The sequence below is a fragment of the Diospyros lotus genome, chromosome 9, assembly GCF_014633365.1.
Source record: "Diospyros lotus cultivar Yz01 chromosome 9, ASM1463336v1, whole genome shotgun sequence".
Classification (NCBI taxonomy): domain Eukaryota; kingdom Viridiplantae; phylum Streptophyta; class Magnoliopsida; order Ericales; family Ebenaceae; genus Diospyros; species Diospyros lotus.
Window position 1 is genome coordinate 9,702,518 of NC_068346.1, and position 144,179 is coordinate 9,846,696.

At 35.0% G+C, this 144,179-nt stretch overlaps 7 protein-coding genes and 1 long non-coding RNA gene across 38 annotated transcripts in view; 4 read left to right on the top strand and 4 right to left on the bottom strand.

Moving 5' to 3' along the window:
* LOC127810494 (auxin efflux carrier component 3-like) overlaps positions 1-1,258 on the top strand; it is a 3,667-nt gene extending 2,409 nt beyond the window's left edge. Inside the window, exons 4-6 of the mRNA XM_052350010.1 lie at positions 235-392; positions 556-632; positions 736-1,258. Of these exons, the coding sequence (XP_052205970.1) occupies positions 235-392; positions 556-632; positions 736-802 (302 nt within the window). The 3' untranslated portion in view covers positions 803-1,258. The remainder of the gene's footprint in view (positions 1-234; positions 393-555; positions 633-735) is intronic.
* Positions 1,259-11,609: 10,351 nt separating this feature from the next.
* On the top strand, positions 11,610-13,631 carry LOC127809240 (probable aquaporin NIP-type). Its single transcript, XM_052348003.1, has 5 exons — positions 11,610-11,732; positions 11,909-12,130; positions 12,562-12,759; positions 12,950-13,011; positions 13,391-13,631. Exons 1-5 carry the CDS (start codon positions 11,610-11,612, stop codon positions 13,629-13,631), a joined length of 846 nt encoding a protein of 281 aa, XP_052203963.1.
* A 7,968-nt stretch (positions 13,632-21,599) lies between these two features.
* LOC127809651 (protein WVD2-like 7) lies at positions 21,600-34,381 on the top strand. Of its 5 annotated transcripts, none has more exons than XM_052348616.1 (11): positions 21,600-21,767; positions 21,885-21,968; positions 24,241-24,948; positions 25,221-25,442; positions 25,640-25,683; positions 25,767-25,853; positions 25,938-26,034; positions 26,143-26,214; positions 26,517-26,627; positions 28,992-29,057; positions 33,573-34,381. In XM_052348616.1, the coding sequence occupies exons 2-11, from the start codon at positions 21,927-21,929 to the stop codon at positions 34,053-34,055; spliced, it is 1,932 nt and encodes a 643-aa protein (XP_052204576.1). In that variant the 5' UTR covers positions 21,600-21,767; positions 21,885-21,926; the 3' UTR covers positions 34,056-34,381. The 5 variants fall into 5 exon arrangements, with proteins under 5 accessions (XP_052204576.1, XP_052204578.1, XP_052204580.1 ...); XM_052348618.1 differs by having other exon boundaries at positions 26,155-26,214; XM_052348620.1 differs by having other exon boundaries at positions 28,992-29,080; positions 33,573-33,848.
* Positions 34,382-35,932: 1,551 nt separating this feature from the next.
* Positions 35,933-37,171, bottom strand: LOC127809652 (extensin-1). 3 transcript variants are annotated; one of them, XM_052348623.1, is made up of 2 exons: positions 36,459-37,171; positions 35,933-36,298 (listed from the first exon to the last, which is right to left on the bottom strand). In XM_052348623.1, coding segments are annotated over exons 1-2 (408 nt in total). In that variant the 5' UTR covers positions 36,866-37,171; the 3' UTR covers positions 35,933-36,297. The 3 variants fall into 3 exon arrangements, with proteins under 3 accessions (XP_052204583.1, XP_052204581.1, XP_052204582.1); XM_052348621.1 differs by having other exon boundaries at positions 35,933-36,326; positions 36,459-37,167; XM_052348622.1 differs by having other exon boundaries at positions 35,933-36,279; positions 36,459-37,163.
* A 3,431-nt stretch (positions 37,172-40,602) lies between these two features.
* On the bottom strand, positions 40,603-41,513 carry LOC127809413 (probable pathogenesis-related protein ARB_02861). Its single transcript, XM_052348173.1, has one exon. It carries the CDS (start codon positions 41,304-41,306, stop codon positions 40,908-40,910), a length of 399 nt encoding a protein of 132 aa, XP_052204133.1. The 5' UTR covers positions 41,307-41,513; the 3' UTR covers positions 40,603-40,907.
* Positions 41,514-51,630: 10,117 nt separating this feature from the next.
* LOC127809757 (uncharacterized) lies at positions 51,631-86,206 on the bottom strand. 25 transcript variants are annotated; one of them, XR_008025237.1, is made up of 5 exons: positions 84,700-85,149; positions 83,514-83,631; positions 64,155-64,228; positions 57,455-57,501; positions 51,631-51,972 (listed from the first exon to the last, which is right to left on the bottom strand). XR_008025237.1 is itself a non-coding variant. In XM_052348801.1 (5 exons), exons 2-5 carry the CDS (start codon positions 83,529-83,531, stop codon positions 51,908-51,910), a joined length of 411 nt encoding a protein of 136 aa, XP_052204761.1. In that variant the 5' UTR covers positions 83,532-83,631; positions 84,700-85,398; the 3' UTR covers positions 51,631-51,907. The 25 variants fall into 25 exon arrangements, 5 of the variants coding, with proteins under 5 accessions (XP_052204761.1, XP_052204757.1, XP_052204762.1 ...); XM_052348801.1 differs by lacking the exon at positions 64,155-64,228 and adding an exon at positions 62,914-63,194 and having other exon boundaries at positions 84,700-85,398; XM_052348797.1 differs by lacking the exons at positions 51,631-51,972; positions 64,155-64,228 and adding exons at positions 54,850-57,264; positions 62,914-63,194 and having other exon boundaries at positions 84,700-85,393.
* A 6,683-nt stretch (positions 86,207-92,889) lies between these two features.
* On the top strand, positions 92,890-94,369 carry LOC127809141 (uncharacterized). Its single transcript, XM_052347844.1, has one exon. It carries the CDS (start codon positions 93,049-93,051, stop codon positions 94,141-94,143), a length of 1,095 nt encoding a protein of 364 aa, XP_052203804.1. The 5' UTR covers positions 92,890-93,048; the 3' UTR covers positions 94,144-94,369.
* A 16,907-nt stretch (positions 94,370-111,276) lies between these two features.
* LOC127809199 (uncharacterized) lies at positions 111,277-115,588 on the bottom strand. Its single transcript, XR_008025097.1, has 3 exons — positions 115,503-115,588; positions 112,857-115,376; positions 111,277-112,469 (listed from the first exon to the last, which is right to left on the bottom strand). It is a non-coding gene; the product is annotated as an uncharacterized LOC127809199 (long non-coding RNA).
* Between the last annotated feature and the right edge of the window lie 28,591 nt (positions 115,589-144,179).

Below are 144,179 nucleotides of genomic sequence, written 5' to 3' on the forward strand. Positions count from 1 at the left end.
TTGATCACACCTCGCAAGAAATAAGGGAAAACCACCCCGTCTGGTGGCGGGATTGACCAGCCGACAAGGTGGGGCCGGAGCACGGTGTCGCTAGGCGGTCCCAAATCGGTGGTCACAGGTTTAGGGTAGATGCCAGAAGGGTACAAAGTAGAAAAGGTAGTCGGGAAATTCAATTAAACTGGTTTGGTCGTTGGCTTACATTTGCATCTTCATTTCCATTTTTTTGAATGAAAGGCCTGTTTATGGCTCTCCAACCCAAGATTATCGCCTGCGGCAACTCTGTCGCCTCCTTCGCCATGGCCGTCAGGTTCCTCACCGGACCCGCCGTTATGGCTGCCGCTTCCATTGCCGTCGGCCTCCGCGGAACCCTCCTCCACGTCGCTATTGTCCAGGTACCCCTTCTCCTAATTATTTGTACTGATATTCTCCATTTTTCGAGTTTGTACCAACTAAACTCATTAAATACTTATGATACCTCATAAATCATGTAAATCAAATTCATTTCACCTATTCTGCTTCGGTGAAAAGCTAAATGGGATATTCCTATCCTGACAGGCCGCACTGCCGCAAGGGATTGTTCCCTTTGTCTTCGCCAAGGAATATAACGTTCATCCGGCAATCCTCAGCACAGCGTAAGTGAAATTAAACATGGTGGCCATGGCCGTGATTGATTATTCCAGTTCAAAGTTCAAATCAATCAAATCTGGGTGGTTTTTGTTTGTTTTTCGTTTCCAGGGTAATCTTCGGGATGCTGATTGCTCTGCCCATCACTCTAGTGTACTACATTCTCCTGGGATTGTGAACAATACTGTCAGGGCAAAAATTGATCAAGTATATGCTACTAACCATACGATGCCGTTTTGTGAAGGCTCTTGGGGCATTTGGATATTGAAGCCAGCGTATTTTGACAGAAAGAGTCCCTAAAATACGAGGATCCATGTAGAAATCTGTTCAAGGGTGGGGTGGGGGACAGAGGAGAGGAAAAGAGGGGCAGATAAAGACAAAAGTAGCTTTGTTATTTTGTAGTTTCTCTTCTGAGGAAAAAAAAAAAAAAAAATTGAATTTGGGCTTGCTTTGTAAAGAAAGTTTCACTTGATAATTCATCGACCTTCGCCCATTGGTGTGACAAAATTAAGACCAACTTGTGGAGTCATGGAGTAGAGAGCAGAGTGATCATTGAGAGGGATGGATCAATATATTCCTTCAAAATTTGTTCTTAAAAATAGAAATCAAAATGAGTCTTGTTTGTTGTTTTGCTTTTCCTGACTGACATATTTCAACTTAAAATCTGATAATCTTTTATGTAAAATTATGATGAGAATGATTGATAAAAGAGACACCCATAATTCGTGACGGAATTTGTGGATGTATTGGACGAAAAGTCCATTTTATTTTTGTATTAAGACTCAATTCAATAAATTTATTATGTAAAAAATAGAAAAAATAAACTTTTCATCCCTTTAAACCAAAAATTAGATTTGAATTTTATGATTGATTACCATTATTATTATTATTCTTAATAAAGCTGCTAAGGTAGCATCAACTTTTCGCTTTTTTAGCTTTGAAAAGGAGGAAGGGGAGGAGGGAGAGAGAGGGGCTCAGAGAGATCACATCATCTTTGAGAGTTGTGGCTGCCTTTTAATTTGACAGAAAGAAATAACTATTGGAGTGAATGATAAGACAATGGGAGGGGGGGGGAGGGGGGGGGGGGTGGAGTGGAAGTGGGAGAAAGCAGCTTTTATCAGTCAAAAAAGTGCTTAATTTCCCTTGATTTCTTAAGCCCCCAACCCCACACCCTAACTCTCTGCCCTACAGCTCTACTCTTCACTCTTCAGAATCCTCGCTCTTTAAAAGTCGTCGCCCCTGGTGGGTCACACCCAAACAATCAAAAACTACTTTGCTCCAGTCAAACATGAATTGATACACATTTCGGCTTCAAATGTTTTTGTGAAATGAGTTAACAATATTGTTGTTGAGACAAGAGTTGAAAACATCATTGATTAGCAATTTTTTTCTTTATATATTGTTTCAAAAATTATCTTTTAATGTGTTAATCTAAGTCAAATACATATTTTTATCTATCTACTTTCAAGTTTTTTTTATATGATTACTTAAACCCCAACACTATACATTTTTTAATTAATTGCACATCTCAATTAGATTATGCAATACACGTGCGCTAAAATATCCAAATTATCCCTCTCACACATGCAAATGACCACCATCCCTGTCAGAGTTTCTTCCTTAGTGGTCGGGGACGAAACAAAAAAGATGATCGGTGACAAATACGGATGATGGAAGAGAAAGTGTGGCAAAGATAGTGGCTAGCAACGAGCCTAGATGGGTAGTATGGCAAGATAAGAAACAACTAGTGACAAGGAATAGGAGATGGTCGATGGACAAGTATAAAGAGGATGGAGGAGAAGATGCAGGCTAACTACTATGAGGAAAGGTGTATTGGCCATCGTCGATTAGACAACGTGAAGAGATGAAGGCATCGATTGTGGCAGAAGACAAAAAGGCGAAGACATAGACAATGGCAAAAGTTGCAAAGGTTGTGGGTGGTGGCAAAAGGCAAACAAGTTGACAATCTGTACACTTTCTACCACCGGCAATGCCTTTGTCTCTTCATCTTCTGCCACCACCAATGCCTTCATCTTCCATTTTTCCTACCTAATGATGGTTTCTGTACCTTCCACCATAGTCGTCACCCTACACCTTTTCCTTAATATTTTGTATTTGTTGTCAACCACCTTTCTTTCTTATCTTGTCGTCGATTACTTCTTGTCTCGCCATACTACTAATCTACTTGCCAACAACCATTTCTACCACACATTTTTCTCCATTCTCTATATTTGTCGTTGACAACCTCCCTTAGTCTCGTCGTCAGCCACTAAAAGAAGAAGATGTGTTGAAAATGATTGTCGTTTGCACGTGTGAGAGGTAATTTGATCATTTCAGTATGCATGTGTTATATGATCTAATTAAGGTGTGTAATTGACTAAAAAATATATAATATAATAATGTAATTAAAATAATAAAAATTTTAAATAATTAAATATAAAAAATATAAAGATAAAAATATCCCAAAACAACGGGAACAAGGATTGATCGGATAAAATGAATTAGAAGTGTATTTAATGGCATGAATGTTTGGTTGTCGCTGCCTTAATAAAATTTTATTTGTATATAATTATCTTTCATTTTTTTATTAAAAAAGTGAGTCTGTAATCACTACTCTCACATACCCGAAAAAGAAAGGGAATGCATTGGAGGTGCCACTTCAGCACGTGGCACCTGCAACAATAGAGTGATCATGAATCATCATCATCATCTTACAAATTAAACTACTTAAAAAATTATCATTTATTCCAAAATAATATGTACTACCACAAATTTTTGATATTTTTTTCTTCTTTCTACTCATAGTACTACTAAAACAAGAGCCACATATTCTCACGGGCATGTGCAAAAGTATTTAAATTTTTATATAAAGTATTAGAATTTGAATTAGTGTAATAATTTGAAAAATAAATTTATTGTTGGAAGACAATATTTAGCTCAAAGACACTAATAATGTTAAAAGCCAAGTTCCGTATGAATTGTATCGAATGTTTCAGTATAAGTGTATATAGATTGTGTTTACATTTGAATTTATTTGAAAGTGTATAAGAGGGAAAGATCACTCATTTTTAAGGATTAGTCGGACAAAACTAAAACACCCTAAGTGAATAAGAAAAAAACAAGAGACATTCAATTGTTATTTTTATATTTTTTATATTTAAATACTATGAAATAATATCAAAACATATCTTGAAATTATTGTCTTTTCGTAGTTTTTCTGTGCTCATGTTCTTGATTTTGTAAAGGAAGATAAATCATAAGATGTGTTTTGAGAAAATTATAGTTCAAGCACACGATTCACTAAAATAATACTTATATATCATGACTCGTTTTTTGCTATTCAAATTATGTCACCGGGCAATGCCAAAACATATCTTAATAGAGCTTTAATGAGTAATATATTATATTATTTATCGGCTAGAGAATGTATGGTTAAATCAATTCGCCCGCAACGGACATCCAATTCGCCCCGAATGGGCCGATTCGGACTCCCGATTCCAGGCCATTAAATCATCGTGCATAAAAAGGAAAACAAAGAAACCAACAAAAAGAAAATGCGCGGGAGAAAGCGATTGGTGGATAGAGACCCGACCCGGGTACGCTGCTGGGGCGACTACGGATTCACATGGGTTTGTAGGGAGATGGCAACAAGGGAGTCTTTTCCCTCTGGGAAGGGATAGGGGGGACCACGCGCACGTATGTCCACGCGCCTGTCTGGGGGCCGTAGATCGAGACGCAATCGCGATCGCACGGCGTTGACTGGCTCCTTCCTCCATGCGCCTCCGCGAGACGCCGCCCTGATGAGTCCTTGTTAATCTATCATCGAAAATGAAGCATTGGGTTGCTTTGATTTTTGTTTAATTTAATTTGTTTTTGGATACCATGCAGATGCAGATGCAGATGCAGATGCAGTTGTCAATTGTCATTGGAAATAAAAAGTTAAACGTGTCATTTGAGATGTGGCAATACAAATTTATTAAGCCGAGTCTGGTTAAAATATTAATTAAATAATTAAAAGAGATTTATAATTTATTAATTAAAATATTATAAAATCATATATACCTTTATAATAGAAATGCCTATATTATTTATATTTGACAATCTAAAATTTATCCGACACAAACAAATTGAGAGACAAGAAAAGACAGAGTGAGATCCACACATCCACCTCTATATTAGCTAGCATCAAGTGCAGCAACAAATCATCTCTCCTCTTATAATAATATAAATTTTCATTATAAAAGCAAAATTCTAACTCTAAAGTAGAACAAATCCCTAGAACTACTTTAATAATTATACAAATTGTGATACAAATATAAACCAATATTGGAGTGTCAATTCTTCTTCTTGCTTTGAGAAATTAAAGATCAACAAGCTTAGAATGAATCAATAGTGAGCTCACCCAATAAAGGTATAACCAAAACCCAAATTTCTCAATTCTCAAGAAAGATTTCTCATTCTCCAAAATTTCAATATTGGATTGTCACTACTACTTTTAATAATTATATAAATAATGTCATAAATTCACTATGTGAATCATTAAATTTCAAATAATTTATTTTTCGTATACAACTTTTAATACATCTTTGTAAGAAAAATTATATTTCATACACAAAAGGCAATGATCGCCTTAAATATATTTCTGTTGGGAGTTCAAAATTAAAATATGAAGCAATTTTTATAACTTTTAAATACTTATAAAAAGTATTAAAAGTGGAATTAGATTACTGAAGCCATATTAAAAGTCTCCATTCTTAAACCTTTAAATTCTAAGTCCTAACGTTTTAGTTTTTATTTTAAAAGTAGAATATGCATATTAAAAAATATTTTACATCTCACTCGTTAATTAAATAAATATATTTTTATAAAATTATTTTAAAATAATTTAAAAATGGAATAACCCATCAGCCCCCATCCGGGTTAGCTCATTAATGCTTGCGAGTTGCAAGCCCAACCTGGCTTAATTACTCTAGGCGATCGAGCTTATGGGTTAAGCTGCACCCTAAGTGTGGCTAACAGATACAACCCAAGCTCGATTTGTTCTATGAACAAGCCATTTTGGCGTGGCTTAATTGGTTTGTTTATAACAGGGCAAAACAAGGTGTCATTTGTCAAGTTTCAAAATGTGCTTTAATGATTCTGCTAAAGTATATATAGTTTCTTTCACTTAATTAGATAGAAGGCCCCACTTTTTCTTCTTGGTAAATGCCTTAAATTTTTTCAGTGACACATGATCTGTGCGTGGTTGGAAATAATAACTTTCTATAATTAAAAGGGTCCGTTAGATGAAAATCCTTAAAGCAACTTAGACAGCTTTCACATGTATATTATAAGGATCATGCAGTGAACACAACTTTTGATCCAACTATATATTCCTCAACAACTTCACCTTATGTATTACACTTCCTTCCACAGACAAGGTAGCAACATGAATGACTTCTTCTTGACATTTATACATGCATATGTATATATACACGCGCACACAAACATTGAATTAAAAATATTTTGGGTATACATGTATATATATCAGGAGAAAAATCGTTCTTTCTTATCCTTTTCCAAGCAATATATTCATGTCTCTATCTCTTTGTTCTGCATCTGAATGTATTGAAGCCACTTCACCTCACTCCACTACTGCTATTGCTTGGACCCTCCTCCAGAAAATAACCTCCAGATTTGGCCTGCTTTACAGAGACACTGGTCCCTTTCAATCTGTCACCATTATGTCATAATTTGTTTCGCTACAATTCTCTCTCTCTCTCTCTCTCTCTATATATATATATATATAGATATATATGTATGTATGTATATGTATATGCATATATATAACCAACTGTGCTCAGAAAATGTTGGCTAGCTAGCTACTTATTCCTATCGTCTTCTTAAATGTATATATATTTCAGGAAATATGTATATATACACATGTATTTCTGTACAAGCAGCATCCAAATCATGACATTCTTAAGCAGCCATCCCCTTGCGCATATAGATGTAGCCAAAGCATAATTCTTCCAAGTTGGAAAGTTACAGCTTTAAAACCGATCGAATTAATTTTTGGCTCTCTCGTCTTCTTCACAGGTCATCATCATCGATCCATTTGACATTATCGACCCTTTGATTTATTTCTTACTTGAAATTGATCTTCACAGAGTAGTTTTCAAAATCGTTTATCACGGAATGAGTTGAAAATGATGGTTTTATTATATCATAAGTACCGTAGTCGTACAAACAAGGGATACAATAATGAGTTACATGGATCGATTGTTATGTATATACACATTTTCTACTACCAAGATAGGCAACAAGGACAACCGTGCGATCCAGAGATCTTCACTTCACATCACATGGCGTGGATCGATCGAGTCATGTAGGGATAGGTGGCAAATGTGGTGTGGACCGATTGGCCGGAAAGTAGATGATGGTACAGTGGAGACAATCACAGGCATCCAAAGCTCTGTTGGGGGGGGGGGGGGGGAGGAGGGGGTCCATGGTCATGTGGGTGCCATACCAGGGTCATGTGGTGTTAGGGTTTGGAAAACAGTGATGGAGGCCAAACATATGCATGCATGGTGTGTGTATTATTGAGGGAGAGAAAGATTTGGAGGGGATAGGATCCAACTTACAAGGTAGGGACCCTTCATTTTGAGGGTCATCAATTGTTTTGGCTGCTGGCTGCGTGGACTTTCCTGGTTATTACTTACAATACATGAATTCTCTATTTTATCATGATCGGGAGAAGGTCGTATTTGTTTGCGTATTTATATAATATATATATTTTTTATTTTCATTTTTATCATAAGAGACTGTTTTCACAATGTTAACCCTTGATCTTCCAATTATAAAAGTACAATCTTATTGTAATTATTACTAAAATTCACCCTTTTGCATATCTAGGTAGACCCATTTCTTATAAATTAAATTTTATTAGGGCCCTACAGTTTTGTGAGTTTGAAAAAGTTAGTCCCCACAGTGTTCACATAGTGGGAAAATGCATGCTTAAAATTTCTTTGTGGAAACTTTCTAGGATACAATTTTAAAGTGGAGGAGTAGGTTTTCCTCAGCGTCAATTAATTAAATTTGTTCTGTTCCAATAAAAAGTTCTTTAAGAATAAAGCTAGAAATTAAAATCATTGTACAGAGGTGCATGGCTAAAACTGATGACTACTTTTCTCTTATTATTCTTCCTAATGAGATTAATTATTTTCACGATTCTTATATGTAAAATGTGTATGAACATCATGAATAAAGAGTGGGGCTGAAAATGATGGAAGAAGGAAGAACATATGGTGGAATCCCCGTGTGCGTGGCTCCATTCCCAATCTTACATGGGACCATGTTTTCCTTCCTACTTGAGAGATGCATTATTCCACCTAATATTTAACCAAATCCAAACACATCCTTACAATGAATATTATTATTATTGCATGTTAATTAATTAAGAGAATATCGATCAAGGCTCTCTGGTTCATGCATGCATGAGCTTGATTAGACCCAGAATTTATTAGCATTACGTGACATAAATCTCATGATATGAGAGTTCAAAAAAACACAAGCATATGAGAATATCATGTATTGTAAAATCTTTAGAAGCATCTCATTCTATATATATATATATATATATATATATATGAACAACTTCACACACACACACACACACACACACACATATAGTACTGATTTCGATTATTAGTGGTATTTTTTAATGAAAGTTTATATAAAATGATGTGAAAGTGATATTTTTGTGAGAAGGAATTATATTTTTTTCAATTTTTAGAAAAATAAAACAACACTACATATATAATGATCTGGTAATGATCTTTGTTGCCAATTTATATAAGCTATATTATTATGACCTTATCCTTTTTTTTTTTTTTTTTTCAAGATTGGAAACAAATTGCATAATTTTTCATTTTGTTTTACAGTTATAAAAATTATGTTTAAATAATAATTTTTTTCCTTAACCATGCATAATGGATTCTAACAAGTTCCAAATTTCTATCCATTTGCATTATGTATAAAATTTACTGCCCTTGTTACAGATAAGGAAAATTTTCCTAATGGAAACGATTAACCTATCTAATTAAGTTCATTTTTTTTTTTTATTTCCCTTGGCAAAGAATTAAATTAAAGATTTCACATGAAATGATATATAGAAGATGCATGTCTTAAGCTTTAGCAGGTGGGTTTGGACCAAGAACATTTAAGCCGTGGTCGAGACTTGAGACCAGAATAATTACACATACAAGCAACTCCAATATTTCAACACAGAGAGAGAGAAAGAGAGACTTGATGGTCACTGTAGGGTAAACCACAGACAGAAGCTGGGACCAAAAATGGCCCGGGACCATTTTTGGAGAAGACGGTGCTCTAAAAGAAGCTTGGCTAGCTTTTTCTTTTTTTCATTTACAATCCAAACCCTAGCTTTAATTTTGACAAATACACTTTTCTTATCAAAACCATTATTATTATTATTATTATTATTATTATTATTATTAATTTCGATAATTGTCAAGGGAAAATGAATTTGGTGTCGACAATTGTCATGGGAAAATGAATTTGGTGTCGACTGTCGACTTAATTGCCAAATTATAATACCCTTAGTCTTTTTCTTTTTCTTTTTTTATTTCATCAATGAAAAACAAATAAGAAAAATCGTAATCATTGGGTCCGCACCAAAATCGCGGCCCATTATCGAGTTTCCCTTCTAGCAACCTAGCTAGCTCTTCCACTCACCTCTATGTTCTACTTTGCAACTTAATTTCTCCCCCACTTGATCTGAGAAACAACTTTTAGAAAAACGGACAGAAAAAAGTTTAAAGTAAAGAAGAGTTAGTAAATGAAAAGATGGGTATTATGAGGCAATACGTAGTATTTATGTGCGTGGCCTTTGTGGCTTGCTTATAGCTTCTTTTTTTTTTCCTTTTTCGACAAAGGGTTTCACTTTGGTCCCCTTTGCCAGTACCCACCCAGCCATCCACATGCCTTCTCCCACACTGAAACTTTTCTTCATCATTAGGTTCAATGCATTCAAATCGAAACGTACATATATTGCTCGATCATTGCAATTTCCAGTGGCGGTAGTAGTACTTGAAGAATCAATCTCTCTGCATCGAAATCGCAGCTATATCTATATCTCTGTCTGTCTATATATATATATATATATATTATATTTTGCCCCCCACGAATGGATGTAGAGCCAATGATCATGTCCAACTCTTTAATAATTACTCTCTTCAGGTAACTAACTATGCATGAAGCTGATGATAAGAACGGGTGGCAGCAGCAATTGCCGGCTTGCTAAGCTCCATGGTCCATTTGCTTGGGACCCATCAAAGCTTTGTGGCCTCTAAGAGAAGTGATATTATTATTGCATTCATCATTCATTCAACATTCAAGGTGGTCCATCTCTCTCTCTCTCTCTCTCTCTCTCTCTCTCTCACATTGTGTGTGTGTGTGTGTGAGAGAGAGAGAGAGAGAGAAAGAGAGAGGAGTAATATTAGCAGGTGATGGGTTGCTTATCCACTTTGACAGGTAGTGCAGAGAAATATTATATAGGAGCACATGTGAGTCACATATTATATGATCAGAACTGGTCTGGTGGTCACTCACTTCTCTCCCCCATTTTGGTCCCCTACCCACTCCTTTCTTTAATAATTCCACCATATATAATTACCAAATATGAATTTCTTCTATTTAATTTGTGGATTATTGCATGTATTTGATGAGCTTAACTAATGTACACCAGAATGATAGGGGTGGTAAGTTTTCATTAAAATAAAATAAAATCCTTTATAAACAATTATGGAATATTATTCTAAATGATTTTTATATACAACTGTTGTCATGATGGGACAACATGACAATTATGTAAATTGAGTAATTTTGATGATGAGGCTAAAAATATTATTATATATAGAAAACGTTGATGCAAAGAATTCAAATTTTTTGTAAGACTTCATATTTGGAACTCATTATTGAACCTTACATCCAAAAGAGGGCATGTGGGAGGCCCATCTTGAGGAACTATGGGCCCAAGTACTACCATAGAAGGTGTATTAATATTTTTAACCCAATATGTGATGGGCCTTAGCAACCCAGTATGTTGATGTTGGGCTCTCAGACTTTGGGCAATTTTTACGTTTCTGGCCCAATAAACTAAGCATGGTGCTTGTAAGTCCATGTACCCTTGAGATATACATTCATGAATTCTCCTATTGCATGCTCAAGCAGTGGCTCCAATTCTGTATGAAACAAAGCTCTAGATTTCACGAAAACAAATTAATTAGGGCAACTCATTTTTCAAGGCTTTTGCCTATGGACAGCCAACTTGGGGCAAAATGTTCCCGGTTAGTGAGATTTCTGATAAATTTTAAATAGATTAGTAAACTTTAATTCATAATAACAGAGTTAAACCAGCGTCAAACAGAGTTTTCCAATTTATAAGGGTTTCTTTTTGCTTGGTAAAGTATAATTATGGTTTTTTTTTCTTGATAATATGATGATGATATTGTAACACATATGAGAGTTCACATTTTAATTTATTATGAACTAAAAGTTAGTATTCCATTTTAAAATTTATCCTGAAGTTTACTAGGAGCCAATAATTAAATTCCTATATATATGTATATATAAATAGTTCCAATCGAAAAGAATTAAATATATTGTCCTCCATTTTTCCTATAGCACATCACTTAAGAAGAGTAAGAAAAGCACATAACTTTGAATTAACTATATAAAGAATCTAAGCTAATTAATGGCCTAAATGTGAACCAAAAAAGGCCGCACAATCCAGTTTAAGCTCCATTCACCATTCTCCAAACTAGCTAAACCATCAATCTTCCATTTACCCAACACCATACACATAGCTTTTCTTTCTGGGTTTAGATTTCCATTAATTCATAAAACTAAACTCTTTCCATGATCAGAAATTAACACCAATATTTCTCGATACGTTCGTGAGTGCTACTTTCATTAGCTAAGAGAAGATGGCAACCAAAGACGAGATCTCTGACATGGAGGCCGGCGTTCACCCCGGCTCCTCTCCCCGAGCCACTCAACAAGCTTCCGGCTGCTGGTCTTCACCGGAGGTCGTTCTAATCATTCAAAAAGTAAGAAAACTTTGCCAACATTCGTTTGCATTGTCGTTGTATTTTGGACATGTTTTTACGCATGAATGCATGCATGCAAACCCTAGCTAGCTAGTAGCGAGGAGAATTAAAGGAAAGATGAATGAATCTGGATCTGGTTCTGAATCTGCACTTACTTTGTCGACGTGATTATATAGATAATTGCGGAGGCGGTGGGGACTTTCTTCTTGGTATTTGCAGGGTGCGGGTCAGTAGCAGTGGACAAGATTTATGGGTCGGTAACGTTTCCAGGGATTTGTGTGGTTTGGGGTTTGATAATAATGGTGATGGTCTACTCAGTTGGCCATATCTCTGGCGCCCATTTGAATCCTGCTGTGACCATCACCTTTGCCATCTTCAGACATTTCCCTTACAAACAGGCAATTCATTTCTCACACTCATCTTCATTTTGCTTCAATTTTTTTATTATATATTATGATCAGCTATCAATATATATATATATATATATATATTATTCAAGGGGTTATGAACAATGGTCTGATAAATTCCTATTTCATTATTGTCAATTAGTTTGTTAAGTGGAAAGAAAATGATGATGTTGACGTAGAAACTTACTGTCGATCACAACAATGAAAAATAATTTTTTCTTATATGAGTAATATTGACGGGTAAAGAAAAATGATACTACTCAATTTTTCTAAGACATTTCACTTTGCATATGAAATTTTCTCTGTTACGAATGTGAAGAATGCAAGTACTTCTCATGACAATTGGAAGCCAAAAGCAAAGAAAATTAGTGAGTTAAATTAATTAGCTAATTGGTGGGGTGTATGGTTAATCCATTTTGCAGGTGCCAATGTACATTATTGGGCAAATGTTAGGATCCATATTTGCGAGTGGCATGCTGTGCCTTATGTTTGATGTAAATGATGAGGCCTATTTTGGCACAGTGCCTGTGGGATCCTATGGCCAGTCCTTTACCATGGAATTCATCACCTCCTTTCTCTTGATGTTTGTCATCTCTGGGGTTGCCACTGATAACAGATCTGTAAGCATTAATCATTCTTAATTCCTCGCACTCATTTATTTTCTTATTTCCTTTTATTAATTTTCAAGGGCTATTTGACCTGGGTTTGTCACCTGCATTATGGAGATACTTCAGTTTTCACTGATTTTCTTTCCATTTTCTCTTCCTATTCTTCTTCTTCTTCTTCTTCTTCTTCCTCTGTTTCTTGCAGATTGGAGAATTAGCTGGGATTGCCATCGGAATGACTATACTTCTCAACCTGTTCATAGCTGGGTAAAGATTCTGATGACTAATCAACTTTCTCATGCATATGCATATTAGATAAATCAAAATTAAAGGCTCTTAAGGGTGGTAGTCCGGTGGTGATGGTTGTGCCGATTAAACCAAAGTTTTAAGAGTGAAAAGGGTGCTTACCCAAATCTTGGTTGGCTCGGTTCATGTACATTAGATAGATTCAATCCATCCAAGAAAATCAAAACACATGTATTATTTGATCAGCGTACCCAAAACAACACAATCGAGATTTTTAATCAAAAACTTTTAGAACTAAAGTCATATACAAATTGAGGAACAATTTTATTTTCCGGATCATAGAACTTTATAAATTGAGAAACATTAGTAATAATGTTGTGATGTGAATTAATATTTGCAGGCCAGTGTCAGGGGGATCGATGAACCCAGCAAGAAGCATAGGGCCGGCCCTAATAATGAAGAAATACAAAGGGCTATGGATATACATAGTTGGGCCAATCTCCGGCACCATCGCCGGCGGATTTGCTTATAATTTGATCAGATTCACCGACAAACCCATCAAGGAGATTGCAATTGCAAAGGGTGCTTCCATTCTTGGCACCTTCTCCAAAACCAACAGTCGCACTACTATTACTGTTTAATCTTTTTTAATTAATGAGAAAGAGAACTAATAACTCGCAGTCACAAGCTTTCAAATGCTCTCGGGTGTAATAATTCACCATTCTGCAGGCCGGCTGCGTAGTGCATACGTATGTACTTGCTTGCTTCGTGCATGGTTCATTCGTGTGGCTAATGGCTGGCTGGCTGGCTGGCTAGCTAGCAACATGTGTTTTTAAGAAGAAAAAACCGAAGGACCAGAAGAAGAAGGAAGAAGAAAGAGAATGTAATGGAGTTGAAGCTCTCGGCTTTCATATTTCTTGCACTCTTAATTTTGTAATCTCTACAAGCTTTACGTAAAGATTTGCAATAAATCTGCAATTTTGAAGGCTAAATAACATAAGTGCCGACCAAATTTGCACTAACTTACAAAAAAATGTCATTAAATTTCAATTTGTAATCAAACGATCATTAAACTTTAATTTAGTATATAATTTGATAATTACTATCAATTGTCGTTAAAAGAAGTTATATGAATATTGATGTGACTAACAACGTAGATGTCTAAATAGTATAAATGATCGCTAAATTTTGCATAAAAATACAAAAAAAATTATTAAAATTTACACTAAAGTATAAAATTATTAATATTTCATTAGTCTCTTTTACCAGCAATCGATGGTAGTTAAAAAAATTATATATTAAATTGAATTTCCATGAACTTTTACTTACAAATTTAAGTTCATTAATATTTTTATCTTTGTGTAAAATTCAATTATTTAACCCAATTTTGAAATACTATATTTGCAATCACACACAAAAATAACTTAATTTTATGTTGAGATAAAATGAATAACATAATTTTAATGGCATAAATAAATAAATATATATATATATATATATGATCATGATTTACATGAAATGAAAAATAAGAAAAACAAAACATAAAAAATCTCATGCAAAAAGAAAATTCACAAATTGTCGTTTCCAAACTTGATAGAGATATGAGTTAGTTGTGTGACATATTAATCTATTCTTTTTAATTAGTGAATATTTATAAAACAAGAAAGAAGAGGAAGTTGAAGGAACTAGCGCCTGACCCATTTGACATGTCCCAAATCTCTACTTTTACACCACAAAATTGAACAGTTAAGAATGAATGGATCCAACTGAGTGCCCTATATATATATATATATATATATATGAATCAGGTTTTTCTTGCTTAATTAGTTGTTGTGTTCATGAGGTGTTCTATTACTAAACTAGACTGCGAGATACGAATAACTCTCTCGTGTTGGCTCATGCTCTTCTTATAACAATAATTCTCTAGTAATTTATTTACCCATCCAATTCAAGTGTATAATTTATAATGCCAAACTATATTTATGTTCATGTACGTATGTTCACTCTTTTTTTTTTTTTTTTTGTGATCATTTGAATTTTTATTTATTTCGTTTATATTCTTAAATTTATATTTTTTAATCAATTTAATCTTTATATTTTGACATTTTTTTCGTGTACCAACTCGAACTTTTTATTATTTCAATTATATTTTTGAATCTACGTTTTCAAGTCAATTTAATTCTTATATTTTCACGTGAGTGAACAAAGTTTAATGTATATTTTTTTATTTTACTTTATTTTTTTTTACACCTAAAAATATTAAAATCAAATTGACTAAAAAAAGACAGGTGTAGAGATGTATTTAAAATAACAAAAAGTTTGGATTATCAAATAAAAAAAAGACAAAGTACAAATGTTAAATTGATTTAAAAATCAAATTTACGAGTATTGTTAAAATAACAAAAAATTTAGATGGTCATATGAAAAAAAAAAAAAAAAATGAAAGTGTGAAAACGAAAATATAGACCTTGCCTTTGTAATTATTGAATTTGATAGAAATAGAGATGGTTAGGTTCTGAAACAATGTTAAGATTATTTTGGTAACTCAAAATCTTGACCTTTCCTTCCTAGGATTCTCTCCTCTCTCATGATCTACATGAGTTTCATTACAGACAACACATGCAGTCACATGAAGAGTACAAAATCAGGGACTATCACATGGATGCCAATGTGACATTGCCATGTCGATGGCCGCTCTCACGTCTGCATCTACAACCCACCCCCCTTGTATATTAATATATAGATATAGATATCTTTTAAAACCCATTTTATTGTAATTAGAATTCAAAGGGAAAGGGGACCCTCTCTTCTACAAAATTTTCAACCCTTTATTAGTCCACCCTGACCCATCATCTTAATTCATTGGCTCCCTCTGCTAGCCAAACTTCGTTGCTTTGCTTTCTGTCTTCACGTGACACTGCTCCCTCTTTGAATTCACATCTTGGACACTTGTACCCAATTTCAGGTGGTGGGGGACATCTCATCTCATCTAATCTCACAATCTTATTAGCAGGACGGCGGCCATGGAGGAGAGATGGGTTCACACACGTCTAGTGGGGCAGCCCAAGCGGGCACTTTTGCAAGCCTTTTGCGATTGGGAAGATCCTTTCCCACTTTAAGTTGCGCCGTGTTAGAGGGGTTTAGGATTTCCCCACGCTCATGGAGTGTAAGGTAAAGGGATCGATCTCTCTGAGATTTCAAGCTTCCTTGAGAATTTGTTATCTGTTTGATTGGGACGACAATGTTTTAAAAGTTAATTAAGTCAAAAGTACTTTTTCTTTCCCTAAAGCTTATAGGTTTCATAAAAGAAATTATTTTGACAAAGTAAAAGGTAAATATGCCCTCAAACAATTCTAAAATTTACATCAAAATGTCCTTAATCCCTAGCCTTCTTTTGTTTGTTACTGTTGGTGTGCAGTCAATGTCACTTGTTGGCATCATCATCGTCTTCTTCCTTATATATGCATTCGCCCTTTTATTATTGTAATCGTGATTGCTATAGATATAACCACGATTTGTTATCCTTGCTTCACCATGCCCAGTCTCTCTCTACTAGCATTGCCTGGGGGGTATCTTTGTACAACAACCCCATTGCTAGGGTTGTAGGTCATCTGTGACAGCAAGGTGGATGATTATAGATATATATATTTCATATATAAATTTAACATTTTTACTAATTAAATATTAGATTTATTGTAAAAGTGATGTTTCAAAATCAAATCCACAAAAAATAAAGTCCCGTCGCCCCAAGAAGAGGAAGGGGTACAGGTCTCAAAATTTAAGAGATTATACCGCTTTCGAGAAACAATTTTTAGTTTTCGAGAGATTGTGTAGTTCAAAGAAGAAGGGGTAACCTTAAAGCTTGATGAGAGACTAAATATGTTTTTGGGAGACTGACGACAATTCTAAGAAGAGGAAGAGGTAACCTCAAAGATTGAAAGACTATTCAATCTCTAGGATATTGTTTTCAATCTCTAGTAAACTATACAGCTCCAAGAAGAATGAGAGGTAACCTCAAATCTATAAAGAATAAATAGGTTTCTAAGAGATTTTTGAGAATTTCAAGAAAAAGGAAAAGGTAACCTCTAGGCTTGAGAGACTATTTAGTATTGGAAATAAGGTTAATGAGAAAGGTTTTGAACTAGAAGGTCTATTAGAGACCTCTATTTCTCACGAGGAAGTCCTGTTGTAACATATCAAAGGGTTGCTTCTAGAAAGTCTCCAAGGAAGTTTCCCCGAAGAAACCAATCTAAGCCTAGGATAGTGTTTTCTCCTGGAAGGTTTCAGAGGGCCCTATTATCTGAAGACCTAGTCAATCCACCCGAGGACCCTTCAGGGATGAGCTTCCCTGAAGATCTGGCCCACTTGCTTCTAAAAGCTTCATCAGGGGACATGTTTCCCATGCTATGTTAACCTATATTGTTCCGCACAACATGGCTTACCTTTCTTTGGGCCTCCTTCATTTGAAGAACCTTTGGGGCCATTTCTTACCAAGGTCCTCCCAAAGCCTAACTTAAAGACAGCTAGACACTCTTGCTTGAAGGGTCGTGCCACGTGCCTTCATGCATATGTGCCGCGTGTCCCAGTCTTTCAAGGGATATTAATACCCCTTGACCTCTCATCTTCTGGAATTCTTATCTGACTCTTCAAACTCTTTCACCTACTTTTCAGCAAGACCACACAACCCTTCAAAAGATTCCTCATTTTTCGAAGAACATCATTTGCATACCCATCTACATTGCACTTGCATCCTTCAATATCATGGCAACACTTGACTTAGGCATTGGAAGGCATGCACAAGAGAAATCCTAGCATGCCTTATGATTACTTGCTATCTTGTAGATCTGAAGATCTTTCGGGTCATATCAACTCTTTTAGATAGTGGAGACTTACTCGGAGTCTCCTTCTATTTCGAAGCCCTCTATGCTAGAAACCATTCTCTACACTAAAGTTCTTTTTGTGGACCATTTTCGTAGTCTCTTGGCCAACCTTTTTGGTAACTTCCTTAGGGTGACTTTTTTGGGGTATTTTCACACTCTTCCAGAAAAGCAGATTGAGCCTTCCCCAAAGCCACTATTGTAGTCTTTTTTAGACAAGTATCGCACCTCTATCTCACTTACCTCTACCAACTTTATGCCGAACTTTCTTGATATATATAACTTTTAATTGTTGTATTCTAACAACAAGAAGTATGAGCAAAATGTAAACATGATAAACTCTAACATTTGAAAATTCCTCTAAAAATTTCATAAAAGATAAAGACATTATTCATAGAAGTCTTAATCCTAATTGATCTTGAAATATCAAGGATACTTACTCCCAAGCTTCTCTATAAATAGGTAAGTCCTTATTTCAAAAAAGGTACGTCTCTGATACTGACTTCAATATTACTTGCAAATTTGAGTGCATAATTTAAGTATCAAAGTATTCATGCAGTACTATAGAAAAAATAGAGTTTAGTGACAGACTTTAGCAATAGAAACAAGGCCTTTGCTAGTTAGCGACAAAGTAATGACGAATTAGTAACATAAAGGATTGGGACGATTTTGCGACAGATTAGCGACAAAATACTAATCTATAGCTATGAAGACAAAATTTTTAACATTTGCAACGGATCTAATGATAGAATACATTCGCGAAATTTTGTGACAAATTTTGTATTCCATCGCTAAATCAGATTTAATTTAGCGATGGAAAAGTAGTTCCATCGCTAAATAGCGATGAAATGTGTTATGCCACTATTTAGTGACGAAATACATTTATTATTAAATAGTGACATAATATGTTTCGTCACAATTTATTGATGGAACATTTTTTGTAGCTATTTGGCAACGATATCACAATTCTGTCGCTAATACTTAATTTTTATTTTTTAATTTTGTTAAATATAAATTGTAATTAATTTATTAATTCCACTTATATTATAAACAAATACAATTAATAATTATCAAAATAGCACTTGCAAATGAATGTTCAGTTGCAATTATGTCACTGATTAGTGACAAATGGTCAGGGATGGAAAGTCTCTTGCACTTTCGTCCCTGATCAGCGACAAAATGTTACGTTGCAATTCTGTCGTTGAATAATGTGTCTTAATTTTGTCACTAATCAGCGATGGAATATTTAGTTCCATTGCTAAGTCCAATAGCAACAAGCATTTTAGCGATGGAACAGTTTTGTAGCAAATCTATTGCAAACTTGCCTTAGCGATAGAAAGTTTTGTCACTAAACTCTGTTTTTCCTATAGTGCATAGACTATCATACGCCCTTTGATTGTGTTCACTCTTCTAGGATTTGGCACAACTTGATTAAGGATTCCTTGATTACAAGTCTATTGTTGTGTTACATTGACAAGAATAACAATTGTTAATATATGTTTTAATTTTAAGTACAATTAATTAAATATATAAATTTATTGATTAAACATAAATTTAAATTTTTTATTAACAAGAAATTAAATTTTTATTTAACTATTATTAACATATATTATAGGTTTAATACATACAATAGCTCCTCAACAATTAAAAAATATGACGTCTAATATCTAATATGCAAAATGTCAAAATTTAGTATCTTAATTATTAAAAATTATTATTTTAACTCTTTACTGTGACTAAAAGTAAAAAATATTGTTATCTACACAATGTAAGATGCCACGTCAGTAAGACATATCAAATTAGGTTTAATATATAAATATGACATTTAATTACTCAATAATTAAAAAATTTGACATTTAATCCATAATATGAAAAAACCCAAATTTGATAAAAAAAAAAAAAAGGATCAAATTTCATAAAAATATTAAAAAGATGCCTAAATTTCACAAAAATATCTAAAATTTTATAAAAAGATCTAAAAATATTTAAAAAATATCTAAATTTCATAAAAAGGACCTAAAAATATTCAAAAAATAGCTGAATTTTATAAAAGACCTAAAAATTTCATAAAAAGATGTAAAAATATTCAAAAAAGGTGTAAATTTCATAAAAAGACATAAAAATTTCATAAAAACCTAAAAATATTAAAAAAAGACACAAATTTCATAAAAAGACCTAAAAGACCAAATTTCATAAGACCTAATAGAAATTGTGATAACAATAATTCAAACAAAAAACAACAAAAATTTCATTGAATTCATAAATATAAATTTTGTTCATAAATCATCAAATGAGGTCTTAAAAGAGAAATGACAAAATAAACCCCATCAATTTATTTGAATATTTTTAGATATTTTTATGAAACTTTTAGATCTTTTTATGAAATTTGGGTTTTTATTTATTATTTTTAGGTCTCTTTATGAAATTTATGTCCTTTTAAAATATTTTAGGTCTTTTATGAAATTTAGGTATTATTTTTATCAAATTTGTTTCTTTTTTCACATTAGGGATCAAATGTCATATTTTTTTAATTCATAACATTCTATCACAACAAGAATTTAAAAAAATAATTTTTAATAGTTGATATATTAAATCTTAATATTTTGTATATCACGGATTAAATGTCATATTTTTTAATTATTGAGAGATTAAATATCATATTTATACTTTAAACCTAATACGATATATTTTGTTAACGTGGCATTCTATGCGGCATAGATAACAATTTCATTTATTCTCAATTGCGGTAAGAGTTAGAATAATAATTTTTAATAGTTGACATACTAAATTTTGACGTTTTGCATATCAAGAACTAAATACAATATTTTTTAATTATTGAGGGATTGCTGAATGTATTAAGTCTATATTATAATTTATCCAAAAACAATTAGTTAAATTCTTTACTTAAAAACTACATTCAAACTGTTTTTAATTTATCCAAAAACAATTAGCTAAATACAATAAGTGCGCTATTCTTTTTTGTGTGTGTGGTTATTTTACAATTTTTAACAGCTTATAATTTTTTTTATTAAATATATAATTATATAAGTGATAAATGAAAACACATTTTATTTAAATATTCTAATAACATACCATCATTATAAATTCATGTAACTTAAAAAGCAAATAAAAAATCATGTTTTTGTCACATGGGCATTATTTGGTGGTCTTGGCGATCTCGTTTAAAATCTGCTCCGTTATGATTAAAATGTTGCTTTAGGATTGAAATCAAGGACTACTACATTTCTTGATTTAATTTTTTTTATTGTAATGGGCATTTTATAAAAAAAAATTGGGCATTATATAAAAAAAAAAAAATCATGTTTTTGAGGAATAAAACTTCAAAAACCTCACGGCAGAGCCAAACAGGCTTCTTGTCATTTTAACTGGGTTAACGTGTCGGTGTCACCAAAAACATGATCTTGTCCTGATGATCAGCAGGAAATGACTCCACAAATCGGACGGACCATATCACTTTTGATAGATCTCGTTAAATCATTGCGGCTTGATTATGCCATTTTCCACGAAAAGCCCCCACACTTCCTTCATCAACCTGCCAGCACGTGGCAAAAACCCAACCACTACGTGTTCTGCTCTTTGTCCCGGACCGTCAGATCCATCCACGACCAGGATCGGACGGCGGATAACGGAGGTTGGGCGGAGAGGGAGAGGGAAAACGGGCCCCGCCAGAAGAAGACAAAAAGTGGAACACAGTGGCAGACCATCATGATTGATGGACCCTTTGTAACCTTCGGATGATGATGATGATGATGATCAGATCACAATACATAATCACTTCAGTTACCATTAAGCAAACCAACAAGGCTTGTGCGTTGGTTTTTGTTCGATTTTGGAGTCTCCACTACTTCACGCTTACCTCCGATTCCTTCTCCATATCTCGTAACTCTCTCTCTCTCTCTCTCTCTATATATATATATATGTTTGTTTCTGTATCGATTTGTGTTAGTGGAAATTGAAGAAATGTTGATTTGAGTAGGAAATGGTGATTTGTGGCAGATAATTGGGGAAATGTGCGGTTGATGCTGGATTTGGCTTGTGATGGCTGGTGAAATTGAGGATCCTTTTAGCCTTCCATTCCAGGTTTCACATTTTAGTTTTATGCAAGCTTTGGATCTTTCCTGTGATTTCAAAATTGACGATTGATCTGCATTTTTCTAATTGAAGACACTGCTGAATGACTTTCTCTCTCTCTCTCTCTCTGTGAAGCTTGCTTGTTGCAACCTAATGATTGCCATTTTTCTTGCTGTGACTTTCAACTTTTTTCCCTGAATCAACTTTACTTTCCTATTCCTGCTTATTTGCCTAACTGCCAGCCATCCAAAAAATAAATCAAGAACTGAAATAATTGCCAAAGACGCCGATTTATCTGTTTTATTTGTTTTTTTGGATTTTAAATTGAAAATTCATGTATATTGAGGTGTGATCTAAATAGACATCCAAATAATGTATTCATATCTCCTCATATATTGAGATGTGATCTAGGTAGACAACTAGTAACTTAATGTATTGATGTCTACTCAATATTGAGACGTGATCTAGGTAGATATAAATTGATTTGGGAAAAGGAAATTTTGTTGATAAGAGGATATAAAGAAACATTCCAGCCCAGATCATACCCCGGGAAACAAATAGGAACACGCGCTTTATAAAACAATTCCCAAGCCAAAAATGTCTGACCCATTAGAGAAGACTTGCGCTTTTAGGCTGTGGCACTAAAGTAGCAGGATAAGTTGTCTTCCTTAGTCCTCACTGGTTCATGACAACTGCAATCATACCAATGAAAAAAAAGAACATTCTAGATCTATATTTACAGCTGGAATTAAACCAGATCAATCAGTCGGACGGTTCCAGCAAACATAAAAAAACTCCGGCAACTGTCATACTTCATGATTCCAGAAACCTCAAGTACCTATGCTATCCAATCATCTGCGGCAATGTGATTCCAACTCCATAATCATTCTCCAACAAGTTTTCTATGACTGATGGTGATGGAGATCAAACCAAATTTTAATTTTAGAAAATATGTTCTAGGAGGAGTTTTGTTCTTATTATTGATTTTAATTTGATTTCTTTTGATCCCTCATCAAATAATATCTTAAAGGTGTATTAAGTACCTATTTTTATATATTTTATTGCTTTTGATGATACTAATTTACATATTTTTGAAGATTTTTTTTTATGATGTTAATTTGTGTATATTAGAAGTTTTTTTTCTGCTCCCTTCATATCTCCTCCCAGTTGATTTTCTCCCTCGCTTCTTTCTTTTCTTTTATCCTTCTTTCTTGTTTTCTTATTTCCTTTTCTTTTTCTCCAATCTCTAATTCTTCTTCTTCTTTTTTTTTTTTTCCCCTTGTATTACCTTCATCTGTTCCTATCTTTCTTTACCTCTCTTGTTGGTTTCTCTCATCTCCTCTTCTTGCTTTCAGGGTTCAACGCTGATCACATTCCATCAATATATGGTGGATATAAGAGATAGTCAACCAACAACAAACTTGATCCAATATCCAAATAAACAGCAGTTTCATAACACAAGGCAGTAATCTTCTATTGAAATGCTGTTACTGAACAATCTTAATATTTACTCATTAGCCTAGGATTTAAAATTCAGTTTAAATATTGTAATAATATGCTTATCCTTTGCAAGTGGAATGGCAGTTTTCTTTCGTGAAATATGCCTTGGTAGTGTCCATGTGCCCATGGGACTTAAAAAAACAAAGATGTAAACTTTTTAAAATATACTATTGACGATGGGCACATCATGTACACGCTTCACATTCTCACCTTGGAGCAGCAAATTTAGGATCTGCCAAGTTGGTATTCACCCCCCCCCCCCCCCCCCCCCTCTCTCTCTCTCTCACACACCTAATGAGTGCTGGAAAAATAAATTGTACATTGAAGAAAATAAACCAAGAGTTACACTTCTGGAACTAATATAACAATTTGCAATTGTTTCAGAACACAGAAAATATTAATCTAAAGCATTAATTTTTTGTCTAAGCACTGACACATGATAAACCACTTTGAAATGAACTTGATAATGCTCTTCATTTATTACCGTTATACACTTTCTTTAATGAACGATCATAGCATATCTTTGATGCTGTTGTTGTAATGAATGATTATATTTCAGTTGACTCATTGAATGCCTCTTAAACCTGATTTAAACTGGTGAAGCAAAAGCGCCCAGCTCCTTTGCCAATTTTGGAATCTCCTTACAGAAGCACAAAGAACTACTGTTGATTTTTCTGCATATATGTAATTCCACTGCAGAGATGTCTGATTTAAGCTTGAACTTGTCTTGTTTTACCAATCTAGCATCTTGGTTGTGCTTCAACTATCTTAAAATTGGCAGGCAGATTCTATACACTCTGGATCAATTTCGTTTGGAAGGTTTGAAACTGAATCCTTGTCATGGGAAAGGAGGTCATCCTTTTCACACAACAGGTACCTTGAAGAGGTGGAGAAATACTCAAAGCCTGGTTCAGTTATTGAGAAGAAGGCTTATTTCGAGGCTCACTTCAAAAGAAAGGCGCTTCTGAGCCAAAGTTCATCTGAGTGCCATAGTGGGGTAGAATACCAAACCAGTGAAAATGATGCCTCAGATAATGTTCACCATAGAGAAGAGTTTGAGCGTCAAGGTGGTGTAGAATACCAAACCAGTGAAAATGACACCTTAGAAAACCCTGGTTATGGGGAAGAATTTGACCACAGTAATGAGGGTTGTCAATCTGTGTACTTTGACAAGAGTTCTCATGGTTCAGAATATGATGGAGACAGTGAAGTGCAATGTGATAGAGAAGACATGAGAACGTCGTATGTGGAACCTCAATTTGTAACTGCCTCAAATGATGCCAATGTTGTTCTACAAACTTCTTCTCCACACGAAGCACGTCAAACTCTAGCTGGAACTGTACCGGTTACTGATACAAGAGACCATCTCAATAGTGAAGCTTTAAATGTGGAGTTGACACGTAAAGCTATAGATCTTTCTACTGATGGTTATAATTCTATCCAAGATGATAGAGCTAGTTCAGAACACGAGCAAGAGGCTTCTTCTGAGGTTTGTTTTTTCTACATGCTTGTGACTGCTTGTGATTATGGTAACACATCTATTCTCATTTGTTGGTCAAAAGAGCTTTGCAGATGTGCAACATATAACAATAACAACGAACTGAAACACAAGTTGTCTGAAATTGTCCTTTTGTAGTATCATGTATTTTTAAATCATAGGGCTATTTTTATTCTGCATACTCAATTTTCCTGAATTGGCATGCTAGAAATTTTCCCTTATCCTTGTGTTGTGTTTTACACTGCTTGATGTTCTGACCCTAGGTGAGTGCCAAATTGGGAAGAAAACATATGAAGCCCAAATCAAAATCTCCAGTCAATGCTCCTCAGTTTAAGATTGACATCTCAAGTGAACCGTCTAAATTCCCTGCAAAGAAACCTATTAGAACAGAAAGAGAAGGTTCATGGAGTACAAGAACAGAAAAACATTTATCACAAGCTGCTGCTCCGACCACACATTCAGTACTCAGGACTTCAAAACTGGAGGCAAGTATTGGTTTGTGGCATATAAGCACCATTGAAAATACTAAAAATTAATGGTACTTGGCCCAGTAATTACTTAATTGCTGTAATCTGTCAGTTACACATTTTCGTTATATATTATTCTATTTATAGTTGAAGAAGGTTTGCTTGTTTTAGACTATTTCTCATTGCTCATGAAGACTGGGTGGTTTTTCTCACAGGATTCTAGAACTTCAAGGTCAAAAGTATTTCGTGATAAACAAAGGTATTTATTCCTTTTCAGTTTCTGCATAAGGGAAAGTTATATTTTCCATGGCATGGAACTCAAATTTGCTTATCTGTTAGCAGTGAAAAAGAATTAAAGGCGAACAAGGTTTTTGAGCATAAACATTTTTCATCAGAGAAGCTTGTTTCAAAATCAAGTCAAGCAAACAGGTGTTATGGCAACTCCATATTCAATGCCTTGCTGGGTAGATGTTTCAACTTTCAGAGCATTGATGTTCCGTTATTTTTCTGCAGGACCAATCGGGCTGAGAATTCAACTAAACTAAGCATGAAACAGAGCTCTGCAGTATTTAGTTTCAAAAGCAGTGAACGAGCTGAAAGGAGGAAAGAGGCAAGGAAGATGCTAAATTTGTGTACTTCTTGGGTACTTGAAAAGAAGAAAAATAGGAAATAGATCTATGTGGCTTATATTATTATTATTATTCCTCATTTGTTTCAGTTTTACATGAAGTTGGAGGAAAAAATGCACGCCAAGGAGGCTGAAATGAATCAAATTCAAGCAAAAAATTTGGTAAAGTATTTAGTTTTTAGTGCTGCAAAAGACTGGGTGAACTACAGAATAACTCAATTATATTTGTGAAATTGTTAACATGACCAGATTGGGGATTTTTTTTTTTTTTTTCATTATTGTCTTTCAAGTAGCCTAGAAAAAACGCCAGGTCATGCAACTAAACCATGGTTTCTTGTTGAACAAAACATAAATCATGCGAATCAAATTGTACTACTTATAGATTTTTGTTCATATGATATATATGATGACATTTGTGTTCTAAGAATAATTTGAAGATGCTGATGCTATTAACAAATCTGCAGGAAAAGACAGAAGCTGAGATTAAACAATTTCGGAAAAGCCTTAACTTCAAAGCAACCCCCATGCCTTCATTTTATCATGAAGCTGTACATTGTCCATCAGACAAAAACAAGGTAAGTAAAGCTTCCTAGTATACTGTCTTCTCATATGGAGCGACTGGAAGTGTCATAATACAATTCCATTTGTATCCAGTCTGATATATCTTTACAACTATTTTTTGTGTTTTGTTTCCATTGTATGATATTTAAAGTTTAAAACAAGATTAAACTCTATAATGCATCTTAAATAGGGTAGGAAGTGGGAGACAAATGATCCCACAAATTATGGGTTGTGTTTTTCTTCTTTTTTGATTTGAATAATGGGAGGGTTAGTGATGTTGTGTATATAAGATGTATAGGTTGATTAGGTTGTGTGTGTGTGTGAAGATATCATTTTTGTTCCATATTGTTTGGTTATATGGTATCAGAGCCACCCGTAGCTGCCATCAATCTGCCACTGCTCTAGCAGACGAGCCATCTGTTCCTGTCAAGCGCCTGGAATGGAGAAGACGAAGGTTCTCCTGCTTCCATCGTTGTTGGTAATCATCAAGAGCCCTTCCCAGTCGCGCCATCATGCTTGCCTTCTGCCATAGGCCTTTTCGGCCATCGTTTGCTCCTACAACCGTTGCCATCGCTGTCGCCGGCCTAGGATCGGCCAACCCTCAAAGCCCAGCCCCCATTGCTGCCACCACGCGCCGCCATCAAATCTGTCCACTTAGATTGTTTATTGCTCTGATCTCTCCCTCCAATGCTCTAATCGCAACACCGTTGCCACCGTTGGACTCATCTCTCTCAGTCCTTCTAGATCCCAGTGGTTTAGTCGCCATTCGCCATCACCGACCGTCCACCTCGTCAGTGCTCCAGCAAGCCTCTGCCGCTACTCACTGCCCTTTCCATCCCAATCCTCTTTCTCGTTTTTCATGGAAGCATATCAGATCGTCGGTTTCAGATCTGAACTACATAGTCTCAGATTTGGTTTACAACAACCCTCTGATTTCTGACTAGCAGACCATCTCCACCAACTTGAATACCAACGGCCACCATGACCGATAAAATGACCAAATCCATTTCATCCACAGCAGAATCAAGCAATATCCCAACTGTCTCTAACCCCCAATTATCCTTAGTACCTGGTCATTTTGAAAACCCCCTCAATATAAATCACCTCTCATAAATTAAATGGGAGCAAATTTAGAGAGTGGTATCAATAAGTGTTGCTTGTGATCAAGAGAAAAGGAAAGATGGGATATTTAACAGAAGCAACAACAGCACCTCTATCAGATTCTGCTGCCTGTAGTGTATGGGTAGAGAACTCAATTGTGATGGCATGGTTGATAAACTCGATGGAGCAAAAGATTAGGCGCTTGTACTTGTTCTACTAAACAACAAAAGAAGTGTGGGATGTAGTGAAAGAGATGTACTCAGACCTTGAGGATATATCTCAAAGTTTTGGAAGTTCGCTCTAAAATTTGAAACACTCTACAAGGTACATTATCTGTTACCGAGTACTTTAATACGCTATAAGAACTATGGCAACAAATTGATTTGTTTCACAATGTTGAGTGGAAGTGTCCGGATGATGGAGTCATGTACAATAAGATGGTAGAAAAAGATTGAATATTCGATTTCTTACAAGGCCTGAATCAAGACCTTGATGACGTTCGAGGTTGTATACTTGGCACAAAGCCTCTACCAAAACTGAAGGAGGTGTTTGCTGAAGTCTGGTGTGAAGAAACAAGGAGGAAAGTGATGACATCTCTAGTATAGAGTTCATCCACTGAGATAACAATCCAGGGATTTGCTTTAGTAGCAAATCGAAATGAAGGATATAATCCAAAAGGAACTTCTAGAAAGGATAAACGATTGTGGTGTGAGCATTGTAAGAAGCCCAACCATACCAAAGACATGTGTTGGGATATTCATGGCAAGCCCCCAGATTGGAAGCCATGAAGCCAAAGGAGAAAGAATGCCTATGTAGCTGAGATAACAACTGGTTCAGCCTCTCAACCATTCATAGCAGAGCAGATGGAACTTCGTTGAAAATTGATGACTTCCTCACCAGCTATAGATGTCTCCAAAATTGTCCCATCAATCTCTACTAGCTCTGTAACGTTTACATCAGATCAAGGTATTTTTTCCTTATTGTCATATACAAACTCATATGATACTTGGATAGTGGACACAGGTGCTTCTGACCATATGACAAGCTCCAATATATGATTCAATAACTATCAACCATGTAAGGAAAATGTTGAGATTACTATAGCAGATGGGTCCATGTGCACAACAATAGGGAGAGGAGATATGAAACTCAATGGGTTGAAATTGAATTCAGTTATTCATATTCCAAATTTGCAGTGCAGTTTACTTTCAGTGAATAAATTAACCAAGGATTTGAACTATTTAGTAACATTTTTCTCTTCTTGTTGTAAATTTCAGGATTTGACATCGGAGAGGACGATTAGGAATGCTAAGGAGCGAAATGGTCTCTATTATTTGACAAGTGTTGGTTCTTCGTCAAGTCCAAAGTTACCTACTATTTTTTCCTCAGTTTCTAATTCCAATGTTCTGTTGTGGCATCATAGATTAGGACACCCAAGTTTCTCTTATCTAAAGCATCTGTACCCTCATTTGTTCATTAATAAAGATCTTTCATCATTTCAATGTGATCATTGTACTCTTGCCAAACAAACCTGTGCATTTTATCCACCTTACTCATACAAACCTTCTACTCCATTCTATTTAATTCATAGTGATGTGTGAGGACCATCATGAGTGTTAAATTTAACCGGGGAATGATGGTTTGTTACCTTTATTGATGACCATACTTGGGTATGTTGGGTTTACTTGATGAGAGAAAAATCTGAAGTGACTGCAATATTTAAACAATTCCACAAGCTAGTTACAAATGTTTTCCAATCATCTATCCATATTCTTCGAACGGATAATGGTAGAGAGTATTTCTCCCATGAACTAAATGAATATCTCCAAGAATATGGGATACTTTATCAAAGTTTATATGCGTATACTCCTCAACAAAATAGGGTTGCTGAGAGAAAAAATCACCACTTATTGGAAGTTGCTTGATCCATCATGTTTGCTAGTCATGTTCCACACTCTTTTTGGGGTGAAGCCATTCTTACATTGACATTTCTTATCAATCGTGTTCCCCCCAAAGTTCTTCAATACTAAACATCCCTTAGTGCATTGTTATCTATCTTTCATTCCTCTCGGGTTCATAATTCTCTTAAACCTCTTGTGTTTGGGTGTGTGGTATTTGTCCATAATGTTCAACCTAGCCGGGGCAAGATTGATCCTAAAGCTCTCAAATGTGTTTTTCTTGATTACTCCTCCACACAAAAGGGCTATAAGTGTTATCATTCTTCTACAAAACGATTCCTGATCTCGTGTGATGTTTTCTTTGTTGAAGATCAAACCTTCTACCCCCAAGTTTCTCTCCAGGGGGAGAATCATACTCAAGGAGACAAACATTGGGAGCCCAATTGAGAATCATACTCAAGGAGACAAACATTGGGAGCCCAATTTCTGGGAGCCCTTCCCTTTGATCTCCTCATCTTTTCCTTCCTAATCCAATTTTGAGTCCAAAAACGGTGGTGATGTGGGTTAAGGGGGAGAATCTAACACTATAGATCCAAAATCAATTCTAGTTTACTCTAGGAGACTACAAACTCTAATGCAAACTCAAGAGTATGAACCGATGGCAGATCCCATTACTATGGATAATCCAGAAGAGGATGAGAAAAATGAGCCATGCTGTGAGGAAGAAGAACCTACCAATAACATTAATCTTCTTATTGCCATAAGGAAGGGGGTAAGGTCTTGTATGAGAAATTCTAAGTATCCTATATCAGATTATGTTGCATATACCAAGCTGATCACACCTTGTTTGTACAGAAGAATAAGTCAGGAAAACAAGCAATGTTCGTTGTATATGTTGATGATATGATAATCATAGGTGATGATGAAATGGAGATTGAAAATCTCAAAAATAGACTTTAAGATGAATTCATGGTAAAAGATTGGGGAACTTAGATACTTTCTTAGAGTGGAGGTTGCAAGAAGTCACAAAGGGATCTTCATTTCACAAAGAACTTGAGTTACTTAAGGAGACAGGAAAACTTGGGTGTAAACCTTCTAGTACACCTTTGGAATGTAACTGGAAACACAAGGTTTCAGATAGTGATCCTCCAGTGAATAAAGAAAGCTATCAGCATTTGGTAGAAAAACTCATCTTCCTTTCACTCACGAGACCAGATATTGCCTTTAGTATGAGCGTAGTAAGCAAGTTCATGCATGCTCCCACAAAAAGGCACATGGAGGCAACAAACCAGATTATGAGATATTTAAAGGAAAGTCCTGGCAAAGGGTTATTGTTTAAAAAGACTGGAGTCAGGGATGTTGTTGGTTTTTCAGATGCAGACTGGGTAGGAACTGTTGATGATAGTAAGTCAACAATCGGGTATTACACAAAAGTATGGGGTAATCTAGTGACATGGAGAAGCAAAAAACAGTATATAGTTGTCCGAAGTAGTGTAGGTATAGAGTCATAACTCAAGGAACATACAAACACATTTGGATACAGAGATTGATGGGAGATTTAAACATGCCAATAACAGGGCCTATGAAGTTGTGAGGATAAAACATGTAGGAATTTCATCAAGACCGAGATTAAGAATGAGACTATTAGTTTGTCCTACATTCCGACTAAGTCCTACATTCCTACTAAGTCCCATAAAGCTGATGTTCTAACCAAAGCTCTTCAAAAATCAAGTTTCGATATCTGTATTAGCAAGTTGGGAATGATTGACATCTATTCTCTAGCTTGAGGGAGAGTGTAGGAAGTGGGAGACAAATGATCCCATAAATTATGGGATCTAATGGGGGACAAATGATCCACAAATTATGGGTTGTGTTTTTCTTCTTTTTGATTTGAATAATGGGAGGGTTAAGTGAAGTTGTTGTGTATATAAGATGTATAGGTTGATTAGGTTGTGTGTGTGAAGATATCATTTTTGTTCCATATTGTTTGGTTATAAATAGACACGGTTATTTTCTGTGCTTAGCTTTCTATATTGCTTTCACCATTGGTGTTTGCACTTGAAAAACATAGAGCTATTCTAGTGGAGCTTCATATTTTTGGAATTAGACAACTAGGCTTATCATACACTGGATTAAAAGAGAAGTCCTTTCTTTTTTCTGCTCCTCAATTATCACTGTACACCCCCCCCCCCCCCCAAAAAAAAATAAATAAATAAATAATAATAATAATAATAAAATAAATAAATAAATAAAAAAGAAATGAGAAGAAAAGGAAACAAGCACGCTAATTTGTCAGCACCTTTCCTCGTGGTTGATTCTGATATTACATCATAAATCTTAATCCCATTAGGTGATAGTTGATTTTGACTTTCATTATTGTCATAACTACACCTTGTCTAACCAAGTTAGGGTCAATTGTATGGCATTCATAATGTCAATTGCTTCTGAAATGCATTGACAATACCAATTCATGCAAAAGAAAAATGTAGCAAAACTTTATGGTGGTTGCCCTTCTTGACACAACCCTTGAGTGAGAGAATGATATTGTGGAAAAGTTTCATGAGATGCTAGTGAATGAAGATAATTCATATAACCATATTCCATCACATGGTTGATATTATGAACGTGTATAACATAGAAACATGAAAGATAGTTGATTCTGATATTATACTACCTTAATTATTCCTGGATGTATCTAACTGGTTTCAATATTTCGTCATGTTTTGGTTTCATTCCTCCCTTCCCCTGTCTTGTAAATTCTTAAATGACTAATAAGTTGTGTATTATGAAACACGGCAATTGCTGGATGCCTAAAGTATCAATTTCCAAGGAAATTGTATTGAAGTTTTTTTGTGTTTGGCTTTAGTTTGATTACAACAGCATTATTAAGATTTGTTTTCTGCAAAGTTGCTGGAGGAAAAATTCTGTGAAGAAACAGCACGCACGTGAACGCGCACGCACACACATACACACAAAAATGGTGGTTGTTCGCTTCTGGTTGTCATGAAGCAAGTTAATAGAGTTACATTGTTGATGCTACTTGTGGTTAGCTGACTGACCAGCATTCACTTCCTGATTCCTGAACAAGCTAACTGAAGTTATTTATTTTGGGGTTAGGTAGAATATTGGTGCTTTTGTGATGTTGTGGCTCTAGCTTCAGATTCTGATTATCTACTTTAACATTGATATGATAGAAGGATATTTTTAGAACATGGTAGGCTCATGTAGGAAGTACCTGACTCTGTGCACGCATCTGCAACAGATAACATACAAAAATCAAGGATATCTAGAAATTAGAATCACAAACTTTGAATCATCTTAAGAGAGCCCTAGAGTCTGATTGTTCACAACTTTTAAGTAATTACCACTTAATCTTTCGACTGACAGGCCTTTGTTTAGATATGTAGTAGGCATCTTTTACTCTGCTCTTTATGAGATTCCATTCCCCCTAATTTGATGAACTGCAAAATCATGACTCTCTCTTGCTGGTGCAATTCTTTATATAATTTGGTTAAGCAACACTATGTTAGTCTTGATGCAGCAGCTATTACTTGTTTGAATGAGACCCATCCACTTTGTAGCTACTTGGCTTGTATGATGGTCCTAGAATGATTAAATCCTAATCCAATATAGAATGATTGCAACATACAAGTACTTCATGTCAACCAAAGTAGCTCAAAAGCAGTGTCAACCTCAAGCCATGATCTATAAATGTCAGATACTTGAGATACACCTTGATAGTTTTCAGTTTCATGTAGAAGTATTATATGTTGTAAAGTCTATAAGCCTGAGAGGTTATTATTTGCTTTGTGCAAGGTGCTAATGAAGTTGGATTTATGAGCATCTATTAGAACTTCCACAGAAATAAAATTAATATTGATCTTACTTGATGCTTGTGTCATTCTCAAATTTTCGACCTTGTTTCCTAGTTTTCATGTTTCATCCCTGTATTTATTCCAGGCTCTATCAAGCAACACCAGATCAAGTAAACCTAGAAGCAAGTCAGTTACAGGGTCTGGATCTGCTCGAAGATCTCTGTCTTATGCAAAAGCAGGAAAAGATAAAGCCTCTTCCGATGTTGACCCTATAAAGAGAAGCAATCCACCTCAAGCTTCAGCAGCAACAAACTCCAGTCCAACATCAGTGCATTCTGAAACAAAAGGCCCCCCTCCGGCTCTCTCAACTGGCAGAGTTCATTATCCGCAAGATAAAACCAATGGTGCAGACACTGGTATGAAAGAGTGCACAAAGGAAAGTGATACAGGTATGCAAAAACACCAAGCATCAGAGAGTGGCAAGGCGATCAAAGGCCAGAGACCGGAGGGAAAGCACAAAGTGGAAAGGAGAAGGAGCAACAATGAGATGGCGAGAAAGGACATGAAAGGCGTTGGTGTTTCCAGTCCTTCAGGGATGCGGCACCTTGCTGTTGGGGTTGCCTCCTAATTGCGCATTTTTATTCTGCGGTTATCCATTCTCTTCAAACAACAGATCCACATATCTCTGAAATCACGACCATGCCATGAATAGGCGTGCAAATCAAAAGTGGTATGTTGCCTTGTACTATTATATGATATGAATTTTCATGGCTGTGAAGTTGTTTAAGATGACAGATGTTTACTATCAAAAGAACCATTTCGTCTCTACCATTTTGCCATGGTTGTACCCACCCATTGTAGAGCAAGCAGTAGTATGTTCCTGCAAGTGAAATGTCTGTAGATAATAATATGGTGGCTTTGTGCTTTTAAAAGGAGTTTCTGCCATTGCAGTTCTGTGTTGGTGCCCCTTGTATGGTACATTATAAAAATTCTATTTGATGCCAAACAATGCCTCTTTGTTGTTTCATGATATTCAAGTTTGTATGTTACGGTTTTCTTTCTAGTATTCACTCGTACGTTGCCAACACTTGTACCTTTACCGTTGCCCTGCTTAGGTAATATACGATTCTCTTTGCTGGGAAAGAGGGTTGGGGAATAGGCTCGAGGGACACCAATGAGCGTCGTGTGGACTTGAATACTCAGCCGCTTCTTTGGTTTTATCTGTAATATTAGCACTCACAGATCCCTTAATAGGGACAAACAGCTAGGCTATTCACGAGGGTTAGGTAAAAACCATTGCCATGAACCTGAGAGCATTGTTTTGCCTCTCATCTCATTAAACTCGTGGTCAGGTCACAAAGGGCAGGATAGGACTCTTCCTCAAATACTCAAATGTAAGATTTCTCTTAATTAAGTACATCAACATCTTTATTACTTCAAATGTCACAAGTAGGTAAAAAATATATGTTGCCTAAGAATTTTGGCATAGTTCACCTACAAGTCTACTTTGTATTTAAGATGTTGATCTTTTAACTATTATGCTGTCAATAAAAAAAAAAACAAAAAAAGAAAAAAGCTCTTCTTCAAAGTCAATCAGTCAGCATTGCCAATCAATCGTATCAAAAATTATTTATTTGATTAGCCAGCATTCTCAGTTAACAAAATAAACAAATAAAATATGATTTTGAGACTTTTTCTTTTTGCTTTGGTTTTGTCAAATTTCATAACGTTGGATATTGTTATGAAGTTTTTGTTATGTTTTCAAGTCTTAGAATCTCTTTTGTAAAGGTGTTTTTATGAGAATTATTATTTTATTTTTCTTTAATAGCCAAAATTCTGAATTTCTAAATATCCTCCACAGTACAAATGCATAGTTTTGGTTATCATACAAAATTGTTATTTTTTCTATTGACTGAACAATTAGAAAAAAAGTGTAAAAAATTCCTTCATCTAATTAAAGGAATTTTTTTTTATCTCACTTAGTAAGATTAATATTTGTAATTAATTATAGTTAATATTGTCAAAATGAGCTCTCTTTTTTTTTTTTTGTGTGTCTAACACATAGTGCGACCAGAGGTATTAGAGCGTATTTAGACTGAAAATAGATATTCAGTTTATTTGATATATTGTTATTAAAAAATAAAAATATATAACGTAAATATAGACATAACACTTACACTTAAACCCTAAATTCTAAATATAACCATATGTACTTTTTATTTTTCAATAAAAATGTACCAACTAAATTAAAAATTCATCTCTAATTTAGATGAATAATATTAATGTGGAGTAATTTTTATTTTTAAGAAAGCTATTGAAGATGACAATTTATAAATTTTCCTCACCATCATCGATATTTAAATTTTAAAAAACAAAAAAGGGGGAAAAGTGTGGCATCCTCTCAGAACGAATCTTTATCATCTCTGTCGATTTTTCCTACTCTTGTCTTTTGGGGTATTTCTTTTTCTTTTTTTTTTTTAATTTGGATTATCTTTAATTCAAGCATTCTCATAATGATGAATCTTCCAGCACAATTTCCCTGGAAAACTCTTACATAAACAAATGTTGTCAATCTAAACCTTAAAACAAAATAAATAGGGGAATCTAAACCATTCTCTCTCTCTCTCTCTCTCTCTCTCTCTCTCCATCTAAACTAATTGAACACTTCAATTTAAACTACTACCGGCGCTAAAACTTGTGGCTTCTGTCGTGATGAGATGATGATCAAATTAAACTTCAACAGAAACCACTTCAAATCCAACCACAATTCATCCCGCAACCCAAATCTCTCAAAATTCCATTCAACGAAACCCAACTCTGATGGCGCCATCCTCGTCTTCTTCATCACTCTTCTGCAAATCACTAGCAAATCTAATCAAAATTCATGCCGTTTTATTTTCTGCAAGTAAACATTAAAATGCTCGAAATTTAGTGGATGACCAGACCAGGGGAGCAGCAGCTGAGCTTTATAAGACAAACTCAGACTCGCAAAATTATCACACATCACTAACAAGTTGCAACTCCAACTTACTAGAGAAGAGAAAGAAGAAGAAGAGCCAGGAAATGGGCTGAGGCGATCCCGGCCGTCGATCTTCGTAGAGCGGTGGATGATGATTGATCAGACTGATGAGGAGGCTTCCTGTAGTAGTAGGGAAACCATGATACGACAGGATCGGTGGCCGGAGGCGTATTGCTGACATCAGGTGGTGAGTAAGGCAGATTCCCCTCTGGTGGAGACTGATAAAAGGCTGGAGGTGGGTAAGACCCTGTTGGTTGGGAGGGCGTTGTTGTGGCGGGGCCCGGCGGCGTCTGGGGGATGCTTCCGGTGCCGGTTGGCGGCGGGTAGCACGGATACGGGCACTCCTGCTGCGTCGCCGGCGCCGGGAAAATGAGAATTATGGAGAGGAAGGGGGCCAGTAGACGGAGCTTTGGAGGCATGGTGGAGTGATGGAGCGGAAGAGGCGGAAAAGGGGAGGTGAGAAATAAAATGGAGACTTTTGGGACGATGTTAGGATATAAAAGAAAGGACTTTGTTAGGAGGGGGGCTCAGGGTTTGTTTGGATGTAAAGAAAAAGGAAGCTTTAGCTTATGTCTTTAGGCACAGATGTCCAGCATGCACCACACACCGTGTTGACGAAGCCACCGAGTGAGTGACTCAGAATTCGGGCCGAACTGTTTTCACTGCTTCCTAATTCCGCCAGTGGATGCCAATGTCATTATGCAAACCCTACTTCCACACGCAACATGATTACTGGGCCTGGGCCTGATAATTAAAGATGGACTCAGCAGCCGAGTCCATGAAACAAAGGTTCATCATATTTTAGTTTAAATCAAATTCTTGATAAAGAAAGATATAAAAATTTAAATTTTAAAGTTGACAGTAATAAAATGCATGTCTCATTTGACACATGTCTCGTGTTGTGTTATCTATCTTCTATTCATCTGCCATGCCATGCCATCCTTGGTTCGTGTATTTTAGTATAAGTAGCCTTCATGTGATAGACACAATAATAGTGCCAAATAATAAAATTTGACTAGGTTAGGTTATTGAAGAAAATCTTTTAAATAGAAACACGTAAAAGGTTAGTATTTTCTTATTAATTTATTTGACAGATGTATAATATATATATATATATATATATACATATGAAAGATATAGAATAATATTGCCTTGCCTTGGATCTTGTACCTTCTCAAATTGTTTTTGAGGAGCTAATTAAGAGAATATGAATCCTTGGGGGGAGCTCTAAGAATCTCGCAGCTTCCCATCAGAAAATTTGCATTGGGGTAATGTCGGGAAGGTTGATATGAATGGAAAGTAGAGAGAAGACATCGGGATACAAAATACTATATATATATATACATTGAAGATCAGAAACATACATAAATGTATATGTATATATACATGTGGAGAGAAATTGCTTCTGAATTAAGCATCTATAATTCTTTCATGGAAGTTGCAGCTCTGATTGGTCATCAAGTTAATTAATTGAGTTGATTTCACAAGCAAAGTAGAAAGAAAGCAGGAAAGAGAGAGAGAGGAAGGAAGAAAGAAAACACAAATTAAAGGAACACAGTCAACACACACATTGGAAGTTTTTGATGAATGATTGAAGCTTGTGGCCCACAAAGCACTGATGCTCTTATTTTACTTTAGAAAGCTAAGAGGGTACCCAAATTCAATTTTAATTATAGAACATGAATTGTCACATTATCAACTCAATTTGTTCTGTTTTAAGAATGGATTGTCATTTGTCTTTGTGTCAGACAATAACCTAACGAACTTAAATGTTTGGATTTTGCAAAAATATTTCTTAAACCTGATTATTACTTATTAGAATAACACTATAAAGTGTGATCTAAACTTCAACAGACAATTAAAATTTAATGTTCTTTTTGATAATTAATAAAATTACAATCATCTGCAAAATATCAAATAAAATTACATAATATAAAAATATCTAATCTTCTTCACCATACAAAAAGAAAAAAACAAAAAAAAAATCTTGTACTCGAGGAGAGAATACAGAACTGTAATCAGTGAAGGGCCGTTTTCCAAATTTAATATAAATATTGTGTGTAGGCTTTATCAAGCACTTAGACTCAGTTGGACACACAGTAGTTGTACGTAGTAGTAGGTACAACTACCAATAGTTAAAGCCATTCAACTAAACCCACCCCTTTTATTTTTATATTCTTCCGGCTTTATATTTTTACAACCTTTGGATTGTCAATTTGCAGGCCCAAAGAATACAGAAATAAAATAAAACAGGTAGAGCTATATATATATAAATAAATAAATAAAATTTTTAATGAAGTATTCATTAAATGAGAATTCTGAAATTAAAATCAACAAGAATATGTACACCTTCTCAAACCCTTTTATCTCGATCCCGTTCAACTAAGATACCCTTCACCATTACAAGGACACCAAATTCTCCCGGATGGAGCATCTGTAATTCTTTCCCTTGCAAGGACAGTCCCACGCAGTCTTTCAACCCATTTTTGCAGGCTTCCAACAAGCAATTAAACCATTTGTATCCAATGATTCACCGGATCAACTTTATAAATTATTGATGGATTTCCTGCACCATCATACAGAGCTTTCTATTATTTTGGCTGTCTGGATGTTGACACAGAGAACAAGCCACTGAATAGCTGGGCCAAAGAGAGTTTGATCTCATGGGTTTAAGAGAGTAAAGTCGAATACATTTGCTCTGATCATTTTGGAAGCAAAAAATGGTATTTGATTGGTTGTTAAGGTATTATATTAATTGAAAGCAAGACCCGCAACTCTATCAAACGGATTCTACGACTGATAACATTAATCTAATCTAATCTAATCTATCACTTTATCCTGTCAGTGTCAGTAATATGTAACTCTGGAAATAATTCTTTTACCAAAAAATTGCTACAAGAAGTTTTAATTCTTGGTGAGCTAACAAACCCATGGTGGGTGGGTGGGTGGGTGGAAGAAGCAGACAATGAAGTGGGCCCAGAGCTTGGTAGAACCGAAGTTGATTCTCATCCCCACCAGTTACTGGCAAAGGGCTACTGTCAGATGATCTAATCGCTTCTTCCAGAGAATAGAACCTTCTGTTTTTAGTATATTTATATTATTGTATGATTTGTTAGATAATAGTATTAATAACACCAATAACATTCATCTTTCATTTTTTTTTTTGGCAATTAACGCATTCACTTTTACTTTAAAAAAAACAAACAAGATAGTTATTTTGATAGAGACTAAGTATATGAGTGGGTGGTTGAACTAAAATCTAGCTTGAATTAATTAGACTCAATTTATTGTGTAAAAGGGGAAAATAGAAAGGAGTGTTTGGTTAGTTGACTCAAGTCAAGTGATTTCGTTATTAAACTCAATTAAGTAAACCTATATATATAATAATAATAACAAAATCAAACTAAATCAAAATTGTACAAAAATTGATTTAATCGTGTTAGTGTTAAAATTGAACTAAAATACTGTTTTTTTTTTTTTTTTTTTTGTATGGTAAAACTGAACGGGACTAAATTTAATAAAATTCAAACCAATTAATTAGATTTAAAAATTTGATTTCAACTGAATAATATTAACTTTGTGGGTAAGACTCATGAACAAATAATAAATGGTGGGCCGGGGCCGAAAAGGCCTAAAGGCTTGTTAATTTGATTATTATTAATTGTTATATATATATTGCGGTGGAGAATTAATATGCTAGTTGGTGGATAACATGTTGCTTTCATCCCACGTTAAGATCTTATCTTTTAATCTTGTTAATTCAAAATGGATCATCAATTAATATATACTCCTATCATACAAAACTAATTAATAATTAATTGCTTATGGGTATTATTCATTCAATCCTTATATAATCATTTTTAATTATGGGGTATATATGTATATATGTATTGTCTTGGGATCAAATCATCCATTTATATATGTTTGACCTTATCATAAAATTAATTGAGAACCATCATGTAGATAGATATATTTTAATTGTCTCATTGCTTGAATAATGTTAGCGAACCATTAAAACCGACAATCTTGAGCAAAAGTAAAATTAATTAGGTTTGAATGAATAGTATTATTATTATTATTATTATTGTAAACAGAATATTGTATGAGATTAATTTGTTGTTTTATAAGAATAAAAACAAAAAAACAAACAAAAAGATGGTAAATTTTAATTGCATTAAGATCGATGTTGTCAAATACAAATTATTCTAAGCCAAGAGATTATTACATAGAGAAAAGGAAAAAAGATAAAATGTACGTACGTACGTAGTTGTCGAAATTATAGAAGTAATAATAATGGAGAATTAAGATCAAACTTAGTACCATCGGCCAATCCAATATCCCTTGGGATTGAATTTTCCTCCAGGCAAGAAATTTTCTCGCCTTGGAATGTGAAAGCTCAGTATTTTCTCACCAAAAAAGCTCCTTTATTTCCAATTCCTGGAAATTAAACTTTGATGATCTCTACCAGAAAGCCAGCAGGCCAACCAGTCCCCATCCAATCAAAACCACCACCCCACCAGCGGAGCTCCGTCCGATGCCTGAATAATACTGGTCGATTGGGTACAGATTCCCCGGCGGACCTGTTATGTAAAGATATGCCGACGGCGGCGACGGTGGCGGAGGACAGTTCTGGCTAGGCGGCTTCTTGGGCGGCGGCGGCGGAAGCACCGGCGGCGGCGGGGGAGGATATTGGGTACATGGCTTGTTGCAAGGAGAGCAGCCGGAGCACTTGACGCCGGAGTCCGGTGGCGTGACGTCATCGAGCTTCCGGGGAACGAAACCGCTGGTAGGAGCGACGATGACTGCGATCACGTACACAAACAGAAGCATCTTCAAAGGGGCTATAAATTCAGCTGCCATTTTTGTGAAGATCTGATGATCTCTGGATCTGGTTTTGGATGGAGAGATAAACTGGTGAAGAAGAAGAAGAAGAAGAGGAGGAGGAGGAGGAGGATGAAAATGATGGAGAGCGTTGGAGTTACGTTATTGGCTTAGGTCAAGGGTGCATGGAAGGTGGGGAAGACATTAAAGTGAAGGTTATATGTTAAGCTAATAGGGGTTTTTTAAGACGCTAATTGGAGTGATTGTGGTATGATTTAAGAAGTGTCTTTCATTATGTTGCCTTCGTCCATACGATACATCAACATTGCACGTGGATGATCCATGGCATGGCCGGGTCCCACTTCATTAAGCATTAAATCATACTTAAAAAAAAATAAAAATTGTTCTTCTTTCACGAACTCTGATGCAAAATTCTTCACCCAAATGATATGATTAAGACATTCTTAACAGTCTTGGTTGTTAGGAATCTTACCCATTAAATCATTTTCAATGAATTTGTCCACTTAAATTTCTTTTTTTTTTTAAATAATAATAATTCATAGCCCTCATAGTAATATTTATGGGATTATAAAGTCGAATCTTAATTTCTATGTCCTTTAGTGCATACAACATTTTTTACGTATCAAAAAAATAATTAATTAATTGGGTGAGGTATTGCAATTGCATTGAAAGGGGGCATTATGTTGCACATTGTGGAAGTTGATATTTTTGAAAGTGCAGTGCATGTGCATATATATATATATATATATAGTCGTCGTCATATGGCGATGTAGAAGATGTGCATTATTGTACGATGATGAGAGTCTCAGTCGCCCACGTAAGTAGCTAGAATGGAATCACAGCCATGCGAAGATGATAAAGCCTTCATTTTATTATATCATATCCAAACCCTATTCCGAACAACTCATCAACCCACCCTCATGCATTGGCCAAATTTATGTAAATGAAAATAAAAATCATTACAATGATCGATAGTGATATATTTATGAGTATAACAATTAAGTTGTTATAATGGATCTTTTATTTTTAATATATCAAAATAAAAAAAAATTATGATTAGCATCATTGTGTTGGGAAATTTTTCTTTTTTTATTTTTATTTTTAAGACACATCGTCGTCGTCGTCCATTAATAAAAGAATATTTTAAATATAAAAATAAAATAAATATATTATATTTTATGTAAGAGTTGTATTTGTGCATATATATATATATATATATAGTTGAATGATTTGGTCAAATTTCAATATTAATATCTATGGCATGATCACGTGCATGTGGGCTTCCTAATCAAGCTAGACTAGGGGCGAATTCATTCAATTTTGGCGTAAGAATTGCACAATTTTTTTCAAAAGACTGGACCTTCCAATCGACGACCTACCCATGCGTCTTCTCCATTTACTAGCTATTTTAATTGGAAGAGGGGAAACATTAATTATTGAGGACTAATTAACTAATTAATGGTTTGCCTTAGCAATAGCATATATATAATTAATCTGTGAACCTGGCCAATATAAACTTGATCTAACCTAAATTTAATTGGGTTGACTTGATTTGATTCTGCGTGAATTCTGGATTAAAATTCTTAATTTAATTATGATTGATTTAAGTTTAAATTTTTCTTACTCACGCTTTATCCATCCTAGCTAATAATTAATTAATATCAAAAAGATGGTTGACCGAAGACCTAAATATCTTTAAATAAGAGATGTTTTGAAATATTGAGAATTTCTATATCCCTTCTGGTGATTGAAGGAGATATGTGAAAAAGATAGAAATTATGCCAGCAAAAATATATAAGTACAGTGTAATACTTTAATGGACCTTTGTTCTCTCTCTTTCTCTTTGCTTGTAACACCCTAATAAACAATATTAGACCCACAAGGGACACATATATTCAGGTAACAACAAATAATTTTGTTCATGGTTTTTGAAACAATAATTTATTAATTATCAAAGTTACAGCTTTTAAAACCAAAATACTGTAATTTAACCCAATGAAATGACCTTAGCTTTTAATTCAAGTGAGAGATGAGCACCATCTTGGAGTTTTCCTTCCCTTGCACATCAGAAAGTCCGTGGTCCCATTCCAACCATTTCCAATTAATAATCTCCCAATTAATTAATAAATCTTGTCCTCTTTCCAAACTCTACTTTCTACTTCTTTTTCACTTTCTGGTACCGTTTGAGATTTTTATCCTCCCTCATTGTTAAGAAAGAGAGAAAGGAGATGCTGTTTATGGAATATGATGATATACAGATACATAAATATTTTACAAGACCTTTTATTCATGGTGATATAGTTCGTTAATTATCATATGTTAATATTTTATAATCACAAAATTAATATTGCTAGCTACCACATCATTCTATTGATGTGTTGTTTTCAACATTTTAAATAAGAACATTACTAAAAAAAAGAGATAATCTATCCCCTTGGACCATACCGCTCAAACCTTTTTGGGTCAAATTCACACTTTGATCTTTGTATACTTAGTATACATAATTTACAATAACCCAATGGCATAAAGAAGGGAGCAAACTAGTTAGGGGGGGGGTGCTTGGAGGTGAAGAAAATGACAGAGAAAAAGGGGGACAGAAAGTTGGGAATATATGGAATCTATAAACACCTGTCATTCATTGAGTGAAGGCAAAGACATTACATGAAGGAAAAAACAACTTAAAAGGCCAATGTCCCACCGCCCCTTCCTCATAAAGCGTATTCTAATTTGCTTCCTACTCAACCACCCAATATATATAAATAAAACCCTCACTATGCATATGTCTACTTCAGCCTCCTACCTAGGAAGTTTCCTGTCTTTACAATGCAATTATTCCTTAAAACTCTTATACTAATCCTTATATAATTGCACAACAATGAGACGATGGTGGGCCAAACTATATAATAAAAGCTAGTATGAATAGAGAGAAACTTATAATTTTATACCTAATCCCAACTGAAGAATATATAAGCAGATTCACCCGACTGCAGTATCATTTTTGCTTATAATTATATAATTTTTTCATGGTAAAATATATAGCTTTTATTTTGCTAAACAAACTGATCACAAGATTCTAAAAACCATGCCCCCCGTAGCCAAAGACCCACTAACTTCGAATAAAAAAAAGGGAGGGAAAAGAAAACTATCAACTTACCTACATCATAAGTTATTTATATTACTTTTGGTCAAAGATATCAATTTTAACTGGATGTCACCAAAGCTCCCCAATAGGCAACCTCCACTCAAGAGGAGTGAATGACCAATAATTAGGGTCCAGGTAGGGGTTAAATAATCCACAAATGATTTTATCGGGAAAGGAGAATGGGGTTTGTCTACCTTGTCTGCCTCATCTCACCTCGTCTTGCTCCTCTTCAATAAATAGTATTTAAATATTTTTTTGTATAATTAACTGTAATCTATATTTTATGTAATGCCTATATCATAATATCATCACATGGCACATTTAACAGAACAAAAAGAATATTGGCTCAAATCTACTTTATTTTGTCAAAATTTAATGTAATTTTACATATTTAATCTACTTATTAGGAGGTAATACTTAATTAGGTTTCAAAGAGTTTTGTCTAGTAGCAACCTTAAAAAATTGTTAAAATTTATTTTTTATTAGGCTTCAAGAGTTGGCAAGTGACAAATTTAAAAAATTGTTAAGAATTATTCTCTAATTTTATATGTACCCAACTAGCCTTTAAAATTAATGCAGATACATTTCTATTTATTCAATTCAAATGTATTAAATTTTATGATCATTTCAAATGAATCACTAACAAATATTTGTATCTATCCCATGAATTATGAGTTTGCTTTTGCACTCTAAATTATTATTTTGGTGAGTAACTTAAAATTAGTAGCACAATTGTTAATATTAGAATCCAAAATCAAACTAATACTTAGGGAGGTTTTTATAAATTAACGGTGTCTATTTATTTTCTACTCCTCTGTTTTGAGTCACTTAGTAACTTGATGTATTAATATCATAAAATCCAAACTTTCATATAAAACGATGGCTTAAATTATGACACTATAAAAAAAAATCATTTTTATAGATAGAATTTAGAGACAAAAATAAATTTCCTCTCTAATAGAGATGGATCTGAAATTTGTTTTAGAGATGACTTTTTTCATCTCTAAATCAAAGACGGAATTAGTGACAAAAATTTCGTTTCTAAATATTTTTCAAATTAGAAATGAAATTTTTTATCTCTAATTGTTTAGAGATGAAAAAAATTTCCGTCTTTGAAGTTTTTTAGAATTAGAGACGAAAAAATTTTTGTCTCTAAATTTTGTCTAATATCATAAACAAAATTAAAGACGAAAATTTTTATCTATTGAAAAAAAAAAAATTCTATCTCTAATTTTTGTCAAAGATGGAAAAATTCCATGTGTGATTTCAAAGACAAATTTTTTTTTGTCTCAGGTTATTATTTCAAAAATCTAATTTCTCTAATTTAAACAAAGACAAAAATTAGAGACGAAATTTTTCTCCTATCTCTCTCTCCCTGTATATGTATATATATATATATATGCCCATCATTATTCTCTCATCTTTATTCTTCTCTTATTTGACTTTGTCTATTCCTCTTCTTCTCCCTTGTGTTTCCTTCTCTTTTTCTTCCTTGGCCAGCAACCATTGTCCATCAGCTCACCTTCTCTTCATTTCTTCTTCAACCACTGACTGTCGTTGCAGACGTTGACAACTGAAATTTCTCCAATTTAAGGTAAGAAACTAATGTTCATTGATTTTAATTTTCAGATCTAGTGAGATCAAATTGTTGGATCGTTTTTATTTTTGGGTATGTTGGTCATCAGACCAAGACAATTCTGATGATTGGTTCTGATCGTCGAAATCTACCATGGACAGTGACTAGCAATGTCCTTCCAAAAACATGTAATTTTTTTTCAAAAAAATCATTTTTAAATCTATTAAAATCCAAGATCAATTTAATTTTTGGGTATGTTAGTCACCAAACCAATGCCATTTTGATGATCTGTGCCGATCGTCAAATTCGACCATGGACAGTGACCGATAATGCTTGTCTAGAAACATGCATCATTTTTCTAAAACATTAATTTTCAAATCTATTAAGATTCGATTGTTGGATCGTTTTGGTTTTTGGATATATTGGTCTCTAGATCAAGGCAATTTTGATGATTGGTTCCTATCATCGAAATTCGGCATCAATGATGGCCTACGATCGATATTTTTTAAAATCCATCTCTAACGTTAGAGATGGTCTCTTGTAATACCCAGGAATGATTTGAGGATATAAACAGTATTTAGTGAAGGGCATAAATGGACTTTGTGGAAAAATAAGACTATAGGATACACTAACGCAACTTTGGACGATCGAATTAGTCAGAGGGAGTACCATGGACCCTAGATAGCCAAGGAAAATGGTATAGTATCGACAAGTAATACGAGTTATGATTTTAGGCATCAAAAGAAGTTGGATTAGGAACGGCTCCCGGTACAGCTAAAAAGGCAATTGTGATTTAGGCTAAAATACCGAACTATCGTACGAGGCATCCGAGAAGTCAATGGAACCCCGAGGAAATTCATATTTGACATATAGAGTAACCCTTCAGTAGTTTTTGGAAGAAACAAAAGGGTTTGTAGCCAAAACGAAGATTCGGGCCTAAGTGCAGTTTTTCGAAATTGACAGAGGGAGATCGAAACGATATTTTTTCGGAATTTTAAAGAGAATGTTTTAGGATATTTCAAAGGATTATAAAGGTCTTTAAAGAGAAGTTCAGTTTTTGAGGCAGGGGCAAAATCATAATTTTTGAGGTTGGGGTAAAAGTGTAATTTATCTAAAAATTAAGGGCATTAGTGTAATTAGTCTATTTTTTAGGGACTAAAATGTAATTAAAAATTAGTCCGGGGACCATGTTGAAAAGGGTTAAAGTGCAATTACCCAAAAGTTCGGGTCAAAGTGTAATTATTGAAACCTTTTTACTAGGGGCATTTGGAAAATTCAGGAAAAGCCTCGTAAATGACTTTAGTAGTAAAGATGAAGTTTCATGATGATATTAGAGATAAGATGAAGCCTTATAATAACGTTAGAGATAAGATGAAGGCTCATGATGACTTTAAGGATAAGATTTGATTGGATAAGATAAGATTTGGATAAGATTTAATTGGATAAAATTTTGTTGGATATGATTTGAATAAGATTTGATTTGGATAACAATGATTATATAAAATCTTAGAAGATTTAGAATGATTGTAAAATATCTTAGAAGATATTGTAATGATTATATAAAATCTTAAAAGATTTGGAATGATTGCAGAATATCTTAGAAGATTTGGTAATGATTATATAATATCTTTGAAGATTTACAATAATTGCAAAAGATATTAGAAGATTTTGGAATGATTGTAAAAGATATTAGAAGATTTGAAATGATTATAGAAAATCTTAGAAGATTTACAATGATTGCAGAAGATCTTTAGAAGATTTGGAATGATTGTAAAAGATTTTGAAATATTTGAAATGATTGCAGAATATATGTTTCTTGGTGGCTAAGTTTCCAAAACCTATAAATAGGGGTTCATAACCAAAGGTTTCTCATTCGAAATTGTGAGAAGTTCGTGCCAGATAAGAGAGTTTCGGGTTTAGTAGATAGAGGGCTTTTTAAGCATATGCGAAGCATCACACGCGCAGAGCACTTGGATAGCGCGTGAGGGCGTGTAAGAAGGTGGTTTGGTCAAAAAACTTGAGGAGTTGCACAAAAGTTGAGGTTCAGCACAAGATTTGAGGCATTTGAGTTTCATTTAAGGTGAGTGGTATGATCCTATCTTTACCTTATCTTGAAAATATGTTGGAAGATGTGTAGTGGGTTCAGGTGGGCGGTGTTACCCTCCCAAACTTAGGTTACACGCAATTGAGACCAGTTCTAGTGAGCGATTTTACCCTCCGGAACTTGGGTTGTTCTGCAAAGGCGTTTTACTTATGTATTTGTGGCATCATTTGCATATTGAACATGTGATATATTGCATCAACTGTTTTTACTTATAAAAGAATCAGTGCATGGCGTGTGATTTTCATATCATTGGGGTATTGATCTTCGTGTTGGTGTTGTGTCCGTATGGGACGGGATGGGGTCTACTTGAGATTGGGACAATGTTAATCCAGGTGAACGGGTGTCACACTGGGCCACTTGAGGGAATAATGTTAAACTAGGTGAACGGGTGTCACGACGGTGCACTCGAGGGATTAATGTTAAACCAGGTGAACGGGTGTCACAGTGGGGCATTCGAGGGATTAAGTATGTCGTGGCAAACTCAACCCCAACGGTGTGTGGAATGGTGTTTTCCACGGGAGGTTGAGTATGCCAGGGTGATTTCTCAAGCTAGACGTGTCTTGCATATTGTTGTCTTCGTATGCCATGCCCGTGTGTCTTTCATGCATTGTATAAATTGTTTCATGCCGTCACTTAGATGTTTTATCATCTAACCTGGGCTATGCCCCTGGAACGTTTAATGTTCCAGCCAGGGACTGTTGCGAGGGCAAGGACGTGGCTAGTTAAGGGCCAATGGTGCTTAGTTTGATAGTCGTTGTAACATTTGGAGGCTTTAATATGTACTTCAGGTTGTAAATGAACAATTGTATATTAGCAATGTTATCATTTGATCTGTATTGCGTATTTTGCTAAGGAAATGCAATGTAAGAACTACGGTGTTTTGATATTAATGTATCCACTGCGTTATATTATGTCTCGTTTAGTTTAATATTATTGATCTTGGTAGTTAAACGGGCAAGGCTGGGGTTCTCGGGGTTTGTATCTACATGAGAAGATTGTTCTGACACATCGGCATGTTGAGCTTGGAGGAAAAAAAAAAAAGAAATCTCGGGAATACCCTTATAATGACACGCCTGGCGAGACGGGGTGTTACAATTCTCTAAATGTAAAATTTGATCGATTTTGAGATTGGTTATACAACCAAATTAGAGATAAAATATTTTTTTTAGATGAGAAAAATTAGAGATGGAATTTTCTCCATCTCTAATAGCGACGGAACAAAATATTTAGCGACAAGCCGATTCGAGACGGACTGAAATCCATCTTTAATTCTATCTCTAGTGAATTTTATGGATTTAGAGACGGATTTTGTATGTCTCTAAACCTGATTTTTTTTTTTTTTTTTTTTTTTGTAGTATGAGTATATTTTTTGCAGTCTACATTATTAGTTTGGTGAGTAACTAGGAGTTGACAGCACAACTATTAATACTAGAGTCTAAAGCCAAATTAATGCTTAGGAAAGTGAATGATTTTATGGTTTCAAAAAGAGGGAAACTAATTGAAGATTTCTTTTAATATTTATACATATATTCTCTATGTTATGAGGAATGTAAATATAAAACCATAATATAGATCCATTTTTATATTTTTTTCAATTTTAGTTGTGATGTTCGGGTATGTAAATAATTTTGGTTGTACATATATTCTCTATGTTAGAGACAAAACGAGGAGAGTGAGTGAAAAATAATTTATAAAAAAAGAGGTATTTTGGTCGATGCGTGCAAATCAATTATGCCATTCTCAAGGGTTGTATAAGATAATTATATTTGAAATTAATTAATCTAAAGATTTTGTAATAGAAACATGTTCAAACTACAATGCAACTCCATTTTATAGGCACATGAGAAAGAAAAGAAATAATAAAGTGGTCGAACTTAATGAAGCAAAGACTAGAGGAAAAACTCAAATATGACAATGAAAAAGAATAAAAACTCTCTTCTATCGGATTTCTTCATGGTTTTGATGTCTTCATATTTTTGGTTGAAGCCATTATTTAAACTTCAAAAGGCAATTATGTTCTTATTAAATATGTATAACTTGCACTGGAAGGCCATTCCTAAGACTAATACTACACAAAAAGGAGTGAAAAAAAAAAGGCCAAAACTATGAAGAAGCAAATCAGCGTACATTATTAGCCGCCTAGATCTTGTTGGCTCACAAGAAAGAAACATATTGCTGTTTTGATGGGCATAGCCTAATGATTGAGACTGTACACGCGTTGATTTCAAAAAATCCTAGATTTAATTGCTATATAGCTGGTGCAAGATCGGTATTCGAATCCTGTCGCTGGGATCCGTAATTTAACCCCTCCCTCTGTAAAAATTTTAGGACTAAGCTGCTAGAGGGAGGGAGTTTAGCTAGAGTGATGGATTTCACCATTTGATCCAAAGAAAGATACTGCAAAATTGTAGCTTTTAAGTACTCTTTATCAACCACTTCAAAAGCTGATACTTTTTCCTCTTTTGGTTTCTTTTCTGGCCTCACCTATAACATCTACAATTTCATTTTCAGACACAGTAAGTCCTACCGCGACTTCTGACACATCTCTCTATTCAATCCCCATTAAAGCCAGAGTCAAATCGAAACAGAGCAACGTTTGAGTTCTCATCCGAAACAACCACCCAAGTTGTTCTCAAATTCTCCAATTTTAGAAGAGCTACTTGAGTTTTGGATGCCCAGGTTTGGGATGCGTCGAGTCGAAGGCCACCTAGACTCTCCAGGGACCTGTCATACCTTGGGCAAGCAATGTCCAGAGTGGGCTGCTTCGTGCCCTGATGCCCGATCCGGAGAAGTGCGGGTTTGTTCCTACTGTGCTGGATTTGCTTCACCTCTGGGTTGGCTTCTTTGGGCTTCCACAACAAGGCAAAGAGCTCTGCTAATGCCTAATTGGACGAGTCCTCACTTAACACTATGTACTTTATTGTACAGACATTAAAATGATGCCGGGTCATATAAAATACAAGTAAAGAAGTTGTACCAAAGTTGATCCAAGTTCATAAAAAATAATATTCATATTGAATTTAATTTGTGCATAAAAAATATGACAGTAGTTACATTGCTATTTTTGACTTTATGAGCCACTTAATCTCAAGTGGGCCGGCCACCCATCTTCATCGATGGCTATTTCAAATAGTATTAATTATAATATTGCATTCTTAAAGAAACTTTTACTTTTTAAAGTGAAATTATATCTACGGGTCAGACCTAGTAAAAATAATTTATTGTAATGAGATTTTTATTTTTCTATGATCACTAGGCAAAAGATAATGCTATATAAACAAAATTAACCTATGCATGACAGATTAAATAGGAGACTAGCCAACGGCATGCCAAGAGTAGATAAATTAAGAAATATATCAAAGCCAAAGAAATACATATAAAGATATACTCATGGCCATTTTAAATGAATTTCAATGATATGCATGTGGAAATCGACTTAATTCCATGTCATGATGAAATTAAGTACTAAGTTAAAGCAAAATACCATGCCAAGATCGAAATTAACCAACTTATAATAGAAGGCCAAGAAGGAGAAGAATCCACACTCGTTATCAAATTGAAACCATTAGTAATCACTCTAAGTGGTTGCGGCTTCTCCTGTCGTCAAGAAAAGAAACCACTACTTCAACATGTCATTCTTTGACTTCTGCAAGTTAAAAGGCAAGGCTAAGGCTTCATCGAGCACCAACAACACTGTGTCGACTGATGTGGATCTTGACAACTTCTATCAAGTCGAATCATTTGAGCCAATAGGGAAAATCGTCGAGAGTCAAAGTCCTACTGCATGGATATACACTCTAACTGCTCCAAATGTGAAGAGAGATGAAGTGAGCGTGACAATAAGCAATAACGGCAAGTTCCTCTACATATCAGTGAGCCAATCGACATCCAAGAGAGTTTGCATGTTACCAGATGGTGATTTGAGGATAAACGAGAAGCAAGTAAAGGTAGTTGGCGGTGTGATCATTGTCACCATCCCCAAAAATTAACAACGTTGACAGGCACATGCAGAGCGATGAGAAAGTGTTAATTTGCAATAAAACGAGCTCATTATATATTTGTAATGCAAACATGGGAGGCGAGGATTCAACATCATTATGTACACATACATATTTCACATGCATGCATTCATTACCCTAGCCCAAATCATAAATAATGGTACCCTGACCCCTTTGTTTTTCAAAGTAATAAAGATCTCCCTTGCTAGTATTTAGTTTTCCTTTGTATTTCTTATGTACAAAAAGAAAAAAAAAGAAGAGAAAATTGAATCAAATGACTATTTTACTAAACTCTCTCTCTCTCTCTCTCTCTCTCTCTCAACCTTAAGGTCATCGAGGTTTAGAGAACCATAAGTTATAACAAGCTTTATTCCATATGATGGTATCAGTGTTGATAATCCCTTGAAAGATACCAAGGTTTGGACCTCGTTGGCATGACATCTTGCCATCTATTCACTAGGACCATCTATGCCTTATTCTAAAGCTTTTTTCCTCTTGTCTACTAAGGCAACCAACGTCACTACTCCATCAAGTTCTTTCCTAGTCTCAACTATTGAGGGGTTGTCTTGTAGGTCCATTACACCTTACTATTTCATCATCAAGTTCTTTCCTAGTCTCAACTATTGAGGGGGGTTGTCTTGTAGGTCCATTGCACAATAAAAGTGTTTTCTACCTATTGGGCAAAGCTAAGGGGCATTTCTTATGTGAGCTTTGATGGTTCCTTTTCAACGCATTGCCTCCTAGCCTTTCAAGAAGTTGTAGTAGCTCATTCCCTTGCTAAAAGGCATTGTTTTGATTGCCTTAGGGGCCACCTTCATTAGTATTGGTATGAAGGGGCAACTAGGGCTTGTATGGCACAATATATTTCTTCTATTTAACCGTCACCATCCTTGTGAGATATCGCCAACTGGAGGCTCATTTCTGGTGTTGGGCTTAGGATAAACAATTTTGCATTAGGGTTTAGGGAAAGGGCTAGTGACATGCTTCCCTAAAGATAGTGTTGTTTGCTTTTGTCTCAAACCATCAATCCAAGTTTTATTTCTTTTTCATAGCCAACATCACTTGATCGATGATGCACAATCATGCACGCTCAAGAAATTTGTAATTTGGACCAATGAGGGAATGTTTGGCTGCTAATTAGGATGAAAAATTGAATGTTCTTCTGTTGTATCCCTACAAAAGAAAGAAAAACTACCTCAAATCATCCTAGGAAGGGCTATCTAATGCCTATTAGCATAAGGCTAGAGCCTCAAATTATGCTAGGTAGGGAAAGTATTCAAATGTTAAAGATCTCATGCCATTTTATTATGATTTTACTCTTTCATATTTGAGGAGTGCAACTCCTCTAATTTGCCAATCTCATCATATCACGTGAAAATATCACTTTTTTATTTCATAGAAACCCTTATCTTGTTGGAGGATCATCCATCCTTAGCAATTATATAGGGTTGTGGCGCTCAATCCTAGTTGTATCTTTAGGGAAAACATTTGATGATCATTACCTAGCTCAATCGATACCATTTGAGGTGATATCTTTTATGGAGACTGTTGATGAATGCTTGATTTTAATACTTAATTCAAAACATATGCTCTTAAGTGAAAGTAAGTTGTTAATCGAGTAATAGTATTTATTAATTGATTAACATGCTTTTATCTCGAGCAAATCTCATTGTCAATCGTGAGTACGCATGCTTGAGAAATTTAGTTGTAACTAATTTTTAAATATTACTCAAGTAATTGCATATTTGTAATCAAGGAAGATATGCTAGGATTTGAAAATTAATCAACTAATATTCTTCTAATCAAGTAAGAAAATATTTTAGTTGAATAACTAATGTTATACTCGATTAATTATCCTTTTAATTGAGTAAGAGTAGAAAACTTCAAAGTTTAATCAATTACTACTCAAATAAGTGATGGTATAATCTTAATCAAGTAACTAAAAAGTTAATCAACTAATTGATTTTTTAGTCAACTAACTATTTTTTAATCGAGTAATAAATTTGAGATAAAACAAGTCTCTGTACTTGTATTCTTAATCAACTAAGAAAATGTTTTAATCGAATTATATATACTTTAGTCAAGTAACTAAATATTTTAATCTAGTAATAATTCATGAACAAAATGTCAAATCTATATGCTTGAACTATGAAGATTAATTAACTTTGCATTTAATTGATTAACTAAATATTTTAGCGAGTAAGAGAAATTTGTAATTGAGTAATGCTATACCTTAATCAAGTATCAATGTGGTTAATAGAGTAATAATTTCAAATTTATAAGTGGTTAGAATGTTAATAGATTAAAATATTTTTTTAATCAAGTAATATCATTTTTTAGTCGAGTAATAAATATTTGTAGTTGAGTGAGAATTATTGAACAAAATGCTAATATTTGTATTCAAATTATTAATCAATTAAGAAAAATTTATAATCAAATAATGTTATACCTTAATTGAGTATCAAAAGTGGTAATCAAGTAACAATTTCAATCTACAAGTAGTTGAAATGTTAATTGATTAAGATATGCTTTTAATCACATAATATCATATTTTAATCAAGTAACAAATATTTGTAATCGAGTAAGATTATTCAATAGTCGAGTAACGTCTAAACTTAATCAACTAACTCTTAAGATTACTTGAACTGTGTCACACTCAAATAACACCATTTTTACTCAACTAATGCTGTATTAAAATTCAAAATTATAGCCATTGCAAACAGTATTAAATGCGCATAGTCTTCAATTTTTAGACAATCTAAATTTCATTTATTACAATCTGATTATTCTTTCATGCTAGTTGTATGAAATTTGAGTTCAAATTTAATAATTAACCATTACATTGCAAGAAAAAAAAAAATGTTTACTGCAGAAATAGTTTAGGCTTTTACTCATTGGACAACAACTCAACAACATTGAAGAGAGAAACAATATAAAGCAAAAGAGACTCAAGACAAAGTAGAATGCTAATCTACAAATCTTGAACAAAAAGTCTCGAGCCAAAGCATTCAAAGCCACATCTTTATTATTATAAGAGAGAGAGGGAGTGATTTTGTATTTGATATATCATTTAAATATCCGATTTCTTATGAGAAATCTTTTTTTAGTTAAGTGTTAAACCGTACTAGTTTCTTCTAGTGTTCACCTGTATTATCTTCTAACTTGTTTAAGTTGCAAAATTTAGGTAGTTAAACCATAAAAAGTACATTGTAAAGGTTCAAACTACATCTGTAAAAAGTTATAGTTAAACTTAATAACAGCTAAATAGTAAGTGATTGAAAAATTCTCATTAATGAGAAGTTAAGGTAGTAAATGTAGGTAATTGTAAAACCAAATCACTATACATTTTGAGTGTTGCATTTTTTATTTTAATTTTATTTCAACAAGTTTTTTTTATTTTAAGAGGAGCTTAATTTATCCCTTCTCTTAAACTAATTGTTCTTCAGAGACAAATCTTAGTGATATAGTGTTTACATCTCGAGTATCATGTGGCGTGTGAACATTTGGCAAATTAATAATCACATAAATATCTAACCTTCTTTATCTATCATCAATATAATTCAATAATATTACTTTATAAACAAAATAACTTATCATAATGAGGTTTTTATTTTACTATTACTGGTTAAAAAAAGTTAATGCTATAAAAACAAAACTAACATACGTAAACAAAAGTAATGTGATACAAACAAAACTAAGCTATGTATATAAACAGGAAAGTAGCTAACATATATGGAAAACTATAAAATTAAGAAAAATATCCAAACCAAGACATCCAAATTAAGTTACATCCATCTTAAATGTGTTTCTAATGATTCGCATGCCACAATAGACTTAATTCCATGCATGCCTGTGTGACAAGAATCATTATCATGAATAAAAGACCGTGCCAAGATCAAAATTAACCAACTTATAAAAGGCCAAGAACAATTGATGCTCACTGTTGAATTGAAACCACTCAAAGATGTCATTGTTCGGTTTTTGGAAAGTGGAAAGGCAAGGCTTCATCGACCGTCGGCAATGCCGTGCCAGTCGGTAAGTAGATGATCTAAACAACTTCTGTGTGGTCGAAATTGAGCCAACAGGGAAGACAAAAATCATTGAGAGTCAGACTCTCACTGCATGGATATACACTCTCATTGTTTCGAACGCGAAGAGAGAAGAAATAAGAGTGACAATGAGCAATGGCAAGTTCCTCTACATATCAATGAACTCGAGGGGGGCGCAAGATCAGTATGCATTATTTAAGAAAGTTTGCATGTTGTCGGACAACTTTGTCAATGGCGGGATCGTCTTCCCCGTCCCCAAAGTTAACAAAAATGTTCTCCATCAAGTCTTCAATGTAGAGGGATGAGAAAGTGTTTGAAGCAATAAACCTAACTCCTTATATATTTGTAATGCTAACCCAAATCATAAACAATATTTATCTTAATCGAGATGTATATGAAGCAGATCATAATTACATCCCTACCAGAGAGAGAGAGAGAGGTTCTAACTACAGGAAAACCTACTGTTAAAGAGCATGCATAATCCCTTCATTAGACGCAAACTAACCGCGTATATTCTTCTTGTTGTCCAAAAAAGGTTCAACGATGTTATTACATGCTTGATAAAGACTTGTTGTACCTTAAGGTCCTAAATGTATCTTTCAGTTGCCTTAAGTCATGTCAAGGTATAGTAGCTCAGCCTCAGATTTGCAAATGCGCCACAACCACATAGACAGGAAGAAAAAGGATACAACATTGACAAAGAGATAAGATATAGTTCATATGACTTGCAATAATATCATTATCAATTGTTTTGGGGACTCCAGCTGCTGCTGCTACTTGAAGGCAATGTTTCTCAACTTCTTTAACAACAATATGCAAATTGACATCTTATTATAACACAATTGGACTTAAAATCATTAAGAGAGGAATATATTTGTTTTTACATAATTGGGCACCTTAAATTGTCACTACCCATTTTCAAATACTATCACCTCCAACAAGCAATAGAATCTCACCCGAATACTCTATTCAATAATATTTTGTTGAACATCTTAAGTGTATTCTACATGGATTGAGACAATAGAGTAGAAAGAAAAACAACAACAATGAACAAGCTGTAGAACCTAACATACATCCTCTGATTAGTCATTTTGTCAAACATCTTAACTGCATTTCAGGAAACTAAATAGAGTGAGAAAACAGAGTGGCAACAAGAACATTAACAAATGCAATAAGAAGGATGCATAAAGACCGAACAAATAAGGGTTTTTTCCTTGAGGGGATTGATCTACTCGAGAAAGGGGTGTTTTTACGAAGAGTGATCGATATGAAGAGGGATACCAGATCTGGAGCATACCTTGCTGGAGAGAAATGTATGAAATCTTCAATATGTTATAGAACCCTCTAAATCAATAGCAACATTGTGAGAAAATGGAAATTGAACAAGTAGAAAAGGAAATAAGAAGTAACAGAGAGAAAGGAAGATGAAGAAGAAACCAGAGAAATTTTCTCAAGAATGTAATAATATAATGAATTTCAAAAATTATTGGTAGAATGCTTTTATATCAGTAACCCTAACTAGATTACCAAACTAACCAACTTTGTTGAGTTGCACTGTAAGCAAACTAAGAAACTTTGTTGAGTTTGGAATACAAAAATGTAAATTGAGACAAAGTAAGAGCCTTGGTTAGGAAATCTGCAAGTTAAAACTCTATAGGAACAAATCTCACTTCAATTTGTTTGTTGGCAATCTTCTCATGAAGAAAGTGAACATCAACCTCAAGATGTTTGGAGCAAGCATGATAAACAGGATTTTCAGATAAAAGCTTAGCAAAAGGTTATCACACCAGATTATAGGACAACTTGGCAAAGGAAAACCCAACTCAATGAATAAAGACTAAAACCATAGAATTTTTTATGTTCCATTAACAAGCGCTTAGTACCCTGCTTCAACACTTGATCTTGATGCCACTGATTGTTTCTTGGAGCTTGAAGTTATTAGATTACCTCTAAGAAAGAGACAAAAAACCATTGGTTGATCTCCTATAATCCAAGCAACTTGCATAATCTGCATCTGTGTACATTTTTAAATTGAGATAAGTAACTGGTCTAAACACCAATCCAGATAAGCAGGGTTTACAATCTTGCATCCTTGTCTTAACCAAAAGATCTTTAATAGGCCTCAAAACCCAACAAGTAATAATTTGAGCCAAGGGCTTTTAATGCAAAACAAGAACTAAGATCTGAGATCAATGACTGAATTGAGGCTAAATTTGAACTTGATGAGAATATCATCCATATAAACCAAAAGATAGAGAACTTGATGACTTGTATGTTTGATGAAAAGTGAAGAATCTAAGACACAAGGTTTGAAACCCCAATGAAGAAGAGCTGATTTAAGCTTATGAAACCAAACTCGAGGAGTTTTTTTTTTTTTCAAACCATAGAGTGCCTTGTTTAGTTTACACACATGGAAGGGAAACTGGTTGTCAGGAAAACACATGGGTTGCTTTATATAAACAACTTAATGTAAATCTTCATTAAGAAAGACATTATTAACGTCAATTTGTTGAATTTGACAACTACAAGTAACAACTAGAGTGAAAATAACTTGAATTGTAGTAGCCTTAACTACAAGTTTGATGGAAACCCTTTGCTATTGGTCTGGCTTTGTACTCGAGATCTGATCCATCTAGTTTTATACTTAATCCTAAACACCCATTTGCAACCCACAATATTCATTCCTGAAAAAAAAGAGCTAGAGTCCAAGTATTGTTCTTTTTTAAAGCTTCGAACTTCTCAATCATAGTAAAAGCCATTCAGGATCAATGAGAGCTTCAAGAAATGAGGTGGGCTAGTAAGCAAAATGGTCAGGAGTAATGGGAAAAGATGGTAAACTATGTTGAGTACTATATACTTTTGTTTTAAAAAATGTCAGACTTGTGTCACGCCCCCAAATATCTTGGGCCTCGATGTGCGGCACTTAGCAACCAACGTTGACCCTCGTGGTGCTAGGTCAATCTTTCCCAAGCCTTAGTCCCCACAAGCTAACTACCTTTTAGAAAGAGAAGCATTTCTAGAGAGCGAAACTTTGATTTTACTAGGAAAGGTGCTTGTTACAAGATGAGAAAGGTTGAGGTATATATAGGCTCCACTTACATTCTAGGACCTTTCATCATTAATGCATTTTTCTACTATATTCTTATAGAATAATCTACAACATAGAAGACAAAAGGACTATCTAGAATATGAGAGAACCACCTTGAATGGCTTGGAACATTCTAGAACATGCTGGAGAAGTCTTGCCATGTAGACGCCACATCATCACCTAGTCATCCAGTCCAAAGTCTTCTAGGAACCCCTAGAATCCTCTAGAACCTTCTAGGCTCTTCTTAGTAACCTCTAGGGTCCCACATTAAGCTTTGTGTCTGTCACCTAGCCATCTTACCCAATTGAGTCTAGCAGCCTGCCTTTGTGCACCCTTTGCGGCTTGGTGTGGTCCCATCATGGCCATAACATGGCCTAACTAGTTGTCATCCACCCCAACTGCAATTCATGTGTGCCATTATTATGCCATTTGGATAAGTGTGTGAGCATTGTCCCTCTTGGCTTTATCCTTGTGCATCTTTCTTCATGGCTTACCCCAGATGACAAAAGTCACTTGTCCTCTGTCCCCACCATCCCTCGTTCGTGATTTGTAAGAAAATCAGCCATCCAAAGTTCAGCAGTTAACACTTGGCTCTAGTTTTCATTAGATGGTTAAGTTGAAGGAACATAAAAGGAGAAAGTGATGGAAGAATATCAAAGGGTGAAGGAGATGTAGGTGAAGAAGAGAAAGAAACAGGTAGAGTAGATTTAGGTGAATGAGTCATGGAAGGAAAAGAAGCAAGAGGAGACAAGGCAGGCAAAGAGGAACTAACATTGTCAATTAAAGATTACAGAGGAATAGTACACGCAATCGAAGGTGCAAAACAAGAACAAGATAAGAAGAAGAGATAGAAGAAGGAGACAAGTCTTGATAAGGAAACTTAAGTTCATCAAACTGAACATGTTTAGAAATATATCTTGCCAGTGGAATGTGGAAATTTATAGCCTTTGTGCATGTGATTATATCCAAGAAAGACACATTTAGAAATATGAGCTTGAAGAGAAGGAAGACAAGAACATCCAAAAATTTTTAGAAAAGAATAATCAGGAGATTTACAGAATAACTTCTCATTAAGGACTTAAAAATTGAAAACTCTAAAGAAGGAAGATGATTCGCAAGAAAAGTTGTTGTGTTAAAAGCCTCAAACAAAAAATGTCAAGGTGATTTGGCATGAGCTAATAGAGTAAGTCCTGTTTCCATGATATGGCGATGTTTCCTTTAGGAATTCCATTTTGTTGATGTGCTTGTGGAAAAGAAAATCAAATTTGAACACCAAGAGAATGTAGATAAGGAATAAAGGATTGAAATTTACCTCTCATATTAGATTGAAATGACTTACTCTTCCTATCAAATTGAAGTTCAACAGTTTTTAAAGGATTGAAACATGTTTTATTCCCTGCACTGCGTGTCTAAAAGGTAATAGTTTTAAGTTAGTTAAACTGAATTCACAATCAAGAGAGTTAAAATCAAAAGCTATCTAGTGATTGAATCATGCAAGCTTACCTTTGTTTTGTTGGTGCCCCAGTACTTGATAAGATACTCCCACTTATTTATGAATAGTTAAGGATGTTTAAATTGTTTTTGTTGCTCAATGGTAACATTCTCTCTGAATAGCAAACCTTCCTTACACTTGTTTTCCAATCCTTCTATTTTTTAACTAGAAGCTTTCATAACCCGACACAAATTAGGTAAAAACTGAAAAACTGGTGTGTCACTTTATTGGAGAGGAATGGGAAATCTGTTTCCCTAAAAATAGGAAGCTGACTTCTCCACTAACTTCCCCTAAAATAGGAACTGGCCACCAGTCTTTGACTTCCTAAAACAAGGGGATAAAGAGATAAGAAGGTAAGAAGATAAGAGATGAAGAAAATATCTAAACCACTATATTAGGAATATAAATATTCAAAAATCTAGAAATCTTCAAAACCATTCTCTCTTGACACTCCCCCTCAAGCTGGAGAATGGATGTCTTCCATTCCAAGCTTGCTAGTTATTCTCTGAAACACAATACTAGGCAGTCCCTTTGAAAGTATATCTGTAAGTTGTTGTCCAGTAGATACAAACAGAGTACAAATCAAATCACTGTCCAGCTTTTCTTTTATAAAATGTCTGTCAACTTCCACATGCTTAGTTTGGTCATATTGCACTAGATTGTGTGCAATATTAATGGCTGACTTGCTATCATAGTAGAGACTCATTGGATCTTTCCTTTTAATTTTTAGATCGTCCAAAATTATTTTTAACCATAACTCACAAATTCCAAGAGTCATCGATCTAAATTTAGCCTCTAGATTGGACCTTGCCACAACATTCTGCTTCTTATTCCTCCAAGTTACAAGATTTCCTCCTAGGAATATATAGTACCTAGATGTAGTTCACCTAGATGTAGTTCTTCTATCAATTATTGACCCAGCATAGTTTGCATCAGCATAGGCTTCAAGTGTCATTCTTGCCTCCTTTTGAATAGGATTCCTCTGCCCAGTGCGCCCTTTAAATATTGTACAATTCTGTGTACTGTTCTAAGATATACTTCTTTAGGATTGCGTATAAGTTGGCTTACAACACTAACAACATATGCTATGTCTGGCCTGATATATGACAAATAAATAAGCCTCCAACTAACCTTTTGTAGGAACTTTTATCTACTACCTTGTCTTCTAGAGGATCACCAAGTTGATGATTAAGTTCAATAGGTGTGTCGGCAGCCCAACACCCTAGTTTGCCTATATCTATCAATAGATCTAAAATGTATTTTTGTTGAGATATAAAAATATTTTGCTAAGAATGTGCAACCTCAATATCCGAAAGTACTTCAATTTACCTAGTTCTTTAGCTTCAAATTCCTTTACCAAACACTTCTTCAAATTTTCCATTCCCCCCAAGTCATTCCTTGTTATTATGATGTCATCCACATAGACTAACAACACAGCTATTTTTCCTGAAATCGAGTGCATAAATAGAGTATGATCTCCTTGGTTTTGTTTGTATCCGATACACAACATTGCTTTGGAAAACCTTCCAAACCATGCTCTAGGAGATTGCTTTAGGCTATATAATGCTTTCTCTAATCTACACACTATGTCTCCATTTGAACTTGGACTAAATTCGGGTGGCACCTTCATATAATTCTCTTTTTTAAGATCACCATGTAAGAAGGCATTTTTGGCATCAACAGCTATAATTTCCAATCAAGGTTAGCCATTAATGATAGTAACACCCTTATAGTATTCATTTTTGTAACTAGAGCAAATGTCTCAAAGGTAATCTATACCATATGTTTGAGTATAACCCTTGGCCACTAATCTTGCTTTATATCTTTCTAATGAGCCATTTGATTTATGCTTCACTATGAATACCCATTCACACCCCCACTGGTTTCTTTCCTCTAGGTAGCCTCACCAAATCCCAGGTTTTGTTTTTCTCAAGAGCCTCCATTTCTACTTTCATAGCATCTATTCAATTCTCATCACCTAATGCCTTGCAAACAATTTTAGGTATGGGAATTGCATTTATGTTGGTAAGCAGGGCTTGGTGGTTCTTGGGCAAGTTTTTGTAGGACAAGAATAAGTGTAGAGGATGCTTAGTACATGCTCCAGTTCCTTTTCAAACAACGAGGGGAAAATCAGAGTCACTTGTGTTTCATTCTGAGGGAAGGAAGAAGTAGTTACCTCAATACTTTTAGGATCAAGACCAGGGACATAATTCGATGGTTGAACTGACATAGATTGAGTGACTGCCTTTCTCCTTGAGTAGACCTGCAGGGTCCGGTAAAGAGTTGAGCTGGTTTTCCCTTCATTTCTTCATTCTTTAGACTGGTTGATTTAGGTTGGGAAGCTGAGATTGGACTGTTTGTCCTAGGTTGAGGATTTTGATTTAAGAAGATCGGAAAATCAAGGAAGAAAACATCCTTATCACCCTGGTCCTTATCCTCTAAGAATGATGTCTCCCCCTGAAGATAAGGATGATTAAAGTATGGCTCTTTTTCAACAAATGTAACATCAGCCAACACAAAAAAAAAAAAAATTATGGGAGGATAATAACATTTATATCCCTTTTGAGTTTATGAATACCCAACAAAGACACATTTCACAGCCTGTGGATCAAGTTCCCTCCTAAGGTGAGAATGTACATGACAAAGGCTAAACAGCCAAACACCCTTGGAATAAAACCATTAGAAATGTTGAAATAGAGAAAACACTTCAAGAGAAGTTGCATGGGACTTTGGGAATTAAGATTTTTAGAGTGTAACCTATTTAGGAGATGACTAGCAGTCAACATTGCTTCTCCCCAATACTATTTTGGGACTTTGGCTTGAAATAAGAGTGATTTGCTGATGGCAAGAAGGTGACCACTCTTGCGTTCTACCACTCCATTTTTTTGAGGTGTGGAGACACAAGAGGATTCATGAATTATATCACTCTCTTGAAAATAGGGAGAAAGATTAGAGTAGTCCCTTGCATTGTCAGAATGAAATCTCTTAATGTTAACTCCAAATTGAGTCTTAACCATATTATAAAAAATTGGAAAAATGACACTCACTTTAGCTTTACTTTTCATGAGGAAAATCCAAGTTACACGAGTGCAATCATTGATAAAAAAAAACAAACCATCTAGCCTTAGTAATATTGGGAATAGGTGAGGGACCCTATATGTCACTATGAATGAGAGTAAATGGGAAAGAAGTTCTTTTATTGGTGACTAGGAAAGAAGCTCGCTTATGTTTTGCCAGTTAACAAACATCACAATGAAAAGTATCAACATCTAATCCTTTGAACAATAAAAGAAACATTATTTTAATAACATGAAAGGATGGATGGCCAAAATGGAAGTGGTAAAAAGCCAAATTTTTTTGGTCTTGGAAGAGTCTGACAAAAATGATAATGGTGAGGGTTTAGCTGTCTTGACCTACCCCTGAGATGTTTCGAGATAGTAAAGACCAGGTCTCTCTCTAGCATGCCCAATCATCTTCTTCTTGCCTTGTTCCTGAAACTCACAGTGAGAAGGGTAAAAAATCATACTATAGTTAGAGTTTGTAGTGAGTTTCTAGATTTATATAAGGTTAGCAAACAATCTAGGCACATGAAGCACATTTTTAAGAGTGAGCGAATCATTGATAAGCACATCTCCTTGGTTAACTATGGTTGTTACTATGCCATCAGCAATGGTTATCTTTCTATTACTCAGACAAGGTGTATAGGAGAGAATTTTTTTGGAGTAACGGGTCATATGATTAGTAACCCCTGAATCAATGATCCTGTGACAACTGAATAAAATCTTCATTACTTCGTATGTACACATACATGTCCTCTTATAGAGATAAGGATTATACAACATAGGAAAGATTGCAACACATGAAATAAGGGAAGATTACCTATACACAATTCTAGGAAAGTTTCCTAAGTTGGAATTAAGAAAATATCCTAATCTAGATTTAGAAATTCCCAAAAAACACAAGATCAAAACAACATCCAATTTCCCTACCGAATGATAAGCCAACCTTTCCTTCTTCTTCATTTTGGTAATCTCACGAGAATCAACACTCCCCCTCAAGCTGGTGAATAAATATCTATCATTTCTAACTTGCATATCAAGTCTTCAAACCGTCTAGCAGCCAGCCCTTTTGTTAGAACATCAACCACTTGCTCTTCAGATGGAACATAAGGAATATGGATCAAACGTGCATCCAACTTTTCCTTTATAAAATGTCGGTCTATTTCTATATGTTTTATTCTGTCATGCTAAATAGGATTATGAGCAATACTAATGGCTGATTGATTATCACAAAATAACTTGATTGGACCTTTAATAGAGATCTTCAAATCCCCTAGAACAATCCTTAGCCATAATAACTCACATAGACCAAGGCTCATAGCCCTGAATTCCACTTCAGCATTAGACCTGGCCACAATGCTTTGCTTCTTACTTTTCCAAGACACAAGATTCCCACCTAGAAACACATAATACCCAATTGTGGACCTTCTATCAATGAGGAGTCTTGCATAATTTGCATTTATGTAGCCCTTAATTTCCAACTCAATACCTATTCTAAACAAAATACCTTTACCTGGTGTTGCTTTTAGATAGCATAGTATCTTCCTCACTGCCTGCATATGCTTCATGCCTTGGATTTGAGGCTTGGCCAATTATGGAATTATAGAACAGAAAGGAAAGTGGAGGGAGAATTTGAAAGAAGAGGGAGAATTAGAGAGAGAGAGAAGGAGGGAAAGAAATTAGAGGGAAATAATCGATCTGTTCATTGATGATTCTCGTCCTCCATCATGGCCTTTTTATAGGCTATTACCCTCGGTTGTTATAGCATAACTGAATAGGTACAAGTGGCTAAAGTGATATCCGCTTAGTACAACTGCTTATTCATCTATAGTCTCTATTACAAAAATACCCTCAAAGTCGTGACAATCCCTTTCTCTTGAAGCCTTTCTTATCCCCAAGGAAGGTCAGTAGTTGAGTAGCTTGCGGAAATTGCTTCATCAGTTGCAGTAGGTATTCCCATGTCGGGTTATCCAGGTGCAAGTGAGTCTACTGCACCAAGACTTGAGTGAGGGGTAGGGGGCCTTGATGAATTACCCGCTTACCCACAATGGCTTGTCGTTCTACTTCAACTTCTACGTCTTCATCCACCGATGGTAGGTCAGGACTGATGACAGCATTAGGCTCCACAGACTTCTTTAGTAAAGACACATGGAATACAGGGTGGCTTATGACTCATGTGGGTAGTTGTAACTTGTAAGCCATTGTTGTCCCAATCTTTTGCCTCACTTAATCAAACACTCAGCCCTCAAGATAATCGTAAACACTCCACACACGAAAGAAAGAAAAACAGAATATGGAAACAACAAAATAGAATAACACACACACATAAGAAGGCACAAAATTTATCCTGGTTCAATTCCCTTGCAGAAACCTACATCCAGACTGCCTTACAGCCACTGTAAAACACTCTCTCATAGCCCTATTCCCAGGCAATACAAAATTAAACCCAAGATTACAAAGCACTCACCAGCTTTTCTCTCACACAGCACATACTCACAGTTTTCCCAAGATAGTATCAAAACCGAATGAGAATTAATGACCCCCAACCCCTTATTTATAAAACATAAGGGCGGACCAAACAAGGCATAACCGACCAAACAACCTTGGTTGTTATAACTAACCAACTAACAGAAAGATGAACTACCGAATACATCTCTGACATAACTACCCTCCCGAGACTCTCTAGCTAATCTAATACAAATGACTTAATAGCCATTTTGCCCACCTTTGCCACTATAGGAAAAGGTCCAAAGTATTTTGGACTTAGTTTGGACAGGAGTGTTGTAGGAACCTCTTCACCTTCAAAAACACCAAATCCCCCGCGTTGAAATTTATGTCACTTCTCCTTCGATCTACAATCTGCTTCATTCGATTTTAAGTTGTGGTCAACTCCTTCTTGAGTAGTGTTAGCATCTCCTATCTGTTTTTCAAGTAATCCTCTATCGTTGTATGGGCTTCTGGACAGTCTTTCACCGCTCGTAGTAAGGGGATTTTGTATCCAAACAATGCTTCAAATGGAGCCCTTTTAATAGAACTGTCGTAGATTGTGTTATACCACCACTAGGCTAGGGAAAGCCACCTATTCCAACTCTTTGTCTTGGCAAAATACATGCACCTCAAATAGGACTCTAGGCATTAGTTGACCCTCTCGATTTGTCCATCTATCTCCAGGTGATAAGCGGTGGACATATGCAATCCCACCCCCACATTCTTAAATAGCTCTTGCCAAAAATGACTGGTAAAGACCTTATCTTGATCTAATACAATGGACTTGGGAATTCCATGTATCTTGGCCACCGAATCCAAAAATACCCAAAATACCTCCTAGGTTGTAAAGGGATGAGTTAGGCTGATAAAGTGAGAAAACTTAGTTAGCCTGTCAACCACCACTAAAATCACATCCTTGCCCTCTAACTTAGGAAGGCCCCTTAATGAAATCCATGGAGATTTCCTCCCAAGCCTGTTCAAGTATAGCAAATGGTTGTAGCAAGCCAAGGTGTGCCACTTGCTCATGCTTGCAACGTTGGCATGTTGTGCAAGCTAACACAAAGTGCACCGCCTCCTTCTTTAGCCCTAGCCAAAAAAACAACCGCTGGGCTCTGTAGTAAGTTTCCTTGATGCCTGAGTGGCCCCCCAATGGTGAGCTGTGAAGTGCCAGTAGAATCTTAGTCCCCAATTCCTTGTCATCCCCCACAACCAGCCTTCCTTTAAACCTAATTAGGCCATTGGAAATAGAATACCCTCAAGCACTAGTTGATCTGATAGCCAGTTGAGCCTGCAGGGTCTTTATCCACTCAAATTTCTCATAACTGTTAGTCAAGTCCTTTACCTAATCCGGTACAATTGCTATGATAGCTTGGCAGGCTCCCATTTCTTCCCTTCTAGAAAGAGCATCAGCCACCACATTTTCTTTTCCCTTTCTATACTGTCTTATGTAATCCAGGCCTAATAATTTGGATACCCCCTTCCTATGCAATTGGGTGTGTAACCTTTGTTGAAGTAGGTACCTAAGACTTTCGTGATCAATCTTAATAATGAATTGAGTGCTTCCAAGTAATGCTTCCATTTATCTATAGCTACTATCATGGCCAGGAGCTCCTTATCATATACACTCATCCCCAAATTCTTAGTAGCAAGTGCCTGACTGATATAGGCTATTAGCCTCCCTTCTTGCACCAATACCACTCCCACCCCATTGTCACAAGCATCTGTTTCAACTACAAAAAGTTTAGAGAAATCGGGTAAGGCCAAAACTGGGGCTTGTGTCATAGCCCTTTTAAGTGCAAGGAATGTTATCTCTGCTTAGGCATTCCACTTAAAGTTATCCTTCTTGAGTAGTTTGGTTAAGGGCTTACTTATCATTCCATAATGCTATATGAATCTTCAGTAATACCCGGTTAGCTATAGGAATCCCCGTAATTCCCTGATAGAAGAGGGCCTCGGCCATTCCAGCATAGCTAATATTTTTTTTAGGGTTTGTGCTAACTCCTTTTCCCAAAATTACATGTCCTAAGTATTCCACCTCTCCCTTTGCAAAAGTACACTTAGAGTGCTTTACATACAACTGATTGGATTTAAGGATTCAAAGGCAATTTTAAGGTGGGATAGGTGTTGTTCCAGATCAAGGCTATAGACTAAGACATCATCAAAGAAAATGAGTAGGAATTTCCTTAGGTAAGGGGCAAATAAGTGGTTCATTAGGGCTTGGAACGTGACTGGGGCATTGGTAAGCCCAAAGGGCATTACCTTAAATTCATAGAGGCTCGGGTGGGTCCTGAAAGTTGTTTTTGGGATATTGGTAGGGTTCATTCTAATCTGGTGATACTCTACACGTAGGTCTAATTTGGAGAAAATGGCAACCCCCTTAAGTTCATCTAGTAGTAGTAGGTCCTTGATTATAGGTATAGGAAATTTGTTTTCCACAGTAAGGGCATTAAGCAGGCGATAATCTATAGGGGAAGCAAATGGGCTCTAGCTAGGCTGAATTATTGAAGTATTAAGCATGTTTTTTGACTTGCTTTTCAATTTTAGCCTTTTAGGTAGGTGGGTATTAGTAGGAACAAATATTTACTGGTTCAAAATTGGGTTTGAGTGGGATTAAGTGATCAAAGGGTCTATTTGGTGGTAAAGACAAGGGTTCAGCAAATAATTCCTTAAATTCCAATAGTAGTAATTGTAAAGCTTTAGGGTATGTTACCTCTGCAAAAGAGTCATTGGCAATAGTGCTCCCCTGTTCATCTGCACCCAACTCCACAACCAGAATTGAGAACATCCGGGATATCTACCCTTTCCCAGTAGATATTAGCTTTTGTAACCTTTTGCCAGTGATCACCTTACATTCCCCTGCTTCCAAGCTGCCATTCAATGTCAATTTCTTCCCTTCAATGTCCACCGTGACTTCTAATTTGTTGAAGTCAAAAGTCAGAGGACTCACTGTCCTCATCTAATCCACTTTGAGGACTACATCACAACCCCCTAGTTCTAGGATTCTTAGATCAACAGTGAACTCCTGTTCTTGCATCATCTATTTGAAGTTGGCACACTTGTAATGGCTATACATCTTATTCCCATTAGCCACTATAACTGATAAAGGAGTAGTGGCCGTGAGTTTGCACCCCAGTTCAGTGGCAATTGCTTCATTCAAAAAGCTATAAGTGTTGCCACTATCTATTCATACCATGATCCTTCTCTTCACTACCTGTCCCTTACCTGATAATTTTCTTGTAGGACCCCCTTTTAGTGCATGAAATGAGATTTCTCCCCCTTCATCTCCTCGGTCCTCCTTAGGGGTATCCTCCACAACAACTCCATTGTCTCCTCCTCCTCCTCCTCCTCCTCCTCCTCCTCCTCCTTCTTCTTCTTCTTCTTCTTCATCCCTTCCATGTTTAATTGCCTTCTGCACTGATGGCCTGGGCTATATCAATCCCCACACTTATAGTATAATCCTAGTTGTCTCATCTGTTCCATAGTGGGGTTCTTGATTGATAGGGCATGTTGATTCCCTTTAGGTAGGCTAGAAGCCACCCCTGTCACCATAGCCTTAGAATTCCCACCTATAGGAAAGCTAATCAAGGGAACAGTACCGAGATTGGACCTTGTTCCTTTTGTAGATAGCTTAAGGTTAATTCTTGTAATCGGGCCTTCTTTGCTGCTTGTCTAATGGTAGAGGGCATCATCATTTTCACCATGAATCTCAATTCATCCTTAAGGCCACTAATAAAACTTGACACAAAGTATTGCTCAATGAGAGATGGTTTAGCATTCCACATTAGGGCCCCTAACTCCTCAAACTTCTCCAAATACTCTGTAACTGTTCCCTCCTGTTTTAGTTTATTGAACTCTTCAATTACATCTGCCATATTCTTCTCTCCCAATCTTTTACACAATTCTTCAGCAAAGTCAATCCAACGTGTCTCAACCCCTCTAGATCAAAACCACCCCTGGAACCATGAATCAACTGTATCATTAAGATAGGTTGTTGCCAAGGTAATTCTTTGAGGTTCAGCCATATTATAGAATTGGAAGAAATGTTCACACCGACGAATCCACCACCTCGGCCTGGATCCATCAAACAAAGGTATTTCTAACCTTGGCAATGGTGTGTGATTACTAGTATGCAAGTTTAATTCCCTTACCTGAACACTGGGCCCTGTATCCCATAACTCCTCTGCCTCTGTCACTCCTTGAGGTCTTGGAAGTATGCCCCGTCTGGCCAGATCCAGATTGGCTATGGTTCTAGGAGGAAATTCCAAAGGCAACCGGAATTGAGGTAGGGACAACAACATGTTGAACATGTTGTTAATCCTCAGGTTGTATTGCTCCATAGCCTCTCGATGCCTTTCTAGTTCACGTTGCATGCTCTCTCGAGATGTCATCAACTCCTCCCACATCCCATCTCTAATTGCAACCACATCTTCCCTGCTTTGGGTGACTGCCTCGTGCGTTTGAGTTATCCCAAACTCCGGCGCTTCCATTCTAAACTCCAATTGCTTAAGTCTTGTTCCTTTTGCCATCGTCTAATTCGATCACCACACACTGAACCAATCGACTGTAATTCACATCGCTCCAATCGCCGTTACTTCGCTGGGGATCGCCAACTCTAATACCAAAATGTCACGCCTCGAATCTAAGGATAGGCCAATTTTGGAATTATAGAATAGAGAGAAAAGTGGAGGGAGAATTTGAAAAAGGAGGGAGAAGTAGAGAGAGAGAAAAGGAGGGAAATAAATTAAAAGGAAAGAATAGATCTCTTCATTGATGATTCCCATCCTCCGTACATGGCCTTTGTATAGGCTATTAACCTCAGTTGTTATAGCATAACTGAATAGGTACAAGTGGCTAAAGTGGTATCCGCTTAGTACAACTGTTTATTCATCTATAGTCTCTATTACAAAAATACCCTCATGGTCATGAAAATATGCTTCTCAGTTAAGATATGCATGAATTTGGCTTACTAGACTAACAGCAAATGCAATGTCAAGTCTAGTATGTGAGAGATAAGTCAAGTGGCCCACCAATCTCTGGTATCTTCCCTTATCCACTAGTTGACTGTTAGGGTTTTCTCTCAATTTAATATTAGGCTCCACTAGGGTGCTAGCTCCTTTTCCTCCTAGCAAACCTGTTTCTGTTAACAAATCCTAGATATACTTGCGTTGGGATAGAAAGATTTCTACTTTGGAATAAGCCACTTCTATTCCCATAAATATTTTAGTGTAGCAAGATCTTTAATCCCAAATTCCCGGGCCAAATTGTCATTGAGGACTTTATGTTCTTCACCATTATTCCTTATAAAAATTATATCATCTACATAAACTAGCAAAGCTGTCACCTTCTCTTTCATTGAGTGTTTAATAAATAAGGTATAATCACCTCTGCTTTGGTGATATCCCATGGACCTTATTGCCTTAAAAATCTACCAAACAAGGCTCGTGGTGACTGCTTGAGGCCATAGAGAGCCTTTTTAAGCTTGCAAACTATTAGATAAATACAAAGGAACTGTTTGTATATACCTCAAGAGAACAACATAAGCATATATATACATACATTTACTTAAAGATAAATACACTAATACCCCCTTACTTATCTTATTTAATACTCCCCCTCAAGCTGGAGCATATATATTGAGCATGCCCAGCTTGGTACAAATATAATTCACACGAGACCCTCTAAGCGACTTGGTGAGTAAATCAGCCAGTTGATCATTGGAACCCACATATGTTGTAACTACATCCCCAGAGAGCACGTTTTCTCTAACAAAATGACAATCAATTTCAATATGTTTGGTTCTCTCATGAAACACAGGGTTAGAGGCAATATGCATTGCAGCCTGGTTGTCACAAACCAATTGCATAGGCTTAACCTGCGTAACTCCTAACTCCTCAATTAATTGTTTCAACCACACTAGCTCACATGTTGTTACAGCCATTGCCCTGTATTCAGCCTCTGCACTGGATCTGGCAACAACAGTTTGCTTCTTACTTTTCCAAGAGACTAGGTTTCCACCCACAAAAACACAGTATCCAGATGTGGATCTCCTGTCACTAGGTGATCCTGCCCAATCAGCATCTGTATATCCCACAATCTAACTGTGCCCATGATTTTGATACAATATACCCCGACTAGGGGTAGCCTTAATATATCGAAGAATACGGATCACTGCATCCCAGTGACTGTCACAAGGTGAATCCAAGAACTAACTTACCATACTCACAACAAATGAAATATCAGGACGAGTGACAGTGAGGTAATTAAGTTTCCCAACTAATCGACGGTAGCACCCATGATCAGAAAGAGGCTCCCCCTGTCTCGGTAACAGCTTGATATTTGGATCCATAGGGGTATCTGTAGGTTTACATCCAAGCAATCCTGTCTCTTCTAGCATATCCAAGGCATACTTCCTTTGAGAAATATAGATGCCTTGCTTTGACCGAGCTACCTCAATACCCAAAAAATATCTCAAAGGACCCAGATCCTTTGTCTGAAACTGTTGGTGAAGATGTGCCTTCAATTCAGTGATACCAACATCATCTCCTGTAAGTACTATATCATCAACATACACCACTAGAAGAATGTGGCGGCCAGACTGAGAACGATGAAAAACAGAATGATCAGCTTCACTCTGAGTTAACCCAAACTCAAGAACAGCTGAACTAAATCGACCAAACCAAGCTCGAGGAGACTGTTTTAAACCGTATAAAGATTTTCGAAGGCGACACACCAGTCCAGACTCCCCCTGAGCAACAAAGCCAGGAGGTTGCTCCATATACACCTCCTCCTGTAAATCGCCATGGAGAAAGGCATTTTTTATGTCCAATTGATGAAGAGGCCAATGAAACATAGCAGCAAGGGATAAGAAAAGGCGAACAGAGGAGATCTTAGCAACAGGAGAGAATGTATCGCCATAATCAAGACCATAAACCTGAGTGTATCCTCTAGCAACAAGGCAAGCCTTAAGACGATCAATCCGGCCATCAGGGCCAACTTTAATAGTGTAAACCCAGCGACAACCAACAGTAGACTTACCCTTGGGAAGAGGTACTAAGTCCCAAGTCCCAGTGGAATGTAAAGCAGACATTTCTTCGACCATAGCAACCCGCCAGCCTGGATGGGAAAGAGCTTCGGGAACTGATTTAGGAGGTGAAACAGAAGATAAAGAAGAAACAAAAGCAGAATATCCAGGGGACAAAAAATCATAGCTAACAAAATGGGAGATAGGATGGCGAGTACCTTTACGAAGAGCAATAGGCAAGTCAAGATCAAAAGTCGAAGGCGACAGACCATAGGAGGAAGAACGAGTTGGCACCGGGGATGAGGCAGGAGACGGCTCCCGCGGACTAGCGACAACAGTCGGTGCTGGTTGGGCTACGAGATGTGGACGCCGTTGATAGACCTGAAGATCAGAGCGATCAAGGCGAGAGGCAAATGATGGTGGAGATGGTGAAGGTGTTGGAGATGAAGGTGATGTGAGGTCAAGAGAAGGAACAGGTAAAGGTAACCCAATAGACACAGAATCAGAGATCGCAAATGAAGAAGGGAAATAAGGAGATGACTCAAAGAAGGTAACTCCGCTGAAACAAAATATCGAGTTAATTGAGGAGAATAGCAACGATACCATAGTTGTTAAAATCCCGATTTTACGCGTACGATTTTACGATTTTACGATTTGAAGACCCCTAAACGATTCAAATCTCATGTAAAATCCAATTTAGGATAAAATCCTATAAAATCTCGATTTTACATATACGATTTTACGATTTTACGTTTTAGAGATTCCCAAACGATTTTACGATTCAAAGACCTTCATTGATTTAAGTTGCAATTTAGAAGATGTTTCCAACGTCTCAATGTCACATAGCATCTGACATTGGAACTTATGCAATGAATTGTTATAGTTTGCTTCTAAATTGGAACTTGATTTAACATTGATTGTATAAGTTCCAATGTCACATAGTATCTAACATTAATTGCATATGTTTCAATTTACTTGATTTAAATTATAATTTTTACTTGATTTAACATTGATTGCATAAGTAAATCAAGACAAACAAGTAATTAATTAATGGACCACCAAACCCCAATTTGGGATTTTACTTGATTTAATCAATGTTAAATCAAGAAAAAAATGCAACATAAATCTAATGGAAGACGTTGAAAGAATCCTCTAAAGAATTTTAAGCTATATTTACTTCTAAATTACCTATATTTTGCCTCTAAATTGCCTATACCAACCTGCTAGTTTTTGAACTATATTTTGGAAGTATCATCTTTTGAACTATAATAAGGAATAATCAGGTTATTAAAAGATATTAATTTATTTTCTGCAAAATTATGTTATTATAAACACATATTTACAAAAATTGAAGGGTATTTTTAATTATCTCTAAAATCTTACGATTTTACGATTCGATTTTACGATCCGATTTTATGGACACTTTTTCGATCCCACTTAAAATCCCGATTTTAACAACCTTGAACGATACCCCTTTTGAAGGCGAGAATAACCCAGAAAAACACATTTGACGGAACGAGCAGATAACTTATCACAACCTGGGGCAAGATGGCGAACAAAGCACGTGCTCCCAAAGATACGAGGGGGAAGAGAATATAAGTCAACCCGAGGAAAAAGAATGAAATGAGGAATCTGGTCATTAAGAACAGAAGATGGCATGCGGTTAATTAAGTAACATGCAGTTAAGACAGCATCACTCCAGTATTGAAGTGGAACATGCATATGAAGAAGAAGCGTGCGGGCTATCTCAATTAAATGGCGATTCTTGCGTTTAGCTACCCCATTTTGTTGTGGGGTTCTAGGACACGAAGTCTGGTGAAGAATCCCATTGGATGCCATATAAGATCTAAATGGGAGAGACAAATATTCAAGAGCATTATCACTACGAAGAATACGGATAGGCAAATTGAACTGTGTTCTAATTTCAGCACAAAATGTAGTGAAGACTGAAAATAACTCTGAACGCGTTTTCATTAAATATAACCATGTAGTCCGAGAGAAATCATCAATAAATGTTACAAAATAACGAAAACCATCTTGTGAACTGACACGACTGGGACCCCATACATCTGAATAGACTACTGAAAAAGGAGAACTAGCACGTTTAGTAACTCTACTTGGGAAAGAACTACGAATGTGTTTCCCAAATTGACAAGACTAGCACTCTAAGAAAGAAATACTAGAGAGACTGGGAACCAGCTTCTTGAGATTGGGAAGAGATGGGTGCCCCAACGGACAATGAACTTGTAGTGGGGAAGTTGTTGTCATGCACGCCGCTGAAGAAGCAGGGAGAGACAGATAGTAGAGACCATGAGACTCAAGCCCCGTGCCAATCGTCCGTCCAGTCCCTCAATCCTGCACAAGAACAGAATCAGACGAGAAAGTTATAGAGCAATTAAGACTGCGAGTGAGTTGACTGGCAAAGAGCAAATTAAAGGTACATTGTGGTAAATGTAAAACAGATGACAATGGTAAAGTAGGAAGAGGTAATGCGGTACCAATACCCGTGATTGAGGCTTGAGAGCCATCAGCCAATGCAACAGGAGGTAGAGACTGCGAAGTTTGAACAAGAGATAGGAGAGAACGATTACCAGACATGTGATTGGTGGCACCAGAGTCGAAGATCCATGGGCCAAGAGAAGATGAAGACTTAGTAAAGCAGGCAGTAGGGTTACCAGTGTCAGCAAAGGATGTGGCAGGTGAAGTAGCCTGTTGTGCTGCCCGAAACTGAAGAAACTGAGCATACTCCCCCCCGGAGATAGTCACTGGTGAGGAATCACTGGGTGTGATAGATGCCTGACCCTCTGAAACGCCCACAACTATGTTAGCAGTACTGGCTGCATGAGGTGGACGTCCATGTAGGCAATAACAAGTCTCTCTAGTGTGACCAAGGCGGTTACAATAGGAGCACTGGGGTCGTGGACGACCACCACCCCGACGACCACCACGACCAGTCGGGGTCGTAACTAGGGCGGAGTGATCTCCAGCAACGGACATGCCACAATCAACAGTAATAGAGGAGGCTATAAGTAGTCTGGCAAATACTTCTGTCAGAGGAGGAAGAGAGGCACTGCCGAGAATCTCTGTCTTAAATGAGTCAAGCTCTGGTCAAACTCCATAAAGATAGAGGATAGTAAACATTTGATCGCGTTGGTGTTGTTGTTTCTTGATATCAGTATCAAAGGGCATCAACTCGTTAAAGTCAGTAATAGAAGCTTGAAGCTTACCCAAATATGTGGTCATATCCAAATCAGTCTGTCGTAAATTGAACAAGGCACCAATCACATCATAAATACGAGTGATGTCACTAGTATACAGCTCACGAGCCCAAGTCCATAAGGCACTACACTCCCGAAGAGGTCGAAATATCGGCATTAAGGTCGGCTCAATGGTCTGCCACAACAAACTCAATAACTGGGCATCCACTCTCCGCCAAAGAGGTTGATCCCCCTCAGAAACAGTTGAAATAGTCTTTGATAAATGATCCTTAAGGCCATAACCAAGAAACCAAATTTCAACTGCACATGACCAAGCGGGATAATTATGTCCGCTCAATTTCTCCGTTGTAATAACTGGTGTGCCCGAAAAATGGGGAATGGTCACCGGTGTGGACATGGTGGAGCGGCTTGTGGATGAAGAGTGAGCTGGAGATGAATCCATGATGCAGAAAGAACAGCAGATCTGGAGCATATTTGATTACACAACCAAAGAAAGGGAAGACAGATCTGGAGCAATGGAAGATCTGGAGCAGATTGGGTTACACGACCAAGGAGAAGAAAGAACAGATCTGGAGTAATACCAGATCTGGGCAGATCTGGAGCACAAAAGCTGAAGCTGTCACTGGAGTTCGCCTGAGGATGGCCGGATCTGGACAGGCGCAGCGAAGGCGACGGAGAGATGACCGGGACAGAGGCGGCGACAGTGAGGGCGAGCTCGGGTGCGGCCGGATCTGGAGGGCGAGCTCGGGCGTGGCGACGGCGGGGGTGCAGGCGCGGCGACGGCGAGGGCGCAGGCCTGGCGACGAAAAAGGCGAGATCTGGGCGCGGTTGGACCGGATCTAGAGAAGAGGAGCCGCGATCTAGAGAAGAAGAGCTGCGACAGTGAGGGAACAACGGCCGACGAAGAGACCCGCGGTGATGACGACGGCGGGTGAAGCGACCAGCGGTGATGCTGTCGGCTGACGGCGGCGGCGGCTAGGGTTAGGTTAGGGTTTGGGCTCTGATACCATGTTAGATAAATACAACGGAACTGTTTGTATATACCTCAAGAGAACAACATAAGCATATATATACATACATTTACTTAAAGATAAATACACTAATACCCCCTTACTTATCTTATTTAACACAAACCTTGCCCGAATCTTCTTTCTAGAATCCTAGAGGTAGTTCCATGAACACTTCTTTCTCTAATTCCCCATATAGAAAGGCATTCTTCACATCTAGCTATTGTAACTACCACCCATAGTATGCTACTAGTGATAGGAGTATTCTCACCGTTGTCATTTTTGCCATAGGAGAAAAGGTCTCAAGGTAGTCTCCTCCATAGGATTGAGAATAGCCTTCAGTCACTAGCCGAGCTTTATACCTCTCCAATGTACCATTTGCATTGTATTTCAGGTTAAAAATCCACCTGCAACCTACTGGAATAACCCCCTTTGGTCTAGGTACCAGCTCCCATATTTGAGTTTTATCCAATGCTCTCATCTCCTCCAGCATAGCTTGCTTCCAAATCTGATCTTTTAGAGCCTCATCAACTGTCTTAGGAATGACAATGGTCACTAGGAGGTCAGGAAGCTTTTGTGCTTTTGGGAAAGACGGTGAAAAGAAATATAGTTAGCCAATGGATGTTGAGTACAACTTCTAACCCCTTTTCTAACAACAATAGAGATATCCAAATCATTAGAAATAGGGTTAGAAGGAACCGAGGGTTGAATGATTTCATTACCTGGGCTAGGAGCTGATGTTAATTCAAATTGAGGATGCAAAATAGGCTGAGGTCTTCTCTTGAATACATACGGAGAGCCTTTAAAATTGACCGGGGATGGCAACTGCTGAGTTGCTTGATTAGGTATGTCTTGCTTAATGTCCTGCTCACTGAAGCTTAGTGAGTGAGTGGATGTGATAGGCTGATCATTTCCTTCCGTCTCACTAGAGCTTGTTGGAATTAAATCTAAGCTAGGAAGAACAACACTTTGGTCACCATACTCCATATTCTCCCCTTGGGGACCAAGACTAGAGGAGCCAAAGAAGAGTTGAGATTCCAAAAAAGTAACATCCTTTGACACATAGAATTTTCTAGAAGGATGATAACATTTGTAACCTTTCTAAGGGAGTAACCAAGGAAGATATACCTAAGAGCCCTAAGATCAAGTTTATCTCGATGATGCTTGGGAACATGAACAAATGACACATAGCCAAACACCTTAAGAGAAAGAGGAATATGCAAACCGATGTCTGGAAAGTAGGAGGATAAACATTGAAAAGGACTCTGATAGTTTAGAAGTTTAGAGGGAACTTGGTTGATCAAGTAGGCTGCTATTAGGATTGCCTTTCCCAATAAATGTTTAGGAACATGATGATAGTGGAGAAGGGCTCTAGCAACATTGAGGAGATGCCTCATTTTCCATTCAGCTACTCTATTTTGTTGAGGAATATCTATGCCGAAAGACTCATGGATAATTCCTTCTTATTGAAAAAACTGATGCAAGTAATGATTGAAATAATCTCTTGCATTATCAGTATGAAATTTCTGGATAGGAAAGCCAAATTGAATGGAAATCATTTTATGGAAGTATGATAGAGCAGTACTAATAGCAACTTTGTCTTTTAAAAGAAAAATCCAAGTCACCCAAGTACAATCATCTATGAAAGAAACGAACCATCTAGCCCCAGAACAATTAGGTATCCTAGATAGTCTCCAAACATCAGAATGAATTAATGAAAAAGGAATAGAAGATAATTTATTGCTAATGGGATAGGACACTCAATGATGCTTTGAAATTTCACACACATCACAATGAAATGTACTCTGATCTAAAGTCTTAAATAAAGCAGGGAACATGGTCTTTAGCAAGGGGAAAGGAGGATGTCCAAGGCAGTAGTGATGAATCTAAATGTTGGTGAGATTAGAAGTAGGCTGGGATGAACAAGCAAGCCTTGGTTAACCCCCTTCAGGAAAAACACTCTCATTCTTCAAGTAATATAGCCCATTCTGCTCATCAGCAACACCAATCATCTTCCCCGTGTCTACTGCTTGAAATTCACACATATGAGGAGAAAAAATAACACGGCAATTCAAATCTTTAGTGAGATGAAGGACATAAACTATGTTAGCAGATAAATTAGGTACATGAAACACCTGTTTGATAGGAAGAATGGGGCTAAGATTGACCCTACCCTGACCTACGATAGGGATTGAAGTTCCATTGGCTATGGTTATTTGTTTGGAAGTTCCCAGAGGCTTATAGGTTTCAAAAACATACAAATAATAAGTCATATGATCAGTGGCCCCTGAATCTAGAATCTATATGTCATTCCTATTAGTTTTTGAGGTAGTAAGAGAAACATAATGGAGACAAGTACCATGTTGGTTCCATCCTGAATTGTCCTTAAAAAATCCTTGAGCTTGCTGATCTCATCTTTATTCAACTGATTAAGATCAAATCCAATGGAGGATTCTGCCTTATCAGTGGAGCCTTCCTCCTACTCCTTATTCGAGAGATAGGCCTGATTTTTTTAGGCTAAACTTCTTAAACCTCTTATCTTATTTAGAACAACCTCCTTCCCATGCAGTTTAAAGCATGTTTCCCGAGTGTGCATTGGCTTCTTACAATAGGTGCACCATAGCCTTTCACGATTTTGATTTTTGAATGCACATCAAATTTCCCTGACTGGGATTTAAATCTTATTCCCTCTTCTTTATTGGACATCATAGCTGACCCCTCTAAACTAGGTTCACTGAGCATAGCTATTCTCTGATTCTCTTCACTTCAAACTATGGAAAATACCTCATTAAGAGATGGTAGTTTTTCTCTTCCAAGTATTTGGACCCTAACCTAATCATACTCAGTATTGAGACCTGCTAAAAATTCCACAATTCTATCTCGTACAAGAATATGATTGAGAGTGGCAGCATCCTCACTGCGCATTATCTTAATATCTTGATAATGATCAAGTTCAAGCCACAATCCATTCATCTTGTTGTAGCAATCAGTTATTGTTAAAGACCCTTGTTTAGTGATACTTATCTTGGTCTTAATTTCAAAAATCACCGAGGCATCTTGTAATTTAAAATAAATACGCTTGACTGTATCCCAAATATCTTTTGCAGAAGACAATAACATGTAATTTATGCTTACCTCAAGTTGTATGAAACTCTACAACCATGACATGATCATGGAATCCTCAATATCCCACGTTGTGAATGTGGGATTAGAGGTCTTTGGAGTTGGTGCAGTTAAGTGAGCAATCTTCCTTAGCCTTTGAGAAAGATCCACACTAGTTGTGCCCATTGGAGGTAGTTCCTGCCGTCTAAACGGTAGGAATGATGCATGCTTGGCAACTCTCCGGTAAGGGAGTTTTCGGTTGACTAATCAAACAGAGTTGTTTCTCTTGTTGTCATGGATGGAGCAACCTCATAAATTTCTAACATATTCAGCGGAACAATTGGCTGAATGAGTAGAACAATGATAACCAAGAAGGTGCAATGAAGGCACACTAGGGTTTAAAATTAACAAGGTACAGTAAGCTCTGATACCATGTGAAAACTGAATAAAATCGTCATTACTTCGTATATACACATACACATCCTCTTATAGAGATGAGGATTATACAAAATAGGAAAGATTACAACACATGAAAATAAGGAAAGATTACCTATACACAATTCTAGGAAAGTTTCCTAAGTTGGAATTTAGAAAGTATCCTAATCTAGATTTAAAAATTTCCAAAAAACACAAGATCTAAACAACATCCAATTTCCCTACCGGATGATAAGCCATTCCTTCTTCTTCATTTTGGTAATCCCATGGGAATCAACATATCCAAACACTAGGAGAGGATATATCTAAGGCATTAAGAGTATGAGAAGAGAAGAAATACCTGAAAGAGCCAAGGTACATGTAACTATTCCAGTTTGTTTTTCTGATGACCCTAGTAGGTTTTTCAACTTTGTTATTTCCTCCTTGTTAAACTCAACTAGTGGTTATGATTCTTGGTAACTCTCTCCCTCAATTTGGTTTGCATCTGCAATGTATGCTTAAGCCCTGTCCCCTTATTTGTCCACTTTTGCCTGCTAGTCCTTTGCTTATTGTCTGAGGCTTTCCATGAAGCTTCCAGTATTTTATCTACGGTGTGCCAGGGTTTCTTACAATAAGTACACCACAAAGAGTCTTTATTGTTTGATCTAGATCCATCTAATGACTTCCTTTCTTCATGCACCTAGTGTTCCAAACTAAGATTCTTCCTGTTTCTAGTCACTAAGGCCGATCCATTAATTGCAACAGTTTCAAGCATTACTCCTCTCCCTCCCTCCTCAACACGAACAATGGCAATTGTTTTATTTAGAGATGGGACATCTTCTTTTCCTAGTATTTGAACTCTAACTACACCAAATTCAATATTTAGTCCAGCAAAAAAGTCATAGATTTTGTCCTTTTCAACAAACCTTTTAAGTAGGGTTGCATCTCTCTGCACTTCATCTGAATACAATGATAATGATCCATCTCTTGCCATAATTTTTGCAAAAGATTGGCATATTCAGTGATGGAACAATTCCCCTATTTTGTGGCTGATACTTTAGTCTTAATCTCATAGATCTAGGCAGCATCCCGAACCTTAGAATATGTTTGCTTGACCACATCACAAATTTCTTTGGCTATATTTAAAAACATTACTATATCACCTCTCTCTGGCAGCATAGCATTCCAATTCCAAGACATCACCATCAAGTCTTCTACATCCCAAGCATAAAATGTAGGATCCTCTTTCTTAGGCCTAGTACCGAGTAAATGACTCAATTTGCCTCTTCTCTTCAAGAGTGTGCAAATCAACTGAAACCATTTCAGATAATTCTTGTCGTTCAACCAATAGGCTACTTGTATATTTTGTAGCTCCCCGATGGGTGTAATAACTTTATCACTACTAAAAGGCGCCTCTAAAACATTGCTAAAAGGGGCAAAAGTTGCTAAAAGGTGCCTCTAGAACGTTGTTAGTTTTTGTTGTTTCTAACATGGGTCCTTGGTTGATGATTCAATATCTAATGGGTATTTACAGGGGAGAGAAAAACATCCTTACAAACTTACAAGGCTCGGAACTAAAGGGCAAAGTTGAGAAAAAGGATGTTCGGTTCTCAAGAAAAGCATGGCTTTGATACCATGACACAAATTAGGTAAAAACTGAAAAACTTGTGTCACTGTATTCAAGAAGTCAAATATATATATATATGCATAATTTGGAGAGGAATGGGAAATCTATTTCCCTAAAAATAAGAAACTGACTTCTCCACTAACTTCCCCTAAAATAGGAACTAACCACCAATCTTTGACTTCATAAAACAAGGGGATAAAAAGATAAGAAGATAAGAGATGAAGAAAATATCTAAACCACTATATTAAGAGCATAAATATTCAAAAATCCAGAAATTTTCAGAAAGCCTCTCTTGACAAACCCAAGATGCTACATGGGGTGACATTTTAAACTTTAACTAAAATCATGACAAAAGAAAATACCAATATGTATACCAAATGATATTAAACAAGATGTCACGTATTGATAGTAATAAAATAACATTATCTAGAAAAACAAAATGAACAACATTACTCCATCGAAATGGAATAGTCCTGATAGAACTAGAAACTTTGTTCATTTACCTTTACTAGTGCCCATATGTAAAATTTGTAATGTTTGGATACTTTATGAGAACTATTATAGGTGGATGATACATTTTTTTCATCTCAGACAATAGTTCCAATAAAAGCAGACAATTTTGTAGCAGATTTATCATCAGATTGACTAAAATCATTAAAAGAAACCAATACAAGCTCATAATCAGGTGCACCCCAAATTTGTTGCATTTGAGTAGGAACTAAAGTCTTCTTCTCATTGGCAACACCATCTAGATGCTTAAAAAAAGGACTCACATGTGCAATACAAGATATACTACTATGCTAACATTATATGAGTTAAAGCTAATTACAAAATAGATTACCTTCATTAGTAAGAACATCAATAATGTCAGTTGATCCTGAGGCTGAGAGTAATTACTTAGTCCAACTTAATTCTCTGAACAAAATTGAATGTATAGACCCATTGAATGCTTTTCCTAGCTGCAGCATGAAAGACCAAGTTGAACATCTTTCATATTAGGTGTTGGTGGTAGATAAAATATCAGACTTTTTTCCAAAAATTATAAATGTAAATGAAGTTTAAAGAAAATGTATGTAATTTATATTCAAAATGAAAAAATGAAATAAAATAAAAATAATTAAGTTTAAATAATTAAACAAACACAATCAAAGTGAAGGAATGCCTCATTATCTTTATTATCATTTACAAAGCATGATAATTACTCCAATGTGTCAAGTGAGAAGATCCATCACATGAACATAACAAATTATTGTCTTCGTTCACCAACTTAGATAATCACTAAAAGAAAAAGTTCAATTGCATGGGAACTATATAATTTATAAAGCTAAACAAAGTCCAATAAATCAATTTTAACAAAATCAACCTCTTGTTGTATGTGGATCGAACACTCACATGCATAAATAAAACACTCGCATTAATCATAAAACTCAAAACCTTACCTTACTCGACAAAAAATAAATAAATAAAAGAGTAAAAACTCAAAATTACTCACCACGATAACACAACATAGCAATATGTTGTTGTGTCACAACAACATGCTGATAGGGATGGAATTTAGGGGGAAGGAAACCTACTGCAAATTGCAGTAAAAAGAAAAGCAGAGAAGCCATACGAGAAAAATTCAAGAGAGATATATAATTTTCTTCATTTCTCATAATAACTAATACAATTCAAGCGCCTATTAAATAGATTTAAACAAATTCACTAAGCTAAAAAATAGAAAAACACTAACAACAAACCAACCCACTAATATTATCTAAATAGAATAAATAAACTTAAATCAAATAAAATGACCAAGTCTTGACCCATGTAGCCATATCCATATTGCCATCTCCATTTCCTATGCTAACTGTTTTTATTTTATTTTTTTGCACATATCATTCCTCTCCCCTTAAAAATTGTCCTTGTCCTCAAGGACAAAGGAAAACTGTTGGTGATATCTTTTGGCCGGAAAATACTTTCCTTTTTGGTCCATACACCAGAACCATACGGTGAGTTAATCTTTCTAATGGAGTGGAAGAAAGCACCTAAGAAAGCACACCGGTAGACGTTGTTGCAGAGGCTGTTGTGGTTGCCACTGCTAGGCTGTCGGAAAGGCCCTTGCTGGATTGCCGGTGCTAGGACTAGCACTATCATGGTCGCCTTCGCAGGAGCTGCTGCCATCTTACAGCGAGCGCTGGCCACGTTACAGCTATTGGTCTTGGTAGAGGAAGATGATAGATTCAAGAGCTTGGGGATGGATCAAAGTTCATTACGCATCCTTTCGAGAGTTGACTAAACTTGGAATAACCTAGACTCGATTTGAGTTAGGACCACATCCATGGTCGGAACCAGATCTGATACCATTGATAGGGATGGAATTTAGGGGGAAGGAAACCTACTGCAAATTGCAGTAAAAAGAAAAGCAGAGAAGCCGTGGGAGAAAGATTCAAGAGAGAGATATAATTTTCTTCGTTCCTCATAATAACTAATACAATTCAAGCGCCTATTAAATAGACTTAAGCAAATTCACTAAGCTAAAAAATAGGAAAACACTAACAACAAACTAACCCACTAATATTATCTAAACAAAATAAATAAACTTAAATCAAATAAAATGACCAAGTCTTGACCCACGTAACCATATCCATATTGCCATCTCCATTTCCTATATTAACTGTTTTTATTTTATTTTTTTGCACGTATCACACGCCAACGCATGATGCGCACAGCCATGTGCACAACACAAAGTTAAGCACCAACACACGCTGGGTATAACAACAACGCTGCTGCTTGCTTTGCACAATAACAAGTTGATGTGTCGTCCCTTACCGTAGCAATGCACAACTTGGTGTTGTAACTGTTGTTGTTGCAACCATAATTATATTATTTAACAAAATAGTCTATTACGAAATAATTCATATGCATAATAGATATCACAATCAGTCATGATTCTCATTGAAAATTTAATAGACAAAGGTAAAATAAAAAAGATAGGTCTTAAATTAAAGAGAAGTTTTCTTGGAGGAATTTCAACAAACAACTACCATGCACAACACACACACACAACAACAATGTCAACACTCTCATTGAAGAGCTAAGAAGTAGCTGTGACATAGAAGAAAATAATAACAATTTATATAGAGAGGGCAATGGTTGTCAAAGCCTCTAAGCCTACAAGAACGTACAAGAAACACAAGATCAAGCCAACTCGTTTACTACCAAGTAAAAAAAAGTTCAATGAATAGGAAAAGCATGAAAAGAATAAGGAAAAACAACCTGTACCTGTGAGGTCTCCATCGTCATGAAAACTTATTGCATATGGCCTCTCTCTCCCTCTCCATCGTTGTATAGTTCTCCTGTTACAATCGAGTTCAGTTTTGGCTAATTTTTTGGCAAAGTTGGGAATTTTAAGTTGGCGGTAGGTTCTTCTGCTTTCTTGTCCTTTGTTTTTCTTTTATTTTCACAAGTTTGGGGTAATTTACTTTGAAAGGTGACACGGGTTTGTGGACTAAGAAGTTATGTTTTGGTTCTGGTTGGTTGGTTGGTTTTCTATGATGGGCGTGGCTTTCGAATGTTGCCATCAACATTCTTTATGTTATGCAATTAAATAGTTTTATTTGAAGAGAAAAGTATTTTGATTTAGTTAAAAATCAAAATTATTAATAAAAATTAAAGAATTTTTTATTTTTATAATTACATAAAAAAAATTTATAAACATATAGAGATCATTTCTATTAAAACAAATAATAATGGTAATTAAGACATAAAAAAGATTTCTATCTTTAGAAATAAATGTTTTCAGAAAATTTCCTATAAAAAATTAAAGATTTCCAAAATAAGTAATGGAGCATATTTATAGATTGGCAAAATAAAATTAGTGGCATTTTCTTGGCCATGTCATTAGAACCTTCGTTGTTAGTTTCTTGAAAAGTGTTATCATTTCTATATTTTTAATGACATTTTCATCTTAAAAATGACACTAAAGTGACGATAGTACTTATCTTTTAATGTATTTTTTTAGAAGTGTCATATTTCTAAAATTTTTAGTGTCATTCATGATAAAAATGCCACTAAATAAGTTGTATGCCAATGTTTTTTTTTTTATTCAAATTACGCTAAATTAGTGCCACTATAACCTTTTTATCTTATATTGAATTAATCAAGTCACACAATCCTATGACCAACAATACTAAAGATTTCTTTATTTAGTTTGTTAGACAAACTATGGGTCATCGAAATTGTATAAATGACAATAATAATGAATCTAAGCATATTGAGAGTGTAAAAGATGAAATTAATATAAATTATTTAAAGCTAAAAATGACTCATGCAACAAAGAAAGCATGGTGACAAAAGGTTTGTGCAACAAAGTACAAGAGGCTTAAACAATAGTTATTTTGAGTGAAAAAATGTATCGGAAGAGTGGAAAGGGTGTCTTTTGTTTGTGATACGAAAAATATTTTTTTTTTTGAATTGGATAAATAACATTGAAAGTTATTTAGCATAAAAAGATATGCCAAAACAAATGAGAGTAAAGCTTTTGAGAACAAAACCACATAGTTTAGCTTTACTTGGAAAGATGTATTAAAAAAATAAGAGCATAAACACAAAGATACAAGGACCAACTTCTACCGGGAGGAAACAGTATCAAATAATCATAAAAGTAGAGAACGAAAAATTAAGAGATGGAATAAGATGAAAGAGAACTTGACTGCACAATTTTTGTCTCAAGATTCTTTCATGTGAAAAATATTTTCTTTCAAAAAATAGTAAGTTACACGAAATGTAAAAAACTATCACATCTAATAAGGACATAGTTTCTTAGTCATTTCTTGATAACATTGTGAAAAATATTGACAATTGCAACGCGAAATTGCTTATCATCCTCAACTAGGTAGACAAATCAAGGTAGTGAAAAAGAGCCTAAGGGATTTGTTGTGTTGCCTTGCAAAAGACAACATGTAATAATGAGATCTAGTCTTATCATAAGCTAGATTATAACATCACATTCAATAAGTGTATTGGAGAGAATATTTTTCATGTGGTATACAGGACAAATAGAATTTAGAGGGTAGATCCTATAAATATCTCCAATCAACCTAGGGTTAGTGATGATGCAATTGCTTTTGTTGGGAATTTGAATGTAGTTCAACAAGAGGGTTGCTAGAAAAAGGCTTGAAGATGAGAACCAATATTATTTGATAATAGTGGATGAGCAAAAAGGGTATAAAGAATGCACGGTGGGTGATTGGTTTAGGGTTTTCTTTCGAAAAATAAATGTTTCCGATAGATACCTATAACAAATTAAAGAGTAATTTTAAATTGAGTCATCAAAAATTCAATACAAAATTAGTAAAAATGCATACGAAATATTGAATTTCCCCAAAATCTCAATATATCACCAAATTTTAATGTGGTAAACTTGTATTTTTTCCATGACAATATATAAATTTAGATATACAATAAAGTGTAGGAGTCCATCTCAAATAGGTCCTAGCAAAGAAGGAAGGATCCAAGGTGTGTACATATGCAAGAGATGATGATTACAGTTTGAAATTAATTTAGATTTTTGATAAAATAAGACCGACAAACCTAATTATGAAAATTCACAGATTAATTAGAGAAGAGGATTTCATTAAGATTTACCCTAACATGTGTTAGGTAACCAATTTGATAGATCACTTGGAGATGAGTTCTTTCTAAGAAAGGGGAATGATGCAAACTTGTAAATAATTTTCATTTTTTCTGTGTTTTCTCTTATTGTATATAGGAGGCAATTTAGTAATTTTTAGCTTTAGGACATATTTTAATGTAAATTAGCCTTGGGGCCATTTTTTAAAATTTTTGGGATGTCTTACAGAGAACAATTATTTTATTGAGCTTGTCATAGGATTAGTGGTTTCTAGGAGGGGTTATTTGCAAATTATGAGTTGACTTCTTTTGGAAGCTCCAAGACTAAGTATAAATAAAGGTCTCCAACCACTTGACAATAGTTTTCGACTTTATTCAATAGAAGAATTCTATCGAGAGAGTTTAACCTCCAGACCATATAGGGTTTCGTAGATTTGGAGGCTTGGATTTTGAGAAATCAACTCGAAAATACTTGTTGGTCCTCCAACACTACCATAGGAATGAGATGCTAGCACGAATCTGTCATTGTTATTTTTTGAAATCTAAAATGTAGTGATTGACAGATTCAAGTATTTGGCTCATTTTTTCTCTATTTTGAAGTATCTCTCATTTTTATCTTAAAATAAAAGTTTTGTAGAGTTGATATGACTGTTCTTGTTGATTTACAAGTGCAAGTGACATTATTTTCTTTTCCCCTCAAGTTGTTATTAGATTGTGGAAGCGCATTATCTATATATTATTTTATTGTTTTAATATTACATCTTTGTTGTTTTGCTATGTTTTAGTTTTTTATTTGCATCAACCATGTAAGGCCTACTTGACCTTGTGAGGCTTACTTCATGAGAAATTAATAATACACTAAGGATTGGGGTACTGCAAGAGCTAAGGCTCAATTTGATTATGTTTTTTTTTTTTAGTTTTTTGTTATAATTCTTAAATATTCAGAAACAAAAATAATAAATATTGATTATTTTTTATAAAAACCTACCCATTTATAATATTCTAGAAAATTTGAAAAGCATTTTACGTTTAGTTTAAGACTAGTTTCACTCCAACCTAACACAAAATGAAAACACCTAAAATATAATGAAATGCCTTTTAATGTTTTTCATGTGAAGTTGAATTCATTTCAGCGAACATTTAAATTTTGACTAAATATGTATCTTTAGTCTCCTAACAATTCACGATTCACCACTATTAATAGTTATCTGTACAATAATTATCGATCATCCTTTGACAACCATCAACCATCTTGCCTTTCATATGGCCCTTGGATTCATATTTTGTATTCTCGTTTCCATAGATCTCCATCAATAGCCTAATCACATTGAACCATATATAAAGGCCACATTGAACAATATATAAAGGCGTGGTCAAATCCAAAGAGTGATCTTCTACTAGACCCCTTTCTTGTTCTACCTTTGATAGTGAAAAAGTTTTGAGATTTACATTTGTAGACCCTAACACTGTTGACTCTCATGTTCTTTTCCAACACATCTCCTTATCTTAATATAAATTATTATTTTATTTGTTATTTTATTTACTTTATTTCCTAATTATAAATAATTACATGCACTAAAATTATATATATATATGAAAAATAAAATTATATTGCACGAAGCATTTGCTTATTTTATTTGTTGTTTTAGTTGCTCTTTGTGCTCCTAATAATATTTTGATACTCCTAATTGTGAAAATTCTTGGAACACTTTATCAGGTATGGAGAGTCTCAGAAAAGAAGATAATATTTCTCAAAAAGAAAAAAAAGAAAAGAAAGTACAAGAGAAGTTCTCAACGAAAGATTCAAAAGAGGAGACTCCTCTAAGTACTTCGGGAGAAATTATTCGGTCACTTAAAGGTAAATGTTTTATCATATAATGTATATTTACAAATTTATCACATAACACATGCTAGAATGACTTCTCTATTTATGTTGTAGAGGTTATTGGAAGTATTGAGAATAAAGACAAAGGTGTGGAAGTGGAAACAAAACCATCACCAACACCAAACAATGATCTAACTATTGAAGAACGATCGATTTTTTCTCATGGCCTAGTTATTCCAAGTGATGCAGTCTTTACAGATGAGGAGATTGCTTGGCTTCGAACATTGCTTTCTAAAGATTAGGTAAGAACATATATAAATATATATATATAGCCTAAATGATTTATAATTTTCATGTTGCTTAACTGTAATACTAAAAGCTTGATATAGTTTAATATTTTGTATACTTCATTACAATGTAGTCTTATTTTTTATATAATTATATCAAAGATTGAATAGAATAAAAATTGTGAGAAACTCATCTGATATAATTATATTTTTGTGAGAACTTGTAACGGCCCGCTCCCTCCTACAGGGCACTACTTGTGAATAAATAATCGGATTACTTATGCACAATAATCGACAATGAAGAAAGGGAGTATGTTTCATCATAAAACGCTTTAGATGGGCAATAGGTTTCGTTATTCCCTTCGCTTCACTCGAGGAAATGGTCTTCCAAATAATCAAGGAAACACAGTGGACTGGGACCTGAAACTCGAGTAAGCTTCATATTTCTTCAGCTCGCCTCACAACAAGCTAAAGGTGACATAAGTACAAAACTAACACATCAAATATATGCTAAGTACCGGAGATTTATGGGAACATACCTTTCAATCCATACACAATCTGAAAGTTAGCCTCCACTAAACTAAAGTCACATATAACGTGCCATCTCACAATCACCTATTACACTAAGATGATTACAAAAAAATGTATAACATCCAGTGGCCAACAACATATACATACATACACAAGAATATATATACATGATAAATGCATAACATACAACTCAAGCAACACTGCTAGTCACCACATCAGCCTCTTAACACTATCCATGCTTGCATCTGGACTTGCAACATCTACTATACGAGGTAAAACCTTATGAGTCATAAAGACTCAATACTCATTAGATATTTGATGTGCTAGTTTTGTGCTCGGATCACCTTTGGCTTGTTGTAAGGTGAGCAGAAAAAAGGTGAAACTCACTCGGGGTTTGGGTTCCAATCCGCTGTGTTTCTTTGATTATTTGGGGGACCAATTCCTCGAGTAGAATGAAGGGAATGACGAAACTTAGTGCCTACTTAGGGTGTTTCATAATGAAACATAGTCTCTCTCTTCATTGCCGGTTGTTGTGCGTGAGTAATCCGGTTGATTATTCACAAATAGCGCCTCGTAAGTGGGAGTGAGCTGTTACAATGAGAAGGAGATTGGTTTCTATGAATGGGGAAAGCTAGGGTGTTGGTGATGTTATTTATGATCAATTATTGACCAGTAGCGCCCGTGAATAGAAGCGGGTGTAACAGAACTCAACCTTAACAATGCCATTATTTTGCATGCTTGCAACTATAGCAACATTAAGAAGTGAATGACAAAAATGAGGAACCATAATTCTTGGAATTTCCTAAAAGTAAGGATTAGTTTCTCTACCTTATAGAAAGAATTTGGCATTGCCTTTCAATTCTCAATGAAAAAACACATCCATGGGGTGACACCTATATAAGTACTTAGAACTCATCTATACTTTGTACAGATGATGATAAGGAAGTGTCTCCATGATCCTTAAACAAAATATGTCGTTTGTACCCACCAAAAAAGGTAAATTATCCAAAAAGGAAAAATCATGCTTTTACCTTATTTTCAATTTTAGGTTCAATATTTAATTTTATGAATTGGGATACTCTTATGTCAAATAGCTTTTTAATACATTATTTACCATTGAATTACGAGAACTGAATAATGTTTAAACTGATTGTGTGTGTAAGTGCTTTAAGGAATGATGTGCAAAGAGGTGCAGTCAAATGCTTATTACGCAGAAGATCAGGGAAATCAGAGACATGGTTGTGAGGCAAATCAGGGAGCTCCATTGGGCCCAATTATGACTTCCATTTTCTTACCATATCTGGAAAATTTTTTCTTGTTTAATTTGGGTTTTGTTTTTCCTTAATTGAACTAGAATTAGAATTTTTTTGTTTGCTATTAAAATAAAATAAAATAAAAGAACTCTTTGAATTTAAGTTTCTATATTTATCAAGAAAGATCATTTTACCTCTCCATGGATCTTATATTGCTAACAAGCTAGCAGTAAGTTGATGGCACAAATTGATGAATGCTTTGTACATAATTTTATTTTTCTATCAATTTTGTATTTTGCGATATACATGTCATGTTTGTTTGCCACACTAACTATATATTTAGTGGTAATATATTGTTATTATTATTATTATTAAATTAAAATTCAGTCCGACCCTCAATAAAAATAAATGTTCTTTTCAGTGTCGGGTTTGGTATATTAAAAAATAAGTAATCAATAAATATAAATGTTATTTTCTTATAAAGAAAGATAAAAAAAAATAATATATCACTCACGTCGATTAGTTCAGAGTGAGTTTTACCTCTCAATGGGCTTATCTCTCGCTCTTTTTATTTTAATTTATTTGTGTTGAATAATATAACAAATTTCACACTATCATTATAATAAAAGAAAAAAAAAAGTATGAAGTCATTTTAACTAAAAAAAAGGAAAAAAAGAAATCTTTTCCTCCAAGAATTCTTATTCTTGGAGGAAAAGATAACAAATAAAGCATAATAAGGGGCGAATCCCAATCCCAATCCCCAACGAATCAGAGTCCATCCCCAAACACGGATCTAGTAGTCTAGTAGTCTCTGCAACTTTGGAACCACCCAACCAATCGATTAATCGGCAACCATAACAGTTCATCATGTTCCTCAAAACCCCTTTCTTCTTCCTGCTTCTCATCATCTTCGCCACTCCAAATCCAACGCTCGCCAGAAAACCTCACATCATCAACTTCAAATCGCCCAGTCTCTACCCAGAGTCCTTGTCTTGGGACCCATCCGCCCAACACTTCGTCGTCGGCTCCCACCGCCACCGCTCTCTCCTCTCCGTCTCCGACGCTGCCGTCGTCGACACCATCGTCTCCGACCCCTCCCTCCCCCATAACGCCACCATCCTAGGCGTTTCAGTCGATCGCCCCCACGGCCGCCTTCTTGCCGTCGTCCACTCCGCCCCCCCGCTCCCCGTCTTCAACGCCCTCGCCGCCTACGACCTCCGGTCCCCCGACCGCCACCGCCTCTTCCTCGCCCAGCTCCACGACCCCACCAATTCCTCCCGGCCAGCCGCCAACGACGTCGCCTTCGACTTCTCTGGCAACGCCTTCGTCACCAACTCCGCCGGGAACTTCATCTGGAAGGTGACTCCCGCCGGTGAGGCCTCCGTCTTCTCCCGATCGCCGGCCTTCACGGCCTACCCAGTCGACCATTCGAAGCCCTACAGCTTCTGCGGCCTGAACGGCGTCGTTTACATCTCCAAGGGCTACCTCCTCGTCGTCCAATCGAATACCGGCAAGCTGTTCAAAGTCAACGCCGAAGACGGAACCGCACGAACCGTACTGTTGAACAGGGACCTAACGTTGGCGGACGGGATCGCCGTTAGAAGAGACGGCGTGGTTTTGGTGGTGTCTCAGTATAAGGTCTACTTTATCAAGAGTGACGACAGTTGGGCAGAGGGCGTGGTGTTTGACGAAACTGCCCTGGAGGTGGAGGGGTTCGCGACTTCGGTGGCGATAGGGGGAGACGAGAGGGCATACGTGTTATACGGGCATATGGCGGAGGGGCTTTGGGGAAATGGGGAGAGGGATTGGTTTAGCATAGTGGAGATACGGTCGGAGAAGGAAAGCCAGGAAGACGACTCAGTATGGATGTTTGTGTTGATTGGGTTGGGCTTGGCTTATTTCTTGTTCTGGAGATTCCAGATGCGCCAGCTTGTGTCAAACATGAACAAGAAGACCTCTTAATATTAGTCCGTGTAGACGACTGTGGACGAACACGGCAAGACAAGACACGCTTCATTCAATGAGAGTCGACTGATGTATGTAATCTTCTCTGGTATATTTGATTTGATTGCTCTGTTTTTACCTTCATAATAATTTTAGGATTTCCTTTTTCTTTTGTTTGATAATGCAAGATTCGTGTAATTTCTCTTCTTTCTTATACGAAATAAATATTATTGTTTTTTTGTCTCTTTCTTATAAGAATGAATCTTTTTGTTTGATAATAATTGCTGAACTTGCTTGTCTACAAGAGATCAAATAGAAAGCAAGATCTAGAACTGGACAACAAACAGATCAAGGGATGGACCATCCATAAGAGCTAGTTTACAGCTAAAATGGAGGTATTTGGTATTTATTTACATGGTTTAAAATACGAGCATTCAGTAAACTAAATTTTTGGTGTAAGCAATAGAACGGAATTGGCCATTGGCTAAGGTTAGGAACTTAGGACTTAGGTGGGCCAAAAATGAAATTTAGTGAGGGAAACTACTAAATCTTCGACCTCAAAATTCTCAAGTTTTTTACACCCTTAAACGGCCCAAATTTGGGCTAATTAGTAGTGTTTAAAGTCCCCCTTATTTGGGTTAAAAAGATTTATAAATTTTTGGTCTTAAAAGTAAAAATTTTTATTCCCCAATGGTTAACCCATAAATAATAACCAAGTAGAGTTGGCCTAAAACAAATCCTAAAAATTAATTCCATTATATATTCCCCAATGGTTAACCTATAGTTGGGTGAAGGTAACCCATGTTAAGGGTCAAGCTGTTTCGCTTAACCAATGTGATGTTAACAATCTATATTTGTATGGCATTGCCCACCCAAAATTTGGATTTGAAGAGTATTTTTTAAAAATAGTGAGTAATATGAATGCTGAAATTTTTTTATTTATAGTGCAATGTAATAAAAAATATTTCAAAAAGTGTAAAAGCACGCACCCGAAGTGGTAATATTTTAGAGTGGTTCAGTTATTATCAATCTAGATCTACTACTCTAGCCATTTGCTAAAGATTTTCAAATTCATTAAATTAAAATGCAAATCACAATCAAATACAATCATTAGTCGTCGAGCACTTTATAAAATACACAGTTGAATATAGGAATCTCAACCCAAAATCTTGTTACAACAAGATTGAAATAAGTTTATAGAACAAGATCAAGGCTCGAAAAAGAAAAGATTGAAACAATTAACCTCAAAAGTGACTTGAAAATATGATCTCTTAAATGAATGAGTCTACTCTTTTAGTACCTCATATGATCTTCAAAATGATTGATATTTATAGCCTTGAATGTCTCATACATAATTCTAATCATTGGAGATTGAAATGGCAAATGATCGGTCTGCAAAAAATTAGTCGTTAATAATTTTTCAAATAAAAACTATCAACAATTTTATTAGTCAATCAACAATTTATTTTAAAATTTAAAAAACTAATCGACAATTTTTTCATCTTTAAAAATCAGTCGACTGTTTAATCCTGAAACATTAATCTAGAAGGTATGTACTAAATTGGTTGGCTTACTTTAAGGAACAATTGACTGTTTTGAAAAATCGATCGACAAACTTAAAGAAGAAGTTGACAATTATAAAAATTAGTCGATAGACACATAAAATGGGTTGATAGATTTTCATTGGATTCGATGATTACTAGATATTTCTTCTATTTTCAAGGTAATTTTTTTGTTTTTTAAAACTTAAAGTTTAAAATCTTGAAGTCTTTTAAAACCTTTAACTTGGAAACACTTATTTTAAAAATATTTATTTAAACAATATTTATTAAAATTTTATGTGAAGATACTTATCATCAAAATCAAAACAATAATCTTTGTTTTTTGGTAATGACAAAATTTTAATAGTTGTTTGAAATTTGAAGCATCATTATGTTACTCTTCACTTTCTTGTCCTTAATAAAAAAAAGGTAAGTAATAACTCCCCTTAAGGGAAAAATTGATTTGAGTGAAAGTTTAGAAAATGATTTTTCAAATTTAAATCACATTCATTTAACTTGCCCTAAATGTAAGAAATACAAGTCAAATATTTATCATATTTATGGGAGTATCATCAAAATCATCAAATATCACGTGCATGTCATAAACGTTTAGTACCATGTTTGAACGCTTTGACCCAAAAAATTGAAATAAAAACACAATGGCTCAAGGTGTAGTAGGCTGAGTGGGGTCAGGGACTAGGCTAGTCTGAGAAGGCTACACAAGAGACTGGAAGGTAAGAAAGACAGTCTTCAGCTCATTCTTTTTTTTTTTTTAGGATAAATCAGTTATCAGTGTTTACGCTCCTCTAATTTTGAACCTATGACCCCTTCAAGAAACACAGACAGATAAATTCGAATTTGATCTCAGTCAACAAAGTCAGTATTTGCTCCAACGACGCACAGTTCAACAGGAATTACATCACTTGTATCCAAACTGTTCCTCCCACCACTCGAACCTGCGACGTCCTTATCATCCATTCTCTCTTCCATCGTTGAGCTACCCCGTGGGGGTGTCTTCAGCTCATTCTTCTAGCTCTGAAAGATGGTTATCTCGCTCTTAACGAATGCTATCTCACTCTTAAGGTCTATCATCCCATGAACCATTCGTTATAGGTCTTCTTCCATATTGGATAGTTGATCATCAACTGTAGAACTAGAAGAAGGGTGACCGTGGGTAGATGGATTGGCGATGTCGAAGGGTATTGTGGAAGTTCTCTCTCTTCTGCCTCCAACTCAGATGAAGATGAAGAGGCAACTTTTGTTTTCTTAGATTTAGCCCAATTTCTCTCGTCATCTTCTTCGTACCTTATATGCAACGAGGTGGCTCGAGTGAGATGTTGGTCTATGTTGGTGTAGAATTTCTTCACTTGCCCTAGATCCTCCATCTTGGAATCCAAGATAAAACTTACTGTCATTCCATAAGGAAGTGCCCCATTTTTTCCACCGAAGACCCGAATCATTTGATTGACCATGCAAAACATAAGTCGACCCCCTCCCTAGTAATGATCATATGCATCATGCATAGGTCTTCCTCGCTCACTTGTGCAAAATTGTTTTTCCTAGGTAACAAGACTTGTGTACAAATCAAATGAAAGCAACCAGTTATAGAGAGACAGCCTATGATGTGTCATCTAAATACTTCAATAAAGAATTATCCTCGACCACTATTTTGGTTGCTTCATAATGTCAAATGACCATGATTGGTAAGTGGCTGCCTTTCAGGTATTCCAAAACAGTTATGAATCAGAGAGGAATTTACCTCAAACCTATTGTATGATATGTTGGTTATGAATCTATCTATGGTCTAACCTTCGTCCATTAAACATGTTTCCAATATTGGAGTAAAATACTCTAACAGCATCTATGTATGCAAACTGGTGTACAGTTACTAAATTCCATCACCCAAATTCTCTAAAACTACTTAGATACGGAAAATTGATGGATTCTAAGAATGAGACATCAATGAACCTATCTACCTAAAAGCACATCTTGTCGATTAAACTGGAGGGAGTATTTTTCCTGTTGCTTTTTGTTGGAGAAGAAGCGTTGAATGCGCGCAGGTTCTTCGGATTGGCAGCTAGAATCGACATTGGGGTTATTTGATCACATCATTTCATGAAGATTGGATGAAGTTTTCAAAGGTTTTTAGCTTAAAGAGTGATCAGAATCAACTTATTCAGGGCTTATGTTCATAGATTTGGGTTTAGGTTGTGCAGAAAATGAAGAGCAAAAGGGTTTCTTAAACCCATTTTTGACAAAATTAGTCAATAGTTTTCTATTTTTCTGAGAAACTATCAACAGTTTTATGTGCTCATATAGTACTTAGACTTCACAAAAAACATTCGACTATTCATGGTGCATTATTTTGAACGTTCATTTTAAATCTTAAAAAAAAAAAAATACATTCCCAGATTTATGCACACAAAGCATACAAAAAAAAAATAAATAAATCAAATTTTAAATATTAATCACATCAACTTAAGCACAAAACTAATAGTCATAATTAATATAAATGCATGGAGAGTTGAGAAATAGAGATATAGGTACCATCTAAGATCGAAACTAAAAACCTTTTTACTTATGGTTGGCAATCAAAGCACTTCCTTTGAGGGATGATTATGATTTCCTTCTTCACTTCGCTTTTTCATGAATTTCATGTCGGATTCATCTCTTAACATTTTAACTTTGCAACTCTCCTTAGATGTCAAACATACTTGTAAAATTCATCTATCCACAAGCTTTTGGTATCCAAATCATTTTGAGTCCAACACTGTTAGCATAGAAAGTTTTCTTTCACTACCAAAAAAAAAACAAAAAAAATTTAGAGATGGAATTTATTTCTACATCTAAAGAAAATGGACTTAGAAATGAAAATAAATTTCGTCTCTAACAAAAATGAATTTTGAGACGAATATTTTAGAGATAAAATTACTGACGGAAAAATTCCATCTCTAAATGTTTTTCAAATCATAGATGAAATATTAATGGAAAAAAATTTCGTCTCTAAAAGTTTTTTATGTTAGAGACAATTTTTCAAAAATTTCTATCTCTGAAGATATTTTTTGAAATCGAAGACAATTTTTGGTCTCTGAGCTTTGTCTGTCTCTTAGAGATGGAATTTTTTTTTGTCTTTGAATTCTTTTCATTCATTAGAGATAGAATCACAAATGAAAAATTTTCCTTTTTGAAAGTTATTTCAAAAATTTTGTCTCTAAATTTTGCTTGCTCTAAGAGATAGAAAAATCTACATCTCTAATTTTTTTTTTTTTGGTCAAAAATAGAATCAAAAACGAAAAATTTATGTCTTTAGTAGAAATTAGAGACGAAATTTTCTATCTCTATGTTAAGAGTAGAAATTTCGAATCTAATTTTCCAAGTGAGCGAGTATCTTAGTAAATCAAAAAGCAACTAACTATATATAGAAGATGCAAGCTCAAAAAGTGTCTCTCCTTTCATATGGGTTGGAGACACCTTTTTAGGTGAAGGAGTTCCAGAGGAACTAGCAAAGCAACACTTGGTCACCAGAGGGCATTTATACCTCGACGATGGGGGCCTTATGGGGAAAGGCCTAGCTTATTACTCCCCATCTTCGAATTTCTTGACATCTTATAGGTTTGTCATGCTCTTCTGAGCAGTTGAATTTCTTATATAATGGTTAGCCTTGACCCTCTGGTTGCTTAGTACATAAATGTAGAATGCATGAATGCTTACATGAATTCTATAATAAAGAGAAATACATAATTGTTGAATTAAAGGAACAATTAAAGGAAAGTCAGATTAAGGGAGTGTTGTTGGTCTTCTAGTCGTTGATATTCACAAGTTGGGCTGGTGGGCCTGTTAGTGTTGGGCCTGTAATGGGCTTGACTTAGTGGGTTCATTGTGTGGGTTGGCAAATGTTTGACATTCGAACTAGGGTCTCAGATGGCCCATGTGTGCGCAACTGATCTACTATCATGTGGGCTGGGTCTTCTGGTGGCCCAGCAGACTGATTGTCACTTCTAGGTTGCTGCTAGTTACTGCTAACTGTGCCAAGTTTGGGGTTGTTGTCTGAGCCTAGCGTCTCCTTAGCCTCAAGGGTTGAGACTCGAGATCTCAACATTCCCCACCCCTTCGGAAGCATCTTGTCCTCAAGGTGAAAGTGAGGAAACTGGTAGGCTAAGTACTCTGTTGACTCCTATGTAGCTTCCTCAGGTGCTATGTTCTCCCACTGCACCAAGGCCTCGGGTGCCTTCTTCCTATTCTTCTTGACCACAAGGTAGTCAAGGACCCTTAAAGGTTGGACTAGCAGCGTGGTATTCTCGTTGAGCTCGGGCAGATTATGCACATCAGTTAGATGGCCCAGTTTGGGCTTAAGCTGCGACACATGAAACACTGGGTGGACACGGGTGTTTGCAGGCAAGTCCAGTTTGTAGGCAACTGGCCCTATCTTCTACACAATCTTATAAGGCCCGTAGTATCAATAACTAAGCTTCATCTTGGCCGCAAAGGTCACATTCTTCCGTCTATGCGGCCATAGTCTGACATGCATAGACCAAGTCCTCTTCTTGAAATTGACGGTCTTATCTCCCTTGGTCATTGTAATTCTTCATACGTGACTGCGCCCTAGACAAGTAGCTTTTCAACTCCTATAGCAGCTCATCTTGGTTTAATAGCTCTCGATCAACACTGTCCATGTTGGTAGTATGTGTGACGCCCTACTCTCACTTACGGGTGCCACTCATGAACAATCATCTAAACTACTCGCATGCCCGGCCATATGTGAAGGGCAGACTATGTTTTGACACGAAACGCCCTAGGTGGGAACTAGGCTTCGACCTTCCCTTCCCTCAATCCTAGGATCAACTAGCAAACTTGGGCTTTAACCATACCATACTTGGCGTAACTTACTTTCCATTAAATTTGCTCAATCATCATTTTATTATTTTAATTTTTCTTCTTTCCAAGAATTCAATCGAGCTCTATATAATTTAAAATTTCAATCCTCCCATTAATTTTTCCAAAATTCAAGGAAAAATACTTTTTCTTTTTGTTTTTCCAAAGGTATGAATTTTGCCACAATTTCCCCTAAAATAGCCTTTTTTCGAAGAATAATTCCGGTCCTCAAACCTGATATTCTTCTTATCCTTCCCCTCTATTTTTTTTAAAAAAAATTCTCAAAATTTTCAGATTTAATTTCTAGGAAATTGGGACCCCAAATCCAAAAATTTAAGCCTCCCAAACCCCCAATTTTTTTCCCAAACTAGATACCTTTAAACTAAACAAAAGTGCACATTTTCTTCCAAATCCCACACTTTGAGATTTAATTTCTTGGCAATTTAACCCAAAATTTCTAGCATTTAAATTTCAAAAAAAAATACATCAAGAATCCCTAGGTTTGGCCACCAAACCCTTATACAAAGCTTCACACATCTCATATGAATCATAAACTTAAGTTTTTAAAACAAATACAAGATTCATCACATAATCTCCTTGCTCAAGCCTTCAACTTCTAAGTTTCATCCCTTGGATTTGCCATCTACATGAGAGGATAAAAACCTCATGAGCTATTAAGCATAATAAGGGTGCAATGCAAAGTAAATATGGACATAACAAGAATATATGATGTCAAATGCATACAAGTGTGACTAGATCTCTTTGCCTTATAACCCACCAAGGTTAGAAGCATCAATCCACCATTCCCACCATGTCCCAATCTACCCTATGGCCATAAGTCTCATGTACAAAATATAACATGCAAAATGCAACATATATATTTATGAACCATACTTACAACCCATTGCAAGGCCACCTCCCCATGAGGTCATCCTTTACCTTTTTCTTTCTTTGAAGCTTTTAAACTCTTCCAAGCTTCCTTCCAACTCTTCTCCTTAAGAGATTCCTTGAAATAAATTTTTTAAAGAAACTAAGCTACCATTAAATGGAATAAAAAGAAACTTACATACTCCCAAAGGAAGAACACTTACCTTATTCTCCATCTTCCTCCTTGGAAGACATTCTTCCTTTCTCCATTCTTCTTCTTCCTCTCCACAAAATAGGAGACTTCTTCCATTTCTCTCATTAACTTTGCCAAAAGGATTAGGGTTTCCATATACTAGTTTATTTATACTAGCACCCAATCCTTCAAGAATAAATCCTAGCCATTGGATTTATTTGGTGAGAATAAATCTCAACCACACAAATAGCTTAATCCATGCCACTTAATCTTGTGAAATATCCACCTTTGGATTATATTTCACTTTACATGGTTAGATCTCAACCATCTAAAGAAAGCATAATCTGTAACGCCCCGTTTTCCCAGAACGCGCATTATCTCGAGATTTTTGGAATATTTTTTTTTTCAACATCATACACACGACATAAGTTTCCTCAATATACATACCCTCATCATAATCATTTCCCGACAATCCCGATTATACCTTCTCAGCATATCAAAATTTAAAAATTAACAGACTAAGACAGGTATTAACAATCACATTAGCGGAAGCAAGGATCGAAAACCTCAATGATATATAACCGATAAATTCATTTCACAGTTAAATAACCAAATCGATGTTTCATATGAAAATATCAAAATATTACATAACCTCTGAACATCGTAATCATAGACAAAGACCTACGAAAACTAAACATAATAACTACATCTCGACGACATCCTTTCCTTTGGCACCACTTCTTTCACCTGGAACGTTTGAATATTCCAGGGACATAGTCCAAACTAGATGCTGAATCATCTAAGTGAGAATTCAAAAACATTTTCGTGAAGATATGCAAAATCATATATAAAACCGACAAATCCTGACATGCCCCAGCCTAAGAGAATCCCACATAGCACTTAGCTCTAACTGGAAAAAATACAATCTCTCTAAAGGCGACACAACCACATCAACCCATTGGCAAACACAATCATGTTTAAGAGGGACAACCTTGACATATGAACCCGGGAATCACCTCATTATCATTGTTAGGCATTGCGCTCCTACTCAAAAGCATTCCAAAACCCAACACAATCCTAGCCCTAAGAGTATCACATCAGCACTATCCCCGAAATCAACGACACATTGGTATTAATGCTATTGCTCAAAGGAACCTGGGGTGGTGTCCACTCTCAGCCCTGCCACTCAACCGGGGTGGTGTCCACTCTCAACCCCGCCACTTGAGTACCATAGGGTGAAGTCCATCTCAGCCTCGTCCCAAGTGGGTCACATAGCATTAATCCTTGGCAAGCATCTCGAGTGTTGTTACTCAAGGGGCACATCACAGGTTAACAACCCACGTCTCACATGGGCAACACATAACATGCCTGTGCCGAAAATCATAACATACATAACATAAAATCAACATTTCAATGGATGCAATTTACCGTACGAAATTCAATGCATGTGTAAATAATTGTTTGGGCAAACCATCGCACGATATCAACCACTCACGATAAATCAAAAGTAACCAGAATATGCATAGGAATTGGATTGAACAACTCACAGGAAACTATTCACATGCCGCAAACAAGTTTTTTCAGTAGAGCTACTCACCTCTAGACACAACTCAAATTTTCTCGAAAAGCATGGAATGCCTCGATTTGCGTGCCCACCTCAAACTTTGCACGAGTCATTTCACCTTAAGCCGCAAGGCACCCTAATTATCATATTTATCTAATAATCATCAAAATATAATTTTTTCCTTAATTTCCTCACATTTTCCTATTTTTTTCTCCCAATTTTCTCATTAATAATCCAAAATAAATATTTACACAACTATTTCCTCAAATATTTTTACATAATAAATCATAAAATAATTTTTCAAGAATTTTGAAAAAAAATCAAAAAATACCTCTTTGGCACGCGTCCCCACGCGCCAGGCGAGTGGGCTGAGCGTGGCAGCTGCGCGTGAAGGCCACGTGCGCCTTTTTCTCCAGTGAGCTCCTTGCCGACCGACGAACAAAATTCCTCTCTGACTACACCAGTCGGTAGCCCTCTCCAAGTTGATCACGAGGGTACCCTTGGGTGCCCGAACCAACCACCGGAGGGCCTCCAAATCGAGCAAAACTAGACCCGATCCGGCCACTGCACGCGACTTTCCAGCCACCCTCGAAACACCCTCGAACCACCTCGAAAACTCACGAAAATCTCCAGAAACTCTCCTTTTGCCTCAAGGATCAAAAGCCCCTTATTGGCTTCCTTTGATTCGCCCTCAAACTTGAGCAATTTGTTGCTCTAAAATCGGCCAAGAACCCTCGCTATTTATAAGCCAAAATCGACCCCCATGTGGGTAATCTCCAGCCATAGCTTCTCTCACACGCCTCTTGGACCATCCTTGGCCATGCCCTGACGAAATTTAGCTGCCATTTCTTCGAATTTTCCAGCCAAAATCGCGGCCAAATCTGCCATGCTTGCATAGTTTTTCGAAAATTATATTTTGGCCCCTTTGAAACCTTCTTTTTCATTTTGGCCCTTATCCTCACACCCCTGAATTATCCAACTATTCCACTAAGCCCCATAAGTTCCAAAATCTTTATTTCACCCTTGAAAATCTAGAAAAACCATCGTTTCAACCTCCCTCAGCCAAAATTAATAAGTTACACTTAGACCCGATTATACGTAGGATCATATACTGATAGAAAATCCTTATGTTTCTTCTCGAAACCTCTTAAGGGTTGTTTCTCATATTTAATATAGCCCTACTCAGGGTCTCGTTGACTTCCCGGGAATCCCTTACCATCATTCAGTTCCTCAACCTAAATCCTAACTGTATCGAAAACCGTTTCAAATCCGATTTCTTTCCATACCATAAATTTTATCTTGTATTACTCGATACTAATGTACCATTTTCTTTAGACATTTAAGTCCCGGAGTACTCTTTGCAGCTGATTCGACGATTTATTTTACTATCAAGCCCACTTTTCGGTATTTTAATCTCATCCAAATTACGTGGTAACCTCACACAAATATGGGGTATTACACAATCCATGTGCTTTTAAAAGTTTTAATCTTAACCATTCAAAGAAAGCACAATCCATATGCTTTTAAAAACTTTAATCTGGTCACCATTTCTTTAATATTTGGCAATCCATGCCATTTCTTCTCTTTAAATCCCCACCTTTGGATCTTTGTGTATTTAAGAGAATAAATCCTACCCTTTAACCAAAAGCACAATCCATGCACTTTAATAAGAATAAATCTTGGCCATACACTTTTCTTTTAAAGAATAAATCTTAGCCATTAAAAAAAAACACACTCCATGGCCTTTAATCTTCTTAAATATCCACTATTGGATTTCGTTCACTTTCCGAGACAAGATCTTAGCCACACAAGAAAGCACAATCCATGTGCTCTTCTCATTTTAAATGCAAGCCTTTGAATTTTTCAAGAACCATTCACTACCCTTGGATCAAGCCTTCCAATCCCATAAATAGAATTTCTTTTCTATTTATTTAATTTGGACTATTTTCAAACCCATCATCTTGAAAGACATAATCATTTTCTTTTTCTTTTAAATAAATTCCACATTTTCCAACCATTAATGGTGACCATTTACCATTTTCAATAGGATTTTCTTTTTAATCCAACACCATCACTACATGAATAACTAATTCCATTAACATTTGAATTTATTTAATCCCACAATTTTACTTGAACAAGACTTTACCAAGTGTCATCTCTAGACACTAACATTGGCTTCCAAATTTACATCCAAGCCATCCATGTGGCATCACCACATTAATTCACCCATTTAGGGAAAAATCAATTATTTCACATATAATTGAATATTCACTATTTTCTCTTTTTTATAATTTAATTCCTTTATGGAATTTCACTCCAAATTACTAAAATGCCCTTTATGAATTACTGATCTCATTTATCTCCACATAAATTCAAAAATGGAAAATTAACTCACTTCCACACTTAATTCCACCCTAAGAATTATTTTCAATTTACCAAATTACCCTTTAATGGACTTCACTATCCAAATTACCAAAATGCCCCTCTTATAAGGCACCATTATTCACAAAGATCCATCACATTTTCATTGGCATTTTCGAAATTTTCTCACTTTCTTACTCATTCTCTTAACACTAGTAACATAGGGTGTTACAGTATGCAACGTGTAGGACATTAGTGTGGGAGGTGTCCGCCCATACATTGATTCAAAAGGGCTACCTCCTAAGGACTGATGGTAGGATGTGTTGTACTAGTACTCTACCCATGCAACCCGATCAACCATATGTGTGGATTACTCTGTGAAAAACACAGTAGGTACTACTCTAAGATCCGGTTGGTGACTTCAGTTTGTCCGTCTGTCTGTGGGTGATAAGAGGAGTTGGCTGATAACTTTGTCCCCATCGTCTTAAAGAGCTCATTCCAAAAGTTGTTGGAGAAAATTCTATCCCGATCTGTCACAATGGTCCTGGGTAGGCTGTGCAATCGGACCATTGTTTACATGAACACTCGTGCAACAGACTGAGCTGTGAAAAGGTGCATAAGTGGTATAAAGTGGGCATACTTGCTGAGTCGATCCACCACAACAAGAATTGATAAGTACCCCTGTGACTTCGGTAAGCCCTCAACAAAATCTATGCTCAAATCCTCCCATATTTGCTCTAGTACTGGTAGTGGCTACAGTAAGCCACTAGGCTGAGTAGAGTCATTCTTAGCACACCGGTAGACGTCACACTCTACCACATGCCTTGCTACTTGCTGCTTCAAGCCTTCCCAGTGAAAAATGCGGCTAAGGCATTGCCAAGTGTGATAGACGCCTGAGTGTCCTCCCTCTCTTGAGTTGTGAAAATGCTACACAAGGGTAGTGCACATATCATTGGCATTTGGCACATACACATTTCCTCTGTACAACAGTAGACCGTTGTGGAACTCATAGTCACTAACTACATTGCTATTTGAGCTAGCTTGTATCAACTCCTGACTATGTTGGTCCATCTCTAGAGCATCCCAAATTTGTTGCCAAATAGCCCATGTTGGCCTAGTGATAGGCAACAACTGGGCACTATTGTCCCATTGAGACAAGGCATCAGCAACCTTGTTCTGTGCCCCAAGTTGGTACTCAATCTCGTAATCGTACCCCAGCAGTTTGGCTACCCACTTCTAGGGTCATAATCCATTGCTCCAAGAGGTGCCTCAAAGGCTGCTGGTCAGTCACAATCTTGAACCACTGTCCCAACAAATAAGGCCTTCACACCTTGACTGTTTCGATGACTGCTAACATCTCCTTAGCATAGGCAGACTATGTGGCTTTAGTTGGGCCGAGCACTTTGTTGAGATAGGCCACTGGCTGGCCTTACTGAACAAGCACAACACTAATGCCTGTGTTGTTGGCATTAGTTGTGGACTTTGAATGGTTGTGTAAAGTTAGGCATAGCCAAGATGGGGGTGCACGTCATGGCTGCTTTTAGAGTTGCAAAGGCTTGGTCAACCTCTATTGTCCACTGAAACTTGTCCCTCTTCAGTAGCTACATCAGTGGCCTGGTAATAGCCCCATAGTGTTGCACAGACTTGCGGTAGTATCATATCAGTCCCAGGAACCCGCGTAGTTGAGAGATATTAGAGGGCTTGGGCCACAATTGTATAGCATTTATCTTCTGTGGCTCCACTTTAACGCCTTCAAGGAAAATTAGATGTCCCAAATACTCCAGCTCCGTTTGCCCAAAATCATATTTGGACAGCTTGATGCAAAAATCCATTATGATTGTCCTGAGTCCTGACTAGAGGATACTCAAGATCTTTCAAGATGCTATGGGGAGCTAGAGAGATCATCTTAGTAGGTCGAAGTGATCGACCAGCGTCAGGGAGTTGACATGTCCTGATTGCTACATGGCTATGAACTTAGAAAGTCAAATGCATATTAAGTAACACATCAGATTAGTGAACCTTTATTGTTATTGTGTTCTTTACCATTAAGCGTTAATGATGTCAATTGTTGTTAAGAGTTAACAAAATGGATCAACATGTTTGGGAGACCATTAAGAGTTAACGGAGTATGCCATTAAGAGTTAACCGGGGTCTTGATTCTAGTAAGAATTAGTGGAAGTGCTATTAAGAGTTAACAGCAGGGCTTATATACAATAAAATTGTAGTAATGAATGCAAGCACAAACGGTCGACAGATGCTTGAGATGATCGAAAATTTTCATTGCGTGACAAAAGAAACGACCGACAATTCTCAGCAAACGGTTGATAGTTTTTAGAGCAGGATTAATCCCGTATGCTTCTACTTTCTGTCTTTTTCTCCATCAAAGCATTTAATGCTTTGACAGCTTTCTCATTATGGTTTTTCAAGCATTTATAACCCTTAATAAATAAGAAAAAAGAGGAGAAGAAGAGTGTAGAAGAAAAGAACAGAAGGAGCAAAAAGCAACAATTGATCGAAATTGTTTCAGCCTTCTTCTTAAGTGCTCTTGTGCTTTCTTCTTTTTTATATTTCATTCTTCCATTTTTTGGTTCGGTCTTTTTCTTCTTCTTACTCTAAAGAGGTCGATCGATCCTCTCATTCTCTTGCTCCTTTTGTTTGTTAATCCCTTGGTTGTGTGACAACCTTATGCAAATTGAAGAAACCACTACAACTTCTGTTCACCTTCATCAGGAAGGTCTTAGCACAGGTCCAGTGAAAGGTTTCAAGACAACTCAAGCGTGGACGAACTAGGTCCTCCACATTTGAGGATGCGGGATGGTCACCTAGGTTTTGCAGGTTTGGGAGAAGACTTGACCACCCGACGACAATCTTCATCCATTAAGATATAACTTTCAAACACCCTATGGATGGTTGGTTTGTATTTAAATGCATATGGGTGTTTAATATCAAGTCTTACAAAGGTTTCTTTTGCTTTCACTGTGTATTTGTTTTGGTTTTGAAAAAGTTTTAAAACTGATATACCCTTGCATAGATCCACCAAACGTTGGCATTTTTCAAGTTATGTGGTTAACATTCAGGTTGATTTTCATTACTCCACATTGCAAATGTTTTCTTCTCATTCTTCTTGATCAATAGGCACTCAACTTTGACATAACCAGGCCTTTTGAACTTAAAACACTTCTCTTCTAACTTGTTCCTCTTCAATCATATCCTTCTTCTTCCTTGAGTTTCTTTTTTCCATCAACTTATTCTCTCTAATAAATCTTTTGAACTTCCTTATGAGTATTTGTAAATCATCATCCTTTCACTTTCCTCATCCTCACTTGACGCTTGTGATGCTTTGAAAGTAAGAGATTTATCAATTTTTTTTCAAGTCTTCATTATCTTCTCTCTTCATTATAATCTTATGAGTTATGAGAGACTCAATCAATTCATCAAAAGATAGGATATTCAAATATTTAGCCTCTTGAATGGCCATTACCTTGGGATCCTACTACTTGGGTAGATTTCTTAGTATTTTTCTTTCTCCCCATTTGAGTAAGTCTTTTGAAGGGTTTCTAAACCCATGATAATATCGTTAAATCTTGTAAACTTATCTTTAATAAATTTTCAAGATTTCATTATAAAAAGCTCGTACTCATAAATAAGTAAATTGACTTTTGTTTCCTTAACTTAATTTGTACCTGCATGAGTGACTTCCAATTTGTCTCAAATTTCCTCAATTGTCTTGTATGTAGAGACTCAGTTGAATTCTCTTAGGCTTAATGAACAAAATAGGTTGTTCATTGCCTTTGAGTTGACCTCACAATCCCTTTGATACTTGTTGTTCCATTCATTAATATTCTCTATCGTGGTTACTTTCGCTCCATTTAGTATAACCTTCAAGATCTTGGCATCTTGTGTCAAGTAGCAAAAGGTCATCTTTTTCCAATAGCCATAATTGGTTCCATCGAAATAAGGTGGCCTAGTGGTGCTTTGGGCTTTGACTTGTTGAGCTCCAATTATATGTGACATTTGATAGGATCTTCTTTAAACCTGAAAAATAAGAAGATGAGTTTTGATACCAATTGTTAGATGACCTTTACTTGTTTGGCATTGCACATCTAAAAAGGGGTTGAATTAGATGTTTTAAAAATTTTCTTTTGAATAATCTTTTTCTAAGATAGTAAGTAATATAAATGTTGAAAATTTCGTGTTTAGGGCAATATAATGAAAAACTTGAGAAAATGTAAAAGTGCTAGAGGCAAGATCATATTTTAGAATGGTTCAACTATTCCCAGGCTACATCCTTTATTCTAACTCACTGCTATATATAGATTTTCAAATCCATTAAATCAAAATCGAACTATAAACTACAATCCAGTACAATTGCTAACTATCTCGCTACCCTTTCAGCACTTCTCTTTAGGAAATTTCTTACAAAGAAGAATAAGAAATACACATGTGAACACAAGAATCGTAACATGAGATCTTGTTATTATAATAAAGCTGAAATAAATTTACAGAATAAGACAAAGTCTTAAAGAAAAAAAGATTAAAACAATTAAGCTCGAGAGTGATTTGAACGTCTGTATCTCTTAAATAAACAAGTCCACTCTTTCAACAACTCATATAACCCTTAAAATGATTGGTATTTATAAGCTTGAATGTTCCTTGTAGAATTCTAGCCATTGAAGATTGAAAGGCAAAGGATCAGTCTGTAAAAAACTAGTCATTAGTAATTTTTTGAACAGAAACTGTTGTTAGTTTTATCAGACAATCGATAGTTTATTTTAAAATTTGAAAAATTAGTCGACAGTTTTTTTCGGATTTGAAATCAATTGACTATTTAATATTAAATATTGATCCAAAATGTATGCACTAAAGTAATCGACTTATTTTAGGTACCAGTTGATAATTTTGAAAAATCAATTGACAGACTCAAAGAAGAATTTGACAGTTATAAAAGCCAATCGAAAGGTACATAAAATAAGTTGATAGTTTTTCTTTGGATTCAATGATTACTAAATATTTCTTCTATTTTCAAACTAATTTTTTTATCTTTTTAAAATTTGAAGTTCAAAATCTTGAAGTTCTTCAACACCTTGAGGTCCAAAATCTTTAACTTCAAAACATTTATTTCAAAAACATTCATTATGCAATATATACTTATTAAAATTTTGTGTTAAAATACTAATCATCAAAACTAGAACCACATTAAAATCAAACCAACCATTTTTATTTGATTTATGGGTTCATTTATTTATTATTTAAATTTATAAAACTATATAAATATAAGTTGACATGCATTTAGTAAAATTAACTAATAATCTATGCACTAATTAAATCAAAAATTTTGAAATTTTGACATATTTAGATATTTAATTTACTAAAAAAAAAGGTCGAACTCGAATTTGAAAATTGGAAAATCTTGAAAATATTTAATTTAAAAAGTTATTTTCTTTTACTATTATTTGCAATGTAAAAGCCAATCATTTTTTCTCACATTCCTTAAAATAAACAAATATACTAATATATATGACAACTAATTGTAGTACATATGAAAATATATTTATAATAATGATAAAAAATATATAATTTATCAACAAATTCAAAACATCACAAAAGTGACAAAATTTTGATAATATTAGCAAAAGAATTTATGTTCTTTTATTCCTTTGGCAAAGAAAAATTCAATTAAGTTTTTGTTAAATAATTAAAACAAACATAACATATATATCAAGAAACTAAGGATAAACCAAATAAACTAAGAAATTTACTATATTTCTAGCCCTATTTGTAGTTAGAAGAAACAAGATAGGTTCTAGAATTCTTCAACAATTGATAAAATTGTGGGTGCAATAAAAAAAATACAAAATCTGAAGATGAAGGAGAGAGGGATAATTCTAGATAAATAAATAAATTTGTTGTGTTTCATCAACAGAAACAAAAATTATAATCTTAACAAAAGATTATAAAATTTTGAAATTTTGCTGAAATTATTCTCTTTTACTATTTTTCAATGAAAAATCCAATATTTTTTTCTCAAATAATTAAAATAAACATCACACATCAAGATGCTAATTACTTGTAAATATAAATGAAAATATTATTTCTCATATTAATAAAAAATCATGATAATATAAATTAACTCCCAAAGCTAAATATTACACCTCACCATAATAATATAATCAAAATAACATATTTGATAAAATCGTTCCATAAACTATTTCTAGAGAATTAATTTCAAATTAACCTGTCTTTAAGCAATAAAAGAATATTTTCATTCATTAAAAAATGATTATATTAAAATGACAGGTAAAATATACTGACCGGTGACCACTTTAGAATTAAGGCAAGAGGGACCACTCGCAGAGATTTTTCAGATTTAAATTACGGTCAATGCTCTTAAAGGTTGAAACTATTCGCGTTCAGAAATTGCAGTTGATACCCTTGAAGTTAAAAGCTCGAAACAATTTTGTCCCATCATTAATAAATTGAAGGTGAAAGATTTTATTTATTAAGAAAGATGGACTGCTCACAAATATATGTCCTTATCCAGCCAAAAGAAAAACCATAAGTACTAGCTAACTAAAAACAAAATCATGAAATTTTCATAGAAAGGAAGAAAACGTATAATTAATTTGGATTAAAATTTGTTATCAACATAAAGGTTTTTTGAAACATTTGATATTTGAATGACTACCATAGATACAAAAGAATATATGCTAGACCTACTTAGAATGATTGAGAATCTTGAATTAGAAGGGACTTCTAACAGTAAAAAAAGAAAAGAAAAGAAAAGGATTTTCCAAACTAAGCAAGATACACATGCTACTGAAATTAATTGAACTGACCCTCGATCCTACTTTCACCTAATCTGGGTATGCATAGAGTGACAGATTGACTGGTTTCCATAAATTAAGGCAGATGACCCATCAGCTGCAACCGAAATGTTGTAGTTAATCTGAAAAATTACCAATCCAAAAGATCAACCAGAGAATTACTTCAATTAAATAAAATCAGCAGCAACACGGATAGACCATATAAATGGGGGAAACCATCCCACCCGAACCTGAGAATGGGCCATGGTTATACCTAATTGGACAAAAAGATGAGCTAATTAATTTGTTGCCTTCTTGCCAAACATTGAGGTATAAAGTCCTTGGAATGACAATCATTAAGCACAGTCTAGTAATAGATAATATCACTAGTGAGTTTGAGATCTTATATTTAAATTTGTCTCAATTATTCTTTTGTTATGTCTCAAGTGCTATAATTTATTTTCCAAACATTTCAAAAAATGTGTAGAGGAGAGAGGGGGAGAGAGAACAATTTGAGATGCAAAATTAACCTGCAATACAGTTTGGCTAGCTGTTTCCTTGTTTTGGCGTCCCCGTCTCGTCTCTTTCCGAGTCTTGAGTCGAATCCAACAAGCAGAAGGTGTTGATTTCCATGCAAAGCCTCGTCAAATGAGCAGTCCTTGCTTGTTCCACCTCACTTTCGCTGTCGCTTCGACCTTAAAAGGATTCTTATATTTGTGTTCTTACATATTAAAATATAACAAAAATGATGAAAACATTTGTGTTTGTGTAAATATAAGCATTTACGTCCAGTAAATAAATATTAGAAATAGGAACATAAAGTTACATTACTTTTATTATGTTTCTATATTATTACCCAAAATTTATGCAGCCAACAGGGTGGTCCAAAAATTTCCTGTATTGCATGTCGTTTTCTTAGGAAACCTAGCTAGTACTTGAATTGTAATCCATACAAATTAATTCTCTTTTACACTGATCCCTTTCTTGTACGTTGCCAATAAAAGTAAACACCATGATTATTTTCTGGACGTGGTGTATGACTGCATATGATCGATGTTTTCAAACATTAACTTAATACAAACTACAAAAATATATAATTGAACATTCTCCAGAATATGGAAACCACAGGCTGTAGTTGGAGCCACAAGAACTTCAAAATGTTACCCAAACTGGAATGCTTTCCACTACCATAATTAGATTCCCTACTAATTGCATTCATGTTTGCTTTATTAACTTTATTTATTCTCAAAGCAATTAAAAAATGTTACAAATATGTTGGGCTCCCTCACCTGTTTGTGTCAGGCTGCTGGTAGATCCAGAATTCTACAATATTAACTCGTGCTAAGAGATTTCAGATATTTTAATAGGAAAATATATATATGTAGTAATATTTATTTCGGTCCCACAAATTATAAACAATTATAATGAAGTTTATGGTTCTCAATAAGTATAAAAGTAGAGGCCAACTCGTTCTAATTATAGTCTTTTAAAATTTATTTTTATTTAGTATTTTTATTTTTATTATTATTACATTTGCTAAATATAAATATTAAGACCGACGCCTAAAAACAAAGACGAAACAAAGCGAGAGCAGGCAAGGCAAAAGAAAAGGCCTAGAGCAGCAAAAGAAAGACTTACAGCGACGGGAAACAAACAAAAACAATCCCAAGGGGTCTATATAGCAACAAATCAATATGAATTGGATGAATCTGGCAAGGACTGGTACGAGAACGAAGCCATCATATATATGTCAAGAGGGACTAATGCAATTAGCTTGTGCCATGTAAATTAGTACTTGTTTTTTTCGCTCTTAAAATGTAGTATTTATATTTATTACTATTTAGGATTTCGAGAGGAAAACAATGCCCTTATGTAAGCCCTAAGATTGCACCTGTGTGGGTTCGCCTCAGCCACACAATTAATAAATGGTCTTTTCATCTGCATGTATCTTCTATCTCAAAGCTCAACGTTCTCCAAGGACAATTGTATCTTCTGGTAGCTAGATTAAGAGAAATACACAGGACACGGGAAGAGTAGATCTACGAGTCAACTTTCTACCTATTCACCAAAGCTTCTTCAGAACTACCAACACTTCTTTTCTCTCTTCAAACAGGCTATTTATGGATGGATAATAATCCTGAACCCCTAATTAATCATGGCAAGGTTTTTTAATCTCTTTCCATATCATCTTTTTGGGTTTTTACAGAAAATATAGAAAGATGTTTGCTATCCATTTGAAGAATGGTTTCATTACAAGATGGCCTCCTTATTATCCTAAAGGGACTTGGGAGTTTTATTGATAATCTCCTCCATGTTTATACCCCAAACCTAAAGCTTCAACATATTACTATAGACCAGTTTATAGTGTTATACACACACACACACACACATGTTTCTTACGTGCAATGCAAATTTCATCCAGCCATCTTGTTTAATAGCGATTTTGGAAAAGGAAATGATTTTGAACCTCCATAACAGGTTTGTTTGTCCCTATAAGCAATATTTACAATCAGATCTTTTGGACTTAAGAGTATTTGTACTTTTTGTTGCACCTAGTTAATCACCTTCGATGCTAATCGTATAGTCAACTTATATACACACATATATATATATTTATATAGCCGAAGTTGATCGATCGTGCTTGAAACCGATCATGGTCTACTTGTGCCCAAAGTTGATCGTATGTAGTCGATATCAATCATACTCTACTTGTGTTTTGATTGTGTTCAAATTTGGGGCGGCCTTTTGCCGTTTCTGGTTTGTCAGTTGAACTGACAAGCCAAAAAAACAAAAAGAAGAAGAAGAAGAAGAAGGAGAAGAAGTTGTATTACTAATTATGGTATCCGTATTAATATCATATGAGATCGAACACTGAGAAAATCAGTTCATATTAACTAGGGTTTTCGATATCAACCACGAGTTCAAGGTCGAACAGACAACGAAACAAAGGCTAACAGCAGAAGGCTGCTCACTTGACAAGCCTAGCAAGGAAACCACTCACCCGTTTATATCAAAAATAGATTTGACGAATCGGTACTTTACAAACCCATCTGCAAAACAACCGAAAACTATTTTACATGAGAAAGAGAAGGATGAATATATATGGAATTCCCAAAACCCTTGACGAGGAAGTGGAAAAGAAAACAAAAGGGGAGAAAGGAAGGAGCAAAACGTACCTGGGATTCGTGCAGAAACTGGGTTTGTGGATGGAGTCTGCTCTTTGCCAATGTTGGAGGGGATTTTATAGGAAAAAAAGTTAAATTATGATAAAATGATCTCCTTCGAAATTTTCATTTAGGAACGTACTGTTCGTGCGCATCTACTTCCTCGCACGTGAGAGGAGCTTTGACTCGCAGGTGACAGTTAAAAACTTCTGCTCTAGTGCATCTCCCCATTTTCTTTTTTGGGTTTGATTCTGATATATATTTTAAGTATAAAATTGTTCTGCGTCTTCTTCCTCTTATAGTACGAGCCATGCTTTCTGCATACTTTCTGATTTTTTTTTTCTTTTGTTTTTTGATGGGAAACTTTCTGCATAGCTGGTATATAAATTTGGAACCAGTAATGGCGCCATTACCCATGCATTTTCATCTAACAATTTCAATAAACTTCTAATACTATGTCATCTTAAATTCAATACAAAATGATATTCATAAGCATCCATTTTTTTACCAAAGGAATAAGCCCTTGAATGACTAAAAATTATGTACGACTATCATTTTCTAAAAAAAGACTAATATTTTTGTCAAAAATTTGGGTAAAATGGCACAATACCATCTCCCCCCATTGTGCTTGTTAAACCTAAAGTAAGGCTTAGCAAAACAAAACAAAAAAAATCTTAAGTAAAGATAGAATGAGCGTTGTTTCTCCTATTTAATACCAGCATTCAGCCTAGCTATTATATCATTATTCTTTCTATATCAAACCCTTTTCTGTTTTTTTTCTTTATAATCATTCTACGTGCTTGCTGCATTTGTCAAAGACAAAAAGAATAATAAAATAAATATTTTATTCCACTGTCCCAATATTTTTAACAGATGAAAATATCATTATTATTTTTCAAATTAACCCTTATTATTTGAAGAGGGAGAGAGAGATGAAATGCGGTGAAGTTAAAAGAGTAGCTAGGTGGGGAAAATAGAAGGCAAGGGGTGAAGTGAGGTTAGCTATGCTCGTGGGGTTTGATGTGAACAGCTGGCGTATAGGAAGTACACAATGGGGGTGGCGTGGGGTGTGGTGGATAGTTTTAGTTCTCTCTACCTCCTCACCCCGTTTTCCCCATCTAACTCCTTTCCCTTCTCTCTCCCTCTCTCCCTGACACTTCTCTTTCCAACAACCCTCATTTACGATCAACGGTGTACCATTTCCCACTATTCTAACAGCTAGGTGAGTCAATTGTCTTCACAGCCAACACCCAACGTACCACTATTCTAATAGTTAGTTGTCAACACTCATGACTTCGACTTGGCTACCATACCTTGACAGCCTGTAACTCTTAACATTCTATTCTAAACGGGCGCCTTCCTACCATGAAGCGACATCTCGCATCTCCCAAATGTTGTGGGAAATAAAATAAATGTAAGTGATAATATTGTTTGTGCAAACAATAATAAACACGAAAAATTTATATAAATCATGTAATGTGATATATAAATGCATATCTAGATCAATCAAATAATTAATCCGTAAGAAATTTTTTTGTTTTTAATATTATTCTATCTTTAAAAAAAAAAAGAAAATTATTAGTTGATGAAAAAAATACCAGAATTTAATTTCTTCCCTTTTAGACCGACCGTAATGATAGATATAAAATATAATTATAATTATTTTTCTATATTAAATAGAGAGAGGATCAAATCTATATTTATAATAATAAAAATAGTTCCTCTCACAACTTTTAAGAGTTATTCATATATTCTAAATCAAACATAATTTTAAATTAATCAATTATCTTATTAAAGCCTTTTATTATCTCATCAGATTAATAAACACTATTATACATGATATTCAATTTAATCATTTCATCAGATAAATGTCATCATATCTAATAAAATAATTATTTCAACTATCTTGTAAGATATCATATAATTATTGTTGATTATCTGATGAGATATTCTTTTAATTATCATGTAAGTTACAAGATAATTTTTACATTTTCCCATTTAGCTCATATGATATTATCTTTATGATTTAATAAGACAAGTGTAATGCACACAAAGAATCATACTTAAAATTCTCTTTACTTTGGCTATCGTTATGTTATTATTAAGTTAAAATGTTAATGTGGGTTATGGCAATTGTGTCAATTTTTTTGACGCAATCCTTTTCATATATACCACAACACTAACTTCTAACTTAACGTGACTTTTAATGAAGAAAATCATAATAGTCCAACTTTAATGTTTTTTTTATAAGACTATTAATCATGTCAATATTACTCTAAGACAATTATGTATAAATAGAAAATAAGAAATATCATAAACAAGTAAATGACTTCAAAGTGTCAAATACTTTAATAGAATCAAATTACATTATCTTTAATGACGCCCAAAATACTCATCCTTTCAACATGTTCATTGCATATTTTGGGCGACACTCCTTTTGTCATAAGATCTATGACCAAAAGATTGGTGCTAATATATTTTATTGACACTTTTTGTTTTTGAGTTTCTCCTTAAACGATCAAGTATTTAATTTTCATATGTTTAGCACCCTTGAAATAATTTTCATTTTTTAGAAAGAATACTGTTCCGAAGTTATTATCACAATACATTTTCAACCACTTGGCAATATTGTCGATAATTTAAAGTCCTAAAATAAAATTCTGCAACTATAAACCATTAATAGTGGCCTCAAAGGATGTCACGAATTCAACTTTCATAGTGGATGCAGCAATGACAGACTGTTTCGCATTTTTTTATGAATCTACGTACTCCTCTAACTAATAGAAACAAGTAGTTGAAAATCTGAATCTGAATATTCAATCTACTCAAAATGATCAGATTGATATTCTGTAAGTGAGCATATATATGTTCTTTTGTTCTTTACAAGTATTTGAGAACTTTCCTTGCATATTTCCAGTGATCAAGTCCTAGATTACTTTAATATTTGCCCAAAATTTCAACAGCAAAGCTAATGTCGAATTTGGTGCAAGTTTAAGCATACATTAAGCTGTCAACTATAGATGCATAAGGAATATTTCTCATTTGCTCTCATTCCAATTCATTTTTCGAGCATTGCATAAGATTAAATTTATCCCCCTTCTAAATTGAAACTATCCCTGTTGAGCACTTATCCATTTTGAATCTCTCTAGAATTTTATTAATATAAGCTTTTTTAGACAACTCTTACAATCCTTGTGATCTATCATTGGATATTTCTATTCATATCACATAAGTTACATTTCCCATATCTTAAATTTCAAAATTCTCAGAGATATATTGATTGGTTTCATGTAACAAACCAACATTATTAGTAGCAAGCAAAATATTATTAACATACAGAATAAAAAAAAAATGAATTTGCTCCCACTGACCTTCATATATATACACTGATCAACGGTGTTTTTCAGAAAGCCAAAAGAAGTGATAGTATTGATAAACTTCAAATACCATTTATGGGAGGCTTGTTTAAATCCATATATTGATTTTTTTAACTTACACACAATGTGTTCCTTTTCTTTAACTAAAAACCCCTCAAATTGATCCATATAAACCTCTTCCTTCAAATCCCTATTAAGAAATGTGATTTTAACATCCATCTAATGTAATTTTAAGTCATAATAAGCCATTAAAGCCATGATGATTCTAAGAGAATCTTTCTTAGAGACAGTTGAGAAAGTTTCTTTATAATCAATGCTATCTTGTTGAGTGAAACCTTTAGCAACAAGTTTGGTTTTATATCGTTCAATATTGCCTTTAAAGTTACGGTTGGTTTTAAAGACCCATTTATATCTAACATTTTTACACCCTTTAGGCAATTCAAAGAGATCTCATACTTGATTTTTATATATAGTTTTTAACTATTTTTTCATAACATCTAACCATTTAGTAGAATCATCACATTCCACGGCTCGCTTAAATGAAACTAGATCATTATCAATTCATAAATCAAATTCTGACTCTTGTAGATAAACAACATAATCATTAGAAATAGTAGATCTCCTATCTCTTTAGGATTTCCTTAATATTGTTATTGCTTGTGGTCCAACTACTCCTAGCTCATCGTTGAGTATTTGTTGTTCTTGACTATTATTTGGTTGGATTACAACTTGAACAACAACAACTGTATCAGTCTTGGGCATAGGAACTTCCACTATGACTTCTTGAATGCTAACATCATGCATTCTTTCACTTTCATTAATGTCACCATTTTCATTGAACTTGGCATTTTCAGTTTTAACAATTCTAGTACTGTGACTAGGACAAAATCTATACCCCTTGAAATTTTCTCAATATCCAATGAAATAACCATCGGTTGTTTAAAGTCCAATTTCCTTTCATGTAGATTGTAAATCCTTATTTCTGCTGGACAACCTCAAACATGTAAATGCCTTGAACTGGGTTTCTTTCCTGTCCGCAGTTCAAAGGGAATCCTTTGGAACTACTTTATTAAGAACCCTATTTAACAAAAACATGGCAGTCTTTAGTGCATACATCCATGAAGATAAAGGTAAAGATGAGTGACTCATCATACTCATAACCATTTCTATTAGGGTACCATTGCGCCTTTTAACAACACCATTTTGTTGTAGTGTATATGGTATTGTGTATTGAGCACAAATATCATGTTTTTCAAGGAATTTGATAAATGGACCTGCACATTGACCTGATTCATCAAACTCTTCATAATATTTATCACCTCTATCTAACTTTACAGTTTTCACATTTTTATCTAGTTGCCTCTCAACCTCTTTAATATACACTTCAAGTGTATCAACCAATTGAGATTTATCATGCAATAGATAAATATAACAATAACATGAAAAATTATCAATAAATGTGATAAAATATTTTTCTTTACTAAAAGATGGAGTATCAAAATGTTTACAAATATTAGCATGTATAATTTTAAAGAATTGTGTGCTTCTTATGGCTTCTTTCTTAGTGTGTTTTGTTTGTTTGACTTTAATACCATCAATACACACTTCAAGATTAGTAAAATCTAAATGTGAAAAGGTTTCATGCTTTACTAATTTTTTTATCATTTATTTAGATATATGACTTAAACGTTTATGCCACAAGTAAGCCGAATTTTCATCAACTAAAGTACATTTAGTACCACAATTATGATGCAAGGCCATTAAAGTCTCAACAAACACACTATCGAGGTTAAATTTGTAAAGACCATCACATAATATACTAAAATCAATAAAATTGTTATTTTTAAATAAGCTAAAAGATTCGAAACCAAATTTAAAAGAAAACCCTATTACGTCATGTTTTTGCAAAGAAACTAAATTGCAAGAAAATGTATAGACATAAAGGGTTTCTAATAAATCTAAATAATGTCCAATATCTAAAATTATTTGATAAGTGCCAACACTTTTAATAAAAGCTTTACTTTTATTCCCCATAAACACAAAACTTTCATTTAGCTTTATAGTTCAAATCGTAAGGAATCCTTGCATTATATTGAAAATATGAGTAACGGTACCAGAATCAATTTATCAAATATTATGTGAAACTTCAGTAAAATTTAATTCAAAACATATTAAAGCACAAGTCTTACCTTTTTTTTTTAACCAAAATTTACGTTTCGGACAATTTTTCTTGAGGTGTCTACTTTTACTTTAAAATTCTTTTCAACTTCTTGATGATTCAAAAAATGAACGGAATGAGCTTTTTGATTATTTAGTATTATCTCCTCTTGAACGAGCTTATTGGTCAATTGATTTACATTTCACTTATCTTTTATAGTATTGTAATTCATTTGAAATTACTCATATATATTGTTCTGGAGGCAAAGAATTGAGTATAAATTATACCAAAAAGCACTCATCCACATTCATTCCAAGAGTCTTTAATTTTGCTTAAAATCATCATTTCTAGAGCGTGTTCATGCATGGTATAAGAACTATCATATTTCATGATGGTCAATGTATTCATTAATGTGCCAACAAGAGATTTATCAATAGTCTGGGAATACTCTTTCACAAATTTCATAAGTTCCTTAGCATGTTTCATTTTTTGGAAGAGTTTACTTTACATTGTTTGCAATTATCATTCGCATAAACATCAGACACAATCTGTTCAATGTCTCCCATACTTTATAGGAATCACTCTAATCATTGGTACTTTTACCAGTGAAATCAATGGGTTTCTTAGCTTGGAGTGCCAAATCAAGATTCAAAACACTTAAGTGAAACTAAACTTGTTTACTCCAATAAAAAAAAATTTAATTCGTTAAAAAAATAAATAAATGATGTGTGCGAATACATTGAAATAAGTACATATTTTGAAAATGAAATTGAAATAATCATACATTAATGGTTCGAAAATTTCACATAATTTCATATTCAAATATTCATCATAAGGTACATTAAAATTCTCCTTTGGTTGATACTAAGATATACAAAATAAAATAATAATTTATAATTAAATATGCACTAATTAGATCTATTTGTTATCGTTGAATATGCAAAATAAAACTAATACAGCATACTAATTATCACATTCATGTTTGATAATTATAAAAATAGATAATTAATCTTTGGGCTAATCCCAAATAGTCTTATAATGCAAACTTCAATTTACCCACAAACAAATATTATGCATAAACTTAATGTCATCATCAAACATAAAGTTTTTGGGTAATTGAGAATAATTTATAACTCAAAATTTATTTATTTTAAAAATTTAGCCATTTTGGTGACTAACAAATTTTTCTTAATATAAATTTTAAGTTATAAATATTTTTATTTTAGTTTTCATAATTCTCATTTTTTTAATGGAAAATCTATTATTTGGGACAAGGATTTGGGTTGGTTATGAATCAGATTTGAGTCAATCACGAATCAAGTTGACTCGATCCTAAACTCGACTTGTTTAGAACCCATTTTTTCCATCATTCACCTAGGGTTTCTCTTGCTTTGAGCCGTCATCACCACGCCTTTCATTTTCTCTTTTCATTACCTCATTTAATGGCGACCTTCATCCTCCAAACGCTAGCAATCCATTCCCCTTCGTAAACGATGACGGATGGTTTGACACCCATGAAAACCACACGGCCATCGCAAGTTCAAGGCCAAGGTAGAGGCAAGATCAATGGTGACTAATCAACTCCCCTTGCCGCGACCAAAATCAACAATGAAAAGATGCGATGGAAATGATATTAACAACTAGTGATGGCGAAAGCTTACAACGACAGTCATAGAGCCCCACAGCTATTGGGGACGCGACCTAGACCATGGCATAAAAATTAAGCCATGGCTGCCAGGCGCATGCGCAATGAGCTGATGACTGTAAGTTAGCTACGACCACGAAGCCCACGACGTAAGGCGACTGTAAGAGAATTGTCGATTAATGACAAAAATACTAAAATTTGATTTCTCTTATTTCACAGCAATCGTAACTATGGATATAAAATATAACTATAATTAATTTTCTATGTTAGGTATGGAGAGGACCAAACCCTTATCTATAATGGTAGAAGTAGTCTCTCATCAAAACTCTTTAAGAGTTATTCACGTCTTCTAAATTAAATAGAATTTTAAAATAATTAATTATCGTATTAAATCTTTTAATTATCTCATCATATTAACACCATTATATCTAATATTTAATTTAATTATTTTATTAAATAAATGTCATCATATCTAATAAAATAATTATTTTAATTATCTTATAAAATATTAAATAATTATTATTAATTATCTTATAAAATATTTCCTTATCATGTGAATCAAAAAATAATTCTTATAAGAAATAGCAAGGGGGAGAGAGGTTAGTTGCTTTGAATATTGTCCTCACGATGTTAATTGATCAGTGACCAAAACCTCCTTGTGATGGTAATTTTAAGCCATTCTTTTCTTTTCCTATAATGCAAAATTAAACTTCACAATCTTTTATCTTTCAAGGATGCTAGAGTAAATTCATATGACACGTGGGATAATTTATAAATTATGTATATTAATTTGATAACTACAGAAATTTGTGTATAAACTCATTTATAAAAAAATATTATATTTTGATGATTGAAAAAAAAAAATCATCATATTTACATTGGCTACAATGCTTTTGAATGGCTGATTGGAATTTCAAAGACACCTTTATAATTAGTTGATGATAAGGTATTTATTATATTTTAACTATTATTCAAAAATAATAATTAGCATTACCCTTCACTTAACAAGAGAGGAATAAAAAATATATAAATTTGAGCATATTAATAAATCAATCTAAGGATAAATTAAACTTATCCAATTTGTCGACCTTATATTTTATTACGAAAAAAAGGAAGAGCGGATGTATATATGGCAATTGGGTATGTCCCAAGAGAGGTCCGGACTCGTCACTAGTATTTATTCTCTTGAAATCTTTGGAGGACTTCGCAAAATTAACTCTCATTTAAGTATCTTAAAATAACTTATAACCTATCTAAATTACAACAAAACAAAATTATGAATAATTTTACCACTAAATTAAATTACAACTGTATCACCACTATCCACAATAATTTTTATTTAATTTTTTTTATTTTTATATTTACACATGCATATATATATATATATATGTATAGACACATATACGCACACACAAGGTGATTACATAACGTGAGCCACATGGACGTGGACATGGACATGGACATGGTTGCTTTAATTTGCATATTAGAGAAATAGAAAGGTTGCAGGTGCATAGGTCAGTCAATCAGAGAAGTTGAAAAGTTTGTGGTTTAGAAGATTACTTTGAAAATTCTCGCTATTAATTTCTGTGTTTACAAGCAGACGACTGAAATATTATAAAGCATCCATCTCTATCTTGCAATACGGATAACGGGTTACTTGGATGGCTTTGCTAGCATGGAAATAATTTATGGATTCTGTTGTACCTTATCATATATATCATCTGTCCATCTCTTAGAATAAGATTGCACGGACACGGACATCATGAATATCTATGGAACACCAAAAACATTAAAATAACACTGTATTCGACAATACAAACACTGTATATTCGACTGTAAATCGGGATGGTGGATCACATATAGATAATACTCCACTGCTTCATCATTTGATTGACGGGCACAGGCATTGTGTCCACACCACAGGTTGCCATATTGCAACGCCAACATCTAGCGACATTGCGTGGTGGTTGTCAATGCCATGTTGATCAACACTTTCCAACTGTGCTCATCTCCATCTAATCTCAAAAGTTTTATTTTTCCTCCTCCTTCTTTCTTTTCCCGAAGGGATACGCAAGAGAATCATTAATTCGGGCCCAACACAGCAACGCTCCCAATGCAATGTGCATAAGGTAAGCTGAGCGTGTGATGGGTCTATCTAGCTCAGCCACTTGACCAAAAACGAGTTGATCCAGACTCATTTTATTTAATAATGGATTTAAATTTAATGAGTTTGATTTGAGTGTTTAATGGGTTCACTAATCTGGAACGGGTCAGATTTGGATTAGACCCAACCCATTATTAGTAACTCTAAAATCAAGACCCTAAATAAATAAGGAATCCAAAAACACATCCAAACCTAATCCAATATCTGAAATGACAAAATAAATCAAGGAGCAAACCATGAGATGCAATAAGAACTGAATCATCAAGGGGTATTCAGCATCTACAAACCCAAATTTATGAAGAACATTTCAAAAGGGGTTTTCTAGTAATTAAGCTTATTTATTAAAATAAGTTTTAAATGAGTATTAAAGCTTCAAGTAAGTTTCATACAAGTCTTTTTCATAAATTTTTAATTTAAATGTTATTATATATTTGATTTTAAATTCATTTCTATAGAAAATAAGTACATTTAAATCTTAAATAATATGGCCCCAAAAAATTAATTATAAAAGAACTTATATTATTTTGAAACATGCATGCGCCAAACAAACCTATAACGGACCCGTTTGTTGCAACTTAATTAAAGAAATTATAGTTTCTAATTTCTTAAATTATATCTTCTAAAATTTAGAATAAGTTGTGAACTTGTTTATTATAACTTCTCAGAAGTTATAGTTAAAGAGTTGTGGTGTTTGATACCATAAACTGTAAAATAACTTATTTTTGTATAATTGTCCATAATATCTTTAACAGTTATAGAATGATAATTTAAAAATTAATTAGTGTATATGTATAAGTTTCAAGTGTTATAAAAAAATTAATTAGTGTATAGAGAGAAAGAGAGATGGCGAGAGAGAAGAAGAGATTTGAAAATAGAGATGACGGTGGAGAAGAAAGATCCTTGATTGCGTGGACATAAGAGTAATTCTTTGTTAAAAATAGGGGCAAAATTATCAAAAAAAAATGTAACTGTTTAATCAGAAATTATAGAAGATGGGGTACCCCAACTTTGAAAAAGTCAACTTCTACCCCTTCTAAAAGCTAGTAGAAGCTATAAGTTAGAATTCTAAAAGTTAAAACAAACACTACATACCCACTTTTTTGAAATTAAAAGTTAAAAGTTACAACTTTTAAGATGCAACAAACAGACCCAACAAGTCACGAAAAACTTATCCAGAAGTTCAAAAGACTCAAGTCAAACATCTTAAAACTCAAACTTAAATGGGGAGTTAATGGTCAAAACTAAAACTTTTGAATATAATTGCAAAAAAGCGATAAAGGTTTAGATTTTTACTGTTATTAGCACTTTATTAAATGAACTTAAAAATTAAGCTTAAACTAAATATGTTTGAATAAGTGATAATGAGATTAAAACTTCGAATAATTCAACGCCTTAGTAATTAGATGTCTCCCAGCTGGTAGGAGAGAGCATGTGAAGTGTACCCCGCCGCGCCCGTACGTCGAACGTTAGCTTAAACCCATAAAGATGGATAGCTACTCAAAGTTGTATCAAAAGTCAGAGCGAAGAAGAAGCGTAACAGATATCTGTATTCATCGATCATTCTTAATTAAGGATCACTCACCATGCATGCGTACTGGTTTCCAAGGCAGTATTAATTTGTAATTCTCTGGATTTTAATTATATTCTATACTTTATTCTTTAACTTTATTTTCTAATGTTTTTAACAAGTAAAAATGAAAAACTTTGACGATGACTAACATTACTCCCTTTTTGGGTGGGTTAAGCTCGGATCTGAAATTATCTTGTTTTATATTAAAATCTGGAAACGTACTTTTTGGGTAAATTTTATCCAAATCTCATCTGATTTATATCGAAATGTTATTTGAATACTCAATTTTGATATTTGAAATTACACTCATTGATTAATATATATATTATGCTGTGTATTGTATACAACTATATAATATATCGACACAGAATATCATTCCAAATATCAAAATTGAGTATCTAAATAATATGACTATAAGCAATTAAATGTTTACTTGGGGCCTCTTGAAAATGTTCGAACAGATACGAAGAACTGAAGAAAATGTAGAAGCTTAATTAGGAGTTGTTTATTTGTAGAAAATTGGAGTAGTTAAAGTTTTCAACAGAGATAGAAAATTAGAACTTGTGTTTAAAACAATTTTTTTTACAGAATACAAATTTTCTATTTTACAAATTTGCACTAGAGTTCAAAAAATATTTTAGAGATATTTTTTTTATTATTTTCCATGTAAATTTTTTAATAGTGTTTTCTGATTTATTTTTAAAGAAAAACACTATTTCTTTATGGAAGAGCCTTGCTTTTGAATACTCCAAACCGCATATCCTTCGTCGACACACATCTTTCATTGGCCTTTCATTTTCATTGCACATTCTTCAGTTTTAGCCCCTGCTTCGCAGGATCACAGATCTTTCAACTTTTCTCTTTTTGCAGATCCTTTATGAATTATTGGCCTCCCCTCTTGCAACAGATCTTTAGTGAATCGTCTAACTCTCCTTTTCTTGTAGATCATTCACAGATCATCGATTTCTTCTCTTCTCACAGATTCTAAAGTTAAATTAGTTTTAGATTTGAAAGAAATAAGCTTATTTGGCCGAATTTGTATGTGAGCTACCTTGCGCAACTCACAATGAAATTTAAATTTTGAGGTAATTTTTTAGCCTAATTTCAATCCAACCCACCCCAACTTTAATCCAGCTCACCCCAATTTTTTCCTAGTCTACCCTAACCTAAATTTTTAGATTTGCCCTTAGATAAGAACTACAGATGAAAAATAGAAAACATTCTCCACCAAGTAATTGAAAAAAATACTCAATTTTTAGGTTTTAGATATAAAACCAAAAAAGAAATAATAGAGAAGAAAAAAAAAAGAGAATAAGGAAGAAGAGAAGAAAATGAAGAAAGACTTCTCTATAAAATCCATTACCAACTTCTCAAATTAATGAATAGAAAAATATAAGTTGCATTATATATAGTGTGACTGAAGACAACCATGACAACTATATTGACTAACTAACTTGTAACACCCCAAAATTTGGAGACAAGTAATAATTATTAATTTCGATAATTGAGGATGTTTTAGAATATTTGGAGATTTTAGAGAAAATATTAATTTATATTGTTTTAAAGAAATAGAAAATTAAGATAATTAATTACTTTATTTGGGAATATTTATGGAAATAAGAAAATATTAAAATAAATTAAATGGGGAGATTTCTAAAAATTTTGGGGTGAAAGTGTAATAAAGGGAAAAGGAAGTTCGGGTGTGTGTGTAATTAGTGGAAGTTGAGGGTGCTAAAATGTAAAAATCCAGAAGTGATTGAGAGTCACTTTAAAATTAATTTAGAGCATATATAGGATGAAAAAGCGACTGGATCGGGTGGTTCGCGCGTGAGGGGGGCTTGCGGCAAGTCGTGGGTTCAAGGCTGAGGTCATGCGCGCGCTGGGGGGATTTTGCTGATTTTAATCAGCCAATGGGGGACCAGAACGACGTTGTTTCAACCCCAAAGGCGGTGGCCACGCTTCTGCCTTTCGTTTTTGCCGATTTTAAGGCCAATTTTGGCCATTTCAGTGGCCAATTTGGCCATTTTTTGCTGCCAAATAGAAAGGAGAATTGACGGGAAGAAAATGAGAAGAAAAGGGGCTCAACCAATAGAAATAAATGGAAGAAATGGGTGGAAAGTGAGGAAAATTGGGGTTATTTGGGATTTAAAATATCCAGACAAGTGGGTAAAATTGTTAGAAGTGTTATATATTTAAATTATGAATTTTTCATGGTTAGATTCTATGGATTGTGCGATTAAACTTAATTTGAGTCGTGAACTTATTATTTTTTGTAGAACGTTTTATTTCGCAATTTGAGCACAAAAGATGTAGAAATCAGTCAATTCCAGGCAAACTCCTAACCCTCTCCTCATGTTCTTCATTTCCTGGAGAGTTTTCGTTATTTTTCATATTTTAAACCCTCCATCACCATGACTCAGTTCCACACATTAATAATGCAAATCCACATTGCCACTATCTTATGTCTTATATGCTGATAATAGATCTATTGGTGATTAAATAAGCTAAGTAAATAATTCATTAATGTCATTTCTTATGTCCGTCATGGGGTCTTGTATTACCCCGCTTCATTTGGGAATGATGTCGAACTCGTTGGGGGTAGGTTCTTAGAAAATGATATGGTTTAGATTCTGGAAATATGTTAAGAACCTATTTTGTATGTTGAGATGGTTTTATGAAAATTAGAAGGAATGAGAACAGGAATGGTATATTAATGGTTATGTTACAGGTGTATGAGATGTCATGGAAGTGGTTTAATAAATGTTAAGTTGGAAGTGTATAAGTTTGATGTTGTCTGTAAGTGTGTCTAAGGGTATGGGGTATAAAGCCACTGACTGTCGACCGTAAGTCGTGGCAATTGATGGTTGAATGTATGGGCGTCAGTCACCGACTGTTACGATAAGCTCTAGATGGGCCAGAAAAGCTAGTACTGCCAGATTCCTGCCATAGTTTGTGCATATCATCATGTGTGTGCTGCATAGGGGTTGGGTTGCACTCTCTGATGGGACATGCTTTTTGTGTGATGGGATGTGTGAGTATTTGCACGACCTAGTTGGTCTAAGAGCCAATTTGGGTACTCTATGTGAACATATGTATTTAGAGCATGCCGCATATGTGTATTCTTATGTGGGCATAGTATGGCCTGATACTTGGTTTATGGGAGCCTTGCCATTACATTTATGTTACAGAAGCCATTGCATTTCTTATGTGTTGCATTACATGGTACTATTGTTACTATTATTCTGGGCGGGAATACTGTTCCAGTCCGGGTGTGGGGAGTACCGACTCAGGGGAGCTTCAGCTCAGCTTAGAGATTAGCTTGAGGCCACAATCGCGGAAGGATATGACAATGTGATGGATGACAATAAGAACATATGAATGTATGATAGGTATTAGGAGAAAAGCATATAACAAGTATTCAGGAAAAGTCGACTAATGTCAGGAAAAGACAAGTCTTTATGGATAGTGTTATGGTAGCCTATGTTAGACTGCAACAGGTTTGTATGCGGGACTTGGGTGCCAATGTGTAGCTTATGTGGGCCCTTAGTTCCTTTATGTGCAGTTAGCTTTATGTTATGCATTTAGAAGTAAGGCACTTATGGATCATGACATGGTATGGTTGCATTGGCATAAATTGTTTGGGGTGTCATGGGAAGAATCTTATCTTAAACCTATAAACTTTCTTTCTAGAGCTTGCTGAGTCTTGTGACTCACGTTTACTTTTCATCATTCCGGGTAAAAGTATCTCGAGATCGCAGGTGTGTACGACAGAGTTGAGTCCAGATCGTCAAGTCAGAATAGTAAGTGTAGAGTCCTCTCGAGACTAGGTCTTGGGTGTCATTGTGCTTATGTTAAGATTAATATTTATCTTTTTGAAATTGACGTATGTTATGTAAGCCCAAGTGGGCCCAAGTGATAAATGGTTATGTAAAAATGATTATGAGATGTTAAATGATAAAAAGATTATGATTTTAGTAAGAGTTGCAGTTGTATTATTGTTTGATATCATTTAAGTAATGACCCTCTCACGAATTTTCTATGCACACAGAGACTCCGGAAGGAGAGCGTTGCATAACTAATTGAATACAAGCTGAGTACAATTTCTCAAATATATTTCCTTTACATCCTTTGCAAATTGGACTTGGATACAGAATCAAGTAACCATATTTCCCTTTATATCCTCTTTTAAACAGAACTTTGGCTCATGAATAAGATTAAGTTTGGAGCACAAAAATTGAAACCGAGCCAAAAGAATACCTTTAATTAGTGAAAAGATGAACAGATATATATATATATATATATATGCAACTTGAAATTTTGCAGGAACAAACCGAAGCCCAACCTATTTAGTAGCAATCTTTTCATCACGAGTAAAATGAATATCAACCTCAATGTGCTTACTATAAGAATGAAAAACAAGATTTTTGACAAGTTGCTGAACAGTCGACAGATTATTGTCTCATCATAGCACATGCAAGACAATAACTAGATTTAATTCGGAGGATGAAATATACAGTTCCCTTGTAGCTAGCTTGTAAGCTCCCTCCCTGCAGGAGCACGCATGCATTAATAATATTTCACCCTTATGAGGGAGGGAAGGAGGGAGGGCCACCAATTATATATCAACTTGGCCTAATTAAAGAGACCTCACCCTTGTTAGCTTCCTACCATCCCCAATCGGCTTTCCTCGATCTCTTCCATTTATGCCTCTTATCTTCTTGCCCCTTTTCAGGCTTTTCCACTTTTACGTCCCTCGCAAAGTTGTTGCCCCCGGCTGTGAATGCAATGCTAACTATAGCTATATATATATATATATGTAAAATTTTAACTTTATAAAAATATATTACTTCTGCATATATATACATATATTACGTGACATCCAGAATATTATAATTAACAAAGAAAATAGGGCTCATCCTTTTCGTAAAAACAAATTTTAAGGTACCCAAGAAGACCTTATTTTACTCAAATATATTTTAAATTAGTCATGTACGTATAAAAGACGAAGTGTGAAAAAAAAAAAAGAAATCTTAGTAATCACCACATCTATACGTGTCACTATTTTAATATTTAAAATAATTAACTAAAATTATAATATTAACAAATTTGTCACATATAAAAAGTGTGGTTAAATTATTAACCATGCACAGTTAAACCAAACTTTTTTACTGGAAACACATAAAAGTATTGTTAAAAAATAGTCACGCTTAAATAAAAAGGCAGCACGCGTTAGACAAAAGTATAATCACAAATATTAATTTAATTTTGGTCGGTTTAGCCTCAAATTTTTTAGGCTCAAATTAACCTATGAACTTTTCATAATAGTTCATTTTGTCCCCCTAAAATGATAGTTTTTGTTCACTTCCCCCTTACACTCTAGTTTAATTTCTTTTTACTCAATTCTACTCTCAAATTAATTAAGCTATTTGAAAAGTTAAAAGGGTGAATTTGAGCTTAAAAAAAAAAAAATATGAGCTAAACTGATCAAATAAAAATTTTCATGAGCTAAATTGACTCTTTTTTTTTCCAATTTCTTGCTTATGCTCTCTTCAAAATTAGTATATTATCTTTATAATGTGGGTAAGTTACCGAAAATAGTAATTTGTCTGTGCGGTTTAGGTGCTCAATTAAGCGTAACATGTTTGCATGTATGAGAGAGAAATAGAGTAATAAATGTAGTATTTTTTTTAATAATTTATCCATATTTTTAAATATAATTGTACGACAACTATCATATTTTTTTTCGAACTTTATTTGGCTACACTTTATTAAATGGTATTAATAATATTTATTGTATGCATATTTGTGGATAAATATTATTTTAAATAGGGCTAATAGTGTGAAAAAATTAAATATTTTTGTATTTTTATGATTTTATCCAAACTTTTTAATTTTGGTAATAGACGCCAGATTTAGTTGATTGATTACAATTTTAGCCACGATTCGAATTTGATTCGAGATGCGTGTACGTCCATTGATGTGACATGTCATTTGGCATTTTAAAACATTTTGACTGATCTCACATTGGCACACATGAAAAAAAATAAAAAAGAAAATAATATATATATGTTATATATATATACACACACATAGAGAGAAAGAAGGCAGGCGAAGAACGGGGACAGAGACAACGACGACCCTGGTTGGAGGTGGTGGCCAATCTAGAAGCTGGAGGCTGATCTTGAATTTGGAAGCTCGATGGCTGATAGTTGACATCGATGGGGCTGGCTAAGAACATCATTAGTCGACAAGAGCAAAGGGTCGTCAGTCGCTTTTTGTGAGGTAATCACGAGCAAGAGGAAGCCTAGATCAGTCGTCGTCGTCGTGAGCAAGAGAAAGTCCAGATCGATTGTGGCCTTTAGCTTCCAGATCGATCATCTACCGTTGTAGCCATCGCCGTCGCCATTCTCTTTTGTTCTTATCATTTGTCTACTTTTTCTCTCTCTCTATATATATATATTTAATATTTTTTTTCACATGTTAATATGGTGCTTACTCAAAATATTTTAAAACACTAGATGACATGTCACGTTAACGGGTACATATATCTCTCGAATCAAATTTGGGTTATAGTTAAAATTGTAATCAATCAATTAAATCGGGTGTTAATTGTCAAAATTAAAATGTTTAAATAAAATTATAAAAACGTGAAAATATAAAATTTTATAACTTTTTGAAATTTGATTGAGGGGAGTGATCCTTTAGACATTCTGGGAAGGAAGTAACAAAACAAAATTCTTGGCAAGTGGCATATATGGTGGGATGTCGGTAACCAAAAGCATACAAGTTGGCCCAATTCAACCGTCGGTGTCGGTCGATATTTGTCACATAGGCATGCACTTGTGCGCTGCTAATAGGCGCAATCCAGCACTGACATTGAATTCAAATCAAGGAGTGATGATGCCGCCGCTGACGCCTTCAAAGCTGCAATCATGCATTTCGATGGCCAGCCTTGGGCGAAGAAGGCCCCATCCATGTCCAATAATTTGACAAATTATGCATATTGAATCGTCCGCTGTTGCTCTCGAAATTCTATCTTGCTTTCCGCCCCCCCCCCCCCCCCAAAATAACAGATAATTTAATGATACTGTACGAAATCCTGTCCAGAAAAGTCAAGCATCAATCTCCTTCAGCCCTCAAGTGGTGGGAGGATAACTAACAGACGTCACTTGTGCTTTATATCAACATCTATTCATTTCGGTGTTGGGTTAAATTGCACTTCGTTATTGGGATATTCCGCTGTAACTGTATATTTGATTATATATATAAAAAAAATTATAAGTTAGATTTTTTTATCACCATCTATCAAATTATATCGATGTATCGCTCGTTTTTTTGTCATCCGATCTATGCCCCAAGAGCAATTACACTTTCTGTTTTTAGACTATAGAAATAGTGAAGGTATGTAATTTTTTAGAAGGTGATAAAAATAATTCATATATTATACTATGTTTAGTAATAGTAGGATTCCGATCGTAATTTACCCTCCTTACTTTAGATATATAAAAATAATATATTTATATAATTCAATTTTTTTTATATATAATCAATGTTATCAAAATGCTTGTATTTATATTATTAAAGATATTCCTTTGATTTAAGATGGTTTCAAATTTGGATAAAATAAGAGAATTATGTTAATTAATAGTGGCCAACACCCAATCAATGAAAGCACGTGAAATGCATGAGATGCTATTGAAATGTTTGGTGCAAAAAAGAAAAATACCAATAGAAATTACAATAAAGAGAATAGATAAAATGAAAGAAATTTATGGTAAAAGATGTAGAAAAAGGTCAAAGCAAATTTAGTGGAAAAACTTTGAAATATAGCATAAAGTATAATGAAATTACAAAAGTATGGCTTAAATTAAAAAAAAATAATGAAATAAAATTTATATAATCAATTTCACATTATATAATTAAGATTACCATTTGATATATATATTATCGCTAATAAAAATAACACATTACACTCATATATGTGATGTCTCCAATGTGCAAGTCCATGCATATTGCTATAACAACTATATATTTCAAAGTATTGATAAAATATACAATTAACCTTTTCTAAAATAGACTATAAGAGTAAGAACATAATCTAATTATATTATAAGAACAGTTTAAAGCCACATTTAGATTATAAGAGTAATACAGTCTAATTATATATATTACCTAAAACGTCATTTGTCTTTCAAATTTGAAAAGAAAGAGGTATACCTTCTTCTTTTTTTTTTTAAGACAATTTAGAAAATAGTTAAATTTACAAAGTAAGTGTTCCAATATATTAGTTTAGGTCGAAAGCCATATAAACTCTCGAGACAACAAACTAAAACCTTAAACAAACTACGGGCTGGTTTCAAAGCAAGACCTTAAAACAAATTAAGGGCTAGTTTGGGATTGAGGTGAAGTAAGATGAGATCACTTGAATTATAAAAGAAATATCTAACAAGTTTATCAAATTGAGTTGATTACGAAGTTTGGGTTGGAAAGTGTTGAGATGGTGGGGTTTATGTTGGGTCCTCTCACGGATATATCCATCACGGATCTCATTGATCAAGGTGAAATAGTTTTGATTCTCCTTTCATCTCTCACAGTGTTGTGGACATCTTGGTTGGAAAGGATCAGGATGATTTATATGACTGGACATCTGATTTATCTAGGCTCTCTATTACCCGCCTTTCCTACTGGATTCATGCTTCAGATTCTTCTTTTCCATATTCCGACTATATATATATATATATATATATCAACTTTTTTCCAAATGAGAATGAGGAGTCACTAAAACACTTGTAATAGCTATAGCTATATATATATATATATATATATATATGAAATGGGATTGGTCTGTTGCTGGGATTATCCAGGGGAATATGCTCTGTTGGTCATCACGAGGGAGGTAAATCGAGGGATATGCCCAAATGACCAGGGTTTGAGGCTGCGTGCACTAACACTTACCAAGACCACCCCCAGAAGAAACGGTCGTACCTTATTTATTTGCTTTGGAGATGTTTCCAGGTTGTGTGCTGTTTTGGGGTGATTTGAGGAGATGTAGATCTGCTTGAGGAAGAGTTCAGTCACTTAATTCGTTGCTTCATGCTTGAGCTTCAATCTCATCCACTGCTGCAGCTTCAATTGGTTGGGATTCCCTGTTAAGTGGTTACATTACATGTTGCTTTCATGGTGATTTCTGTAATACCTAGGGAATTCTTGAGATTATAAATGAGATTTTACGAAGGGTATAAATGAAATTTTTAGAAAAGTGGGACCACAAGGTACATTATCACTGTCTTGAATGACCAAATCAACCGTAGGGAGTACTTCGGGCCTTAGATGTTTAAGGAAAATGGTATAGTATTGACGAGTATCTTGAGACAGGATTTATGACACTAAAAGCGATCGGAACAGAGACAATTTCTTGGTACGACTAATTTTAGTTTGGAAAATCGAATGATCATGAAGGATGTAATACTCGAAATTTTTATATTCAAATACTTGAAAAAATAGGATATTTCAAGAGATTGTGGAAGTCCAGAAACAAAAGTTCAATTTAAGAGTCAGGGGCAAAATCGTAATTTTTTATGTTCAAGTAAAAGTGTAATTTACCTAAAAATCAGGGATATTAGTGTAATTAATCCTTTCTTCATGGACTAAAATACAATTAAAAATTAGCCCAGAGATCATGTTGAAAAGGGTCTAAGTGCAATTATCCAAAAGTTTGGGTCAAAATGTAATTCTTGAAACCTTTTTCCTATGGATATTTGGAAGATTTAGGAAAAACCTCATAATAACTTTAGACATAAGATGAAGCCTCATGATGACGTTAGAGATAAGATGAAGGCTCATGATGACTTAGAGATAAAATAAAAACTCATGATGACGTTAGAGATAAAATGAAAACTTATGATGACTTTAGAGATAAGATAAAAACTCAAGATAAATTTAGAGATAAAGATAAAGGCTCATGATGACTTTAAAAATAAAATTCGGATAAGATTTGATTGGATATAATTTGATTTGGATAAAGATTTGATTTGAATAAGATTTGATTCGGATAAAAATGATTACAAAAAATCCTAGAAGATTTGGAATGATTACAGAAAATCTTAGAAGATTTAGAATGATTGTAGAAAATCTTAGAAAATTTGGGATAATTATATAAAATCTTAAAAGATTTAAAATGATTGTAAAATATCTTAGAATATTTGAAATGATTGTAGAAAATTTTGTAAGATTTGAAATGATTAAGGAATATTGTATTATAATGTGACTTACTTGGTTGCCAAGTTTTCAAATCCTATAAATATAGTGTTCATGGCCAAATGTTTTCTCATTCAGAGTTATAATAAATTCTTGCTAGACGAGAGTGTTTCAGATTTAGTGGATAAAGGGCTTTTAAAGCATATGTGAGGCATAACACGCGCAGAGCACTTGAGCAGCGTGTGAGAGTGTGTAAGGATGTGGTTTGGTTAAAAGATTTGAAAAATTGCACGAAAATCAAGATTGTGCACAAGATTCGAGGTGTTCTGAATTTTATTCAAGGTGAGTGTTCGCCCCCAAAACTTGATTTATTTGTAGGTGTTTCCATCCTAAAAACTTGGTATTTGTGCTACCTAAATGTGTTGTGATTTCATGCAAAATGATTTTGTTGCATGTAAACAGTAATCGGTAACGGTTGGTTTCATGAGGAAGGTTCATCCCTAAATATTTTGTACTTATGCATTGTATTTTATAAAATATTATTTATATGATGCATTGAGTTGTGATATGTGGCATTGTCATGCATTTTGTGTTATTCATATGGAATGTCAAACCTTTAATGTTGTCTAGATAGTGCAGCCGTAATTCCCCAAGGGTGTTGCCGGAATAATATATAAGGGTATCTTATGCTGGTGTGCATGTTAGGATAGCTGCATAGGTTTCTGTGCCGGATCATATGGTCAGGAAAGTTGCACTGGGATAACTAGAGGGTCAATATGAGATTTGAGTTGGGATTGGGTAGTGGTTCATAAATGCTTTTGAGTGAGAACGTAATCCCTGACGTAATTATACGGTAAGCCGGGTTCTTACGTTGATGTGACCCTCCTAAGTAGGAGTGATAACGATTGTTCTCGAGATGTTAGAAAGATGCGTTGACCTTCCCCCTTTTAAGCTAGAACCGCGTCGTGTCGATGTGTCAGTGTGGTGATGTTGCCTTTAGAGAGATTTTTCTTTCCCCGTGGTAGGGTTAAACACTGTGAGGGATTCTCTTGAGCAAGGGCTTGTCGGGTTGTGTCGATTTATTCATGTCTTGCATATATTCATGAAAACGTATCTTGAACTTTCACTTAGATAATTTATCATCTAATATGGATTTTGTCTCTAGAATATTCAAACGTTCTAAGTGAAGACAGTAGTGCGAAAGGAAAAGTGATTGCCGAAGAATGGCGGCAATTAGTGAATAGTTTATAGTATGTCGTTTTCAATTATATTGTTTATTTTAATGACATTATGTAAAACGTTATTTCAGCTTTATGTTATGAATAAAGTGATTTTGGTTATGTTCTATTGAGATTTCGATCTAATTTTTGCATTTGAGGTGATTTTCTTGTTTTAGTTTATTAATGATTGATTATAAGTTGATAAACTGAGAAAGTGTAACAGGATATTCGAGAAACGATTTTTGTATTGAGTTTTTAAAAAAATATATATCCCCAAAATCTTACATCACCTGATGTCTAGAAGAGCGGGGTCTCTTCATAATATCATTGCTAGCTGCCCCAAATCTGATCTATTATGTGATTGCATTTCTGCTTCCCGGTATTTTGCTTCATATGGCTGGATATTTCAAGTATGGAGATAGCTGTTGGTTGCTACCTCTTTCCTGGGCTGCGTTTTCTCTCTACTGTTCTGCTATAATCATTTTAATAAAATTTTACTTTTTAAAAAAATTAAATGACTAAAAAAGATATATAAGAGCTTGTATTGAAATTAACTTTTTATTTGATTTCTGTTGCTAGAAGTTCGTTAAAAAACCAAGTGTAGGTCATAACCAGCTTTCTGAGTAAAAAATTCAGCCTACTTTTTAAATTTCTGATAACACTTTAAAAGAAATTCTTGACTTATAAAAGTCAAGAGCTCATTAATAAGCAATTTTTTATATTTTTGTACCAAACACTCTACAAACTTTTCATAAGCAAGCTTCTCAACAAATTTATAATTTAAGCTTAAACTTTACCTTAAATCATATAAACATACCTTAAATATATTATTAACAATAAACAAACACATGATTTACAAAAATTTAAAATATAGTATTTCACTTTACCAAATTCACTTCAAACCCATCAAATTTATGGAGGTTAAAATTATATTTCCCCCTAGATACTTGGTTTCTTATGTATAAAAAAGAAAAATCATAGCAAGGTTTAAACTACCAAAATTGTGGGTATTCCTCCAATTAATTAATGGGGAAGACTTATGTAAATAGTATTTTAAAGATTTCTTCATGGAAAAGAAAAAAAAACAAATCTGAGATGGCTAGCTTAACAATTTGTCATTTCTTAGGTATGATTTCGTCAATTATTTGGTTGGCTTACTTAAGATGCCTGATTTGTAAATTGTTTCATCTACTCAAGATTTACTCAATGTCCACTTTGAAAAATAGAGATTTCAGGTTTCTCATCATAAAAAATAAAATAAAAATTGTAATGGTTTTTCACCTGTAGTATATAAACCCATCAATATATATATATCCGGACTACCCAAGTTTTTTCCTTGTTCTGGAATGACTGCTAAATCTCAAGTTTCATGAAGTATTGGAGTCGACTCAAAAATCATAAACTACGTAAACAGGAGCTGGGGGCGGCTTGAAACACGTCTACTTTTATAGTAACTTAGACCTTTAATATAAATGTGCAGAATCAGTAACAACAACTTTTAGACGGAACAAGTAGCTCCAGATGCCTTCTTTCATTGCCAGAACTCTCTGTTTATCGTTTTGGAATCACCTTAAAAACTTCATTATCCATCCATGGCTGCGTTACATTAATTAAACCACAGCCAAACCACTTAGAGAAGGAAGAAGAACAGCCCTCATTGGGCATAGCCCAGCGGTCGAGGACGGACACGAGTTGAAGATCCTTAGACTGTAGCCGTTATATAGCCGGTAAGAGGTTTCATATTCGATCCTTGGCTGCTGAATTCCGTGATTAATCTCCTCTCCCCATATGTGAGCTGCTGAATTCCGTGATTAATCTCCTCTCCCCATATGTGAGGCCGGCAGGAAGGGACTCTTAAGGTGATCAGAGATTCAACTTTTGAATAACAAATCAATGGACAAATATACATGTGAAAAACAAAAAAGAAATAAATTGACCTAAAAGGCTAAAAAAAGAGATCCATGTTCACCAATTAAATAATATATATACTATAACTCTGATGGTTCATGGACAACTTGTATCTTGAGGGCCGAGCTTGTTGTGGCAAGGCGAAGGCTGTGAAGGCGGCACGGGGCCTCTAGGAAGCCGGTTTTCGAACATGCTTCTGAAAGTAGCCGTCTTTTCTCTGGCGGCTCTTGAGCAGCATCCTCTCGTAGCCAATGCTGCAAGCAGAATGAAGAGAAGATATGCAATCCATAGACCCAAAAGAGATCTCTTGGATGACAGCATGCTTCAATAAACTTGGGTCCTCTTCTTTACTTTCTTCTTCCCTCGGATGATCGCATCTAAATAAATATATAAGGGGAGGGTGGTTCAATTTCAATGCCGTTTGTTTTGGACCGGAGGAAAAATAGTGTTGTTTGGTTGATTTTCTTTTTCTTAAATCAAAATGTGGATGGTGAGACCCGTAACCAATACTATATGTATTCCATAAATTCGTTAAGCACCTATAAAATAAAAGGATTTCTTATTTTGTCACGTGAAAAATACTACTCTACCAGAGAATTTAAATAACTAAAAATAAATTAATTTTACTCAATTTTTTTAATTTTTCAACAGGACCATCCTACTACTTTTATTAATTAGTTCAGCATATTTGTCGAGTACTGTTCTCTAATCCTGTTAAAAATTAAACGTAAAATTCAAAATTGTAGTTCCAGTACATTGTAGTCTTTTGTAAGTAACCCAAATTTAAATGGTATGGTACCATCCCTCTTGAAGAAGAAGCTTTTTTATTTATTTATTTTTGCTGATCACCGGAAACTAATTTTGATAGATTGGTTATTTATATATATAGCATTATAGTAACAGAAATCAAGACTTTCCCATTATTCTGGTAAAACAGTACGATTAAGTTTTTATTTAATTTATTTATATAGCATTAACGGGTAGCGACGCTTGCTTTTGGAGACTTTTTGGTGAGTCTTGAACTCTGAAGTCTAAGAAAGAATGGCTAGCTAGCAGCCATATTGGAAATGATTAATTGAAGGACCACGTCTGTCTTCTTCTTTAATTAATTACTTGGTTAACACCAACTTCACTTGTTTTTGTATGAATCCTTCGCTTTCGATCATTTTAAGAACACAGACTTCTTCACACTGCCACAGAAACGTGACATTTGTAGCTTCAAAACTGTGAACCAGCAAGAAGCAAGCAGGAAGCAGGCTCATGACGGCTATTTATGCCTTCAATTCTCCTTCTCTCTCTGGTCTCTTTCTCTTCCCTTTTTTTTTTTTTGTTTCCTTTCCTAAAAGGCGTGTTCAGTCTTTTTTGACTTTCTCAAACTTGGAAAAAGTCAAACTAAATTGAGGCACACAGCCCAAGCTGCGCAAAGAAAACTAAATTAGGACCCGATCTCAGTGATCATACTTTGGAATTTGAAATAAAACTATATAAATGCATGGCTCAGAATTAATATTACGGTTATACCCAACAAGAAAAGAAACAGAAAATTTTATGCTTGGGCTAATTGGATTTTGGGTACAAAAATTTAGAACAGGCCCAATAGATTTGGTTTTGAGCCCAATACACATAAAGGCCCAATTAATCCATGCACAAGTCCACTTGCAAAATTCCCACATAGAATTCATACAGTAGGTGCCTTCGGGCTTCTGCTGACTTTTACCTAAATTTTATGGGATCCAATTTTCATCTTTTTAGGACCAAATTTCAATTTACGGTAGTTTCTTTTAACTTTCTTGATTGTTGTACATTATGTTTCATTGAATTTTGCTGTTAATCTTAAAGAAAGAAGAGAACTGAGAGAGCGGGATAGGTACAGTGAAGAAGTCAAGCTTGTCGCATGCCTAATGCATAAATTAGTTTATTAAATAATATATATATATATATATATGTGCGGCTATGGGTGGCAATACGGGTTGACGGGTTATAATCGTATTGTATTGAGACACACGTATAACATGTGTCAGGCTAACCCAAACATGACCCGTTTAATAATCGTGTCAAATTCCTTAAATTCGAACACGACATGTTTATTGAACGTATAACACGACACGACTTGTTAACTAAACGTGTCGTGACGTGACGTGTCGTATCACCTGTTAACCTATTTAACCCGTTTAATTTAAACGGGTCGTGCTGTGTCACATGTTAAATATGTTATTTAGTTTTAAATGTGTTATTTCGTATATAATCGTGTTAACGTGTTCAGATCAACCCACAAACCCTTTTAATTTAACATGTCATTTCATATATAATCGTGTTAACGTGTTTGGATCAATCCGTTAATACGTTTAATTAAACATGTCATTACGTGTCTAAACGAATTAGACAAGTTGACCTATCTAAAACATGAAAATAATCATATCGTAAATGAATTGACCCGTTTATAATCCGAACCCAGTTAACCTCAACCCTAATTTCCTTAACTCAGTGTCGTGTCATATCATGCAATCGGGTCACGTGCAAATTTATCAACCCCACATGGGGGTACCGGGTGTGGCATGCACTATGGGTGGGGTCGTCCTACAATTGTTCATTTCTGTCACCCTACTACTACCCATATTCATGGAATTTTTTCATATCCACTCTCATTTTCTTACCTATTTTAAATTCACTGGATTTATTAGATTAATCAACGGATTAGGTAAAATTATCATATCTATCTATTTAGCCATCAATTTATTTATTACCGTGTTAATAGATTGTGTCACAAAAACGACTGCAAAACTCATCTTTAAATCTCACCTAAAATTGACTAAAACTAGCAAAAACAAATAGGTGGTGTTCCCTCCCTGCCCAAAAAAAAGGAAAAAAAAAAAAAAAGATAGTTAAGCTAATTTGAGTGGCACTTCAAATCAAATCACTTCCAGGTAATAAAAGAGTTTAAGCCACGGGAATGGTAGTATTAAGAGGCTGTTTGGCTAACTTTTTTTTAATAGTGTTAAGTTATATTGTACTTTTAAGTTAATAAAGTGTTTCAATAAAATGTACTTAACATATTAGTCATAAGATTATGTATTTAGTAAAAGAAAAACTTATAAGTCGTGAAAAATTATAAAATAACAAAAAAAAGGATATATTATTATTTGTGTAAAAAAATATATTAGAAATATATACATATAACCATATCTTAAACCCCATTATCGGCAATGGGGTTGCTCTTTAGTGATAGAGTTGCTTGCTAACGATCAACTATAATGCTAGTGATAGCCCATCGCCGACAATGTTGTGGGACAGAGACAAAGATACAAACTAACCAACACAAAAAAAGAGAGAAATAAAGAACAATTGAAACTTATTGAAGATGGGTTCCTGTCAGGTCTTGCTTTCGAGTATACTCGCTAGCATAGAACATCTGAAAGAAGATCCTTCCAAATTGAAACACATAACATACATATCCAAAAACTTCATATAATAAACAAACTCACTTATAATATGAGCGCTAGTCATTCTTACAACATTTCTTTAGGCTTACAAGCCATATAATTCTCAAAATAAACAAAGGGTCCATAAATATACAAAAGAAAATAATCTTCGACACTGGCCCTCCTCACAAGTCCCAAAAAATCTTTAGGTCAAGGGAGATCTCTGTACACGTCTAAAATCAACTTCCAACCCCACTAGACTCCCCTTATGCTATAGATTTTCCCTTATCTGGAATGACAACAAGCAAACAAGTGAGCCACAAGGCTCAGCAAGTATAAATATAGCAAAATGATATGACGATACAATCACTTCCTGAAGGCATACATAAGATAGGAATTAATGGAAAACCATTACCCAACATTTAGAACAACACGTTTAATCATGCCTTCTACATTATTAATACCTCAATAATTGGTATCTCCTTACTTAGCAACAAGGCACACATGAAACTCATAGAGTGATATTTGCACAATTTAAATGTTGGCATAAAAATCCATTTCTTTCCATATGTGACTCATAGGACAAAAACCCACCAATTCATGCTCATGCAATTTTATATAATGATAGAAAAATACATGTGCCACATTGGCCCTCTAGGTGTAATACCCGAGAATGATTTGAGGTTATAAATAATATTTGATGAAGGGCATAAATGAAATTTTTAGAAAAGTAAGGCTATAGGGTACACTAACGCAGTTTTAGGCGACCAAATTAGACGAAGGGAGTACGTCGGACCCTAGATAGCCAAGAAAAATGGTATTGTATCGACGAGTGATTCGAATCATGATTTTTAGTGATGAAAGAAATTGAATCGGGAATAATTTTCGATACAGCTGTCGACCGGGCTAAGAAAACCGAATCGATGTAGGGATCATTCAGAAAGTCAACGGAGTGTCTTGAGGACTTAGATTTTATGTATAGAACAACCCTTAAGTGATTTCGGGTTAAAACAAATAAATTTAAGGTCAAA

Coding starts and splice junctions, on each gene's coding strand:
- LOC127809240 (XM_052348003.1), top strand. CDS start 11,610: ATGGCAACCAAAGACGAGATCTCTGACATGGAGGCCGGCGTTCACCCC. Junction 11,733..11,908: donor TCGTTCTAATCATTCAAAAA/GTAAGAAAACTT, acceptor GTGATTATATAG/ATAATTGCGGAGGCGGTGGG. Junction 12,760..12,949: donor TTGCCACTGATAACAGATCT/GTAAGCATTAAT, acceptor TGTTTCTTGCAG/ATTGGAGAATTAGCTGGGAT.
- LOC127809651 (XM_052348616.1), top strand. CDS start 21,927: ATGGCTGGTGAAATTGAGGATCCTTTTAGCCTTCCATTCCAG. Junction 25,684..25,766: donor GTATTTCGTGATAAACAAAG/GTATTTATTCCT, acceptor ATCTGTTAGCAG/TGAAAAAGAATTAAAGGCGA. Junction 29,058..33,572: donor GTCTCTATTATTTGACAAGT/GTTGGTTCTTCG, acceptor TATTTATTCCAG/GCTCTATCAAGCAACACCAG.
- LOC127809652 (XM_052348623.1), bottom strand. CDS start 36,865: ATGCCTCCAAAGCTCCGTCTACTGGCCCCCTTCCTCTCCATAATTCTC.
- LOC127809413 (XM_052348173.1), bottom strand. CDS start 41,306: ATGGCAGCTGAATTTATAGCCCCTTTGAAGATGCTTCTGTTTGTGTAC.
- LOC127809757 (XM_052348797.1), bottom strand. Junction 57,502..62,913: donor TTGATCCTAAAAGTATTGAG/GTAACTACTTCT, acceptor CTATTGATTTAG/AGGGTTCTATAACATATTGA. Junction 57,265..57,454: donor ATACATTTCTCTCCAGCAAG/GTATGCTCCAGA, acceptor CCTGAAATGCAG/TTAAGATGTTTGACAAAATG.
- LOC127809141 (XM_052347844.1), top strand. CDS start 93,049: ATGTTCCTCAAAACCCCTTTCTTCTTCCTGCTTCTCATCATCTTCGCC.